This window comes from Odocoileus virginianus, chromosome 10, assembly GCF_023699985.2.
Source record: "Odocoileus virginianus isolate 20LAN1187 ecotype Illinois chromosome 10, Ovbor_1.2, whole genome shotgun sequence".
NCBI classification, from domain to species: Eukaryota; Metazoa; Chordata; class Mammalia; order Artiodactyla; family Cervidae; genus Odocoileus; species Odocoileus virginianus.
In genome coordinates, this window is record NC_069683.1 from 4,508,375 (window position 1) to 4,627,817 (window position 119,443).

At 38.2% G+C, this 119,443-nt stretch overlaps 9 protein-coding genes and 3 pseudogenes across 9 annotated transcripts; all 12 read left to right on the forward strand.

Moving 5' to 3' along the window:
• Nucleotides 1-2,911: 2,911 nt before the first annotated feature.
• On the forward strand, nucleotides 2,912-9,371 carry LOC110122689 (olfactory receptor 10AG1-like). The gene is made up of 2 exons (XM_070472832.1): nucleotides 2,912-3,268; nucleotides 7,172-9,371. Exon 2 carries the CDS (start codon nucleotides 7,172-7,174, stop codon nucleotides 8,132-8,134), a length of 963 nt encoding a protein of 320 aa, XP_070328933.1. The 5' UTR covers nucleotides 2,912-3,268; the 3' UTR covers nucleotides 8,135-9,371.
• Nucleotides 9,372-12,655: 3,284 nt separating this feature from the next.
• On the forward strand, nucleotides 12,656-13,798 carry LOC110122686 (olfactory receptor 10AG1-like; annotated as a pseudogene).
• Nucleotides 13,799-22,781: 8,983 nt separating this feature from the next.
• Nucleotides 22,782-23,741, forward strand: LOC110122687 (olfactory receptor 10AG1-like). Its single transcript, XM_020870226.2, has one exon. The coding sequence runs from the start codon at nucleotides 22,791-22,793 to the stop codon at nucleotides 23,739-23,741; it is 951 nt and encodes a 316-aa protein (XP_020725885.2). The 5' UTR covers nucleotides 22,782-22,790.
• A 5,366-nt stretch (nucleotides 23,742-29,107) lies between these two features.
• On the forward strand, nucleotides 29,108-30,043 carry LOC110125867 (olfactory receptor 5W2-like). The gene has a single exon (XM_020874055.2). It carries the CDS (start codon nucleotides 29,114-29,116, stop codon nucleotides 30,041-30,043), a length of 930 nt encoding a protein of 309 aa, XP_020729714.2. The 5' UTR covers nucleotides 29,108-29,113.
• Nucleotides 30,044-40,740: 10,697 nt separating this feature from the next.
• LOC110152129 (olfactory receptor 5W2-like) lies at nucleotides 40,741-41,664 on the forward strand. The gene has a single exon (XM_070472833.1). It carries the CDS (start codon nucleotides 40,744-40,746, stop codon nucleotides 41,662-41,664), a length of 921 nt encoding a protein of 306 aa, XP_070328934.1. The 5' UTR covers nucleotides 40,741-40,743.
• Nucleotides 41,665-47,503: 5,839 nt separating this feature from the next.
• LOC139037231 (olfactory receptor-like protein OLF2) lies at nucleotides 47,504-48,410 on the forward strand (annotated as a pseudogene).
• A 3,356-nt stretch (nucleotides 48,411-51,766) lies between these two features.
• Nucleotides 51,767-52,756, forward strand: LOC139036983 (olfactory receptor 5W2-like). Its single transcript, XM_070472834.1, has one exon. The coding sequence runs from the start codon at nucleotides 51,769-51,771 to the stop codon at nucleotides 52,705-52,707; it is 939 nt and encodes a 312-aa protein (XP_070328935.1). The 5' UTR covers nucleotides 51,767-51,768; the 3' UTR covers nucleotides 52,708-52,756.
• Nucleotides 52,757-69,334: 16,578 nt separating this feature from the next.
• On the forward strand, nucleotides 69,335-70,266 carry LOC110125342 (olfactory receptor 5AR1-like; annotated as a pseudogene).
• Nucleotides 70,267-78,043: 7,777 nt separating this feature from the next.
• LOC139036984 (olfactory receptor 5I1-like) lies at nucleotides 78,044-78,996 on the forward strand. The gene is given in 2 exon segments (XM_070472835.1): nucleotides 78,044-78,638; nucleotides 78,641-78,996. Coding segments are annotated over 2 exon segments (930 nt in total). The 5' UTR covers nucleotides 78,044-78,064.
• Nucleotides 78,997-93,483: 14,487 nt separating this feature from the next.
• LOC110129671 (olfactory receptor 5W2-like) lies at nucleotides 93,484-94,416 on the forward strand. Its single transcript, XM_020881160.2, has one exon. The coding sequence runs from the start codon at nucleotides 93,484-93,486 to the stop codon at nucleotides 94,414-94,416; it is 933 nt and encodes a 310-aa protein (XP_020736819.2).
• A 4,561-nt stretch (nucleotides 94,417-98,977) lies between these two features.
• Nucleotides 98,978-99,907, forward strand: LOC110129670 (olfactory receptor 5W2-like). Its single transcript, XM_020881159.2, has one exon. It carries the CDS (start codon nucleotides 98,978-98,980, stop codon nucleotides 99,905-99,907), a length of 930 nt encoding a protein of 309 aa, XP_020736818.2.
• Nucleotides 99,908-113,279: 13,372 nt separating this feature from the next.
• On the forward strand, nucleotides 113,280-114,212 carry LOC139036986 (olfactory receptor 5W2-like). The gene has a single exon (XM_070472836.1). It carries the CDS (start codon nucleotides 113,280-113,282, stop codon nucleotides 114,210-114,212), a length of 933 nt encoding a protein of 310 aa, XP_070328937.1.
• Nucleotides 114,213-119,443: the final 5,231 nt, after the last annotated feature.

A 119,443-nucleotide genomic window follows, 5' to 3' on the forward strand; every position in this document is an offset into this window, starting at 1 on the left:
AATGAATAAAATGCAATTACGTACAACATGTATTAAGCATATTTTTAAACAAACCAAATCATAATCATCCTGTACATATCCTTCTTGTTAAGCTAAAAAGCCGTGTTTAGAACACCATTTATCATATGTATATACATAATTTCCTCTATTTCTTAAATTTTATTTAATGAGCAAATTCTATTATGGAAAAAAGCATAATACTCTTTCTTATTTTTGGCTATGCTTCTATTTTTTCTGAAACTAATTCAGAAAAATAAATTTCCTTTTATTATAAAAAAGTAGTAAGCAACAAAAATATGATTCAAAACTGGTGATGCCACTGAATTGCTTTGAAAAATAAATCAACATCTTTATAAAAGGATATACTTAAAGCCAGGTTTAATTTTCCAACCTCTAAAACAACAACAAAAAATAACTTTCATTTGTGGTTAAGAGGCACTGGGTCACAACAAGCCAGTCTAGATTCAAGCACTAGAAACTTTTGAGAAATTATAGAACATATTTTAAAGGTATCATATAACTGTGGGAGAAAAAAGAATAGATGACTATCAAAATCAAGGCTCATTAAGTCATAAAATATTCATACTTTTTCAAGCCACAGATTTGTTGCAAAATCATGCTATTGCATATATCAGTATGTGTGCATGCTCACTGATTAGTTCAAAGGGTGAGCACAGTTGTGATACTGGTTGATTAGATATTCCTCCCCACACATACACAGCACAGAGGAAAATGTCTCAGTTTTTAACACTGTATCATTGTTCAGATTACAATTTACTTACTTTTTTTTTAAACTAATGAAGCTGTTTTAAGAAAAATTTTCTTCTGTGAATTGTTAATTCATCTGTTTTACCCGTTTTTTAAATTTATACTTTGGACTTTTCCTCTGTATTAAAGAAGAAGCCCAGGTTGGATGCATGAGACAAGTGCTCGGGCCTGGTGCACTGGGAAGAGCCAAAGGGATCGGGTCGAGAGGGAGGTGGGAGGGGGGATCGGGATGGGGAAACACATGTAAATCCATGGCTGATTCATGTCAATGTATGACAAAAACCACTACAATATTGTAAAGTAATTAGCCTCCAACTAATAAAAATAAATGAAAAAAAAAAGGAGCCAAGATCCCTTTATTTCAAATCAGTTGTAACAATTTTTTCTGTTATATTAATTATATTTGATACTCATGGGGCTTGCTACTTTTTAGCATCTAGAGTCATTTATTTTTACACAGTTTTGTGTGTGTGTGTGTGTGTGTGTGTGTCCTGCATTCTAAATTTTAATGAGTTAAACTTTCCTGTTTCCTCATTGTTAGTGTATAGGAATGCAAGTGATTTCTGTGTGTTAATTTTATATCCTTCAAATTTGCTATATTCATTGATTAACTCTAGTACTTTTCTGGTAGAATCTCTAGAGTTTTCTATGTAGAGGATCATGTCATCTGCAAACAGCAAGAGTTTCACTTTTTCTTTACCTATCTGGATTCCTTTTACTTCTTTTTGTGCTCTGATTGCTGTGGCCAAAACTTCCAAAACTATGTTGAATAGTAGTGGACCCAGCAATCCCACTCCTGGGCATGCACACTGAGGAAACCAGATCTGAAAGAGACACGTGCACCCCAATGTTCATCACAGCACTGTTTATAATAGCCAGGACATGGAAGCAACCTAGATGCCCATCAGCAGACGAATGGATAAGGAAGCTGTGGTACATATACACCATGGAATATTACTCAGCCGTTAAAAAGAATTCATTTGAATCAGTTCTAATGAGATGGATGAAACTGGAGCCCATTATACAGAGTGAAGTAAGCCAGAAAGATAAAGACCATTACAGTATACTAACACATATATATGGAATTTAGAAAGATTGTAATGATAACCCTATATGCAAAACAGAAAAAGAGACACAGATGTACAGAACAGACTTTGGACTCTGTGGGAGAAGGCGAGGTTTCAAGAGAACGGCATCGAGGCATGTATATTATCAAGGGTGAGGCAGATCACCAGCCCAGGCTGGATGCATGAGACAAGTGCTCGGGCCTGGTGCACTGGGAAGACCCAGAGGGATCGGGTGGAGAGGGGGTTGGAACGGGGGATCAGGATGGGGAATACATGTAGGTCCATGACTGATTCGTGCCAATGTGTGGCAAAAACAACTACAATATTGTAGGGTAATTGACCTCCAACTGATAAATGGAAAAAAAAACTTTCATTACTCCAAAATTATAAAACCTCTTTTTATAATTTCTTAGAATACTTTCATCATTTCACTCTAAAATATACAAAATTCTGTATCATTTGGAGTTTATTCTGCCTTGGGATAGTTATCAAAAATACATATACTGGTTTGGGTTTTTTTTTCCCTCTAAGGGTGCCCAGTTGTCCGAACGACAGTTATTTTAACTGTCCAGGCTTTACCTTTGGTAGGCTATTTTCAGTCAGTGACAGATTTTCGTGTGTATTTGAGCCTTTTCTGGAGTTTCTGTTCTACTCCAGCAGCAGGTCTTTATTTGTGCATGATGCTGCGCTGCGCTGCGCTCAGTCGTTCCGCTGGGTCCGACTCTTTGCGACCCCGGGGACGACAGCTCTCCCGGCTCCGCCGGCCTCTCCCGCCCGGGAGGCAGACTCTTCACCCGAGCCGCCTGACAAGCCCGTGCGTCACACGCGCTCCGCTGATCCACAGGCCTTGTGACTCCTTCCCAGTGCGGGCTGAGCCCTGGGTGAGCCCCTGCAGGATCCAGCCTGGCTGGCCTCTCACTTCCTTCCTGTCCTTCGCCACATCCGGTCCCCGTGAGAAGCCTGTCCCACCCCCCGCTGCTCAGGATCTGCGCCACAGGGCTCCTGGTGCTCTTTAATTAACCTTCCGGATCACTCCCACTGTCACATGACTATGTGTTCCCTCTCTGGTAAATATTTTCTCTTCATAATCATAAACCTTCAGAAGTCACTATTTACTAAATAATCAGAAACAACATCCACTTTTTGGGGTCATGAGAAACTGGCTCTAAGCCAAGATTTTTAAACAATCTTTATGTTGGAGAAATTTCTCCACTTTTGAAACATATAACTCACAAACATTTTGCTTAGCATCTTTCCCATGATCTCAGCTAGATTTATTCCAGATTCTCATTTTATTGTAACTAGAGGCTGAAAGTATTCACATCTTGAAGATGTAAAGTAAGATTGGGAAAAATTGGTGGTAGGCTGCAAAAGAGAGGAAAAATTTTCTCCTACTACAATTAACCTTTCTCCTGCTACGATGAACAGTTAAGGTAAGAATTGAATCCGTGTCTATTTGATCAACCCAAATAATATTGTGTGTGTGTGTGTGTGTGTGTGTGTGTGTTCAGTCGTGTCCGACTCTGGAGCCCACGAGGCTCCTCTGTCCATGGAATTCTCCAGGCAAGGATTCTGGAGTGGGTTGTCATTTCTTACTCCACGGTGAATTTCATGACCCAGGGATCGAACCTGTATCTCTTGCATCTCTTGCATTGGCAGGCCAATTGTTTACCAACTGTACCGCCTGGGGAGCCCACAAATAGTATTACTTAGCACCCTGTTCACATCTGAGAAATAAAATGCACTGTGTCCTCTATTCCCTAGAGAGGCTGAAGAAAAAAAAAAATATTCTGAGTAGTGAGAGCTTTCTGGGAAGAATTTAAAAAAATACAACAAATCAGATAATTCAAAGAGTGATGATTTTAATTAGAAATTTAAATGTGCCAAGTTGCAGAGATCCCTTGAGTAGTGATAACTACTTTTATTTAAGAGCACTTTATGTTTAGAAAGAATAGAATATTTAAAGGCCAGTTGAATTACTTTGATGAAACAAGTAATTCCACTTACAGTAAATATTCAAAGCCTCTCTAGTGAGAAAAATCAGCAACATTTCAAGTAAGAAAGGTAAATATGAAAATGATAGTAAGGCGTAATTCTTATTTTAAATTTAAAATTAATCATGCACACAGATTTTTAATGTGTAAATTATTGATTTTACACATGGTAGCAAATATTTTTGTTCATTAAAGCAACTTCTATATATTTCTGATTTTATTAAATAAAATTTGCAATCAAATAATTATAATAAAAAATGATATTAAGTCACTTTGAAATGCCAAAAAATGTAATAACTTAAGTCTAGGTATAGGTAGTATTAAAGAAAACTTCACTTGAGCCCACATATTGTAACAAAAAAAGGTTACAAGTCTATTCAGTTTGATATTATAATAAGAGATTTAAAAGAAAGTAATACATAAAATAAAGTTTTAACCATTGGAATTCAAAGAACAATTATTTTGAAAAAATTATAGAATTCAGGATTTATAAAATAATAAAGATAGCTTTAGTTTCAACAATGTTTTTAAATTATTTTCAAGAATTGGGTTACCAATTTTTATCAAATATACAAACATCTTTGAAGCATATTTTGTTTTACTATTGAGAAATTCAAACTCAAATCTTACCTATTTCATGTTATACAAGATTTCATCACCAAAATGTCATATCTGTACAATTAGAAATTATATTTTATATAGTACTAGAAATAATTTTATTCAGGTAATGAGTGATATACTAATAATTTTATTCATAAAAATGATAAAGATTGCAATTCTACTCTTTTGTATAATAATTTTTCCTCACTTTTAAGATTGACAATTTTAAATTAAAAGTGTCTATTCCTTTACTCAATTTCAGAATCAAATAATGAACAATATGTTAAGTAAAGAAGCATTTTCTGAGATCTATATTGCTTCCAAGCAGGAAAACTAGGACTATTTTCCTAGACCATGCAATAGCTATTTTCCTAGATCTCAGTCCTTAGATCCCAGATCATGTAATATCAGTGGGAAAGAAAAAAAGTATATGAAAGGAATTAGCCAAATTGCAACACTATGTGCTACAAAGTCATGTACTCTCTCCCTATTAGTTCTAGAGTAGAGGTGATAATATTATTAAATTATTGGCAGAAATTTAGTGGAGAATTCACATCTAAAAGTCTGGGATTTTTATAAAACTGTGATGATTGTTTTAATATCTTATTTCATCCCCACATTAACCATGTGATACCAAGCCAAGGTAAATTACAGAACAGTTTTTCATACTGTTAAAGCAGAGAGTGAAATTTAGAATAAAATTTAGCTTTTAATAAAAACACTAATAGCTAGCTTTCAAATAGATTTTCTATGAATGCCAAAACAATTTTAAGTTGCTTTATTGTAGCAAATGAACTAATATATGTAGCAATGCTAACTGTTAGTACAACGTTAAGTCGGTTTTTCAGCCAAGTGAACCGTGGGCAGGGAGATTAAGCACTTGGCCTTGTCACACAGCTGGTAAGTGAAGCCATGGTTCAGTTGCAGGCCATCTTGTCAGGATTGTATTTTTTGTCCATGACACTATATTTAGACTGTGCTTGGTGGAAAAACTTGAAACATAAAGGGTGGGGAACTGAGAAGCAGGGCTGGGACTCATGTTGAGTCAAGTGATGCCTGGAGTGTAATATTGAAGGAGGCAATCATTTTAACAACGGCACAATGCAGAGTCAGCCCTGAAACTGAGTTTGTGCTCTTAGATTCTGTACTAAAGGAGTCTCATCCCTTATTTAGGTAAGACCGTATCCTACTCCTGGCCCTGATTAAAGGAAAAAATGGAAAAAAGTCATCATCAATGAATAACTCAATAACTCTACCAAAAACAATTTTTCCAGGGAGTGTGTTACAACCCTGGCAACTAAGGATTTAAGATCATTATACCATATTAATACTTATAGGACTATGACTTAAACATGTTAAAAGTGATAGGTAATTTTATCAATAATATCATATTTAATTATCTCAAATAAGAAAGCAAACAAATTTTAAACACTTACTTAATATAACAAATGATAAATAACAGAGTTAGGATTCAAACTTAAGTATGATTTAAAAAATAGGCATTGATTTGCAATCACAAAAACAATGTGCAAATGAGCAATGTATCCATCATTGCTAAATCTCAATATCCTAGCTCAAGAAAAATGAGTTTAGAAACTGTTATCTGAATTATTATTAGTATTATTATTATTAGAGGAACAACAAAGACATCAGAGATGCACACAGAACACGGGTTAAGCATGACAGGAAGTGTCTTACACAGCTAGTGAACACATTCCAGCTGACCCCTCTTTTCCCACAGTGACCCTCTGAATTGTTTCTCTCTTTATTTATCCCCACATAACTTTTCCAGAATAAAACCCTCTGATAGCCCCCACATAGCATCTTACTGAAATATATGTATTTTATTCCCCTATGTACAATAAAATAAAATATTCTCTCATGTTTTTTGTAAACTGCCTAATAATGTGAATTGTATATAAGAACACGTATGATCAAGATCATAAGTGATGGGAGGGAAATGAAGAGTTGAAATATGTAGCTGAAAATATACAAGGGAGATAATTTCTGTTATATTAATAGTTCTACTGATATATGTAAAGTCATAGAGAAATACAATAAAATTGTCAAAAAATGTTAACTATTTAAGGGAATTCCCTAGTAGTCCAATGATTGGGACTCTGTACTTTCACTGCCATGAGCCTGAGGTTCAACCTCTGGTTGGGGTACTAAGATCCCACAAACCGTGAAACATGGCCACAAAATAATGTCAGTATTTAAAACTGAGATCACATAACAACACTGTGGGTTTATCTTCAATTTGTCCAATGTCTGTGCTGAGCATTCGGGGCTTCCCTGGTGGTTCAGGCGATAAAGAATCCGCCTGCAATGCAGGAGACCTGCGTTTGATCCCTGGGTTGGTAAGATTCCCTGGAGAAGGGAATGACCACCCACTCCGGTATCCTGGCCTAGGAAACCCCATGGACGGAGGGGCCTGGCGGGCTACCGTCCTTGGGGTCAGAGAGTCAGACACGACTGAACGACTGACACTCTAGCTTTTTTGACTTTGGACTGTATTCGGAAAGAATGCTGTAAAAGATATCTCAAGGGGGAGTGTATGGTGATAACACATGGATTATAAACTGAGAAAGGGGAAATGCATACATAATAAAATTCTTAAATTAGAAGCAGTTGCATTGATCATGAAAATCAACCTGGATACCCTGATACAATTTCTAAAACAGGCACTGATCCCTGATGGTGAAAATAAAAAGCAGATAATACATTTACCCTTTTTCACAGATGGAACATCAAGAAAAAGCACCAGAAGGTAATCTCACTAAATTGATGGAATTTGTTCTCCTGGACTTTGCTGATGTTCCTCATCTCCAGAAGTTTTTATTTGGACTGTTCTTACTCATCTATATAATTATCTTGATGGGCAATGGCATCGTATTTCTGATAACAAAACTAGACCCTGGTCTCCAGACCCCCATGTACTTTTTCCTTGGCAATTTTTCCCTTTTGGAAATCTGTTATGTGTCTGTTACACTCCCCAGAATGCTCACAGGTCTTGGGACACAAAGAAGAACGATTTCTCTAGCTGCTTGTGCCACACAAATGTGCTTCATTCTTACACTTGGAGCCACCGAGTGCTTCCTTCTGGCCGTGATGGCCTATGATCGCTACGCGGCCATCTGTAGCCCTCTGCACTATCCTCTAGTTATGAACCACAAGGTGTGTATCCAGCTAGTGGCTGGCTCCTGGATCAGTGGAATCCCAATCCAAATAGGCCAGACATGCCAGATTTTCTCTCTGCCCTTCTGTGGTTCTAACCTCATCAACCACTTCTTCTGTGACATCCTTCCCATGCTCAAGCTGGCCTGTGGGGACACTTTTCTGCATGAAATCTTGGTCTTCACAGTTGCTGTGCTGTTTGTTTTGATTCCATTTCTGTTGATACTTGTCTCCTACAGCAAAATCATCTCCACAATCCTTAAATTGCCATCAGCCACAAGTCGGGGCAAAGCCTTTTCCACCTGCTCATCTCATCTTATGGTTGTGGCATTGTTCTTCGGATCAGCCATTGTCACATATTTAAGACCCAAGATGCAAGGCTCAGCAGGAACTGACAAAGTACTTTCCCTCTTCTACACGATTGTGACGCCTGTGTTTAACCCCATGATATACAGTCTAAGGAACAAGGATGTCATGATGGCCCTGAGAAAATGGCCAGGTAAACACCTTCGATCATTGAAAAAGTGACTTGTATTTCAGAACTTGATTTCTTATATATGTGTTACAAATTTTCAACAGATATTTATCTTAAACTCAATTTATCTGTCTATAAAGTGGTAGTTATTACCAAAATAAAAATTATTTGTAACACTGAGAAACCTTTCTGTCTCCAGTTATACAGTTGTGTATGGGTCAACAAATAGCAAATCATTTGCTTGGGAATTCTATAACCTTATTGTGAAATGTTCTTTTGTAGTAAGAGCTTTAGACAAGAACTGCTATAAGAGGCCCAGTTGTAATACAGACTCAGTTATATCACTTATTGGAAAGCATATTATTCAGTTCCATAGAGTTGTCATGGAATTTTTAAAACTAAGTCAGTAATGGACATTAATTAAAATGTTATGTATAGTTTGGCCTAGCAATTATTCTACAGAGAAATAATTTCTTAGACTGAAAAGTACCTCTCATTGGGAATGTAGTTTAATAAACTATGCTGTACAATGATATTAGTAATTATTAGGCATCATTTATGTGTATATCAGATTAAATCCATAATATGATTTGTTGAGTTGATAAAACAAAAGATATTATTGAAGTCTTTACATACAATAAGATGAGCCTGGAAAAAGTGATAGGAATATTTACAAGTCATATAATATATTTTTCTAGAGATGATAGTAGTGATAAGAAAGTTAGGGTAAAAGGGAAAGGATTTAAACTTTTGTAAATGTAAGTATCTGCTATAAAAGCACAAGTATTGTACACCTTAAACTTTATATACATACACATATTAAAAATGGTCAATACAAAAATAATCATCATTGTTAATTATGGAAATCACAGAGTAAATGATTCTATGTTTCCCTTTGTTTTATTGAAATTGTGCAATTTATTACAATAAACTTATGCTATTCAGGTAATCAAAATAACAAGCAATACATTTGTATTCATTCTGGACAAGGAAAATCGCAATTGTTAGTCGTGTGTACTAGTCTGTAGTTACATATTTTTCAAAATTCCATGTATATATTATAATCCTTCATATAGACAGGAAATAGATCATTGCGGAATACAACCTGTCGCCATTAATCAAAGTTAAAAAGTATGATGAAGCTTGAACCGTTGCTCTTAAAGTTTGTTCCCATAAAAATATATGCCAGTTCTGTTCACATTTATGTGGCGCTGGCTACTTCCACATGGATAGGGAGGTTCAGTAACACTTTCTCCCTGGGAGAAAACAACCAGATGAAATGTGACCAATTCTGATAATAAAGTGAAGAAGGAAAAACTGACTCTTATTGAGAACCAAGTAAAAAATAAATCACCACGATTCGCAGATAATACGGCTATCATAACCTACTGAAACCTAATGGAAATGATTGAATACAGGGGAGGTTAAAAGAAAGAGAAATTTAATAACAGCAACACCAGAATTCCAGGAACATTTCTAGGCAGAAGTTGGATAAATCCTGAAACTATTATATGTTGAAAAGATTGAGACAGAAATTAAGAAATCCTCTCTTTTTTCTCTCCTTCCTGCCTAATTAAAAAAAAAAAAAAAAACCCCTTTTGTAGAGAAAAGAGATAACTAATGGGGGGGCAACATTTAAAAATACTAATATATCGATCAGATGTGATTGGATCTCTCTCTTTTTATAGAGAATGGCAAATAAGAGTGATATCTTGGAGCATTATGACTTTTTTGGGTAGATACTGAAGTTTCACAAGCTAAAAATGTCAGTGGACAGCTTCAGAAATTATTTTCACTTTGGCTTGGCAACTAACAAACCATATCTAAACTAGTTACCCCATTCAGAGGTAATAGCTTGCCAAAAAATCTGTATCACTTGTTTTTAAAACACAATGAACGTGTGCAAATACTACCAATGCTTTGTAAATTATAAATATCTTTATTAGCAACATACTCTTTTGTTACTACTTTGCATTGTACTATTCCTGGAACATGTCACCTATAATCCTGAGAAACTAAGCAAACACAGTTTTATTATTTAGAAACACGAAAACAGATATTCATTTACATAGGTATACATGCTTGTCTGTGTGTGTGTGTACTTTAGGATAATATTGCTTTTGTGGACTGAAGTCAACTGACAACAAAGGATGGGAAGGTCAATAATATGTGCAAAATCTTTACAAGATTAATAGCCTGATTCGGGGAAAGTGAAAAGTGAATATGTCTTCATTGTGCATCTGGATTGTATTAATAGCTATGGATTCTTTGCTGGAAAAGAAAGTTCAGGGAATAATGGTAGACATCTCTTTCTTTCCTTTTTTTAAAGATAGCTGTATATTTATATTTATATAGGTATCATATGTATAATTGTTTCTTGGAATAGTGTTTTGCTATATGTAACCTTTATATCGATAAACTATTTCTTTAGCTGTGACATGAAAGCATGTAAGCTTATTTCACTATCATATAATTAGTACAGAGAACATATACAGAAATAGAATAATAGAATTGGAAGATAAAGAGAAGGTGAACATATGGTCTAAGGGAAGAGTTGAAAAAATATATAAATTATGAAATAAACTTTTAGAGAGATGATGTTGAAATTTCAAAAAGGAAGATGATTGAGCTTTTCCATAATAAGCTTTACACACAAAAGATATACATATTTATACACGTACATTTATATTTTGTGTTTAAAGCATTTAGATAGATAATAGATACATAGATAAAAAGAGTTTGTGTGTGTGCATGCAGTAACTCAGATGTGAAGTTTTCTAGATGAATTAATTGAACTAATTATGTTTAGAATGATTAAGGTTGTCATATATGGCCTTCCCCAGTGTCTCAGTGGTAAAAAAATCAGACTGAAGTGCAGGGGCTGCAGGAGACGTGTGTTTGATCCCTGGATTGGGACGATAGCTTGGAGAAGGGCATGGCAACCCATTCCAGTATTCTTGCCAGGAGAATCCCATGGATAGAGGAGCCTGGCTGTCGACAGTCCATAGGGTGGCGCAAGCAGACACCACTGAAATGACTTAGCATGCACACACAAGGTTGTCATATATAGGCATGTTGTTGTTGCTATTCAGTCGCTCAGTCCTGTCCGACTCTTTGTGAGCCCATGGACTACAGCATGCCAGGTTTCCCTGTCCTTCACCACCTCCCAGAGCTTGTTCAAACTCATGTCCATAGCATTGGTGATGCTACCCAACCATCTTGAACTCTGTCATCCCCTTGTCCTCCTGCCTTCAGTCTTTCCCAGGATCAGGGTCTTTTCTAAAGAGTTGGCTCTTCGCATCAGTGGTCAAAGTATTGGAGCTTTAGCTTCAGCATCAGTCCCTCCAATGAATATTCAGGATTGATTTCCTTTAGGATTGACTGGTTTGATCTTCTTATAGTCCAAGGTACTCTCAAGAGTCTTCTCCAACACCACACTTCAAAAGCATCAATTCTTCGGCACTCAACCTTCCTTATAAAATGTGTCTTTGAGGGTCATTATTCTGTGACAGCCAACATACTTGACAAAACAGAGAATCAATTAATAACTGCCACATATATTGGATTTCCATACTGAAAGTATATGTAAACATTAGCAAACCACTGAATATCTAGAAGAAATGGAGTAGCCATCATAGTCAACCAAAGAGTCTGAAATGCAGTACTTGGATGCAATCTCAAAAATGACATAATTATCTCTGTTCATTTCCAAGGCAAACCATTCAATATCACGGTAATCCAAGTCTATGCCCCAACCAGTAATGCTGAAGAAGCTGAAGTTGAATGGGTCTATGAAGAACTACAAGATCTTCTAGAACTAACACCCCAAAAAAGATGTCCTTTTCATTATAGGGGACTGAAATGCAAAAGCAGGAAGTCAAGAAACACCTGGAGTAAGAGGCAAATTTGACCCTGGAGTACAAAATGAAGCAGGGCAAAGGCTAATAGAGTTCTTCCAAGAGAACACACTGGTCATAGCAAACACCCTCTTCCAACGACACAAGAGAAGACTCTACCCATGGACATCACCAGATGGTCGACACCAAAATCAGATTGATTATATTCTTTGCAGCCAAAGATGGAGAAGCTCTGTACAGTCAGCAAAAACAAGAGTGGGAGCTGACCGTGGCTCAGATCATTAACTCCTTATTGCCAAATTCAGACTTAAATAAAAGAAAGTAGAGAAAACCACTAGACCATTCAGGTATGACCTAAATCAAATCCCTTATGACTATACAGTGGAATTAAGAAATAGATTTAAGGGACTAGATCTGATAGACAGAGTGTCTGATGAACTATGGAGGTTCATGACATTGTATAGGAGACAGGGATCAAGACCATCCCCAAGAAAAAGAAATGCAAAAAAGCAAAATGGTTCTCTGAGGAGGCCCTACAAATAGCTGTGAAAAGAGGAAAAGCCAAAAGCAAAAAAGAAAAGGAAAAATATTCCCATTTGAATTCAGAGTTCCAAAGAATAGCAAGGAGAGATAAGAAAGCCTTCCTCAGAGACCAATGCAAAGAAATAGAGGAAAACAATAGAATGGGAAAGACTAAAGATCTCTTCAAGAAAATTAGAGATATATTTTCTTAAAAATATATATAACATTAATGAAAAATATATTTCACTACACTTTCACAGGTCTTATTAGTAATAGGTTTTGTTTCTTTAGGGAATTGGAAAAATAAGAGGACATAGAATCCTGTTTATACATAAGGAAACAAAAGTCAAAAAGTGAAATAATGGTACTTCTGATTGAATCATTCCCACAGATGAAATATGAAGAGATGGAATCAGAAGACAATGTATCCACAGTGATACAATTTGTTCTCCTGGGGTTTTCTGACCTTCCAAACCTCCAAGGGTTACTATTTGGGGTGTTCTCCATCATTTACATCATTATCTTAACTGGAAATAGCCTCTTAATAATAATAACTTGCCTTGACCCTGCACTGCACAAACCCATGTATTTTTCCTGGCAAATTTTTCCTCCTTGGAAATCTGTTACGTGTCCATCACTCTCCCTAGGATCCTGGTGAACCTTTGGACTCAAGACAGGAGCATTTCTGTGCTGGCCTGTGCTGCCCAAATGTGCTTCTGCCTTATCCTCAGAACCACTGAGTGCTTCCTCCTGGCGCTGATGGCCTATGACCGCTGTGTGGCCATCTGTGACCCTCTGCACTATCCCCTGGTCATGACCCCAAAGGTGTGCCTCCAGCTGGCTGTGGGCTCCTGGGTCAGTGGAATCCCAGTGCAGATAGGGCAAACGTGTTGGATCTTCACCCTGCGTTTCTGTCATTTGAACCAGATTAACCACTTCTTCTGTGACGTACCCCCCATTCCGAAGCTGGCCTGCCGACACACTTTTGCACATGAGCGGTCGGTCTATGTAGTAGTTCTGCTGGTTGCTGCAGTGCCCTTTATGTTCATACTTGCCTCTTACAGTAAAATCATCGCACCATTCTGAGACTGCCAACAGCCGACAAAGCCTTCTCCACGTGTTCTTCTCGCCTGTTGTGCTTTTATTCTTTGTATCTGCTGCCATTACCTACTTAAGGCCCAGATCCATTCACTCTGCAGGAAGTGACAGACTGCTCTCCTTGTTCTACACCAGAGGGACTCCGGAGTTAAATCCCATGATATACAGCCTTCAGGACAAGGATGAGATTGCAGCATTGAGACAATTGTTACATAAAATATAGATTGAAGGCAGGAGGAGATGGGGACCACAGAGGACAAGATAGTGGAATGGCATCACTGACTCAATGGACAACAGCTTGAGCAAACTCTAGGAGATAGTGAAGGACAGGGAGGCCTGGCATGCTGCAGTCCATGTGTTGCAGGAAGGGGGACCCCTTCCAGGGCCCAAAACTGGGCTCTTGTCTAACACTCGGAAAGGAATTATCCGAGGAGACACATGTGCTGACAAAGCAAGAGACTTTATTGGGAAAGGGCACTCGGCTGGAGAGCAGGAGGGTGAGGGAACCAGGAGAACTGCTCTGCCGCGTGGCTCGCAGTCTTGGGTTTTATGGGGATGGGATTAGTTTGCGGGTAGTCTTTGGCCAATCATTCGAATTCAGAGTCTTTCCTGATGGCGCACGCATTCCTCAGCCAAGATGGATGCTAGCGAGAGGGATTCTGGGAAGTGGACAGACACCCGGTGTCTCCTTTTGACCTTTCCCGAACTCTTCCGGTTGGTGGTGGCTTATTAGTTCCATATTCCTTATCAGGATCTCCTGTCATAAAACAACTCATGCAAATGGTTACTATGGTGCCTGGCCAGGGTGGGCGGTTTCAATCAGTGTGCTTCCCCTAACACATGGGGTTACAAAGAGTTGGACTTCACTGAATGACTGAAAACAATAAAAGTATAGTGTGATGAGTATATTTGTAGATGTTCTATCTGTTTGCCACACAGTTATCAGAGAATGGTTTTAAATATTTTCCCTTAAAAACTGAACCATTTCTAGCTTATAAGAAATTTTAGATAGTTTAAAACAATCCACCGTTGACTGTGCTTAAATGTTTTTGGGGCTTCCCTGGTGGCTAAGACAGTAAAAAATCTGCCTGCAATGCAGGAGACCTGGGTTCGATCCCTGGATTGGGAAGATCCAGGGAGGAGGGAATGGCTACCCACTCCAGTATTCTTGCCTGAAGAATCCCCACAGATGGAGGAGTCTGGTAGGCTAATTAGTGAAAGGGTCTTCAATATTTCATACCTAAATAATCCTCTATTGTGAATAAAGAGTAATGTTTGTTACATACTTTATGAAAAAACAAAAGAGAATTCAAGTTGTTAAGACTTTTGGCTTAAATATACCTTAAAACATGCAAGATTCCTTATATTTTTCCGCTTTTATTTTTGGCACTTTTTGATTCAATTGCATGGAAACTGACCAGTAGCAGTTAAATAATGACTATTTGAAGGAGAAATTGGACAAGTGAATGAGCGAATGCATATTACTATGCCGTATGTCAGAGCCCTGGCAAAATCTAGAGACTTCAAAGAATCAATAGTCACTAGGAGTATGTTTATTTAGCCCACTATACCCTCATGAGGAATTACTTCTATTATCACACCAAAAGAAAAATTTTTCATGCACTGAGTACTTTTCCTAACTGCACATTATAGAAGAATCTCCCTGTTTGTCTCAACACTTTTACTTTGTACATATTTCTATATTCTATGTAGCAATTTTGGCCCCCAAATAATCTGCTTTGAATTATTTCATCTTTTCATCACTGCCTTCCAAACTACCCCTATGCTATTTCATATTTTAAAAATAAAATATATGCATGCTTTTAATGTGAAGAAAATGTTAGAAGTTATTTTCAGAATTACACAAAGCTTCCACAATTGCATTTACATTAGTGTGCCTTGCCTAATCCTCTATATTTTTAACCTTCTCTAAGTGAGATAATATTTAAACCTTTGAGCTGATATTCACCAGGAAAATGAGCATCTGTCAATAGAATCATTAACAGGTATCCTCCCAATTACATTCAGATGGCACGGTGGTAAAGAATCTGCCTGCCAATGCAAGAGACAAGAGACAAGAGTTCGATCCCTGGGTTAGGAAGTTCCCCTGGAATAGGAAAGAGCAACTCACTCCAGTCTTCTTGCTTGTAAAATTCCATGAACAGAGGAGCCTGGTGGGCTGCAGTCTAGGCAGTAACAAAGACTCAGATATGACTGAGCACACACACACATAAGCACAATCAGCAACTCATTTGGAGAATACATCCGCTGGAAGTTCTTTTGACAATTATGTTCTTTTGTTGTTTCAGTTATAATTGTACACATGTGTATAAGGCAATGTTAGCTCCTGTTTTGAAGCTAGTTATGTTTCTCTTCTCAGTCCATTTGTTTGCTTTACCATCTAGGTAGTAAATGTGGTGTACCAGGTTTAGTTACTTATGCATTTTATTCATAGTGTCTATATGTATATATACCTTTTAATTAAATGTTTCATATGTTTATATATTTTTATAAATAGTCTGTAATGTAATCTAGGATGATGATTATAATAAAGATGACAAAGATGATGATCTAGATGGAGAAAACAATAATATTTTTGTTTATGAAATTTAGGGAAGCAGAAATCACAGCCCCATGGAAATAGTGCTGTCCCCTAAGTTCACATTATATAACTTTTCTGCTTCAAACAATTCCCCATTTACACTGTTACATAACATTGAGCAGCACTCCGTGTGCGATAGGCAGGTCATTGCTGGACATCCATTTTAAACACAGCAGTGCGTACATGTCACATTTTTTTTTTTTTTTTTTTAGATTCTGCAAGTAAATGATATGATATTTCTCTTTCTATGTCTGACCACACTCAGTATGACAGTCTATAGGTCCATCCATGTTGTTGCAAATGGAATCATTTTACTCTTTATAACAGCTGAATAATAAACTGGGGAAAATTCTGAAAGAGATGGGAATACCAGACCACCTGACCTGCCTCTTGAGAAACCTCTATGCAGGTCAAGAAGCAACAGTTAGAACTGGTCATGGAACAACAGAGTGGTTCCAAACAGGAAAGGAGTACGTCAAGACTGTATATTGTCACCCTGCTTATTTAACTTATATGCAGAGTACATCATGAGAAATGCAGGCTGGAGGAAGCACAAGCTGGAATCAAGATTGCCGGGAGAAATATCAATAACTTCAGGTATGCAGATGACACCATGCTTATGGCAGAAAGTGAATAAGAACTCAAGAATCTTCCCAACCCAGGGATTGAACCCAGGTCTCCCACACTTCAGGGAGATTCTTAACCAGTTGAGCCACAACAGTAGCCAAAGAATATTGAAGTGGGTAGCCTATCAGCCTATCCCTTCTCCAGGAGTCTTCCTGACCCAGGAATGGAACTGAGGTCTCCTGCATTGCAGGCGGATTCTTTACCAACTGAACTATTAGGGAAGCCCAAATAGAAAATACAAGCTAAAAGGGAAAACATTTGAAAGTTGCATATATCAAATAAGAAATATATGGAAAGATTATGCAAATAACTCTCAAAGTCAACAGGAAGAAAAGAAGCAATCTAACATCAAATGTATGAGTTTTTTTCTTCATTGGTTTTCAACATTGTGCTAGATTCTACGGTATAATAAAGTGAATTAGCTACAGGTATACATATGTCCCCTCCCTCCGACCCCTGACACCGCATCATCTAGGTCACCGCAGAGCAATGAGTTAGCTCCCTGTGCTTTAAAGCAGGTTCCCACTAGCTCTCTGGCCATCATCAAAAAATCTACAAACACGAAACGCTAGAGAGGGTATAGAGAAAAAGGAACAACTCTTGCACTGTTGGTGGGAACTTAAATTGATACAGCCACTGTGCAGACCAGTATGGAGGTTCCTTAGGAAACTAATATAGAACTGCCATTGACCCGAGAATGCCACTACTGGGCATATACCCTGAGAAAACCATATTCAAAAAGACACATGCACCCCATGCTCATTGCAGCATTATTTACAATAGCCAGGACATGGAAGTAATCTAAATGTCCACTAAATGAACAAAACTCTTAAATAGATGTTTTACTAAAGCGGACAGCAGAAGTCAAATAATCACATAAAGGATAGTCACTGCCATTAGTCATTATCAAAATGCAAATAAAAGCAGAACTGAGATCATGCTGCGCATGCATTTCAATTGTTAGACTTAAAACAAATTACAAAATAATGTAATTCAAAATTGGTGTGTACATATATAACACTTGAATAGCTTTCAGTGCATGAGCATCAGATTTCTAAACTATGTCTTATTAATCTTCACAAGAGTATAAATCTATTCCTACTCCCTATAGTTAAATCTAATATCTTTCTCCATTGTATTTTGTGAGTTTGTGTCTGTGAGTTTGTAGGGCGTGGTACAGAAAATACTGTTCTATTACCTGATGCTCTCTGTACTGAGAGTTGCCACAATTAACTTGAGGGCATCCTTGGCTGGGGAGACAATATAGTAACTTCTTGGAGTTATAGTTTGTGACAAGTGAGGGCAGCCGAGAGAAACGGGAGTCTGGGCTGGGCACACGGCAGCACAGCTAGAAGTGTTTGCATCCTCTCTCCCAGTTCAGTGTGAAATTGTGACTAATGCTGATATGAGGTGTCATGCCTGGAAATTCCGGATTCTGTTTCCAGTTTGCACATCTAAAAAGGAATGAGTGAGCATTCCTTTGTATCCACCTGTCGTCCGGGAGGCACTGAGGACTGCCTGACTCATGTGGACCTAGAGATGGAAGATCCGTATTGAAGATGACACAGCTGCCCCCACGGTCCTGGATTTCTTAGCGCAGAACACTTAGTGAGAGAAAAGCAAAATCCCTGTAACGCAGTGTACATTTGCATCTTTTTAGACCATCTTTATTTTATAAAAATAATATATCAATCATCATAAATCATTGCTTTACAATGCTTATATTTCTTAATAATTGCAAAATACAGGAGGAGAGATGGAGAATTTAGAGAACGCGTGGTATAGACAGGTATGGTTTTGCTTGTTGTACCAAACTTCCTGAGTGGCATGCAGAAAGGTTTAGTTCAATTAGAAAGTAACCTGGGGAAGAAGCTGATCCCAAGAGTAAGAATAATTCCTATTTAAAGAGCACTATTTGTTATGAAGATAGCAGATATTTTAGAGGGTGGTAAAGGCTGGTATCAAATACTTGGTGTCAAAAATTACCTAACTACCAAAACACACACACACACACACACACACACACACACACACACAAAACGTTCACAGTTTCTATCAGCTTTTAACTCAATAGCTCAATTAATAAAGGCAAGCGTTGTATTTAACTTCAATCTAAACAGGTAAGCATGACTGATTTTTGTCCAATGTCAAATTTAGTTTTAAATGTACCTATTTATATGTAACATCAGGCAAAAAACACTCATTTCAGAAAATTTAGCAAGGAAACTTTTGTTGTTATTCTTGTTTAATTTCAAAACCCTGATTCAGATAGCCTTTTTAATTTTCTGATGCACATTATTATATTATCAAATAAAAAATTACAAAAGTACTTTATAATATAGTGGGCCACTATACCAAAGTTTACCAACCTCTGCATCGCTATCATAATCATTTAAATGCTAACCTTTATTAAGTGATTGCTATATGCTAAGTATGTATTTAAGAAGTTTGCATGTATTAAACCTGTGATATCTCATTAAAATTAATTGTATATAACTAAGGAATAAGATAGTAAATGAACTTTATTAAAAGGATTTTGCATCCTATTAACATAAAATACTGTTTGTTAAAAATAACTTCTATGGTAACTGAATCTGACAATATGGAAGAGATTTTGGTATGTTTTCATTTTAATCTTTAGAAACTTCAAATAAGGAATTCAGTTCAGTTCAGTTCAGTTGCTCAGTTGTGACTGACTCTTTGTGAACCCATGGACTGTAGCACGCAAGGAATTAGACTTCTGGAGTCACCAATTTTAGACTTTTACTTCCTATCTTCAATTTGATTTTACAAACCTGCTTTCAATAGCACCACATACATTTTAACGATAGATGATGTACTTGCTTATTACAATCCTCACACAGTGGAAAGACCAGAAAAGCAAACATGAGTTATTTGGATAAAAACAAAAGTGACTATGTAAGCTGGATAATTTAGTGGCTCTTCTTTCTGAGTGTCACAGTAGTACTATCTAAAGGTTTCTGGAAGTTGGAAACCAACATTGCAAGATTTGAGAAGAAAAATTTTGATGAGATTGAGTTTATAAAACTAACTGTAACTTGGGTAGGATTTGAATAACTTTAATATTTCTTAATTTAAATATGATTTTACATTGATAATTCCACCTAAGATTCATAAAATCTTGCTCCATTTGACAAAGAAAAGCAAAGTTAAGAATAAAAAAGTTTTCAGTAAATTAAGAACATTGTATTTTTGATTGCAAGTTCTGTTTTTTTACTTCTTTTGGCTGTTTTTTGAACCTGAGTTTCAGTGTGATTTGCAAATGTACTACACTGTGTGAAAGAGTGAAAGTGGTAGTTGCTCAGTTATGTCCGATTCTTTGTGACCCCAAGGACCGTAACCACCAGGCTACTCTGTTTATGGAATTCTCCAGGCAAGAACACTGGAGTGGGTAGCCATTCCCTTCTCCAGGAAATCTTCCTGACCTAGGGATATTCAAATGTACTATCCTACTTGAACAGAAAGGAATAATTTAGATAGAAGTCCAAAAAATGAGAGAAGACCTTTTATCAAAAGAAGATACAATTAAATTAACAAACAAACAAACAAACGAAAACAGCTGACAGTAGATTCTGAAGGCAGAGGTTAACTCATCAAATGTAGGGCATGGTGCATACTGGACTGAAAAGACTGAGGGCTCATTCAACAAGCAGTTTTAATCAGTATCCAAGTATTACACTCTACATTGAACTCAACGGGTGAATAAACATGGATAAAGGTGTCAGGATAAGCTGGTGAAAAAAAAATAGGCACTGTTTCATAGTCTTATACATAAAATCATATCTTAATAATGTCACCTATCAGACCCCCGTTTCTGATCATTTTAAAGACTCAGTTAAAGCATTTTTATATTTCTTAAAATCACATTTTCATTGGGAAAATTCTATAATAATGAGTTAAGTTTAAATACCTTTTGATCCTTAGTGTATATTGTATGTAAGATATAAATATATATGAGTAGCCTGAAATATTGCAGATGATAAGACAGACTCCTATTTAGCTTTCCTTTTCCTGCTGCTGCAGCCGCTAAGTCGCGTCAATCGCGTCCGGTTCTGTGCGACCCCAGAGACGCGGCCCACCAGGCTCCCCCGTCCCTGGGGAAAAGGAATTCCTCGGGATGCTCGAGTTTTGGATGGACTGCTCCTTCTGCCCCACATGTGTGTCTACACTTCTGTAGCTGAAATGTTGACCCTCGTCCTCACTTAAAACTGTTAGAATATGGATACAGGTTTGTCTCTTAGCAGTGGCTTTGTCTTTGTGAACTTTCAAATTAGTTAAGACATATCGTGAAAGTTATGTGTGATATACTGAAAACAATGATGCAATTTGTAACTTCTACAAGAGTGGGTGAAAAGAGTATAATTTCTAGATATACACACTCTACAGAAGGTACCCTTGAACTGTACTGGTCTAAAAAGATTGATGATTCTTTCAACAAGCAATTTTAATCAGTATACAAGTACACAGTCTACACTGAATTAAATAAGTAAATAAAACAGGAGGGTACAGGAGCTTGTTCTGAATTTGGGGTACAAATCCTCACTTACATCTTGGGACTATTGTAAAGAAACAATCAAGTTGATTCATTTTAATTTTCAATAAATTAAGAAATTGCTTTTGTGAGAAAATATATGATATACTCCGTAGAAAGATATATAGAATATCACAAGAAGCTTAAGATCTAGCTATAGCAAAGGACAAGTACTTAACAAAGATGGGCAACCTCAACTCAACATATTCACATTCACATAAACAAACATACACAAAAATGCAAAAAAAAAAAAAAAACACAAGTATTAATGAATTAAATGGGGCCAGCAGAACAACAGCAATTATCAAGGATGTGAGCAATTTAGGAAGATCTCAGAGATGAATTGTGGCTGATGGTTCTTTCATGCAGTAAGTATGTGAGAGGTGAGCATTCTAGTTAGAACCCCTAGCTGGAACATAAGTGCCAGATGTACCTACTTCTTATCTCTTGGGTGTTCCTGGACAGAAAGATCAGCTTAATGATTCTTTTCTCCAAGTTGGAAAATCTGAATTAAAAATTATGACTACTGGAACTTCCCTGGTGGTCCAGTGGTTAAGGCTCCCTGATTCCACTGCAAGGGTCCAGATTTGATCCCTAGTCTGGAAACTAGGATCCTACATGCCATGTGGCCAAACTAAAATAAATACACGAATAAAAAGAGAAATTAGATATTAAAAAAAAATCTATGACTGTTGCTTTCATAGATGTTACATTGAAGTACACTCTTTTAAATGATAAATAGTATCCCATAATACTCAATGGTCAGCTCATTAATTTCATTTTATAGTAAAAGAGCTAAATATGTGTAATGTCAAAGACAAACAAGATTTAGAAATACCACTGGAAGATCATTTTAAAAATTAACTATCTTTACCCCCAAAACAATTTTAAGTGGCTTACAAAATATTTACAGGAATAATATTAATTTTGAATTGATAATAATGGAAAACAGAATAGAGAGGTGAAAATAGCATGTCTGTTGAAAACATGAAATCATTGCTACAACTCAACATATTTTTCAATTTGAATTTTTAAATGCTCAGATGAATAGCAAAATTGCAATCACGCATCTTCAGAATCAAAGCAACAAAATAATATAGGGTAGAGAAAACAGAAACTGAAGTTTTTTCTTTCAGATAGGTTTAATGATAAATAAAGGTAGGGAGGCGGGAGGGGGGATCGGGTTGGGGAACACATGTAAATCCGTGGCTGATTCATGTCAATGTGTGGCAAAAACCACTACAATATTGTTAAGTAATTAGCCTCTAACTAATAAAAATAAATGAAAAAAAAAAAGGTATACTTCTCTGTACTTCTAGAGCACCTGGCATTATAAGTTTGGTTTTTATAGGGAAATGTAAAGTAAGAAGACATATAATCTAGTTTATACACAAAAAGCAAGAGTCAATAAAAATGAAATGACAGTGCCTCTGATTGAATCATTCCCGCAGATGAAATATGAAGAGATGGAAGCAAACGACAACATGTCCACAGTGATCCAATTTGCACTACTGGGGTTTTCTGATCTTCCAAACCTACAAGTGTTATTATTTGGGGTGTTCACCATCACTTACACCATTATTTTAATTGGAAATGGCCTCTTAATAATAATAACTTGGATTGACCCAGCTCTGCAGAAACCCATGTATTTTTTCCTGGCAAATTTTTCCTCCTTGGAAATCTGTTACACGTCCGTCACTCTCCCTAGGATTCTGGTGAACCTTTGGACTCAGGACAGGAGCATTTCTGTGCTGGCCTGTGCTGCCCAAATGTGCTTCTTCCTTGTACTGGCAGCTACCGAGTGCTTCCTCCTGGCAGTGATGGCCTATTACCGCCCTGTGGCCATCTGTGACCCTCTGCACTATCCCCTGGTCATGACCCCAAAGGTGTGCCTCCAGCTGGCTGTGGGCTCCTGGGTCAGTGGAATCCCAGTGCAGATAGGGCAAATGTGCCAGGTTTCTTCTTTGCATTTCTGTCACTCGAACCAGATTAGCCACTTCTTCTGTGACGTGCCCCCCATTCTGAAGCTGGCCTGCGGAGAAACTTCTGTGCAAGAGCTGGCAGTCTATGCAGTAGCTCTGTTGTTTGTTGGCGTACCTTTCATGTTGAACCTTGCTTCTTACAGTAAAATCATCTGCACCATTCTGAGGCTGCCAACAGCCAGAGGGCGAGCCAAAGCCTTCTCCACGTGTTCTTCTCACCTGTTGGCTGTGCTTTTATTCTCTGGATCTGCTACCATTGCCTACTTAAGGCCCAAATCCAGACACTCTGCAGGGACTGACAGACTGCTCTCTCTCTTCTACACCATAGTGACTCCTATGTTCAATCCCATGATATACAGCCTTCAGAACAAGGATGTGATTGCAGCACTGAGAAAATCATTACTGAAAAAAGTAGTGTGATGAGTTTATTTTAAAATGCTTTAAATACTGGCCACAGGGTTATCAGAGAAAATTTTTAAAAATCTATACATTTCCCAGTTTAGAAGTTAACCATTTCTTTTTATACTGTATTTTTCAATTCAGTTCAGTTCAGTCGCACAGTCATGTCCAACTCTTTGCGACCCCATGGACTGCAGCATGCCAGGCCTCCCTGTCCATCACCAAGTCCCAGAGTTTACTCAAACTCATGTCCATTGAGTCCGTGGTGCCATCCAACCATCTCATCCTCTGTCGTCCCCTTCTCCTGCCTTCAATCTTTCCTAGCATCAGGGTCTTTTCCGATGAGTCAGTTCTTTGCATCAGGTGGCCAAAGTATTGGAGTTTCAGCTTCAGCATTAGTCCTTCCAATGAATATTCAGGACTGATTTCCTTTAGGAAGGACTGGTTGGATTTCCTTGCAGTCCAAGAGACTCTCAAGAGTCTTCTCCAGCACCAGACAGATCAGTCATGATTATTCCTATATCCCTCCCCCACACCATCCCTCCAGGTCATCACCTGAGACTGGGCTTCCTGCGCTACACAGCAACTTCCCACCATCTCACTCCTGATTGTGTGAATATGTTGATGCTACTGTTCCATTCACCTCACTCTCTCCCGCCGCCACTGTGTAAGTCCATTCCCTACATCTGTGTCTCCATTCCTTTCCTGCAAAGGTTCATCAGTATCATTTTTTTTTTAAGATTACATATATATGTATTACTTACTAAAGAAGGTTTTACAAAATCGTGGAACACTGGTGTCCCAGAAGTTCGATCACTGGTTTTCAATCTTCTCTATCAAACGTAAAGCAAGTCATTTAGCTATTATTTTTTCCTTTCATTCTTTTAAAGAACAAAATTAAAATGAGTATGAAGCTTATTTAAAAGCACATGGCCAGCTACACCATCCCACCAGAAGTATTGCTATGTGAAATTTTTTAAAAAACTGTGTTTTATTGCACAGGCTTGAATGCAATTCTAAAGGAGAAAATACACATTCATGCTTCACAGTGTTTGGTGGTGGTAGATGCACCTCTTTAGTGACTTTTCAGCTGGTGCAGAAGCTCTTTTGTGGTAGGAAATGTTGTTCAGAAGTGCAAGTTTTAATATTTTAATGTGTGTGTTATGATTGAGCACTTTGATGTTTAAAGAGTGCTTTCCTCTGCTATGTATGTACTCAGCACAGCTTCATCTGATGTATGAACTTCTGTGAATATAATCAGCTGTGACTACAGACACATCTCATTAGTACTTTGCAAGAATTTCATATAATAATGGTGTCAAAGGGAGAGTACTAAAAGAGGTCTTATTTTAAAGAAAAGAATTGCATGCTTCTGTAGGTGTGGATTTCATAATTAAGAGCATTTTTTTGCACAAATATCTACTATTTTAAAAAATGTTTTATTTTGTCATCCAGTTTGTTGCTACTTCTATATGATTTTAACATTAAAAAACATTGTTGAACATGCAGACTTTGCAGATTTTATTTGGAATTTGGCTTACAAAGAATATGACCATGTCATCATTATTTGAAATAATGGTAAAATCAGAGTAGGGAAAACTATTCCACAGCTTATGATTCACTTCAGTTCAGTTCAGTTGCTCAGTCATGTCTGACTCTTTGAGACCCCATAGACTGCAGCATGCCAGGCCTCCCTGTCCATCACCAACTCCCAGAGTTTACCCAAACTTGTGTCCATCGAGTCTGTGATGCCATCCAACCATCTCGTCTTCTGTTGTCCCCTTCTCCTCCTGTCTTCAATCTTTCCCAGCATCAGGGTCTTCTCCAATGAGTCAGTTCTTCATATCAGGTGGCCAAAGTATTGGAGTTTCAGCTTCAGCATCAGTCCTTCCAATGAACACCCAGGACTGATCTCCTTTAGGATGGACTGGTTGGATCTCCTTGCGGTCCAAGGGACTCTCAAGTCTTCTCCAACATCACAGTTCAAAAGCATCAATTCTTTAGTGCTCAGCTTTCTTTATGGTCCAATTCTGACATCCATACCTGACCACTGGAAAAACCATATCTTTGACTAGACAGAGCTTTGTCAGCAAAGTAGTGTCTCTGTTTTTTAATATGCTGTCTAGGTTGGTCATAACTTTTCTTCCAAGGAGCAAGTGTCTTTTAATTTCATCACTAACTTTCCTTCTTTCCATAGCACATCCCTCTTGCACATCACTGATGACTGATGGAAAATATCTGCAATGTCAGTTGTTACTTCTCATCTTTCATTTCTAATTTTATTGACTTGAGTCTTCTCTTTGCTTTTCTCGGTGAGTCTGACTGAATGTTCATCAACTTCATATTCTCAAAGACCCGGCTTTTAGTTTCACTGACATTTGCTATTATTTTTTTTTATATTTTTCATTTATTTATGCTCTGATCTTTATGTTTTGGTTCCTCTTATTAACTTTGGGTTTTGTTTATTCTTTCTCTAGTTGCTTTAGGTGTAATGTAAGGTTGTTGATTTGTGATTTTTCCCATTTCCTGGAGTAAGATTGCACTGTCATAAGCTTCCTTCTTAGAACTCCTTTTACTGAGCACCTTAGGTTTTGGTGCTCGTGTTTTTGTTGTCATTTGTCTCGGGTATTTTTTTCTTTCTTCTTTGTTTTCTTCAGTGATATTGGCTGTTTAGTCACATATAGTTTAGCTTCCATATGTTTGTGCTTTCTACAGCTTTATCTTGTAATGGATTTCTCATATTGTCATTGGAAACACATGCTTGTTATTATTTCAATTTTTAAAAGTTTACCAAGTCTTAGTTTGTGATCCATGATATGATTTATTGTGGGAAATGTTTCATGTTTACTTGAGATGAATGTGTATTCTGCTTCTTTCAGATGGAATGTCCTACAAATATCAAATCTATTTGGTCTATTGTGTCATTTAAGAATAGGTTTACTGATTAATTTTCTGCCTGGGTGACCCGTCCATTGGTGTAATTTGAGTGCTACAGTTCCCCACTATTATTGTGTTACTGCTAATTTCCCCTTTTATGGATATTAGCATTTGCCTTATATATTGAAGTGTTCCTGTTTTGGGTGCATATATATTTACAATTGTTATGTCTTCTTCATGGTTTCATCCCGTGGTCATTGTATAGTGTCTTTCCTTGTCACTTTTAACATTCTTTATTTTAAAGTCTATCTTATCTGATATGAGTATTGCTTTTCCAGCCTTCTTTTGATTTTCATTTGCATGGAATATCTTCTTACATTCCCTCATTTTCAGTCTGTGTGTGTCTCTAGGTCTGAAGTGGGTTTCTTTGTGTATATCTTCTTGATGAGACTTAATTTGTTGAAATTCTTTGTTCAATTTTTATTAGATTGTTTGTTTTCTTACTGTCTGTGTGGACTCTTCATATACTTTGGCTATATGTTCTTTGTCAGATATATATATAGTTTTCAAACATTTTTCCTCAATCTTTGAATATGCATGTATTTATATATATATTTAAAAGCTTGCTTCTCTGATTTATTTTTCCACACTGCTCCACTTATCTCTTGCTACATAAACTGCATTTCAAAACTAGATAACTTGAGAATGACCACTGACCATGTGTGCTCAGTCATGTCTCTCTGTGACCCCGTGGATGGTAGCCTGCCAGGCTCCTCTGCCCAAATTTCCCAGGCAAGAATACTGGGGTGGGTTGCCATTTTCTACTCCAGGGACTCTTCCGGACCCAGGGATCAAACTCACATCTTCTGTTAGGCTGTCAGATTCTTTTCTACTGAGCCACCTGGGAAACCCTTGAATATACATGCATTTAAATATCTTCTAAAGCTTGTTTCTCTGATTTATTTTTGCACACTGTTCTAGTTGTCTCTTCCTACCTAAACTGTATTTCAAAACTAAATTGCTTAAGAGAATGACCACTGACTCTTTATTTTGTTCTTTCTAGTGTTTACTGAGGTTGCATGAAATATTCAGTGGAAAGATTGACTAGGTTTCAAGTTCTTTAATTATTGACACTTGATGAGAATGTCTAGAAAGATGAACCCAAATTCTCCCCTTTCAGTTCATGTAATCTCAGAATGTGCCACACTGTTTAATCAGATGGCTAGTTGTAATAGTAATTCACGGCTTTCACATATTGTCTTCTTCAAGACAAGACCCAGAGTGACTTAGAATATTTCTGCTAATGTTGTTTATCAAAACAGATGAAGTATGTCAAAAATTCAAAGAAATATAAATATGCAATATAGATGAACCTTGAAAATATTTCAATGAAGACAAGAAGGCTGATGAAAAGAATAACAAAGAAAAAGAAAAGAAAAACAAGCAAGCAAACAAACAAACAAAAAAGCATGTTGCATAATTCTGTTTAAAAGGAGGCCAAGAATTGGACAGCAAAGAATCAGAAAGTAAATTAGCAGTTGCCAGGGAGGAAGGAATGGAAAGTGACAGCTAATAAATATGGATTTCTTATTGTAATGATGAAAATGTTGTGGCAGTAATTACTGGTGATAACCTAAGAACCTTAAAAATAAAGTAAAAACAAAGAACTGTATACATTAGAAGGGTGAATTCTGTGATGTACACATTGCATTTCAGTAAAAAAGAAAACATGAACCAAGTGTGGTAATATCCTTAAATGAAATGTGAAGAGAGTCTAAAACACTATGAACAAATCTAACAAAATGGAAATAATGGAGGGAGGATCTTTTTGAGTTTCAGTAGGTTTACTCTTTACCTAAAGAAGGATGAAACCATTTCAGGGTAACTGTGAAGCACATCATACAAAAAAAAAAAAAAAAAATTTGCAGTTTTCTTTTTACCAAAGATCAATTTGATGACATTAGTGAAGCATGAAAATTCAGCCTGTGCTACGTGGCTTCTGAATTCTCAGGAGAAAATACAGAAGTAGAAATATAATTAATGAAATGTTTGCACCAGATCAAAGCAGGGGGCTGTAGCCAGGGATTTGAGTCCCAGTGCACCTGGTAAAATAAGAGGCCATCTGCTTTTCGTTCAGCTAGCTAAGACCTGGCCGTCTCAGGCAGGTTTCCAGTTCCTAACTTAAAGAATATAGAAGAGAATACTTAACATTTTGAGGAAAAAAAGAATTGTAAATGAACCATATTGTGCCTGCCCCTCTTCATTAAAATCTGAAATCAATGACTAGACATATTTCGATCTCAGAATAACAAGAATCTGAACTGGTTAATACCCATAATGCAACTGTTTATTTTATTTTGCTGTTTCTTCACAGGAATAATTTTCTAAGTATAAAAAGACACTTACAGAAAAGACATTCCATCTTTTGACATTTTGTAGATGCCAAAAAGTGTTACACATACAAGTATCATTTTCTTGATCATTTTCTCCAAAAGTTTACACAAGAACAAAGAAGAATGGACGCAGGGAATTGCTCCTCCTTGACTGAATTCATTTTCTTGGGAATTACGGATAACACTGAGGACAAAGTGATCCTATTTACAATGTTTCTCCTTGTTTATCTCATTACTCTTCTGGCAAATCTCGGAATGATAACCCTGATTAGGATGGATCCCCAGCTGCACACACCCATGTACTTCTTCCTCAGCCACCTTTCCTTCTGTGATCTCAGCATTTCCACAGCAGTTGGACCCAAGATGCTGGTGGACGTATTTGCTAAGAACAGATCAATTCCCTTCTATGGCTGTGCCCTGCAATTACTGGTGCTCTATACCTTTATAGATTGTGAGTGTCTCCTGCTGGCAGTGATGGCCTATGACCGGTACAAGGCCGTCAGCAGCCCCTTGCTCTATGCGGTCAGCATGTCCAGCAGGCTGTGCTCCCTGCTCATGGTGGGGGTTTACCTGGTGAGTATAGCAGAGACTTTGATACACATGACATTAACCTTCCGCTTATGTTTCTGTGGGTCAAATGAGATTAATCACTTTTTTTGTGATGTTGCTCCTCTTCTATTGCTATCTTGCTCAGATACGCAGGTCAATGAGTTACTGATATTTACTGCTTTTGGCTTCATTGAACTGAGTACAATTTCAGGAGTTCTTGTCTCTTATTGTTATATTATCTTATCAGTCTTGAAGATCCACTCTGCCAAAGGGGGAATCAAAGCTTTCTCTACCTGCATCTCTCACCTAACTTCTGTGGCAATTTTCCAGGGAACAATGCTCTTCATGTATTTCAGGTCAAGTTCTTCCTACTCTCTAGATGAAGACAAAATGATCTCTTTGTTTTACACGCTTGTGATTCCCATGTTAAACCCTCTGATTTACAGCCTAAGGAATAAGGATGTGAAACAAACCCTGAAAAAATTGAAGAATAAGTGGTTTTAAAAATTAATATTCTGTGTATGTGCACACATACACATCCACACATATATGGTGATTGGTGATTTATTAAAATTAAATGGTAGGTTACATGAGAAACGTAATTTCTGTTTGAAGGATATTGCTATTTCCCCCACCTGTCATGCTTCTTTATATTTCCTGAATTTGTATATGGCATCAGTTTCTGGGAAAAACCTTTCTGACTTTTTCAATATATTAATTTTGTTCAGTTTTTATTCAAGCACTTTTTAAATTACACTAGGATATATAGTGCATTTTGTTAATTGATCTTTGAGCTTTTCAGTTCTTTATGTACTACAATGCATCTTGTAGTTTAAATACAACTAAATATAAGCTAGTATTAATAATGTATAAACTAAATAGTCAAGTAATTCATAATAAGCCTGAAATTCATCATGAGATAATGCATAGTGGTCTATTATTCAAAAGTAAAAATATCTAAAACCAGTCTAAAGAAAAGGCATCTTTGGATATTCAGTCAAATCAGAAAAGGATTCAATTTGGGAGATGAAAAAATAGCAGGCAGAGGATCTGACAGTTACTCAGATCTTGAAGTGTATGAATCCATGCCTGTTAGAAGAAGTCATATTGGCTACGACATGAAAGAACCATGAGGAGCATATGCTAAGTGAAAGAATTCATACAGAGGAAGACAAGTACTGTACAGGTCTCACAAACATGTAGAATCCAACTGGTCAACCACACAGACTAGAGAATATATTGGATGTTGCTACGGGCTGAACAGTGGGAGCAATGGGTGATGCTGATCAAAGTTTACTAACTTTCTGTTACTCAATGAATAAGTTCTGGGGGTCTAATGTGCACTGTGACTCTAGTTAAAATTGTGTATTGTAAGACTGAAATTTGCTGAGAGAGTAGTTCTTAAAGGTTTTCATGGTATGCACACTCAAAATGATAGCTATGTAAATTGATGAATGTGTTAACTAACTTTATTGTAGTAATTATTTCACAATGTACACATATATTAAATCTTCATGCCCTATATAATAAGCATGTTGTCAATTTGATCTGAATACAGTTTTTAAAAAAAAGAGTAAAAGAAGTTAAGGGACAGTGGACAGAATCATAGTAAAGTACATAATTGTGCTTCATTATCAGCTGTAGATTCTTCTGTGACTCTCTGCACACCAATTTCCTTCCCATTTTCCTTACTGTTAGCTCTGGTTAAATACACCTCTTTGACTCTTTGTTGTTCACAAAAAACCACCTATTTAAAAGATTACTTTATATCACCCTGTTTATCAGAGTTCTTTGCTTTTGAGCATTGCATTATATAAACAAAGCACTACATGTTGTCTGGAAGATCAAATAAACAAATATATAGTAAACTAAAAATAGAAGACAACACATTTTTACTGCTAATTCTGTGTCAGTAGTGCAAAATTAAATGAGGGTTTGATAAGTAACTTACAAATGTATATCAGAATATTGTTAACATATTGAACACATATACACATGTTTGTTTGGAAGGTCCATAAAATGAACACATATACACATGTTTGTTTGGAAGGTCCATAAAATGGCTTTGGACATGAAGATAATATACTATAAGTTCAGTTCAGTTCAGTCGCTCAGTCATGTCAAACTCTTTGCAACCCAATGAATCGCAGCATGCTAGGCCTCCCTGTCCATCACCAACTCCCCAAGTTTACTCAAACTCATGTCCATCGAGTTGGTGATGCAATCCAGCCATCTCATCCTCTGCCACCCCCTTCTTCTCCTGCCCCTAATCCCTCTGAGCATCAGGGTCTTTTCCAATGAGTCAGTTCTTCACATGAGGTGGCCCAAGTATTGGAGTTTCAGCTTCAACATCAGTTCTTCCAATGACTATTCAGGACTGATTTCCTTTAGGATGGACTGGTTGGAACTCCTTGCAGTCCAAGAGACTCTCAAGAGTCTTCTCCAATGCCACAGTTCAAAAGCATCCTTTCTTCATGGTCCAACTCTCACATCCATACATGACCACTGGAAAAACCATAGCCTTGACTAGATGGACCTTTGTTGGCAAATAAATGTCTCTGCTTTTTAATATGCTATCTAGGTTGGTCATAACTTTCCTTCCAAGGAGTAAACATCATTTAATTTCATGGTTGCAATCACCATCTGCAGTGATTTTGGAGCCCCCCCAAAATAAAATCTGACACTGTTTCCACTGTTTCCCCATCTATTCCCATGAGTGATAAGACATGCCTATTAATTTCACTAGAAAGAACAAGCTCTAAGTTCTTGCTAGTTGACTATTTCATCTGCTTTTGATCTGGTTCCTGAGGGCTAAAGCACTAAACTAGCTTGTTAAGAAAGCTAGGATGTGACCATGTATCTGAAAGAGACATATTATCCATTGCAATTAGAAGATTAAAAGCCTCTGATGGTCTTCAATTTTCTTGCTGCCATTGTAAAATGTTCTTATGTGACAATATTTCAGAATGGAAAAATAAAGCCTACATAATTCCTCTGTTGTTCAGGGTGGTATTTGTAAAGCACTATGCCATGTTAAGAAAAATTATCATAGTGAAAAAATTAGGATAATTCTTGCATAACATAAAAGACTTAAATATGTGTGCTCCTGGCATACTTTATCAATTCACTCAGACTTCTTTTGACTTGTTGCTTATGAGCAGCAAAATGGCAACAAATAAAATCAGAAATATAGTTAAAATAGGGTGTCAGTGGACTACCATTAATTCAGAGATTAATAAACATGGATCTAATTAATCCATCTTCATATATATGATCAGTTTTATGTCAGCATCTAAAGACTAATTCAACATGAATACTAGTCCATTTCATTGTATCTAGTGAGGAATATGTAAATAGAAGAAAATTTTAAGCCCATTAAATGGAATTCCAAAAATAGAACTGATTGATTCAGTGAATTGTAGGCTTCCTATTCTCAAATTGAAGAAATTAATGAGAAATTATGGAAATTTTCTTTTTTTAGATAATTTCTAACTTAGGATTTTGGGCAACACGATTCTTCTTTCTTGACAGTAATCTGTGAAAAAAGAGGGAACAATAAATCAAAAACTTTATTCTAGCCTGTCAATTTCAGTACTCTTCATTCTTTACCACTTTCATGTCTTCACATCACGTTACCCTCATGCACACACCAATGACTCATGGAAAATACCATTGTGCAGGTGCAATTTGTCAATGACATATGGAATGTTTTAATATTACAGTCAAATTCCTATATCTTGCCCTCTTTCTCCATTCTTGCCACTGAAATACATTAGCATAAACATGGCAATCACCAACCCAATGGCATGAGTTTGAGCAAACTCTGGGAGTCGAGGATGGACAGGGAAGCCTGGCATGCTGCAATCCATGGGGTCACAAAGAGTCAGACACGACTGAGAGACTGAACTGAACCGAAACATGGCAAAGAAATGTTAGACTTGGTAAATGTCTAATGCAGAGGACAGACAGACTCATACTTGTACAAGTATACTCGTTACAAGTAGGAAAGCAGTAACGTTCAACACACCAGTAAGTAGGAGGATCTGGGTTAAAGCTAGGGGCAGAAATCTTTAACCACCCTGGATGTCTTTCTCTTTAGTTAGAACCTTGCTATGAACCAGGCAGGAACACCACTCCAAATACCTCATTCCTGCTTTCTATCCCTCAGATCACCCTGTGTAGAAGAGGGATTTAAGCTATATTACCTCTAAGGCTCTTTTCAGGTGATATGATCTGCCTCTATAAACTATGGCTTTACTGTAGCGTAAATCCATCTATATCAATGGAAAGAATATGAAAAAAAAAGAAAAAAGGTCACTTCACATTCGGTCAAAGAATTGATCTGAACATATAGGCCGGGTATCTCAGTTGGTAAAGAATCCACTTGCAGTGCAGGAGGCCCCAGTTCGATTCCCGGGTCGGGAAGATCCCCTGGAGAAGAGAGAGGCTACCCACTCCAGTATTCTAGGGCTTCCCTTGTGTCTCAGCTGGTAAAGAACCTGCCTGCAATGCGGGAGACGTGGGTTTGATCACTGGGTTGAGAAGATTCCCTGGAGAAGGGAATGGCTACCCACTCCAGTGTTCTGCCTGGATAATTCCATGGACTGTATGGTACATGGGGTTGCAAAGAGTTGGACATGACTGAGTGAGTTTCACTCAGTCACTCAACCTGAATTGTCAGTTACATGAAGCCATGAAGACAGTGTGAGTTTTAGTAGGCCAAAAACTTTTAAAAACAGCTGTTTTACATGCCCTGTTATCCAAGTTCAACATTTCATGGACTCCTTATGAGAGGGTAACAGGCAGGAAGGCTAGGGATCCCCAACAGAGGAAATAAAATGCAAGTGGCAGACTCCTTTTGTTTGTTTGTTTTATTTGTTCCTTCTCTATGCAAAATTAAAAGAAGGTTTGTTTTAAATTCTGTGTTGTCAGGAAGACCCCTAGTTCAGCCTGGGCTTAACATTTCTCAAACCTTGAGCTGATAATGGCTCAACAAATCCGTATGTCTTACTCATGGAAATGTTCTCTTAAGCTATGTTAATGAAGCTATGCATTTATTTGGAAATCTGCCTTTCTTTAGGGTTCAGGTCAAATGTTTTACGGTTGGGGATGACTCACATTGCATCCTGTGCTGTCTCAAAATGCATGTTGTGGGAGAGGGGGCTGATGCAACTCTCTCAGTTTTGAGATGATTCTCTAACAGATATATAACTCCTTGCTAAAAGCTAGCAAGTGGGACACTCTTTCTGCCCCCTTCTGAGGTCTATGTCAGAGCTTCCTCCATCCCTTTATGCATTAATAAAACTTTATGACACAAAAACTTCAAGTGATCAAGCCTCCTCTCTGACTCCAGATCAAAATCCTCTCTGGAGGTCACGAATCCTGGAGTAGCTCGAGACTGCAAACTTTCACTTATAGAAGTGGATAGATATCCAACTTTATTAGTGCTGAAGTAAACGGAAGTGAAATAAAATGTTAAGAGTTGTGTTGACATTTACCAAATGGCAAAAGTACTTGTTTACATACCAAATAGTAAACAAGTATCTACTACTGTTGAGGATGTGAAACAACCGGTTTTTATGCCTTGACAGTAGATTGAGATTTGACACTGCACTTGGTAAAATTCTATGTCTGAGTCTCCTATAGCTGGACACATAAATGTCCTAGGACCAAAAATATTATTCCTAGAAGTACGTCCAAGAGTACAGAGTGAATATGCACCCAAAAGGCATGTAGAGACATGTTCACCATTGTATTAATTACAGTAGTGTAACACCAAAAGCAACTCATTTCTTTTAATACATTAGATCAAGATGACATACTTTTCTGAAAGTATTTAATAGTGCATATTTTAGGGTTTGTAGACCATAAAATCTTGGTACATCTAAACTGTCTTGTCCTCTATCACAAACGCAGCCATCCATAATACATGAATAAATGGTGTGTCACAGCTCCAATAAAACTTAACAGGTCAAGTTTACTGACTCCTGCTTTAGATTAGACAAATGAATTTATGATAAGTTTGTATGCTGGAAAAGTACACAGCAATGAGAAAGAATAACTTCATACAAGAGCATGGGAAAACTTCACAAACATAATCTTCAGTGAAAAATGTCAGACATAAAAGTGTAAAATCTGTATGATCTCACTACTATGTACCTTAAAAATAAAATAAAAAAACTCACATATCATATGGAAAATCAATTTCTGATGGATGTAGGGACAGTTTCTGAGACTCTAGTAATTTTTTTTTTTTTTTTAATTTGGTTCTGGGTGCAAGAATCTATTTTTGAAAGATTTTTTGCAGTCTACCTTTTTAGATGGAATTTTTTTCTGTATCTATATTATACTTTAAAATCACCCTCTTTATTTTTTTTCTCTATGAGATTGTAAAAAAAAAATTATATTTATTTTTAAGCCTAAAATTTTCTTATATGAAATGATTGTTCATATAGATTTATGATGAAGAAGGAATTCATAGGGCCTGGACTCCATCTTAGGCCTGTCCATGCTGACCAAGCTCAGCCACCTCTCCAATGGACTCTGAACTCGGAGTTTAATGTCTATGGAAACGACAACAGAAGGATAAGAACCGCCCGCCCCAGACAGGGGAACCTTGAAGATCATATCCAGGTTACTCCTCGCCTAAGAGAACACATACACTAATCACCCCTTCCTCCAGACAGGCCATAAATTTTCTGTACCTATCGGAGTGTAACCTCGGGCTTATTGATTATTGGCTAATTGTTTAACTGTCTGAGCACATGGCACATGAATGATGGGGTTATTGGGACTGTATTTACCCTTCCTTAGTTTATGTAAGTCTCACGGAATTTGGGCTGGTGGGTTCGGACACGTACACATGGGGTAGAAAAGATTTTCACAAGCGCTGGTTGGGGTCCTTGGCTAAGAGCAGACTCTGCCTTGGGCCTGCCGGTGTAATAAACTGCACCCCACGATCTGCATTGTCCTTCTGAGTGAGTTTGTTTCCCAGAACACATGGCTACAACAATGAACCTGAGGTAGAGCGTAACTACCAGAGTACCTCAGGACATCATCGATCCCCGTATCACTGAGAGCGCTGCCTGGCTTGCAGAACGGCACTGCATTCGTCCACCCCCTGACCCTCCTGGCCACTCTCTCAGCAGCGGGGAGCGCTCCTGGACTTTGTACTGGACCGTGCGATGAGCTCTGTGTCATTCTACTCAAGGTTGGAGGAACTGACCATTATATCTGGAAAAGGTCATCTCTGGGTAGTGTTTGCTGACATAAAATTGTTTTCATGTCAGCAGAGGCACCAGGAAAAACCTAAATAATGACCTTTTTCCCCCTCATTTGTATCTGAAGCATACATTTTCTCCTTAAGAAGCTTTTTGATTACTTAAAAACTCCATTTTTAATGAAGCACCAATCCCATTGGGAGCTATTTTAGGTTACCCACCTTGCAATTAATAATGTAGCTACCCAAACTCAGGTTTAAATTGCTATGTGGGGGAAGATAGAAAGGATGTTAGTCCACATGCTTTTGAGGAGCAGGCCTGTTAAAAAATTAACACTTGCTTCTGGCTGAACAAAATGTAACCCAAGGGATTTTTGCATCCCTGAAGATAGGGATGTACCTGAGGGAAAAATTAATTTGGATAGGAGTAGAATTAGGGGATTGAGAACAATTATACATACACTATATGTGTAACAGAGAAGTAAATAATGATTTAAAAAAAAACGCTTTTGAAACATAATCAGTTTCTTGATTCTGTGTGTGTGTGTGTGTGTGTGTGTGTGCTCAGTCATGTCCAACTCTGCAACCCCTGGACTGTAGGCTGCCAGGCTCCTCTGTCCATGGAATTTTCCAGGCAAGAATACTGGAGTGGGGTGCCATTTCCTCCTCTGGGGGTCTTTCTGACCCAGGGATCGAACATATGTCTCCTGAGTCTCCTGCATTGGTAGTTGGATTCTTTACCATTGGGCCACCTGGGAGCCTTTCTTAATTTTAGTGGAAAATTATTAGCAATTATATTGTGGTTTGAGATTTGCCTCAACGATATCTCCACAGGTTACAGGTGACATTTTAGTGTTGAGCTCCTCATAGGCAAGAATGACAATGGCATATACAAAGGCATTTTAAAAAATTGACATTAAGAATCACTTTTACAAAATTATATATGTACTACACTTATGACTTTTAGCATAAATAATTTCTCAGATTTATAAGGAAAAAAGTAGAAAAACAAACAAACAAAAAATTGAAAAGAACTGAGGAAACATCCAAACCGATAAGAAATCCTGTGTATTTTGCAAATGAGAATTCAGATGAAACAGAAAATTAGTTATGATCAGTATTTAATTTCAGTCCATTAACATTTAGATCATGTTATCTTATTGTGGCTTTATTGCCATTGCCTTCATACCTACTGATTTACATAAGAATGAAATTCTTAAGCATTAACTTCTTGCTTATTTGTCATCTTTTTGAGAGTATTTGTTCAATTTTTTTTTTTGCTCACTTTTTGTTTTTGTTTGCTCACTTTTTGTTTTTGTTTTTTATTTTTTTACTATTGGTAAAAGTTCATATATTTTGAATACAGGTTCTTTGTCATATATAGAAGGTTTTTAAATTTTTTAAATATTTTCTTCATATATTATGGAAACATTTCTCTCTATATTAGCTCACACTGCTTCATCCTTGGTGGTGGTGGTTTAGTCACTAAGTCGTTTACGACCCTTGGGACCCCATGGACTGTAGCCCGCCAGGCTCCTCTGTCCATGGGATTTTCCAGGCAGGAATACTGGAGTGGGTTGCCATTTCCTTCTCCAGGGATCTTCCCGACCCAGGAATCAAACCCCGGTCTCCTGCACTGCAGGCAGATTCTTTACCAACTGAGCTATGAGGGAAGCCCCCCTTATGCTAGATTAATTTAGTAACAACATTGATGTATACAAGGTCATCCTGTGTTAAATTTGTCCCTGAATTCATGAGGCAATATGCAGAAGCAGAAACATAATTAATGACACATTTGTACAACACCAATACCCAAAGGCAGTGGCCCAGGGATTTAAGTCCCAAAGTACCTGGTAAAATAAAATGCTATCTGCTTACTGTTCAGCTACCTAAGACCAGCTCATCTCAGGTAAGTTTTGAGGTCCTGATTTAAAGAACATAGGACAAAAACATTCCCATTTGGGGGAAAATCAATTTATAAATAAAACATTTTATACCTGTTTACTCAGTTGAATACATTCTGTAATTTAATGTTCAGGAACAATATTTTCTTCTCAGAGCTGGAAGATTCTGTGCTTGTTAATATCCATAATATAACTATTAAATTAATTTCTTTTGATTCTGGTTTATAGGAAAGATATTACTCCTTTTATAATCAGAGTAGCATATAGGTGAATTTAAAGGGGGCTTGGTGGGTTTGTTCTCTTTTATTTAAAATATAATGTATGAGTGAATTTAAAAATTAAAATGTGCACATTCTTCTTCATGTGAAGCCCCATAGATACTACGGTCAAAAGAAAGAATTCCTTACACATGCACTGTTCTCATATACATTGGAGACATGTAATCTGCATGCAAACGTATGACAGACACATAATGCATACATACTAGACAGAGAAACCTATGTATCACAGAGGCATTTATTGTCCCTAAGCCTATTTCCACTTTTATAATATAAAAGTCCATTAAAATCCAAAGAGATGCAATAGTAGGTGTTAGATTCTGTGGTTTTCACTTCATTTTAGCATTTTTCTTTGTTCAAGAGACTCCTCCTTTGGCAGCAGAAACTCTATAAATAGATAATAAGTCATGTGGCAAAGCAGTGATGGATTTTTAGAGAAAAGTTTCAATGTTACTTATTTCATGTCTCACTAAAGACTAGGATCAACAACAATTATTTTCATTGTTATCAGTGTATGATGTACTAATAGATTATAAAACTAATAATATTTTAAATTATGTTTTATGTGCAATATGATGATGAAAATAAATGTTTGTATCCAAGGAACTTTTCCAGCATAGTAAATGGTTATCCATATGCTTTCAGCCTGCTGTCTCTAGCATCAGTGTTTTTTTCCACACTGCCTTGGCGATGTAACGAGATGTCAATTCATCTAAATATCCTTCTCAATACAAAGAATACAGTGCTCAGAGAAATTAAAGAGCTTATGGTAGTAGTTAAGTTAGGAACAACATCTAGAAATAGAAGTTTCTCAACTATCTATCTCGGATATTTTTTTATTATTATCAGGTAGATAGCAATGCCTCCTTAAAGAATGCCCACTGACTTAGTCATTTTCTGAGTGTATGCTCTGTTGCTAAGTCCTGTCTCACTCGTTGCGACCTCATGAACTGCAGCTCACCAGGCTCCTTCTCCATGGGATGAGAATCTTGCCTGGAAAATCCCGTGGACAGGAAGCCTGGAGGGCTGCAGTCCATGAGGACGCAACGAGTCAAACGGTTTAGCGTCAGGGCATGCATGCGGGCACACACTCATAAAATGACTTGATCAACGGGCATTCTTTAAAGAGGTATTGCTATCAATCTGATAATAATAAAAATACCCGAGCTAGGCAGTTGAGAAACTCCTGTGTAAATCCAGATGTAATTTCTGAGGTATGTTACTGTCTATGTTGTTCAGTCACTAAGTCATATCTGACTCTTTGCGACCCCATGGACTGCAGCACTCTAGGCTTCCTTGTCCTTCACTGTCTCTTAGAGTTCGTTCAAATCTATGTCAGTTGAGTTGGTGATGCTATCTAACCATCGCATCTTCTGCTGCCTGTTCTTTTGCCTTTGATCCTTCCCAGCAATAGGATCTTTTCTAATGAGTTGGTTCTTTGCAGCAGGTGGCCGAAGTATTGGAGCTTCAGCTTCAGCATCAGTCGGTCCTTCCAATGAATAAGGAGGGCCGATTTCCTTTAGGATTGACTGGTTGCTGTCATGAGCTCTTCAGTTTCTCTGAGCGCCACCTTCCTTGTATCAAGAAGGATATTTGGATGAATTGATATCTCATCACATCTTCAAAATAGTGTGCAAAAAACACTGATGTTAGAAACACCAGGCTGAAAACATTTTAAAAAGACCATTGCAGAAATAAATTGTGTTCTTCCCTGCAGATATTTTGTGAATGCCCCGAAGTGGTTCCCTTACATGTATCATTTTCTTGATCATTCCCTCAAAAGTTTAGACAAGAAGACAGAAAATGAAAAGAGGAAATTGCTCATCTTTAACTGAGTTCATATTGTGGGGAATTACGGATAAGCCTGAAGTTAAGATGATCTTATTTATCATGTTTTTTATTATTTATCTCATTAACCTTTTGGCTAATCTCGGAATGATTATTTTAATTAGGATGGATCCCCAGCTGCACACACCCATGTACTTTTTCCTCAGCCACCTCTCCTTCTGTGACCTCTGCTATTCCACAGCTATTGGTCCCAAGATGCTGTTGGACCTTTTAGCCAAAAACAGATCAATCTCCTTCTGTGGTTGTGCTCTGCAGTTTTTGGTCTTCTCTAGCTTTATAGATTGTGAGTGTCTCCTGCTGGCAGTGATGGCCTATGACCGCTACAAGGCCATCAGCAGCCCCTTGCTCTATGCGGTCAGCATGTCCAGCAGGCTGTGCTCCCTGCTTATGGCGGGGGTTTACCTGTTGGGAATGACGGATACTTTGATACACACGGCATTAGCATTCCGCTTATGTTTCTGTGGGTCAAATGTGATTAACCACTTTTTTTGTGACTTACCTCCACTTCTCTCCCTTTCCTGCTCTGATACACGGGTCAATGAATTGGCATTATTCATTTTTTTTGGCTGTGTTGAACTGACCTCCATTTCAGGAGTCCTTGTCTCTTATTGTTATATAATCCTATCAGTCTTGAAGATCCACTCTGCTGAGGGGAGGTTCAAAGCTTTCTCCACCTGCGCCTCCCACCTAACTGCCGTGGCAGTTTTCCAGGGAACTGTATTTTTCATGTATTTCAGGCCGAGTTCATCCTACTCTCTAGATGAAGACAAAATGTCCTCGTTGTTTTACACCCTCGTGATTCCCATGTTAAACCCTCTGATTTACAGCCTAAGGAACAAGGATGTGAAACAGGCCCTGGAAAAACTGAAACTTTAAATATGAATTTAAAGGTTTATATTTCACACACTCTTATAGTCACAAGTACACACATATTGTGGTTTTTGTTTTTATAAACTTATACTGCGTGATGCAAGAGAAACAAAGTTGTCTTAAACAGTTCAAATGAGAATTTGTTGTTATTAAGTCTAAGTTTTAGAAATATTTTAGTTCTGAAATATTGCATATTTCATGTATCAAGAATTTGCATATGGCACTTTCCCTTTGGTGAAAACTTTCCAGAATTTTCTACTTTTGTCAAATTTTGCTGACATTTTTTTGTTTGAATAATATTTCCGCTACCTTAAGAATTATTGTACTTCCTCAGAAATCTTTGAGTCTCTTTATGTTCTATGGCATACACTGTACTTTCTATACTAATGAATATAAGCTAATGCTAATAAAAATCATTCATTGATTAAATAGCTATATAACTTATAAGAAACCTCAAAATCATTATGAAAGAAAAAGTGAGGATTTTAAATCCAAGATGAAATCTAAAACTAGTGTATCTTTTGATCAATATATTCAGTCTAAGATCTAATAATTATTCTACTTGAGAGAGAAAATGATAGTGGGCAGAGGATCTGACAATTAGATGAGTCTTGAGAGGGACAAGACTGTGTCTTGTAGAATTCAAGAAGCTTTGTTTACCACATATGGAAGAACCATAAATGCATTATGCTGACTAAAATAGGCAGACAGATAAAGGTAAATACTGTAGAGTTTCGCATATATGTTGAATCTTAAAAGTTCAAGCTCATAGAATTAGAGAGTAGATTGGTCGCTTTTTCCAGGGTCTCAGAGGTGGCCAATATCAGTAATAATGACCAAACTTACTATTATTCAGTGAATAAGTTCTGGAGATCCAATGTATATGACAACTCTAGGTACTAATTCTATGTTATAAACTTGAAATTAGCCAGGAGAGTAGATCTTAATGGTCCTCATTATACACACATTCAAAATGTCAACTGTATAAATTAATGAATCATTTACTAACCATACCATAGTGATCATTTCACAATATATCAGAGCTTCATTTTCAATACCTTATATGTACTATTTGCCAATTTTAACTGAATAAAGCTTGGATAAAAGGAGGGAAAGAAGGCTATAAGGATCAATGGACAGGACATTAGTATCCTTATAAAGGCCAAAGACAGGACATTAGTATTGTGCATCATCATGCTGTCATTATTTTTGTTGTTCAGTCGCTCAGTTGTATCTGACTCTTTGCAGCCCCATGGTCTGTAGCACACCAGGCCTCCCCGTCCTTCACCATCTCCCAGAGTTTGCACAAGTTCACATTCATGGCATCAGTGATGCCATCTAGCCATCTCATCCTCTGATGCCCTCTTTTCCTTCTGCTCTCAATTTTCTCCAACATCAGGGACTTTTCCAATGAGTCATCTGTTCGCATCAGATGGCCAAAATATTGGAGCTTCAGCTTTAGCATCAGTCCTTCTACAGTGAATATTCAGGGTTGATCTCACTTAAGATTGACAGGCTTGGTATCCTTGCTGTCCAAGGGACCTTCAGGAGTCTTCTCCAGCACCACAGTTCCAGGGCTTCAATTCTTGGTCACTCTGCCTTCTTTACAGTCCAGCTCCCACAACCATATGTGACCACTGGGAAGATCATATCCTTGACTATATGGACCTTTGTTGCCAGAGTAATATCTCTGCTTTTCTATACGCTGTCTAGTTTTGTCAATGCTTTCCTGCCAAGATGCAATTGTCTCTGGCTATCCTGGCTGCAGTCACCATCCACAGTGATTTGGAGCCCAAGAAGAGGAAATCTGTCACTGCTTCCACATTTTCCCCCTCTATTCACCTTGCAATAATGGGGTTGGATGCCATCGACTCAGGGTTTTTTTTGTTTTTTTTTTTTTAAATATTTCAGTTCAGTTCAGTCGCTCAGTCATGTCTGACTCTCTGCGACTCCATGAACCGCAGCACGCCAGGCCTCCCTGTCCATCACAAACTCCCAGAGTCCACCGGAACCCATGTCCATCGAGTCGGTGACGCCATCCAACCATCTCATCCTCTGTCTTCCCCTTCTCCTCCTGCCTTCAATGTTTCCCAGCATCACGGTCTTTTCAAATGAGTCAGCTCTTCACATCAGTTGGCCAAAGTATTGGAGTTTCAGCTTCAGCATCAGTCCTTCCAGTGAACACCCAGGACTGATCTCCTTTAGGATGGACTGGTTGGATCTCCTTGCAGTCCAAGTGACTCTCAAGAGTGTTCTCCAACACCACAGTTCAGAAGCATCAATTATTCGGCACTCAGCTTTCTTTATAGTCCAACTCTCACATCCATACATGACCACTGGAAAAACCATAGCCTTGACTAGACAGACCTTTGCTTGTAAAGTAATGTCTCTACTTTTTAATATGCTATCTAGGTTGCTCATAACTTTCCTTCCAAGGAGTAAGCGTCTTTTAATTTCATGGCTGCAATCACCATCTGCAGTGGTTTTGGAGCCCCCAAAAGTATAGTCATTCACTGTTTCCACAGTTTCCCCATCTATTTGCCATGAAGTAATGGGACTGGATGCCATTATCTTAGTTTTCTGAATGTTGACCTTTTTGTTTTTGTTTCTTGAAGGCTAGAGCTAAATCTTTTTGTTGAGAAAGTGTGGATGTGGTCATATATTTGAACAACCTTACAAGACTGAAAGACATTCTTAATTATCTATTAAACTTATAAAGCTAAAAGCCACTGATGTTTTAGGTTTTCAAATTGCCTTTTAAAATTTTCTTATGTGAAAACATTCTAGATATAAGTAAAGTCTAAAAAATGCCTCTGTTACTCAGGGAGGCCTTTGTTCGACATTATGGCATTTTATGCAAAGATCACATGGTGAATAAAAACCTACAGAAAATTCTTGTTTCAGATAAAAGCTTCCAAGGTCTATCTCTAATGTATTTCATTGATTCGTGCAAACTCTTTTGGAATTGCTGCTTATGAGCAAAAATATGGCAGAAAAACATTGAAGTACATTAAATTCCAAGCAAAATAGAGTGTCAATAGATTGCTGTGAAAAACCGACTTTCACCTATATGATGTAAATTTATTATAGTATCTAAAGATTAGTTTCATCTAAAATGGGCCCATTTTATTAGATCTACTTTATGGTATAAAAATGAAAAAAAATAAGCCCATTAAATGGAAGGGCAACAATGGAATCTATTGACTGTTTCTGCCTTTCTGAGAATTTGCATGGTTGAATAACAAATTATGGGAAAATTACTTTAGGAATCAATAATTAAAATAAAAAAATACACAAGAATGTATAATAACTCCCCTATCTTGATATTTTGAAAAATAAGAAGTCTGCACTAAAGACTTTGGTGTGTTCTAGCCTGTCTGCTTCAGTCCTCATCACTATACTCCCCTTCTCACTTCACTTCCGTCTCATATAGCCACCAATGACTGATTAAAAGATGTCATCATACAACCGCATTGTTATCAATGACAGTGTGTAGTAGGCTGATGTGTGTTTGTGTACTCAGTCACTCAGCTGTGTCCGACCCTTGTGGCACCATGAACTACATCCTGCCAGGCTCGTCTGTTCATGGACCTCTCCTGGTGAGAATACTGGAGTGGGTTGCCATTTCCTCCTCCAGGGGATCTTCCCCACTGAGAAGCTGAACCTGTGTCTCTTGTGTCTCCTGCACTGACAGGCATACTCTTCACCACTGTGCCCCTGGGAACCCCGTCAGTGGACTAAAACTGCAGTCACACTCCTGTGTCTTGATCCCGTCATCCCTGCCCCTGAAATGTCTGTGTGCACCTAGTTGCTCAGTCGTGTTGGACTCTTTGCGGCCCCATGGAGCCCGCCAGGACCCTCTATCCATGGAATTCTCTAGGCGAGAATACTGGAGTGACATGCCAATTCCTCCTCCAGGAGATCTTCCAGACCCAGGGATCAAACCCATGTCTCCTGCATTGCAGGTGGATTCTTTATCTTCTGAGACATCAGAAAAGCCCCTGCCACTGAAATACTTAAGTACAAATATGACATAACAATCAAATGATAGATTTGAGTATATGTCCAGTGTAGAAAACAGAGATATACATATGGGTCATTGGCTGTATAACTATATTTGTAAAAAAAATAGCGATATGAATGTTCAACAATTCAATAAGCACAAAGTTCTGTGTTAAAGGCAGAAACTGCAACTTTTCACCTCCCTGGATATCTCTCTCTTTAGAAATGTGCTATGAGCCATTTACCAGTATTTATCATATAAGTATTAATCAATATGAATAACCTCAGATATGCAGATGACACCACCCTTATGGCAGAAAGTGAAGAAGAGCTAAAGAGCATCTTGATGAAAGTGAAAGAGGACAGTGAAAAAGTTGGCTTAAAGCTCAACAAGAAAACTAAGATCATGGCCCATCCAGTCCCATCACTTCATGGAAAATAGATGGGGAACCAGTGGAAACAGTGGCAGACTTTTTGGGGTGTGGGAGCTCCAAAATCACTGCAGATGGTGACTACAGCCATTTGAAAGATGCTTACTCCTTGGAAGGAAACTTGTGGCCAACCTAGACAGCATATTAAAAGCAGAGACACACAAGTACCCACATGCACATACATAGAAACTTACAGATAAAGAGAAGCTTGGCTTCCCTGGCGGCTCAGATGGTAAAGCGTCTGCCTGCAATGCGGGAGACCTGGGCTCGATCCCTGGGTCAGGAAGATCCCTTGGAGAAGGAAATGGCAACCCACTCCAGTACTCTTGCCTGAAAAATTCCATAGGCTGAAAAGCCTGGTAGGCTATAGTCCATGGGGTCACAAAGCATCGGACACAACTGAGCGAATTCACTTCATATCAAATATGTTTGTGACTTTTGTCCCATCTATTTTGAATGAACAAGCCAGGTTAAAATCTAAAGGGATGAAAATGCATTAGCTAAAGTGTCTTGCTTCTGCTTGTTTCTAGAATTTTTCTTTATGTGGTCAAGAGACATGTCCTTTGGCACCAGACTGCTCCTGCATGTAAGTAATAATAATGTGGCAAAGCAGCAAAATATTTCTGGAGAAAATTTTACTAAAATATATCTAATGCTCAATATTTACATTAAAAAGTAGAGCAGAGACAGTAATACCATACTGTTCATTCTTTCAAAATCAGAGATAAGTTAATTCTGCCATTATTTGATACACAATAATAAGCAAAGTGGGCTCCCCAGGTGGCTCAGGGGTAAGGAATCCTCCTGCAGTTCAGGAGATGGGAGTTCGATCCCTCATTTGGGAAGATGCCCTGGAGAAGGAAATGGCAACCCGCTCCAGTGTCCTTGCCTGGTAAATCCTATGGACAGAGGAGCCTGGTAGGCTTCAACATTGGGTTGAAAGAGCCAGACACGTCTTAGCGATTGAACAAGCAAACGAACAAATAAACACATTATGATATATAAGTACTCAAGAAGTGTAATCACTTGCTTTCTTAGTTGGATAGGTATCTTTAAAATATAAGGTTGAATACTCCAACCTTGTCTTCAAGTGTTACTTTCATATTATGTTTGACATGCAATGAGCTTTCAGTAAAGAACTGATTGCTGAGATAAAGCAATCTAGTCACATACATCATAGATGACATCCAAATTTAGAGTCAGACTTTCTCAAAACTCCTATCCCACTCTTAACCTTTTGAAATCAAACAGTGAGGAAATTTGGATGGGCTATTTTCTCATAATAAAATGTACTGAAATGAATTATATCTGGTTTACAGATAATACTTTGTCTCAAAAAGAGCGAAAACATTGATCTGTCATTGTCTCAGTCATTTCTGGAGCATTTTTACAAGAAGAATAAAGAAGAATGGATGGGGAAAACTGCACTCCTTCTCTGGGGAATTAGTAGTAGCCCTGTAATCAAAGTGACTCTACTTACCACGTTCCTGGTTGCTTATCTCATTATTCTTGTTGCACATCTCAGGGTGATTGTTTTAGTTAGAACAGACCCCCAGCTGCACACACCCATGTGCTTTTCCCTCAGCCCCCTCTCCTTCAGTGGCCTCTGCTATTCCCCAGACAGTGGACCCAGGATGCTGGCAGGCTTCCTCATCAAGAACAAATCAATCTCCTTCGTGGCTGTGCTCTGCAGTTCCTGATCTTCTGTGCTTGGCAGGTTCTGAGTGTCTGCTGTTGGCAGTCATGGCCGATGATCGGTACATGGCTATTAGCAACCCCTTGCTTTATACAGTCACGATGTCTGGCAAGGTGTGCTCGTTGCTGATGGCTGGGGTTTATATGGTGGGAATTATAGATGCTTTGATAAATAGAATATTAACCTTCCACTTATGCTTCTGTGGATCAAACGAAATTAACCATCTCTTCTGCGACATTCCTCCCCTCCTCTTGCTATCTTGCTCAGATACACAGGTCAGTGAGTTAGTCATATTTCTCATGTTGGGCTTCATTGAACCGATTACCCTTTCAGGTCTCTTTGTGTCTTACTGTTACATCATCCTAGCAGTGATAAAGATCCACTCTGCTGAAGGGAGGTTCAAGGCTTTCTCCACTTGCACCTCCCACCTAACTGCTGTGGCAATTTTCCAGGGAAGCCTGCTCTTCATGTATTTCAGGTCAAGTACTTCCTACTCTCTAGACGAAGACAAAATGACCTCCTTGTTTTATACCCTTGTGATTCCCATATTAAATCCTCTGATTTACAGCCTATGGATCAAAGATGTGAAAGAGGCTCTGATGAAATGTAAAAATAAAAAATGATTCCATTGAAAATTTGCTTGTATACAACAATAATTTATGAAAATCAAAATTGGCTTGACTAATGTTGTGTGATTCCATTTGTATTTATCCTATCTTCCAATCCTAGCAATATGTATGATTTCCTAAATGCCACAAGTTTCATTTTATATCTTAAACTTCTGTTTAATACTCCTTATTTGTGGAACATTCTCAGACTCTTCATTTGTCAAATTTGTGTTTCTTCAGTACTGATATGTGTTAAGTTTTTTAAATTAATTTTCTGAAAATTAGTGTTTTCTAAGTTGCTGTTGCACTCTATGTGGGCTTTCTTTCATGGTGACTCCATCTGCTTTTATACTAATGAATCTTGCCATATAATGGAAGTGACCAATGTCAATTAAATAATTATTACAATTATTACTAACAGACTGTAATTATGACATAATATAAAAAGTCTTGCTGTTATTCAGTCACTGTGTCCAACTCTTTGCGACCCCATGCATTTAAGCACATCAGGCTTCCCTGTACACACACATAATCCTAACATCATTTTTATTTAAAAACTAAAAGTGAAATAGTGTAGGAAACATCTAGTTATCCCTATGGAATGTACATATGTTGAAATTTTTGATGTTTTTACAAAATCTTTGTTTCATGAATGTGTTTAATGGAGAGTGTTGGTGTTTGTGTGTCTATGTAAGTGTGTGAGGCTGAATGGGTATGCATTTGTTTTCTAATGTATTGAATGAAAACAAAGTGGCTACGTAAGGATTGGTGAACTGGAAATTAGGAATGGTTGCAGATCAGAGGCATTCACTGTTTCTGAATAAGTGCAATATGGGGCATTAAGATAGAGGGGGACCAAAGACATACGACTCTAAAGGTCTATGTTCCATGTGCAATCAGCTCACTTGTATGAAATATCAGATGATAAATTACATCATATCTGTTACTTATTCCTGAGAGACTAAGGGTTCGCCACCCAGGGACCAGACTCAGAGATGATTGTATAATCTGGGTCAGGACAGGAGGCAATGCTGAGCCCTCCTGCAGACAGAACTGCACGCAACGAGCAAGTCAGGAGTTCTGGGACAGGTCCTGGTATCTTTGTTGTTTCTTTGATTTATATTTGAGATTTCTTATTTTTTAATGCTTTTTTGAAAGAAGGTATTTTATATAAACAAAGGAACATATGAAATAGTACACACATTTTTATTTTAGCTAGTTGTACAACTTGTTTATTTTAAATACATATAAATAGGGAATAAAAAAGGAGCAAACATGCATTATGGAAATGGTCAGATTTTTTTACTCTTTTAAAAATTTACCTGTTATATTATGCATTATATATAACACGCATATTATATTTCTGTAAATGCTTTAAGCTTTAAAGGAAAGTATTTTTGCTTAATTATGTCTTTCTAAGCAGATATACGAGTTAAGTCCTAGGGTTGGAAACCTGCACAGTGATTACTAGACCACTGTTCCAATGCTCTTCTCTATCCCTCATCTACATTCAACTCCTGTTTTTTAAATTCTCCTAGAACATAAGAGGACAAGTGGAGGAGAAGGGAATGACAGAGGATGAGATGGTTGGATGACATCTCCGACTCAGTGGACATGAGTTTGAGCAAGCTCTGGGAGTTGGTGATGGACAGGGAGGCCTGGTGTGCTGCAGCCCTTGGGGTCACAAAGAGTCAGACCTAACTGAGTGGCTGAACTGACTAACCAATGACATTATATATCACATAATTGGTTTGGGTAAAATATAACAGTGGGACGTAGAATTCCATTGTCCTTCCAAAGACTAATAATTCTTAAAACAAAGAAAGGCAGAACGCAGAGATACTGAAGAGAAACGTGGCTCAAATAAAACAATCAAACAATATTAAAATTTTTAGGGAATTGGAGTGGGGCCACAGCTCAGATGTGAACGTCTCTGAGGTTACAGAAGTCTGACCATGACAGTATTTATGTTATGTGTCTTACAAAACCGTTATGGCAGAATACAAAGTGTGGAAGGGAGTAGGTTAGGGCAGAAAGGACTCATGCAGCAAACCAAGCCTTCTTTCTTGCCTCTATGACCCTTGCTACCAGCATCTCTGCAACTGGATCTCAAATGTTCTTCCTTATCTCCCTAGTATAACTGCAACTTCCAAACAGAAGAATGTCAGCATTTCAGCATTTAGTTCATAGAGACCCTTGCACCCTCTTTTCCAAAAATCACCACCCTCTCTGTTCCAGCAGGTCCTGAATCATGAACCATCTATCCCTCCTATGCTGAGGTTGGAGGGACTTGAGAGGTTAATGGGGAAGTGAAGACTTCTTATATTCAGAAACTGGCTATAGTCCTGCCTTCTCCAAAGGGGGAATAGCAAACCAATATATTCATCACCTGTGCTTCTTACTTACTACTCTTCTCTAACACAGGATATAACATTTCTGCTGCTGCTAAGTCGCTTCAGTCATGTCCAACTCTGTGCCACTGCAGAGACGGCAGGCCACCAGGCTCCCCCATCCCTGGGATTCTCCAGGCAAGAACACTGGAGTGGGTTCCCATTTCCTTCTCCAATGCATGAAAGTGCAAAATGAAAGTGAAGTCGTGTCAGACTCCTAGCAACCCCATGGACTGCAGACTACCAGGCTCCTCTGTCCATGGGATTTTCCAGGCCAGAGTACTGGGGTGGGGTGCCAGTGCCTTCTCCGAGCAACATTTCTACATCACTGAAAAACAAAACAACACCCAGCAATCTTGTCAGAAGACAAGTTATGTGAACCACCTAATTGTTAGACCCTTGCTTCACTCAGAGCACATCATTTTGTTAGTGTTAGACAGAAGCAGCAAAGTGTTAGTCATCCTGTCGTGCCTGACTCTGCGACCCCATGGACTCTAGAGCCCACCAGGATCCTCTGTGCATGAAATTCTCCAGCAAGAATACTGCAGTGGATAGCCATTCCCTTCTCCAGGAGATCTTCCCGACCCAGGGATCAAACCCAGGTCACCTGCGTTGCAGGCAAATTCTTTACATCTCAGCCACCAGGAAAGCCACTAACATGGTCATAAATACTACACGAGTTGGATTGGAAACAGTCTGATTTAGTTCGGCTGCAAGGGCACTGCAAAACTGTACAGTGCTTTGCAAATGTATTGTTGTCAACATTATTTTTTCATTTATATAAATGAAAATATTTATCTATTGGAGAATATTTCTCAGAGTCTGTTGGCCTCATGCAGTCCTAGGAAGGTCTGTCTCTTTTCTTGATTACTGAAATCTACAAAAGGACCAGGAGTTTATCTATAAAAGTAGTAAATTGATGCACTGACCCTCCATGTCCATTTCCTCTTTCACAGCCAGGAATTTCCCAGCATTCCTGAGTGATGACTGCTGAGAACTGCAGCGTGGCTCCTGACTTCGCCTTCCTAGGACTTGCAGGCGACAGGCAGGCGCAGCAGGCGCTCTTCGCGGTCTTCCTGCTGGTTTACGGCGTGACCGTGGTTGCCAACGCGGGGATGATCCTGCTGATCAAGGCGGACCCCAGACTGCACGCGCCCATGTATTACCTCCTGAGCACTCTTTCCTTCTGCGACGTCTGCTGCTCCGCTGCTGTCTCTCCCAAGATGCTGGCTGATTTCCTCTCTGAGCAGAAAAGGATTCCATTTGACTTGTGTGCCGTGCAGATGTGTTTCTGGGGGACTTTTGCAGATGTGGAATGTCTCATGTTGGCTGTCATGGCTTATGACCGTTATGTAGCCATTTGTAATCCACTGCTTTATACAGTTTCCATGTCCAGAAAACTCTGTACCCAGCTGATATCTGTTGTCTATGTGGAAGGTTTGGTAGATTCAGCAGTCCACACCTGTTGTACATTTCGATTATCATTTTGCAGTTCTCATGTCATCAATCACTTTTTCTGTGACTTCCCAGCCTTGCTAGCCCTCTCCTCGTCAGATACATCCATCAGTGAGATAATGCTGTTCGTATCCAGTGGCTGTGTTGTGGGGACCAGCATTATCACTGTCCTCCTCTCCTATACCTACATCATAGCAACCATCCTCAGGGTGAACTCAGCCGAGGGGCGACGCAAAGCCTTCTCTACCTGCGCCTCCCATTTAACCGCTGTGGCTGTATTTCACGGCACGCTCCTGTTCATGTATTTCAGACCCAGCTCGAGTTACTCCATGGACACAGACAAAATAGCCTCTGTCTTCTACACAGTCGTCATCCCCATGCTAAACCCGCTGATTTACAGTTTGAGAAATAAGGATGTGAAAGGTGCCATAGGAAAAGCAATCAGTACTAAACTGCGTTCTGAGTGATGCAGTGTTTTCAACCGAAACTGCACGTGTAAAGATTCAGAGAGCTGAAGCTCAGGCACTGATAGATGCTTGTAGTCTCATCACTACAGTCTCTTCTGGATATTCCCAGTTACTTACCTCTGTGCCTGAATTGAGTGTTGAAAGTAGTCATCAGTTATCTTAATTTGTCTTCAGACTAAGAAAGGGGAGCAATATGGTCACTTTGCTGTTTTGCAGAGAGGGTCTTTTTATACCTCTTTCCTTGGGTAAGCCTCCTGTGGGATAGCATTCACTGAGCAATCCCTCCACCTACGTCAAATTCAACCTACCATCCTATGATTCCAGTACATTTTTTAAACAACAGTTTTAATAAAGTTGCTAAGTAATAAGGGAATATTAGTAGGTCGAATAGTGTTTTTGTACATGTTTTATGTACTTGTATCACCCTATAACTCTGTCATCATAGTATGTAAAATTGTAGAGGTAGTGAATAAATACTTTCATATATAAATAAATTCATAAAAAAAGAATAAATGTAAAATCATGTGTTGTATTTCAAACCTTGATAAACACAAGTTCCTTTCCTTTCTTGTTCACCCATTATCTATTTTGATATTTATATTGCTTGGCTTCAGAATGCCATTCAAAAATACTTATTGATTAAATGGAGCGAGGGCCCCTTGCAATATCAAGCAAAGGAGTCCTTGTAAATTTACCAAATACACTAGCAAGAACCCCCCCTTTATTTCACTTTATTCTAGTATATTTCCTGTGCCTCCTAGGTGGTAAAGAACCCGCCTGCCAGTGCAGAGGAATAGAGATGTGGGCTTGATCCTTGGGTTGGGAAGATCCCCTGGAGGAGGGCAGGCCACCCACTTCAGTATTCTTGCCTGGAGAATCCCATGGACAGTCAAGCCTGGTGGGCTACAGTCCATGGGGCTGTTAAGAGTCAGGCACAACTGAAGCTACTTAGCTCACACGCATATTCACTGTAAAAGATGTATATCTCTCTTTCATGCCTCCAGCCTCAGTTGAATGAGTAAGAGACAGGGTTCACAGGGACTGGCAAATCTTCTTGAAAAGTCTATTCCTTATAATTCTGTCCAATAAGACCACTAAGTAAATTAGAATCATGTGCACTAGATTGCTACTGCACTGCAGAGGCTGGTTATCATCCTGCCGAGGTTCTATCTCCCAGTATTGCAGAGACCAGACACAGTGCTCTTCACGGAGGTACAGAAACTCCTGATTGGAAGTTGGGGGATGAAGAACCTGGATCTTCTTTAAAGGTCATTGGAAAAGACAACCCCACCTCTTGAGGTGTTCCTAGCATTAGCCTTTTGCTGTCATTATTTTTAGTCACAAAGTCGTGTCTGACTCTACTGTAGACTGCCAGTATCCTCTGTCCATGGGATTTCTCAGGCAAGAATATTGAAGTGGGTTTCCATTTCCTTCTCCAGAGGATCTTCCTGACTGAGGGATTAAACCTGTGTCCTTTGCAGTATTAGCCAATATCTCAATTAATATTGAAAAAAAAAAAGCCCAATTGCTATCTTTTAAATGAAAGAGAAAGTTATCATCTTAAGCATTGGTATACAGGAAAATAAGAAACAAACACAAGGTAATGTTTAGAATTGTATTATATTTGCAGTGATTGATATTGACTCTCTGTGTATCTGTGACATGTACTGGAATTTTATTCTAAACAGATTTTTAGTAGTAGTCATCATAAAGAGCTGAATGCTAGGTAATTCTAGTATTTATTCCAGTAATTTATTTAAGTTAACTGCTTATTTATCCATTTATTAAAAACAAAAAACAAACAAAAAAAAACACATAGCACTATGTCAAGCCATCAGGACTGTTTATGTTGCTGTCAAGAAAGACTCCTGTAAACACACTTTTCAAACTCTGGAAACACAGTAATGGGATCTACAAGGTTTGTCCCTTAGATCCTCTTCCCTAACATTATATATCCCTTCGGTGTACATGATGTGTTATGTTATGTACTTCACATATCATAAGCCTGAAACAACATATTAAAATGAAACTGTCAGCACGTTATTTGTCAGCAGGACTTATTACACAAAGTCTAAAGAGGAAGAAACATGTTTTACTGGTTGTTCATGTTGCTCAGTGGCTGTCGTGTCTGTCTCTTTGGGACCCCAAGAACTGCAGCACGCCAAGCTCATCTGTCCTCCACTCTCTCTCAGAGTTTGCTCAAATTCATGTGCATTTTGGGAATGACTCTGTCTAACCATCTCATCCTCTGTGTCCCCTTTGCCTCCTGCTTACAGTCTTTCCCAGCACCGGGGTCTTTTCCAATGAGTCAGTTCTTTGCATCAAGTGGGCAAAGTTTTGGAGCCTCAGCTTCAGCATCAGTCCTTCCAATGAATATTCAGAGTTGATTTCCTTTAGTATTGACTGGTTTGATCTTGCAGTCCAAGGGAGTCACAAGAGCCTCCTCCAACACGACAGTTCAAAAGCATCAGTTCTTCGCCAGTCAGCCTTCTTTATGGTCCAGCTCTCACATCCATACATGACGACTGGAAAAACCATAGCTTTGACTACACAGGTCTTTGTCAGCAAAGTGTTGTCTCTGCTTTTTAATAATCTGTTCAGGTTTGTCATCACTTTCCTCCCAAAAAACAAGCATCTGTTCATCTCATGGCAGCAGTCACCGACCCCAGTGATTTTGGAGCCCAGGAAAATAAAATCTGTAATTGTTTCCACGTTATCCACTTCTATTTGCCAAGAAGGTCAGTTTACATTCCAATCCAAAAGAAGGGCAATGGCAAAGAATGTTCAAACTGCCACACAACTGCACTTATTTCACATATTAGCAAGGCGATGCTAAAAATCCTTTTCCTAGGTTTCAACAGTATATGAATAGAGTGTCCAGATGCAAAAGCTGGATTTAGAAAATGCAGAGGACCCAGAAATTAAGTTGCCAACATCTGTTGCATCACAGGAAAAGCGAGATAATTTCAGAAAAACATCTGCCTAAATGACTACACTAAAGCCTTTGACTGTGTGGATCACAGAAAACTGTGGAACATTCTTAAAGAGATGGAAAGAGCAGCCCACCTTACCTGCTTCCTGAGAAACCTATATGCAGGTCAAACAGCAACAGTTAGAACCAGACACAGAACAACTGATGGGTTCAAAATTGGGAAAGGAGTATGTCAAGGCTATATATTGTCGCGCCACTTTTTAGCTTACATGCAGAGTACATCATGTGAAACGCTGGGCTGGATGAATCATAAGCTGAAATCAAGATTGTTGGCAGAAACATCAACAACCTCGAATATGCAGATTATATCACTCTAATGGCAGAAAGTGAAGAGGAACTAAAGAGCTTCTTGATGAAGGTGAAATAAGAAAGTGAAAAAAACAGTTGAAAACTCAATATTCAAAAAACTAAGATCATGGCATCTGGTCCCATCACTTCATGGCAAATAGATGGGGAAAAAATGGAAACTGACAGACTTTATTTTATTGGGTCCCAAAACCACTGTGGATGGTGACTGTAACCATGAAAGCAAAAGAAGAAAAGCTACGACAAGCTTAGAGTACTAAAGAGCAGAGACATCACTTTGCCAACAAAGGTCTGTGTAGTCAAAATATGGTTTTTCCAGTTATCATGTACAGATGTAAGAATTGTACATAAAGAAGACTGAGTCCAAAGGATTGATGTTTTCAACCTGTGATGCTGGAGAAGACGCTTGAGAGTCTCTTGGGCAGCAAGGAGATCAAACCAGTGAATCCTAAAAGAAATCAGTCCTGAATATTCATTGGAAAGACTGATGCTGAAGCTGAAGCTCCAATATGTGGGTTACCTGATCCAAAGAGTCAAATGGTTGGAAAAGACCTTGAATTTGGGAACGACTTAAGGCAGGAGGAAAAGGGTACAAGAGAAAATGAGATGATTGGATGGCATTCAGTTAGGTTCAGTTTAGTCGCTCAGTCATGTCCGACTCTTTGCGACCCCATGAACCACAGCACGCCAGGCCTCCCTGTCCATCACCAACTCCCAGAGTCCACCCAAACACACGTCCATTGAGTCGGTGATGGCATCCAACCATCTCATCCTCTGTTGTCCCCTTCTCCTCCTGCCTTCAATCTTTCCCAGCATCAGGATCCTCTCCAATGAGCCAGCTCCTTGCATCAGGTGGCCAAAGTATTGGAGTTTCAACTTCAACATCATTCCTTCCAATGAACACCCAGGACTGATCTCCTTTAGGATGGATTGGTTGGATCTTCTTGCAGCCCAAGGGACTCTCAAGAGTCTTCTCCAACATCCCACCCTTGCCTTCTCCCACAGAGTCCAAAATTCTGTTCTGTACATCTGTGTCTCTTTTTCTGTTTTGCATATAGGGTTATCATTACCATCTTTCTAAATTCCATATATATACATTAGTATACTGTATTGGTCTTTATCTTTCTGGTTTACTTGACTCTGTATAATGGGATGCATGAGACAAGTGTTTGGGCCTGGTGCACTGGGAAGACCCAGAGGAATCGGATGGAGAGGGAGGTGGGAGGGGGGATCGGGATGGGGAATGCATGTAAATCCATGGCTGATTCATGTCAATGTATGACAAAAGCCACTACAATATTGTAAAGTAATTAGCCTCCAACTAAAAAAAAAAAAAAAAAAAAAAGAGTCTTCTCCAACACCACAGTTCAAAAGCATCAATTCTTTGGCACTCAGCTTTCTTTATAGTCCAATTCTGACATCCATACATGAAAAACCATAGCCTTGACTAGACGGATCTTTGTTGGCAAAGTAATGTCTCTGCTTTTTAATATGCTGTCTAGGTTGGTCATAACTTTCCTTCCAAGGAGTAAGCGTCTTTTAATTTCATGGCTACAATTACCATCCGCAGTGATTTTGGAGTGCAGAAAAATAAAGTCAGCCACTGTTTCCACCGTTTCCCCATCTATTTGCCATGAAGTGATGGGACTGGATGCCATGGCCTTAGTTTTCTGAATGTTGAGCTTTAAGCCAACTTTTTCACTCTCTTCTTTCACTTTCATCAAGAGGCTCTTTAGTTTTTATTCACTTTCTGCCATAAGGGTGGTGTCATCTGCATATCTGAGGTTACTGATATTTCTCCCAGCAGTCTTGATTCCAGCTTGTGCTTCCTCCAGCCCAGCAAGTTTCTCATGATGTACTCTGCATATAACTTAAATAAGCAGGGTGACAATATACAGCCTTGACGTACTCATTTTCCTATTTGGAACAAATCTGTTGTTCCATGTCCAGTTCTAACTGTTGCTTCCTGACTGACTCAATAGACATGAGTTTGGTAAATCTCTGGGAGATGATGAAGGACAGGGAAGCCTGGTGTGCTGCAGTCTATGGAGCTGCAAACAGTTAGACATGACTTAGTGAGTGAACACCAAAATTTGCCATGAAATGTTGGGACCAGATGCCATGATCTTAGTGTTTTGAATGTTGAGCTAGAAGCCAGCTTTCACTCTCCTCTTTCACCTTCATCAAGAAGCTCTTTAGTTCCTCTTAACTTCCTGCCGTCAGAGTGGTATCATCTGCACTTCTAAGGTTGTGGATATTTCTCCTGGAAATTTTCATTCCAGCTTGTCATTCATCCAGCCCAGCATTTCTTATGATGTATTCTGCATATAAGTTAAATAAGCAGGATAACAATATACAGCCTTGTCATACCCCTTTCCCAATTTTGAACCAGTCATTGGTTCTATGTCTGGTTCTGTCTGTTGCTTCTTGACTCACATGCAGTTTTCTCAGGAGACAGGTAAAGTAATCTGTTACTCCCATCTGTTAAAGAAAATAAGTAACATAGTCTGTTTAGGCTTCAGAGACAAAGCAGAACAGGCCTCTGACTTTGCTCTAACCTACCTGGACACTGCCCTGACTGGGAGTGACTGGGAGTGACTGGGAGTGACTGCGGGGAGTGCAGGACTTGTAGCACAATCATAAGATGTGGGAGGAATCCTGAGACAGTTGAGCCCCTGGAGGGGGCCTGACCAACCAAGCCCCAGGCTTCGCCACATTCCAGGTTTTCCAGGGCAAACCAGGCTTGCAATTTGGTCCCAATTTGATGACTATATCCGTTTGAGTCTCCAGGGATTATAAATCAGAACCAGAAGGTCAGTCTTTGATGTCTCACCCACAGAGCAGAGCCGATGTGCTGCCTGGGACCTTTCCCCATTTGGGACTCCAGACATGCTGTGACATGGGACTTCCCAGCCCTGTTTGAGTCTGGATGTTGGTCAAAACCCGGTTTGGTGATGTATTCTCTGCTCTTTCTGTTTCTCTTTTCTTTTAATGTTAGTGTCTTGAGAGTAAGCTAGATAATTATTTAATAAATATCTGCATTATTTATTTGTATATATTGAGTGGCTTACTTTATTAACAAATCCTTTGAAACTGAGATGGTAGTGAAAACTTTTGGCAAAACACTATCACTTTCAGTTTTGTCCACAGTTTTTTGTGATCCACACAGTGAAAGACTTTAGCACAGCCAGTGAAGCAGAAGCAGTTTTTTTTTTTTTTTTAAATTCCTTCACTGTGTCCATGACCCACCTATTTTCTTTTATAACCTCAAATAATTGCTTTTTTCCTCAGGATATTTTATAAGTCAGTACCTCTTAATTATTGTCCAAACACTTTCCACATTCAATATACTTTCTTAGAGACCTAGTAAAGATATTCATACATATTAAAAATAAACTTATTTGTGTTATGCAAAATTGGATTCTCTGGCCATCAATTACATATAAGTTGCTGAAGTGCTTAGTCACTCGGTAGTGTCTCACTCTCGGTGAGCCCATGGACTGTTGCCCGTCAGGTTCTTCTGTCTATGTAACTCTCCAGGCAAAAATACTGGATTTCCATCTTCAAGGGATATTTCTGACCAGGGATTGAACCATAGTCTCCTTCATTGCAAGTGGATTCTTTACCATCTACCCACTATATGTTTAAGGAAAATAGACTTTACTTTTTTCCTTTAACTTTTCATCTAATGATGCTGTATTAATGTCTTTACAGATGATAAGGAAATCAGGAATTTTTGCATTTGCTTCTGTTTATTTTTATTTTAACATAATGGTTAAGATGTGAGAGAGGTGAGTATTCAATCTGGATTTTTTTTAAGTGGGGTTCAGTTGCTTTACTATGTTCTGTTAGTTCTCCTGTGCATTATCCAAATCACCCATGCGTGTGCATATATCCCCTCCCTCTCACCCTCCGCTCAGGCACCACATCCCTTTAGGTCACCGCAGGTACCACGGTGAGATCCCTGGGCTGTGTAACAGGCTGCCACTCGCTATATGCTTTACATAAAGTTGCACAATCATATAAAGCTTAATAAGTCTCTCAGGGACGAGCCCTGAAAAGAGATGGTATTGGGTAGAGAGGGAGGTGGGAGGGGGGATCGGGATGGGGAACACATGTAAATCCATGGCTGATTCATGTCAATGTATGACAAAACCCACTACAATATTGTAAAGTAATTAGCCTCCAACTAATAAAAATAAATGAAAAAAAAAAGGAAAAAAAAAAGATGGTATCATTCATAGCACCAGGTCATGAGTGGCATTTTCAGGATCCACCTTTATTATCCACGTCAGAGGCAGGTCATCCAGTGTTTCAGATTTCACTACACACCCCATCATCATATCATATTTGGAGTTCTTTGCCCTTAGGACTGGTTTTTCCAGACCCTGCATTCATTCATTGTCTGAGCTGAGCAGAGGTTACTTCACAGTGATCCTATGTTGGGCACATCATTCCCAAATCAGTCTAAATGCCTGAGACCACCCTAATGATGCAATTCCCTGGTTGCATCTTGCCGAGAAATGATTTGGCTAATTAACCCCAGAGTACTTTTCTTATGTAATTCTGTGGTCCTGTCCCCAGGGCCATGGTTGAAATGGCACATTTAGCTGCAAAGGAAACAATGTCTATCTTTTGTGATGACTCATGCACTTAGGACATTTCCTGTTCCATATTTAGGACAAAACACTTGACTCTCATCACCTTCAGGCTACCATTCCATTCTTCCCCACCAAAAGTCAGCATTTCCCATACCCTACCTTCACATTGATATGTATTGGAAAAATTCTACTTTTTAATTTATATTTTATATTGGGTTAGAGTTGACCAACAATTTGTCTTAGTTTCAGTTGTACAGCAAAGCGATTTGTAATACAAATCCATGTATCTATTCTTTTTCAGATTACTCGCCCATATAGGTTATTACAGAGTACTGAGTTCCCTATACTATAGAGTAAGACCTTGTTGGTTACCTAGTTTAGACATAGTAATGTGTGTATGCTGATTCCAACCTTCTAACTTATCCCCTCCTCTGAAAAAACTACTGTTACAGATAGTTCCCACTGCAATAAATGCAACTTTGATGTGATTTATAATGCAGCATACATTTTCACTACTGAAGGCTTTCCTCTCTCTTGCTAGTTCACCCTCTCCCTGACTACTCAACCTCAACTTTGAGTTTAATACTTTATTTATATTTTCCAGTCTTATTTCCTCTTTGAGTCATTTGTCAGCATCTCATCCAGGTATCATCCCAGCAATTTTAGGCTTCATTTACCATCTCTGACTCTCATTGCATGGCCTCCTTCAGTAACCGTGTGTAATGAGATTGTAACTTCAGTTCAGTTCAGTTCAGTCACTCAGTCGTGTCTGACTCTTTGTGACCCCATGGACTGCAGTATGCCAGGCCTCTCTGTCCATCACCAACTCTTGGAGTTTACCCAAACTCATGTCCATTGAGTCGGTGATGCCATCCAACCATCTCATCCTCTGTCAATCCCTTCTCTTTCTGCCATCAATCTTTCCCAGAATCAGGGTCTTTTCAAAAGAGTCAGCCCATCACATCAGGTGGCCAAAGTAATGGGGTTTCAGCTACAACATCAGTCCTTCCAGTGTATATTCAGGACAGATTTCTTTCAGGATGGGCCGGTTGGATCTCCTTGCGGTCCAAGGAACTCTCAAGACTCTTCTCCAACAGCACAGTTCAAAAGCACCAATTCTTCAGCACTCAGCTAAGATTGTGACTTAGGTCAATTTTCTCACAGTTCCTTCTTTCTACTCTGCAGTTTGCATCCCCACAAATAAGCATAACCAGTGATGGCAGTTAGGTCACATACAGAACGATAGAAGCCAGGAGCTCGTACTGGAGAAAGGTAGTTAGCAGAGTTTGTTGAATCAAAACTGTAATAGCTCTCATTGATTTGATAAGTATGTGGCTCCTTCTTCAGAGGCAGCAAATTTAACTTAGCTTGAAAACCTCTCTAGAAATAAGCTATGAACTGGAGAAGCAGTTTCAACAACACTGTGTCTGTATGAACACTCAACTTACAGTAACTGTGACCTTCTACAAATCACTTCCTCCATGGGCCTCATTTTTTACTGGTCAAAAGAGAGTTATGAATGCAATAACCATTATTGAACATTCCAGCTACCACATGCTGTATCTATGTTGATATGCCTCTATCAATAATTTCTATTTGGAATGATTAAAAAAGTATAACAGAGGGATGGGGCTATATATATATATATATATATATACATATGCATACATATATATATACATATATATATATATATATTTAGCAATGGAAGGAAAAAATTACGTCTCTAGTCAGTGGGTTACAGGAGGCCCAATCCCATCAATCAAGCCCAATTAACTGACCTATGCTGAATTTTTACTTTAAGAGACATTTTGTTAAAAGCTATATTCATATAAGTTGAATTCCAGCTTTTTGAGTCATCAGGGAATCAGATATTCTACACAACGGACAGGATTGAAAAGGCAGACAACAATAAGTGTTGTTTAAGATGTGGAAAGGCTTCCCTGGTGACTCCGATGGTGAAGAATCTGCCCGCAGCAGACCCGGGTTCATTCCCTGGGTCGGGAAGATGCCCTGGAGAAGGGAATGGCACCTCACTCCAGTATCCTTGCCTGGACAATTCCATGGACAGAGGATCCTGGTGGGCTACAATCCATAGAATCAAAAAGAGTTGGACATGACTGAGCAGCTAACACAAGATGTGGAAAACCCAGATGATTCACACTGAAAAGTCATAGTGGAGGTGTGAACTGACATACTTTATAGAAAACCATATGAGTATTTACTAAATCTAAATTTTATTTTTAAGTTTTAAGTAGATAGTTACCTATTCAGTATTATGTTTAGGGGTATCATTGGCATCAAGGAAGTTTGTTTAGATGCGGATTTTTTATCTCAGTTGTTTGTCTCCAAAGTCTTGCATTTTACATTCTACCTTCAGTTTCTCCCACTGTGCCCTCATGATTCAAAAAGGTATTCTCTATTAATGCCCAAATCTTTGGGGAAGCAGTTTAGCTTATTCAACTGTCAGTAGCATACTGCTATCCATGTTAGAGATTTAGGAAGAGTTAGTCATCATGGCCTGGATGGGCAGTCAGGTTTATGAAGATAAGATGGGGTTCTGTCTAAACAGAGTGTAGCCTGAGGAAATGTGGTATTCTTAGAGAAAGAGAAGCATCTGAGAAAAATATGTCTGGAAAGAAATCAGATTATGGTGGTGATGGTTAACTTCCCTCCCTCCAAATACACAACAGAGAAATAGAGAATGGAAATAAATTCTTAATGACAACAAATATATCATTTTCCTGTACAAACATGCTGAAATACTTTTATCAATTACATAGGGTCTTTGATATTTTTATTGCAAATATCTGCCACAGAAGTACATTTGGTATTTTCATATTGAGGTCATCACATAAAAAAGAGAAATACATTAAGAAAAGGCATTAATAATTGTAACAGAAATATCTTTTCTGAAAATTATTAATTTAATTGAATTTTGTCTAAAGAAAATTCTAGCCTTATAGACACCATGATGGAATACTATAACAGTTAACAATATGAAGACATAAAGAAAAATAACTGAAAATCATCTGTTTTGTATTTATTGCAAGTTAGGATTCAGAAGAAATATGAAACTTACTGAATGACTGAAATGCATAAACTGGTACATGTCTTGCACATCTTTTCTTGTTTGCTCACATTTTGCATTTACACATCTGTGGCAATTAAATTAACTGCATTAAGACTGAAGGTGTAGAGCTAATATATATGACTGCAGTACACTTGGGGAGAATATTTATCAACTACATGTGTCTAAAGAACAAATAGCAACCTGTGCTCAAAAGTATACAGTGATGACCCACACGTGTGACGAAATGTTACAATAGATGGATAATGCAGAGATCACCTCCTTGAAACTGTCAAGTTGTACAATGTCAAGGGACACCACTTTCTTTACTTCCTATTCCTTTCCGAAACTACGATGAAGTAGTATCCCCCATCACTTTCTCTTCACCCCAACATTGATTATGTTCGTGTCCATGTGATGTAACTAAAACAGACGCCCTCCCAGTGTGACAATGCTTCCTAGTTGCTCCGCTCTGCTATCGGTCACTGTTGGATCCCTCCTTGGTTTAGAAATGGGATCTGTATGATCCATCAGTCCTCTCAGAAATCTAGGAGCCATATGGCATTGCTTTCTGAGTTTTCAAGTGTCACTTTAACATAAACAAGCCATAACATCTGGGAGACTACTTAGAGTTATGTTTTAAGACAAATTTGTTTCATTGTGCTATATTCAGGAATCTATTTTTGAGCTATTTCTATGGAAGCAAATAAACAATGACTACAGAATTGCAGAATATTATTCCCTCTGGGCTTCAGTTTCTGTTCCATATTATGAGGTTATTAGGCCAAGACATATGTGATAATATGTCAAATCTATAAAAGCATGCAGTGAAAATTAGATAATATAAAATGAGCATGGTGAAAAAGCAAAAATTGCAATGTTTATGTCATTTTAACACTCTTTGTTCCTAAACATCATTTATAGAATTTATTTATTTATTTTTAGGACTTTACTTTTATTTATTTCCTATTGGCCTTCCACTTGGCATGTGGGATCTTAACCCACACCCAGGGGACCAACTGGAACCCTCAACCTCTGTCTTAGAAGTGCAGAATCTTAACCACTGGACCACCAGGGAAGTTCCCACATATAATTTATTTTAAGAAATAAATTATCTGTCTTTGACAAATTATGTTGTTGTTCAGTTGCTAAGTCATTTCCAACTCTTTGTGACCCCATGGACTGCAGCATGACAGTCTTCCCTGTCCTTCACCATCTCCTGGAGATTGCTCAAATTCATGTCCACTGAATCAGTGATCACATCAAAGTATTGGAGTTTCAGCTTCAGCATCAGTCCTTCCCATGAATATTCACAATTGATTTCCATTAGCATTGACTGGTTGATTTCCTTGCTGTCCAAGGAACTCTCAAGAGTTTTCTCCAGCATAGTGTGAAAGCATCAGTTCTTTGGTGCTCAGCTTTCTTTATGGTCCAACTCTCACATCCATATAAAACTACTGGAAAAACCACAGCTTTTCTCTGATAATGAGTGATGTTGAGCATCTTTTCATGTGTTTGTTAGCCATCTGTATGTCTTCTTTGGAGAAATGTCTGTTTAGTTTTTTGGCCCATTTTTTGATTGGGTCATTTATTTTTCTGGAATTGAGCTGCAGGAGTTGCTTGCATATTTTTGAGATTAATCCTTTGTCTGTTGCTTCGTTTGCTATTATTTTCTCCCAATCTGAGGCTTGTCTTTTCACCTTGCTTATGGACTCTGTGGGAGAAGGCGAGGGTGGGATGTTTTGAGAGAACAGCAATCGAAACATGTATATTATCTAGGGTGAAACAGATCACCAGCCCAGGTTGGATGCATGAGACAAGTGCTTGGGTCTGGTGCACTGGGAAGACCCAGAGGGATCAGGTAGAGAGGGAGGTGGAGGGGGGATCGGGATGGGGAATACATGTAAATCCATGGCTGATTCATGTCAGTGTATGACAAAAAACCACTACAATATTGTAAAGTAATTAGCCTCCAACTAATAAAAATAAATGAAAAAATAAATAAAATTAAAAATAAATAAATAAATAAAAACCACAGCTTTTACTATATGGATCTTTATCAGCAAAATGATGTCTCTACTTTTTAACATGCTGTGTAGGTTTGTCGTAGCTTTTCTCCCAAGGAGAAAGTGTTTTTTTAATTTCATAGCTGCAGTCACCATCTGCAGTGATTTTGAAGCCTGAGAAAATAAAGTCTCTCACTGTTTCCATTGTTTCTCCATCTATTTGCCATAAAATAATGGGACTGTATGCCATAATCTTAGTTTATTTGAATGTGGAGTTGTAAGCCAGCTTTTTCACACTCCACTTTCATCTTCATCAAGAGACTCTTCAGTTCCTCTTCACTTTCTGACATAAGGGTGGTGTCATCTGCATATCCGAGGTTATTGATATTTCTCCTGGCAAACTAGATTCCAGCTTGTGCTTCATAGAGCCCAGCATTTCACATGATGTACTGCGTATATTAGTTAAATAAGCAGAGTGACAATATATAGCCTAGATGTAACCCCTTTCCCAATTTCGAACTAGTCTGTTTTTCCATGTCTGGTTCTACCTGATGCTTCTTGACCTACATGCAGGTTTCTCAGGAGGCAGGTAATGAGATGAGGTATTCCCACCTCTTTAAGAATTTTCCACAGTTTGTTGTGATCCGCACAGTATGAGCCGAAGAACTGATCCTTTTGAACTGTGGTGTTGGAGAAGACTCTTGAGCGTCCCATGGACTGCAAGGAGACCCAACCAGTCCATCAAAGGAGATCAGTCCTGGGTGTTCATTGGAAGGACTGATGCTGAAGTTGAAACTCCAATACTTTGGCCACCTGATGTGAAGAGCTGACTCTTTTGAAAAGACCCTGATGCTGGGAAAGATTGAGTGCAGGAGGAGAAGTGAATGACAGAGGATGAGATGGTTGGATGGCATCATCGACTCAATGGACATGGGTTTGGGTGGACTCCGGGAGTTGGTGATGGGCAGGGAGGCCTGGTGTGCTGTGGTTCATGGGGTCGCAAACAGTTGGACATGACTGAGCAACTGAACTGAACTGACACAATATGAAAATGCAAAAAGATGCTAAAGTATATGTATTTAATTTTCTCACATCACAGATTTTTAGTTAATAATTGAGTATACACTAAGTGGTTTTATATATATGCATAATTTATTATATAATTCATTGCAACATCAATTTTATTTAAATATTAAAAGCCAAGTACATAGAAAATAAAGTTTAGTTATCTATAGGTACTGTAGATATGTTCAGATTTTTGCTGTTTTTTCAAAATCTTTACTCCGTTAATGCATTTAATGGGCTGTCTGTGTGTCTGTGTTATTATGTAAGGGTGAATGTTTTTTCATTTGTTTTGCAATTTATCTAATGAAAATAAAGGGATTTGTGAACTGGAAATTAGGAATGCTTGTTGATTAGTATCATTTAACTACAGTCTGTATTCCATTCTCAATCAACTTACTAGTATGAAGCACCAGATGATATACTACATCAGGATGTCTGTTAATTATTCCTGAGAGACCAAGGATTCACCACTGAGGGACCAGACACAGAGATGGTTATATAATCTAAGTCAGGCAGGAGACAAGACTGAATCTTAATGCAGATAGAACTGCATGCAACAAGCAAGTCAGGAGTTCTGGGACAGGTACTGATATCTTTCTTGTTTCTCTGATATATATTTGAAATTTCCTTAGGTTTTTAACCCTTTTTTGAAAGAAAGCATGTTATATAAACAAAGGAATATATGAAATAAACACAAAACTTCATTTTACTTAATTTTTCCAACCTGTTCATTTTAAACCAATATATTTGCTATTGTTGCTCAGTTGCTAACTCATGTCTGACTCTGCAACCCCACAGACTGTAGCACACCAGGCTTCCCAGCCCTTCATTCTCTCCTTGAGTTTGCTCAAATTCATTTGCACCAAATTGTGTTGGTGATGCTCTCTAACCATTTCATCTTCTGTAGCACCTTTCTCTTTTTTCCTAAATATTTCCCAGCATCAGGGTCTTTTCCAATGAGGTGTATTTTTTCCAGTGAGTTGGCCCTTTACATCAGGTGGCCAAAGTGTTGGAGCTTCAAGTTCAGCCCTTCCAGTGAATATTCAGGGTTGATTTCCTTTAGGATTAACTGGTTTGATTTCATTGCAGTCCAAGGGACTCTTAGAGTCTTCTCCAGCACCACAATTTGAAAGTGTCAGTTCTTCAGATATACACAGATAAATATACATAGTTCAACTCTTTAGCGACCCCAGGGGCTATAGCCTGCCAGGCTCCTCTGTCCATGGGATTTCCCAGGAAAGAATACTGGAGTGGGTTGCCATTTTCTCCTCCAGGGGATCTACTTGACCTAGGGATCAAACTCACGTCTTCTTCGGTCTCCTGCAGTGGCAGGCAGATTCTTTGTCACTGAGCTACCTGGGAAGCCCTACGCTCAATTCTGCTTTTCTTAAATTCTCACAGAATGTAAGGGGACAGGTATGACCTTGTATATCACACAACTGGTCTCTGCAACATATAGCAAGGGGACATAAAATTCAATTGCTCCCGCCTCGCAAGACAAGTCACTCCTAAATCAAGCATGACTGGTCTCAGAGATATTCAAGAGAAATATGGATCAAATTAAAGAATGAAGCTATTAAAATTTTTAGAGTCAGGGATGGGGACACAGTTCACACGTGATTGTCTCCAGGACTGTGAACATATGAGTATTTGTATCATGTGTCTTACGTAACTGATCTTGCATTGAATGTATCATGTTGAGAAGAGTAGACTAGGGCAGAAGGATCCACATGGTAAACCACAACACCTTTCTTGCCTTTCTGTCATCTGTGCTACCAGCTTCTCTACGATTGGGTCCCAGATGTTCTTCATCATCTCCCCTATGTAGCAGCAGCTCTCAGAAGGGGGGATATTGCCCTGGAATATAACTGCCTCTCCACTCTAACATTTCATGCATAAGCACCCTTCCACCCTCTTATCCAAAAGTTATCACCTTTCTGCTCCAGTGGGTCTTCACAGCCTATCTCTCATATACTAAAGTTGAACAGACCTGAGAATTTAATGGTGAAATGAGTTCTTGTTGTGTTCAGAAACTTGCCATATCTCTTCCTACTTCACGCTCATGGAGATGAAGAAATTACAAAGCAATATATTCATTATCTACATCATTTGTTAACTATAATTCTCTATTACAGGAAATGACAACATTCATACATCATTGAAACAAAACAAAACAGAGATCTTCTCAGAAGACATGGGTTGTCTAATTGTGAGAACTAATTGAGAGAATCTTGCCTTCAATCTGAGGACATAAATTTCTTAATATTTGATTAAAGTAGCAAAAATCATCATAAATACTACACAAATTGGTATGGAAATAGCCTGAGTTAGCATAGATGAATTTGTGCTACAAAGACTACAATGGTTTCCAAATGTATCATTACTATTATCATTTTATCAGTTATATTCAATTGGAAATATTTCCCAAAGGATCAGTTTAACTTCAAGGCATCTCAGCATTATTTCTCTCTTCTTCTAATTACTGAAATATAGAAACAAATAGCAATTTAGCGATTAAGACAGTAAGATGATATTAACCCTCCACTTCCATTTCCTTTTTCATAACCAGGAGTTTCACGTGTGAGGGATGACTGCTGAGAACTGCACTGTGTTTACTGACTTCGCATTCTTAGGACTTTCCAGTAGACAAGATGCGCAGGGGCTCTTCCTGCTTCCTGCTGGTTTATGGTGTGACTGTGGTTGCCAATGTCGGGATGGTCCTGCTGATCAAGGTGGACCCCAGACTGCACACGCCCATGTATTATTTCCTGAGCAATCTGTCCTTCTGTGACATCTGCTATTCTTCTACTATCTCCCCCAAGATGCTGGCTGATTTCTTATCTGAGCAAAAAAGGATTCCATACAATGTATGTGCCACCCAGTTGTATTTTTTTGGAGCCTTTGCAGATGTGGAATGTCTCATGTTGGCTGTCATGGCTTATGACCGTTATGTAGCCATTTGCAATCCACTTCTTTATACAATTGCCATGTCCAGGGAAATCCGTACCCAGCTTGTGGCTATTGCTTACATCGTAGGCTTGGTAGATTCAGCAATCCACACCTGTTGTACATTTCGGTTGTCATTCTGCAATTCCAATATCATCAATCACTTTTTCTGTGACAACCCACCCTTACTAGCCCTCTCCTCCTCAGATACACCCATCAATGAGATTGTGATGTTCACTTTTATTGGCTGTGTTGTGGGGACCAGCATTATCACTGTCCTCCTTTCCTACAGTTACATCCTAATAACCATCCTCAGGATGAACTCAGCTGAGGGCGATGCAAAGCTTCTCTACCTGTGGCTCCCACTTAACCGCTGTGGCTATATTTCATGGCACACTCCTGTTCATGTATTTCAGACCCAGCTCCACTTACTCCATGGACACAGACAAAACGGCCTCTGTCTTTTACACAGTTGCCATCCCCATGTTAAACCCACTGATCTACAGCTTAAGGAATCAAGATGTAAAAGGTGCCCTAAAAAAAGCAATCGGCACTAAATTATGTTCTGGGTGATACAGTACTTTCATCCTAACGTATTTAAAGATTCTGAGAGATGAAGCTCGGGAAATTTGACATAGATTCTTGTAGGCTTACTAACACAGCTTTTGAATATTTTCCATTACTTGTATTTTCACCTAAATCAGTTTAGGGAACAGCCATTTCACTAAACTCTCCAAACTAAGTAAAAGTAGTAAAGAGTAGTAATAGGATCAGTTTGCTGTTTTGCAGAGAGTTTTTTTTTTTTTTTTTCACACAGTTTTTTTGTTTTCTTGAAGAAGCCTCAATAAGATGTCATGCACAGAGCAACCTCCCACCCATGTTAATTCAACTTACCTTCCTAAAGGCTCCTATTTATTTAACAATAGCCTTAATGAACATGCTGAGCCAGATGGAGTGTTAGTGGGTCAAATTAGGTAAAATCCATCTGCATTTGTTTTCTTTTGACTTAGGCAAAACTGAGATTCTGAGACAGGAATTATTTGATGCAAAAATCTGCTCAGTTTCTCTTCATTCTGCTTCAGTTATTATCATCAAACCTCCCCTGATTTTCCAGAAGTCACTGGAGAAGACTTTGTTAACGAAAACTATTGGCTGCCTCATCAGTAAACTAAGGAGGTTGCAATCATGAAGCTGCCTGGTCAGTGAACCGTGATGGGACTCATGATGAGAAAGCACAGAATAGGCTTTCTCAAGATAGGCTGGCCCCAGAGAGCTAAGTTCAGTTCAGTTCAGTCACTCAGTCGTGTCCAACTCTTTTCAACCCCATGGACTGCAGAACGCCAGCCTCCCTGTCCATCACAAACTCCCAGAACCTATTCAAACTCATGTCCATTGAGTTGGTGATGCCATCCAATCATCTCATCCTCTGTCGTCCCCTTCTCCTCCCACCTTCAATCTTTCCCAGCATCAGGGTCTTTTCCAATGAGTCAGTCCTTCACATCAGGTGGCCAAAGTATTGGAGTTTCAGCTTCAGCATCAGTCAGTCCAATGAATATTCAGGACTGATTTCCTTTAAGATGGACTGGTTGGAACTCCTTGCAGCCCAAGGGAGTCTCAGGATAGCTAAGGTGCATATCAAAGGAATAATTCCAGTGAGCCCAAACTGTTGTATCTTCCCATACACAGAAAAAGTGCTAAATTCTTCAGTTTATCTGGTTTTCTTTTATTAAGAATAATCTTTTGGTATTCTGATTATCTGATGTTTTCCTCAAAAACTTCTATCTATCCTGGCTCCCCCTTGCCTCTTCAGAACTTACCTCTTCAGAACAGTTTCTTAGCACTATCTGAGATGCTGTGTTCCAGGCTTGAAGTCCTCAGAATGTCTGCCAAATAAAATACGACTCTCAACTTTTAGTTTGTGCATTTTTTTCAGTGGACAACTTCATCTCCCCTGTGGGTTCATAGCATTACACTAGTCAAAATTTAAAAAAAAAAAGAAAGAAAGAAACTGAATGCTCTGTTGATATAATTTAAATTGTCAAGGAAGAGCTATTAACAAAACGTAGGTCCCTTGTGATGGGGAGGGGTGGGGTGATGCAGGTGGTGGGGAAAGAAGTAGTAGTTATATTAACATGCCACGGACAATAACTTATGCAGTCTCTCTATATCACTATGAAATAAATTGGAATGATATTCTGAACAAAATTGTAACATTCTGTTCTCCTGGTATCCAATTAGCAATTAATCCAGCTGGAAAAATAAAATACAATTTCAGGTTCTTGGAAATTTTTTTAAATTAAAATATAGTTGATTTACAATGCTGTATTAGTCTCATGTGTACAGCAAAGTGATTCATATCATTTTTTTAATCTGTGTTTGTTGTTATTTAATCGCTAAGTCATGTGTGACCCTTTTGTGACCTTGTGACCCCATGGACTATAGCCATGCGTCACTGTCCATGGGATTTCCCAGGCAAAGATACTGGAGTGGGCTGTCATTTCCTTCTTCAGGGGATCTTTCTGACCCAGGGATTCAAGCAGTGTTTCCTGCTAAGCCCATATATATATATATATATATATATATATATATACACACACATATACACTAGTGACTAAGAAGGTAAAGAATCTACCTGCCAATGCAGGAAAAACAATTAATTAAGCACACACTTGCATTCCTAACACCATTTTCTGCTGTTTAAGACAAAGCGTTCGGTTCTCATCACCCTTAGGCTGTCATTTCCTTCTTCCCCATTGAAAGCCCACATTTGCCAAGGCCTATGTCACCACTGACCTGCACAGACAGCGCTCTTTCTGTAGTGTAGTTTCCACCGCCATGGGTGGACCCAGGGCTGCTTTGGTATTAGTGTACCTTCTGCCATAAGAGGCTCTCCCCTCTACCCATCTGGGAGCAGCGGACGTACACTGACTGGTCCTCGAACTCGCCTGAAAAGCAAACACAGAAAGGTTCTTCTCTATTTCTTTTAAGTGGCTTTGTATAAATCATCTGGCCACTCTCTTATTTGCAAATTGTAGAAATTCATATGAATTTCTCATTCTCTTATAATTTTATTGTGCTTCATTTTACTGTGTGTGTGCGCTCAGTCACTCAGTTGTGTCCGATTCATCGTGATCCCATGGACTGCAGCCCACCAGGCTCCTCTGTCCATGGGATTCTCCAAGCAAGAATCCTGGAGTGGGTTGCCATTTCCTCCTCCAGAGGATCTTCCCAACACAAGGATCGAACCCCTGTCTCCTGCAGCTCCTGCACTGGCAAGTGGATTCTTTATCACTGAACCACCGAGGAAGCACACACACACACACACACACACACACAGAGGCAGCATTACTCTACGTCTCATTTCAATCCTTTGACATCATGCCATGAGCTTTTCAATCTCCACTCAATTTCTTATTTTTTTTCCTATTGTCTTTCATTCACTATTCTCTGTTTGCCAAATTCTTCATATGGATTCAATTTATCCTCCCTTTCTGTTTTGTACCCAGAACATCAGCTGGCATGCATACATAGAGTAAATGTTTTTATTGAGTTACGATTCTCAGGTCAATTCTGGCCTTGGATGGCCAAAATTCCACTTGAACATGAAGCACAGATAACACATATTGGAGTCAATGTCGTTCATCACTGACTTTCCACCTACATGCAGTGAAATGAAATGTCTGCTGTCATACCAATAAACAAGAAATGTCACAGCCATCTGTTTTCTGGCCTCCAAATGTGAATGAGGGCTCCCAAAACTGAGAGCCAGCAGGCGCTGCCACCACCACAGGTGTTTGTTAAGGAGCTCAGGGAATGCAAGCCGCAACCATCTGGCACATCGGCCACTCCTTAAGGTAAACAAGGAATTAAGGATGCAAGCAATCAGGAAACAGAATTTGGCCCCAGATAGCAAGCTCCAGGAGTTGGTGATGGACAGGGAAGCATGGCATGTTGCAGTCCATGGGGTCCGGACAGAACTGAGGGACTGAACTGAACTGAGCTGAAGTGCATGTTAAAGGAATGAATTCAGTGAGCTCAGAGGCCTGCATCTTTCCATATGCAGAACAATAAACTCCTTAACTTGATATCTGATTTTCTTTGCCTCACAATAATCTCTGATGTTCAGATTCCCAGTCCCCTTTGTTGCAGACTTGTATATAGCCTGACTCCCCCTCCTGCCTCCTTAGAGCGGTTTTCTCATGACTACTGAGATGCTGCTTCCTGGTCTTAGAGTGCTTAACATTCACATCAAGGCCTTAACATTCCCGTCGATTTTATGTGTAATGGTCTACCATTTTGAAAGTCATAATATACTTTTGCCTGAGGTGTTCTTAAGAAATAGAAAAACACATTACATCATCTCCTTTGCGTTTACTCAACTTCTCAGCAGAACTCTAATTGCTCAGGTAAGTTTTCCCATTGGGTTTGGATATCAGAGTGTGTGATCCTGAGAGCTGAGATTAGAAAGATAATCTCAAAAACTTCAAAGCAACATATAAAAGGTCTTGCATTACCCTAAAGAACTGCAGCCTTCCTAAGGAAGGCACAGATTTCTTCTATGAACAGAGAAGACCAGCCCACATGGGTTGTAAAAATTACACAATGGATCAATTTTTCTTTTTAAATCTTTAAGTGCTAAATTGATTTTTCCAGTGAAAAATGAACGAATGTGGGCAACAGTGTAATAAGAAGATGAATGAAAAAGATAATAATCTGGTAAGTGAAAAGTGAAAGTGAAGTCGCTCAGTTGTGGCCAGCTCTTTATGACCCCATGGACCGTAGCCTACCAGGCTCCTCCGTCCATGGAATTTTCCAGGCAAGAATACTAGAATGGGTTGCTGTTTCCTTCTCCAGGGGATCTTCCCAACCTAGAGATCGAACCCGGGCCTCCAATATTGCAGGCAGATTTTTCTTTCTGAGACACTAGGGAAGCTCACTTATTTTACACATAGAAACTGATGGTTTGAGAATAAACATGCTTAGGGTAACACTTAGTGGGAAGCTCACTTATTTTATACATAGAAACTGATGGTTTGAGAATAAACATGCTTAGGGAATGCAGTTTTTAACTTCTGAAAATATATCTAACAAAAACAACAGCAGAAACAAAAACCTAACATTTGACACATGATAGTGTTAAAGAATCTGCCTGCCAATGCAGGAGACGTGGGTTTGATCTCTGGGCCAGGAAGGTCCCCTGGAGAAGGAAATGGCAACCCATTCCAGTATTCTTGCCCGAGAAGCTGCTAGGACAGAGAAGCCGGGTGGGCTACAGTCCATGGGGTCACAAAAGAGAAGGACAAGACTTTGCAACTAAACAACAACAATAGCAAACCTTAAAACAAATCTCACCATTGCTGGACTCTGACTAGGAATCAGAATTAAACACTGTGCTTATTAGATATTATTTATTTTTAAAGAATGGAAGAAGTTGTATATTAATTAAAGCTGAACTGATTTTTATATTATATTATTTGTCCTGTCTTATGGTAATGCATTGATACCAACAACTGTCAATACACAAGTGAAAGGATTCAGGCAGAAAAGAGGGCTGACTTTAAGGGAGAAGAAAAATAAATGCTTTAAAAAATAATGATATTACTCAGCCATTAAAAATAATAAAATAATGACATTTGCAGCAGCATGGATGGACCTAGAGTGTCGTACTGAGTGAAGTAATTCAGACAGAGAGGGAGAAATATCATAGGACACCCTTTATATGCAGAATCTAAAAGGATTGATGCAAATGAACTTATTAAAAAAGAGAAAGAGATGTACAAACTTAGATAATGAAATTATGGTTACCAGTAGAAAAAAGTAGGTGAAGGAGAATGGGATTTGGGGTTGAACATGTACACACTGCTGTATTTAAAATGGATAATCAGCAAGGACCTACTCTGCCTGGATGGGAGGAGAGTGTGAGGGGGATGGATACGCGCATGTGTATGGCTGAGTCCTTCTCCGTTCACCTGAAACTACCAAACATTGTTTGTTAATCAGATATACCGCAATACAAAATAAAAAGCTTAAAGAAATTAAAAGGAAAAAAGAAAAAGTGACTAAGGACTTCCCTGGCAGGTGAGCACATTGAGTTTTGGGAAATAACTATACTATTTACAGTAATCTTCTAAGCTCCACCATTTCTAACATGTCCATTTCTGGGACAGTAGTGTTTATTGAAGAATGTCCAGTGTACAGAATGTCCAAACTCTGGACCTGATCTTTGATTGCAAAGCTGTGTAGTCCTGGACTATTCATAGGGCTGAAACCATCAGTTCCTTCTCCATAAAACTGAGAGATGATTAGCCCTGTTTAAAGAACTGAGAGAATTAAATTAGATGAGAAAGTTTACTTTGAAAATTATAAGACACAAATAAATGTATTAGTGTCAAATAAACACATTTACCCAGAATTTACCTAATCTACCTAGAAACAGAACAGATGCAGAAAAATAGGTGTTGAGCAATGCAGAATCTACAATTATTATCGTGTCTATAGTTCATTTTCTATACCAAAAAAATTGCTTCACAAATAGTTGTGTTGTGCTTATTAACTCTAAATGTATACACAGTGTTAATAAAGACATTTAGTTTTGTTAAGAACTTGGAACAAATTGATAATAGGATGGATGGTTAAGATTTAGGTAATGTGCTTAGATTATGTTCTGAGACAGAGAATATGATATGAAAATGAAAATGTATTCAAATCTGAAGTTATTTAAATACTGAGTTTGTAGGAACCATGAATAATGTGAATTGTTAAAGAAAAAATATATTTGTGTATATAACATATATGCACACATACTTATCTTTAACTTTTATAGGCAGGAGACAGTGAGTACAGGGAGGCCTGGCATGCTGCAGTCCCTGGAGTCCTAAAGAAATAGACACTATTTAGCCCCTAAAAAACAAGAACAGTGTGTATAGCATGTATAGGCATCAAAGATTTTACTTACTTTATTCAATATATAACATGCTATAAAATGTACACAATATAATTCAAAGAACCACAGTATTGTAAATCAGGAATTCACAAATAAACTGACAAATAGATGCAAAGCTGGATTGTTACCATCAGCAGGGACAGAAATCAATTATCTCTATTCTGGGCCAAATGTGCCTGTCTATAGACAAGTGTCATTTACATGGCTATGGGTTGTCTACAATTTACAGAGCTGTGGACTAAAGCAATGACAAGGAAATGCAGAGATAACATGGAGAAGTGGGTAGGTGAGAATTTATAACATATTTTATCATTTTAATCAAAGGGGCCATCCAATATTCCTGAATATTATTATTGCATAGCCTAGATGAATTTAATAAATATGCAAGTATTTGGATTTCTCTAGTTCTATTTCATAGCTTGGATTTCAGATAACATAAAGTAGATGTATGGATTTCCTCAGAATTACTTTGTGGCCAACTTCAGAACAGTGAATAAACAAGATGGTGAAGATATTGAGCCTAGAAGAAAATTAACACAATTTGATGAGGAAGGCACTGTCCTTTTCATTTTATAGGTGATGAAGCTGAAATTCTGTGATTACTTGGCCTGCCGAAGACTTTACAACTGCTAAGTGGCAGAGTTATGATTCAGTTACTTACATAACTAATTCTGAATCTTACCTCCTCTATTTATCAGTGGATTTCAAGAAACTTTAACTAGTTTCTTTAGTCCTCAGAGGGAAATTCTCAGCTCAAGGTAAGAAATAAAGAACTTCTTCTCCTCTACATATATAATGCTTCAAGAAACAGAAATGTATCTATTTGTTGTGTAAATAAAAACACCACAATGGGAAACAGAGGCTAGTTACTCAGTGTGCTATGTAGCAATGTAACTAACCTCAATCACTTGACGTTGGTGACAGATGAGAGAGTTGATGAAATTAAGAAACTCAGAGTTCACCCGCTGGTTTGATGGGGTCTCACTTAATGGGGGAAAAAATAATAATAATAAAAAAAATATATGTATATAGCTTGAAGAAATAGAAGTATAAATAATCAATATAATTAAATAAACTATCTCAGGGAATTCCCTGCCCATCCAGTGGTTAGGACTCTGTACTTTCAGTATAAAACAGACAGGTTCCATTGCTCATAGGGAACTAAGGTCCTGCAAGCTACATGTCTCTGCCAAACATTTTTTTTTTTAAAGTAATTAACTAATTTAAAAAAAAGTATTTCAGTTGAAAATCTATGCTTACACTAAACTTACTTTACTTATGCCTACGTGTTATGACAGTGCCCAAGTGGATTTAGAATTACTATTCTAACTACTTTAATTATTTTCCTTTTCAGCTACTCTTCAGGTTATTACCAACATCCCCATCGGTACCCTGCTGAAACTCCAACCTCCAGGAACGCTGCAGAGAATGGAGGTGGAGAACATCACTGTGAAGACACAGTTCTTCCTCTTGGGATTCAGTGACCACCCAGAACTGCAGAGTGTTCTTTTTGCTGTGTTTTTGTCTATCTACTCTGTTACCCTGCTGGGGAACCTTGGGATGGTTTTATTAATCACAGTCAGTCCCCCTTTGCACACCCCTATGTACTTTTTTCTCCGCATCTTGTCTTTGGTAGATGCTTGCTACTCCTCAGTCATTGCTCCCAAGTTGCTTGTGGACTTAGTCTCTGACAAGAAGACCATTTCTTACAACGGCTGTGCTGCGCAGCTTTACTTCTTCTGCTGTTTGGTGGACACGGAGTCTTTTATCTTGACTGTCATGGCTTATGATCGGTACATAGCCATCTGCAACGCCCTGCTTTACACTGTTATTATGTCCAAGAGGATTTGCTGCCAGCTTGCAATTGGAGCATTTTTAGGGGGCACCATGAGTTCAGTGATTCACACCACTAATACTTTTCACCTGTCTTTCTGCTCCAATGAAATTAACCATTTCTTTTGTGACATCTCCCCTCTCTTCTCTCTGTCCTGCACTGACACCTACCCCATGATGTTGTACTGGTGGTCTTCGCTAGTTTAGTGGAAGCTCTCTGCCTTCTAACAGTTCTCCTCTCTTATACCCTCATCATAGCAGCCATTCTTAAAACAAGATCTTCTGACGCAAAAAGAAAAGGATTCTCCACTTGTGCTTCCCATCTGACCATGGTCTCTATCTACCATGGTACCCTGATCTTCATTTATTTGTGTCCCAGTACTGGCCATTCACTGGATATTGATAAAGTGACCTCTGTGTTCTATACATTGATTATACCTATGTTGAATCCCCTGATTTACAGTCTAAGGAACAAAGATGTGAAAAACGCTTTTAGGAAAATGACTAGCAGGAAATTTCTTTCTTAAGAAAGGGTGACACTGAGGCTGACAAGTTTTCTACCCTGTTTCTTGACATTATTTTTAACTGTCTAATGGAAAAGACAGTGTAATACGGGTATTCCCTAATTTTACAGGCAATGAAGCCTCAACCACAAACTTGGACCAGAATCTAATGTTAGAGCCAGGCCCTGTTACATATGTCTATATCTTTATCATTTTAACTTTGATTTTTTTTTTCACACACACTCCTTATAGGTGGAAGTTTAAATTAGTCTCCTTTATGGAAGATAATTTGCTAATATTTGAATGAAATATACAATTCACCTGGAATTTGAAAATTAAATATGAAAGTATCATTTAAACCAGTAATTCTACTTCTAGTAATTGAGCCTGCAATAGTTTACCACTTTCAAAGTATTCATGGCATCAGAGCTTATAGTCAATTCAGTTCAGTTCATTATCTCCGTCGTGTACAACTCTTTGCAACCCCATGGACCACAGGACGCCAGGCTTCCCTGTCCATCACCAACTCCTGGAGCTTACTCAAACTCATGTCCATTGAGTCAGTGATGCCATCCAACCATCTCATCCTCTGTCATTCCCTTCTCCTCCTGCCTTCAATGTTTCCCAGCATCAGGGTCTTTTCAAATGTCAGTTTTTGGTCAGGTGTCCAAAGTGTTGGAGTTTCAGCTTCAGTGTCAGTCCTCCCAATGAATATTTGGGACTGATTTTCTTTAGGTTTGACTAGTTGGATTTCCTTGCAGCTCAAAGGACTCTCAGTAGTCTTCTCCAACACGACAGTTCAAAAGCATCAATTCTTTGGCCCTCAGCTTTCTTTATAGTCCAACTCTCACATCCGTACATGACCACTGGATAAACCATAGCGTTGACTGCTGCTGCTGCTAAGTCACTTCAGTTGTGTCTGACTCTGCATGACCCCATAGATGGCAGCCCACCAGGCTCTCCCGTCCGTGGGAGTCTCCAGGCAAGAACACTGGAGTGGGTTGCCATTTTCTTCTCCAATGCATGAAAGTGAAAAGTGAAAGTGAAGTCGCTCAGTCGTGTCCAACTCTTCATGACCCCATGGACTGCAGCCTACCAGGCTCCTCCATCCATGGAATTTTCCAGACAAGAGTACTGGAGTGGTTTGCCATTTTCTTCTCCAATAGCTTTGACTAGACAGACCCTTGTTGTCAAAGTAATGTCTCGGCTTTTTCATATGCTGTCTAGGTTGGTCTTAGCTTTTCTTCCAAGGAGCAAATGTCTTTTAATTTCATGGCTGCAGTCACCATCTGCAGTGATTTTGGAGCCCCAAAAAATAAAGTCTCTCACTGCTTCGCTTTTCTAATGAGCAGAAATATGGCAGAAAAACATTGAAGTGTATTAAATTCTAAGCAAAATAGAATGTCAATAGATTGCCATGAATAACTGACTTTCACCTATATGATGTAAATTTATTATACTATCTAAAGACTAGTTTCATCTAAAATTGGCCCATTTTATTAGATCTACTTTGTGGTATAAAAAAGAAAAAAATTAAGCCCATTAAATGGAAGGCCAACAATGGAATCTATGGACTGATTCTGCCTTTCTGAGAATTTGCATGGTTGAATAACAAATTATGGGAAAATTATTTTAGGAATCAATAACTAAAATAAAAAAATTTGCAAGAATGCATAATAACTCTTCTATCTTGAGATTTTGCAAAATAAGAAATCTGCACTAAAGACTTTGGTGTGTTCTAGCCTGTCTTCTTCAATCCTCATCACTATACTCCCCTTCTCACTTCACTTCCGTCTCATATAGCCACCAGTGATGGATTAAAAGATGTCATCATACAACCGCATTGTTATCAATGACAGTGTGTAGTAGGCTGATGTGTGTTTGTGTACTCAGTCACTCAGCTGTGTCCGACCCTTGTGGCACCATGAACTACATCCTGCCAGGCTCGTCTGTTCATGGACCTCTCCTGGTGAGAACACTGGAGTGAGTTGCCATTTCCTCCTCCAGGGGACCTTCCCCACAGAGGGGTTGAACCTGTGTCTCTTGTGTCTCCTGCACTGACAGGCATATTCTTCACCACTGTGCCCCTGGGAACCCCGTCAGTGGACTAAAACTGCAGTCACACTCCTGTGTCTTGATCCCGTCATCCCTGCCCCTGAAATGTGTGTATGCACCTAGTTGCTCAGTCGTGTTGGACTCTTTGCGGCCCCATGGAGCCCGCCAGGCCCCTCTATCTACGGAATTCTCTAGGCGAGAATATTGGAGTGACATGCCAATTCCTCCTCCAGGAGATCTTCCAGACCCAGGGATCAAACCCATGTCTCCTGCATTGCAGGTGGATTCTTTGTCTTCTGAGACATCAGAAAAGCCCCTGCCACTGAAATACTTAAGTACAAATATGACATAGATTTGAGTATATGTCCAGTGTCAAAAATAGAGAGATACATATGGGTCATTGGCTGTATAACTATATTTGTAAAAAAATAGTGATATGAATATTCAACAATTCAATAAGCACAAAGTTCTGTGTTAAAGACAGAAGCTGCAACTTTTCACCTCCCTGGATATCTCTCTCTTTAGAAATGTGCTATGAGCCATTTACCAATATTTATCAATATCAGTAACCTCAGATATGCAGATGACACCACCTTTATGGTAGAAAGTGAAGAAGAGCTAAAGAGCATCTTGATGAAACTGAAAGAGGGCAGTGAAAAATTTGGCTTAAAGCTCAACAAGAAAACTAAGACCATGGCCCACCCGGTCCCATCACGTCATGCCAAATAGATGGGGAAACAGTAGAAATGGTGGCAGACTTTTTTTTTTTGGAGGGGGGTCCAAAATCACTGCAGATGGTGATTGCAGCCATGAAATTGAAAGATGCTTACTCCTTGGAAGGAAAGTTATGACCAACCTAGACAGCATATTAAAAAGCAGAGACATTACTTTGCCAACAAATGTCCGTCTAGTAAAAGCTGTTGTTTCTCCAGTGGTCACATATGGATGTGAGAGTTGGACTGTAAAGAAAGCTGAGTGCCGAAGAATTGATGCTTTTGAACTTTGGTGTTGGAGAAGACTCTTGAGAGTCCCTTGGACTACAAGAAGATACAACCAGTCCATCCTAAAGGAAATCAGTCCTGAATATTCATTGGAAGGACTGATGTTGAGGCTGAATCTCCAATACTTTGGCCACCTGATGCAAATATCTGACTTGTTTGAAAATACCCTGATGCTGGGAAAGATTGAGAGTAGGAGGAGAAGGGTCGACAGAGGAAGAGATGGTTGGATGGCATCACTGACTCACTTGACATGAGTTTGAGTGGACTTAGGGAGTTGGTGATGGACAAGGAAGCCTGGCATCCTGCAGTCCATGGGGTCACAAAGAGCTGGACACATCTGAGTGAATGTGCTGAACTGAACTGATGATCTATTTAGCAAAGTTACTCTAACTTTAAAACAAAACTTTTCAATACCACTGAGCCCGCTGTGTAAAAAAGGACTTCAATCAGATCACTTGTAATGTCCTCTCCAGCTGATACACCCTTTGTCTATAATATATGACTCTATTGCTGTTTAAATCCTCTCCCACTATTGAAAAGAACTAGAAATTTGGAAAATGTTGGGGAAAAAAAAGGAATCATTTCATCTTCAAAGAAAAAAAATTGTACTATTAATGTAGGCTGTATAAACCTGCAACAGTGGTGGCATGAAGCTTTGGATAGTATGTGTTACAGGAAGCCAAAGGCTTTAAATTATGGCTCTTGTGTCACCTCTTATTCAAATTCAGACTCTCACAGAGTCCTCAAAGTAGTGGATATCCTAATTTATTAGCCTGCCAGTAAGTAAAACTTGAATAAAAAGCTAACAGTAAATAAACACAGTATAATAACTCATCTAAAGAATATTTTTGTTGTTCAGTTGTTAAGTCATGTCTGATTCTTTATGACCCCATGAACTGCAGCACCACGCTTCCCCATCCTTCACTATCTTCCAGAGTTTGCTCAAGCTCATGTCTATTGAGTCAGTGATGCCATCCAACCATCTCATCCTCTGTTGTCCCCTTCTCCTCTTGCCCTCAATCTTTCCCAGCAGCAGGGTCTTTTCCAATGAGCCAATTCTTTGCATCAGGTGGCCAAATTATTGGAGCTTCAGCTTCAGCACCAGTTCTTCCAGTGAATATTCAGGGTTGATTTCCTTACGGTTGACTGATTTGATCAGATTGATCAAACCAGTCAATCTAAAAAACAGCAAGATACAAATAATTAACTTAGCAACTGTTGGTGAGGATGTGGGACAGCCATGACTTTTACACATTAACTGTAGAATAAGAATTGTTACTACACTTTGTAAAACTCTGAAGTGAAGTGAAGTGAAGTCACTCAGTCATGTCCAACTCATTGCGACCCCATGGCTATATATTCCATGGGACACTCCAGGCCAGAAAACAAGAGTGGGTAGCGCTTCCCTTCTCCAGGGGAGTCTTCCCAACCCAGGGATCAAACCCAGGTCTCCAGCATGGCAGGAAGGTTCTAAATTGTGTCTAATATAGCTGGACATATACATGTCATATAACTTAAAAATGCCATTCTTTGAATGATACCTGAAAGAAATGAGTGAATATGACCAAAAAAAGATTTACACAAATATAGTCTTAATTACATTATTTGTAATAATCTAGAACTAAAATAACTCAATTTCATCAACACATTATTGAAGACCTGACAAAATTTTAAGCGACGTTAAATAATATACATTTTAGCGTTCATAGTTCATAAACTTTGTCACAACCCTCAGGTTTTCCCTAAATCATGAATGCAACCATGAGTAATATACAAGTAGATGGTATGCTCACCTCCAGTGAAAATGTATAGGTCAAGTATATTGACACCTGCTCTTGATTAAATAAATTACTATATGGTAAGCTTCAGTTCAATTCAGTTAAGTCTCTCAGTCATATCCAACTCTTTGCAAATGCATGAATCGCAGCACGCCAGGCCTCCATGTCCATCATCAACCCCCGGGGTCCACCAAAACCCATGTCCATTGAGTGGATGATGCCATCCAACCATCTCATCCTCTGTTGTCCCCTTTTCTTTCTGCCTTCAATCTTTCCTAGCATCAGGGTCTTTTCAAATGAGTCAGCTCTTCACATTAGGTGGCCAAAGTATTGGAGTTTCGGTTTCAACATCAGTCCATCCAGTGAATACCCAGGACTGATCTCCTTTAGGATGGACTGGGTGGATCTCCTTGCAGTCCAAGGGACCCTAAAGAGTCTTCTCCAACACCACAGTTCAAATGCATCAATACTTCAGTACTCAGCTTTCTTTACAGTCCAACTCTTACATCCATACATGACCACTGGAAAAACCATAGCCTTCACTAGAAGGACATTTGTTGGTAAAGTAATGTCTCTGCTTTTTAATATGCTGTCTAGGCAGGAGGAGAAAGGGACAACAGAGGATAAGATAGCTGGATGGCATCACCGACATGAGTTTGGGTAAACTCCAGGAGTTGGTGATGGACAGGGAGGCCTGGGGTGCTGTGATTCATGGGGTTGCAAAGAGTCAGACATGACTGAGACTGAACTGAACTGAACTAAGTTGGTCATAACTTTCCTTCCAAGGAGTAAGTGTCTTTTACTTTGATGGCTGCAATCTTCATCTGCAGTGATTTTGGAGCCCCCAAAAATAAAGTCAGCCACTGTTTCCACTGTTTACCCATCTATTTGCCATGAAGTGATGGGACCGGATGCCATGATCTCAGTTTTCTGAGTGTTGAGCTTTAAGTCAACTTTTTCACTCTTCTCTTTCACTTTCATCAAGAGGCTCTTGAGTTCTTCTTCACTTCCTGCCATAAGGGTGGTGTCATCTGCATATCTGAGGTTATTGATATTTCTCCTGGCAATCTTGATTTCAGTTTGTGCTGCTTCCAGCCCAGCGTTTCTCATGATGCACTCTGCATATAAGTTAAATAAGCAGGGTGACCATATGCAGCCTTGGTGTACTCATTTTCCTATTTGGAACAATCTGTTGTTCCATGTCCAGTTCTAACTGTTGCTTCCTGAGCTGCATACAGGTTTTTCAAGAGGCAGGTCAGGTGGTCTGGTATCCCATCTCTTTCAGAATTTTCCACAGTTTATTGTGATCCCCACAGTCAAAGGCTTTGGCATAGTCAATAAAGCAGAAATAGATGTTTTTCTGGAACTCTCTTGCTTTTCTGATGATCCAGCAGATGTTGGCAAGTTGATCTGGTTCCTCTGCTTTTTCAAAAACCAGCTTGAACATCTGGAAGTTCACAGTTCATGTATTGCTGGAGCCTGGCTTGGAGAATTTTGAGCATTACTTTACTAGTGTGTGAGAGGAGTGCAATTGTGCGGTAGTTTGAGCATTCTTTGGCATTGCCTTTCTTTGGGATTGGAATGAAAACTGACCTTTTCCAGTCCTGTGGCCACGGTTGAGTTTTCCAAATTGGTGGCATATTGAGTACAGCACTTTCAAAGCATCATCTTTCAGGATTTGAAAATGCTCAACTGGAGTTCCATCACCTCCAATAGTTTTGTTCATATGGATGCTTCCTAAGGCCCACCTGACTTCACATTCCAGGATGTCTGGCTCTAGGTGAGTGATCACACCATCATGATTATCTGGGTCATGAAGATCTTTTTTGTACAGTTCTTCTGTGTATTCTTGCCACCTCTTATTAATATCTTCTGCTTCTGTTAGGCCCCTACCAGTTCTGTCCTTTATTAAGCTCATCTGTGCATGAAATGTTCCCTTGGTATCTCTAATTTTCTCGAAGAGATCTCTAGTCTTTCCCATTCTGTTGTTTTCCTCTATTTCTTTGCATTGATTGCTGAGGAGGGCTTTCTTATCTCTCCTTGCTATTCTTTGGAACTCTGCATTCAAACGGATATATCTTTCCTTTTCTCCTTTGCTTTTCACTTCCCTTCTTTTCACAGCTATTTGTAAGTCCTCCTCAGACAGCCATTTTGCTTTCTTGCATTTCTTTTTCTTGGGGATGATCTTGATCCCTGTCTCCTGTACAATGTCACAAACCTCCATCCATAGTTCATCAGGCACTCTGTCTATCAGATCTAATCCCTTCAATCTATTTCTCACTTCCACTGTATAGTCATAATGAATTTGATTTAGGTCGTACCTGAATGGTCTAGTGGTTTTCTCCACTTCCTTCAATTTCAATCTGAATTTGGCAATAAGGAGTTCATGATCTGAGCCACAGTCAGCTCCTGGTCTTGTTTTTGCTGATTGTATAGAGCTTCTCCATCTTTAGCTGCAAAGAAGATAATCAATCTGATTTCGTTGCTGGCCATCTGGTGATGCCCATGTGTAGAGTCTTCTCTTGTGTTGTTGGAAGAGGGTGTTTCTGTGACCAGTGTGTTCTCTTGGCAGAACTCTATTAGCCTTTGCCCTGCTTCATTCTGTACTCCAAGGCCAAATTTGCCTGTTACTCCAGGTGTTTCTTGACGTCTTACTTTTGCCTTCAGTCCCCTATAATGAAAAGGACATCTTTTTGGGATGCTAGTTCTAGAATGTCTTGTAGGTCTTCATAGAACTGTTCAACTTCAGCTTCTTCAGCTTTACTGGTCAGGACACAGACTTGGATTACTGTGATATTGAATGGTTTGCCTTGGAGACAGTAAGCTTATACTTAGGAAAAGTACACAATCATGAAGATGAATGAACTGCCTTGACATACAAAAGTGTAGGGAAATTTCACAAAAATAATATTGAGTTAAAAAAGTCAGAAATGAAAATATGAAACCTATATGATTATGCTACAATATTACTCAAAAATATTAAAACTAAAGTATCATTGTGGTGGTGGTTGTTTAGTTACTATGACTTGTCCAACACTTAGTGACCACATAGACCCACCAGGCTTCTCTGTCCATGGGATTTCTTAGGCAAGAATACTGGAATGGTTTGCCATCTCCTATTCCACATGATCTTCCTGGCCTGGGGATAGAAGCCGTGTCTCCTGATTTGCAGGTGGATTCTTTACCACTGAGCCATCAGGGAAGCCCAAGATATCATATTGGATGGCAATTTGCGATAGCTGTAGGGGGACAGTTTCCGAGACACTAGGTATGTTTTATCTTTGGTGTTCTGAGTTTAGCATCTTATCATTATTGAAAATTTCCTTGTAGTATACTTTTATAGAAAGACGTTTTCTTTATGTGTATTGTACTCTTTAAAAAAAATCCATAAACAAAGTATGCTCACTGAAAATTGCTGAATTTTACTTTTTTTAATCTAACAGTTTCTTGTGCAAAATAAGTGCTAATGTATTTGTGAAATTGACATAGTGCACTATTTCATAGACTATCTCAGTGCGTAGTTAATGTTTATGTTACTAGAAGAGTTGATCTGTTTGTAGAACAGCACAGTCCGTAGTCTTTCACAGAGTTCTCCTAGTCTTTCTCCCAACGACAGTGGGATATAATGAAATTTGGTTCCCTATCATGCAGTGAGCTCTGAATCTCAGTACTCCAAGTTTGAGGAACATGCAACTGTGTCCTGAAAAATTAATCTTCTGGGTAGACATTTATTTACACACAATTTTACTGTCAGCAGGGGCACTAGAGAAACCCTAAGTATAGATTGTATTTTGTCTCACTTGTTTGTACCTGAGGAATAAATTTTCTCCTTGAGACATGTTTTCCAATTATTTAAGGTCTCCATTTTTAATGAGACACCGATTCCTTTGGGAGATACTTTAGTTTATCCAACTTGCAATTGTAATGTAGGTACCCAAATCAGTTTTAAATGGCTAGGTGGGAAAAGATTGAAGGCTTGATAGTCTACATGGTCTTGAGGAGCTATTACAAAGTGAAAGTTGGGTTCTGGTTGAATAAAATGCAACTTAAGGGATTTTTGAATCCCAGAAGATCAGGAAGTACCTAAGGGAAAATTAATTTCGATAGAAATAGAAGTAGGTAATCAAGGACAATTCTATATACAGCAAATATGTGCCAGAGAGGTTAATAATGATACTGAAATTCTTCTGTGACATATGTGCATCAGTTTCTTGATTTTAACCAGTGGAAAATTATTAGCAATTAGTTATGAGGTCTGAGCTTCTTCTCAACAAAATCTCCACAGTAATGCATTTGATATTTGAGTATTGGTTTGATCACACCAAGAATGGCAATGGCAAAGACATTAAAAAGGTATCAAAAATTGTCCCTATGAATCATTTTTCCCAATTTAAAAATGTATTAATGATATGAAATTTTGCTAGTGAGTTTCTTAGGTTTATAGAAAAATAAAAAAAAAAAAAAACACAAGAAAAAGCAGGAAACAAGCAAAAAAAAAAAAAATAAATTTAACCCAAACAAATAAGAATATAATCTGTGTTCCTGTTAAATACCAAATGAAAATTCAGATAAAACAAAAAATTAGGCATAATCAGCATTTTAAATTTTAACCCATTGTTACTTTATTGCCATTTCCCTAATAAGTAAAGATGCTGAGCAAGCTGTTATACATAACCTTGCTATTTAAATATATTCTTGGTGAGAGTATCTATTCAATCCCTTGTGTACATTTTACTAATTTGATTTTTATTATTGATGAGAGATTTTCATAAAGTTTGGGTACAAGTTCTTTGTCAGATATAGATGCATGATTTTCAGACATTTTCCTCACTTTTGAGATATCTATATCTATATATAAATATCGTTATTGTTGTTCATTTGCTAAGTCATGTTGGACTCTTTGCAACCCCATGAGCTGTAGCACGCCAGGCTCTCCTATCCTCCACTATCTTCCTGGGTTTGTTCAAACTCATGTTCATCGAGCTGGTGATGTCATCCAATAGTCTCATACACTGCCGCCCCCTTCTTCTCCTGCCCTCAGTCTTTCACAGCATCAAGGTCTTTTCCAGTGAGTTGGCTCTTCACAGCAGATGGCCAAAGAAATGGAGTTTCAGCATCAGCATCAGACTTTACAGTGAATATTCAGGGTTGTTTCTTTCAGGATTGACTGGTTTGATCCCAGTCTTCTCAGCACCACAATCTGAAAGCACCTATTCCTCAGCCCTCGGTCTTCTTTATGGAACCACTCTCACAACCTTACACGACTGCTAGGAGAACCATACCTTTAGCTGTTTGGCTCTTTGTCAGCAAAGTGATATCTCTGCTTTTTAATATACTCCCTAGGTCTGTCATAGCTTTCCTTCCAAGGAGCAAGCATCTTTTAACTTCAATGTCCATAGTGATTTTGGAGCCCAAGAAAAATAAAATCTATCATTGCTTCCACTTTTTTCCCCATCTATTTGCCATGAAGTGATGGGACCAGATACCATAATCTTTGTTTTTTGAATGTTGAGTTTTAAGTCATCGTTTTCACTCTCTTCTTTCACCTTCATCAAGAGATTCTTTAGTTCCTCTTCATTTCTGCCATTAGGGTGGTACCATCTGCATATCTGAGGTTGTTGGTATTTCTTAAGGCAATCTTGATTCCAGCTTGGGCTTCATCCAGTCTGGAATTTAGCATGATGTACTCTGCATATACAAGTTAAATAAACATGGTGACAATATACAACCTTGATGTACTCCTTTCCCAATTTTGAACCAGTCCATTGTTCCAAGTCCGATTCTGACTGTTGTTTCTTGACTGCATATAGGTTTATCAGGAGGCAGGTAATGTGATATGGTATTTGAATCTTTTTAAGAATTTCCCACAGTTCATTGTGATCCACACAGTCCAAGGCTTTTGCATAGTCAATAAAGGAGAAGTAGATATTTTTCTGAAATTCTCTTGCTTTGTCTATGATCCAGCTGATGTTGGCAATTTGATTTCTGGTTCTTCTGCCCTTTCTAAATCCAGCTTGTACATCTGGAAGTTCTCAGTTCATGTCTGTTGAAAGTGAAAGTGAAGTCATTCAGTCGTGTCCAACTCTTTGCGATTCCATGGACTGTCGCCTACCAGGCTCCTTCGTCCATGGAATTTCCAGGTAAGAACACTGGAGTGGGTTGCCATTTCCTTCTCCAGGGGATTTTCCTGACCCAGGGATCAAACCTGGGTCTCCCACATTGCAGGCAGATGCTTTACCATCTGTTGAAGCCTAGCTTAAAGGATATTGAGCATTTCCTTGCAAGTTTGTGTAATGAGCGCAATTGCATGGTAGTCTGAGCATTCTTTGTCATTGCCATTCTTTCAGGTTGGAATGAAATATGACCTTTTCCAGTCTTGTGACCACGTGTGAGTTGGAATCCAAGTTTGCTGGCATATTGAGTACAGCATTTTAACAGCATCATTTTTAAGGCTTGAAATAATTCAGCTGGAATTGCATCCCCTCCACTAGCTTTATTCATAGTAGTCCTTTCCAAGGTCCACTTGACTTCACACTATAGGATGTCTGGCTCTAAGTTTGTGATGACACCATCGTGGTTATCCAGATCATTAAGACATTTTTGTACAATTAAGCTATATCTGTAGAAAAATTTTCAAAATAGGTATATTGCTATTTTTCACATTATTTTCCCAGGTGACTCAGTGCTAAAGAATCTGCCAGTCAATGTAGGAGACACAAGAGACACAGGTTCCATCCAAGGTTTGGGAAGATTGACTGGAGGAAGAAATGGCAACCCAATTTCAGTATTCTTGCTGGGAAAATTCCATGGACAGAGGAGCCTGGCAGATTGTGGTCCAAGGGGGTTGCAAAGAGTTGGACATGATTGAGCAACTGAGCATGGCACTTTATTTTCTACATTAGTAGTCATAAATACTTAATGGCAAATATTTAGAAAGTACCACCTTTTCAAATCCTTGTGCCATGAAGTTTAGAAAATACAAAATAAACATTGCTCTAATTTCTGAGGCCTTAACTTTAGTACAGAGATTCTTACATAAACAAATTAATTTAACTCAGAAAAAAATTGCCTTGTTTTGAGAATGTGAGGGAGACATAAAGTTAATGAAATACCCTTTGGTATGTGGTTGGGTAATAGGAGTAAGACAACGTTTGATGTTGATGGCTGCCAAGATTGTAGTGTTGACAATAACATAGCATCATTATCCATGACAGATAAAGAGCAGAAACAACCCAACATTTATCCAACTGAACAATGGGTCAATATAGTGTGCAATATCCATAAAATAAAATATTATCGTGCCCTTCAATGAAACAGAATTCTGACTCTGACACAGGAACAACATGGATGAGCCTTGATAATATTTCACTGAAGAAAAAATGTCTGAGAGAAGAAAAAATACAATACATATTGCATGATTCTGTTTATATGCAAGACTAAGAATAAGAAACTGCACAGAGTCAGAATATAGATTAGTGGTTGCCAGGGCTGGGGTCAGCAGGGGCAGGGAATGAGACCTAATAGGTATAGGCTTCTTACTGAACTGATGAAAATGTTCTGTAGGTAGATAGTGGTGAAGACTGAAAAGCCTTGAAAACAAGATAAAACTGAAACAAACAAACAAAAACCTATATACATTAAAAGGGTGAATTTTATGGCATATGTAATGTAAGTATTATATTTCAATATAAAAGAAAATACAGTTAGTTATACTCCTAAATGAGGTATGAAGGAGAATGTTTCAAAAACACAATGAATAATGCAAAGAAGTTAGAAGTGATGGGGGGAGGGATCTTTTTTGAGTTTCTTTAGGTTTCCTGTTTTACTAAAGAAGGAGGAAATAGTTTCAGGGTAACTGTCAAGCAGTCCTACAATTTGCAGTTTTCTTCCTAACACAGAGCAATTTGGTAACAACAGTGAAGCGCAAAAAAGCTGGGGCTAAGTTGTTTTGAACTCTCGAGGGAATATAGAAAAACAGAAATGTAACTAATGAAGTGTTTATATAACGTCAAAGCCCATGGGCAGTAGCACTGGGGTTTAAGTCCCAATGTACCTGTTCTTCCCTGGTGGTTCAGAGGGCAAAGCGTCTGCTTGCGGCGCAGGAGACCTAGGTTTGATCCCTGGGTTGGGAAGATCCCCGGGAGAAGGGAATGGCAACCCGCTCCAGTATTCGTGCCTGGAGATATCCGTGGACAGAGGAGCCAGGGGAGGTCACACGGGGTCACAAAGAGCTGGACACGGCGGAGTGACTAACACTCACTGGTTGTTGTTCCGCTCCTCAAGCCATGCTCATCTCAGGCGGTTTCTAGATCCTAACTTAGAGAATATAGGGGAAAATACTTAAGTTTCTGAGAAAAGCAAAGTTTTTGTAAATGAAACCTTTTATGCCTGCCTATTCTCTAAAATCTGCATTTAATGGTTAGTAATAATATTTTCTTCTCAGAATTGAATGAGTCTGAACTTGTTAATATCCACACATAATTACTTTTAATTTATTTCATTTTGTCCTTGGTTCATGGGAAAGAAAGCCTTTACTCTTTTTATCATTTGGTAAGTATTATAAAACAATTTAAGGTATATATTGTTTTATTGAAAAAATAGTGTAGGTACCACAGTAAAATTAAAAACATGTACAAATTCATCTCCACGTGAACCATACATATGCTCTGGGGGTCGGAAAGAGTCGGATATGACTGAGCAACTGAACTGAACTGAACTGAAGGAAAAAGTCTATTACTTACATTCTATTCTCAGATACATTAATATATATATATACATATTCACACACATAAATACATACATATAACATAGAGAGGAGTCTATGTATTTTAAAAGTATTTATTGTCACTCTTTTCATTTACATTTTATTAATTTAAAGGGGATTTAAAATCTAAAGTGATGCAAATGTACGTGGTACATTCTGTTGCTTTTACTTCCTTTTAACTTTTTTCTCCCACTGGTCAACAGATTCATCCCTTGACTACAACTACTACAGAAAGAGATAAAGAGCATTGTGGGAAAGCAGTTACAAATCTCTAGCAAAAAGGTAAATAATACTTATTTCATGGATCTCCAAATACTAAACACAACATAAACTAAAATCTGTATAATTTTTTTTTTTAATTAACATTAGTCAGTGTTATACTCATTGTTTCTGGAACTAACTTAAAGACTCTTAAATTGATCATGTATTTTTGAGAAACATAAATTTTGTAATTATCTTTTCTAATCATTTTTTGTATTCAAGTGAATATTTTCAAGCATAGAAAATGCTTAGTCTCATGTCTTAAACCTGGCTTCTCTACCACTGGTGTCTCTTACAAATTATTGTGAAGAGATAAGGAGAGTGAAATTTACCAATATCTACCCACTGAGATAAGGAAAATAATGCTCAGAGAAGAGCTTGTAGAAAGTAGCATACCTCGTGAATGATATCTAAATTTACATCACTATTTCTCAAAGTTCAATTCCAGATAATTTTTATTATTGCTTAGTATACAGCTATCCCTCTTCAAGTGTATGTTCACCTAACATGAATTATTTTCTAAATATAAAAATATAATTATAGAAAAAAATCATGATCTATCTCATGACATTTTGCAGATGTGCAGAAGTGTTTCACATAGCATGTCGTTTTCTTGATCACTTGCTAGAACTTTAGAAAAGAACAAAGAAGAATGAGTAGAGAGAATTGCTCCTCCTTGACTGAATTCATTTTCTTGGGAATTACTGACAACACTGAGAACAAAGTGATCCTATTTACAATGTTTCTCCTTGTTTATCTCATCAACCTTCTGGCAAATCTTGGAATGATAACCCTGATTAGGATGGATCCCCAGCTGCACACACCCATGTACTTTTTCCTCAGCCACCTCTCCTTCTGTGACCTCTGCTATTCCACAGCCATCGGCCCTAAGATGCTCGTGGACCTATTTGCCAAGAACAAATCAATCTCTTTCTGTGGCTGCGCTCTGCAGTTCTCGGTCTTCTGTATCTTTGCCGATTCTGAGTGTCTCCTGCTGGCAGTGATGGCCTATGACCGGTACAAGGCCGTCAGCAGCCCCTTGCTCTATGCGGTCAGCATGTCCAGCAGGCTGTGCTCCCTGCTCATGGCGGGGGTTTACCTGGTGGGGATTATAGATGCTTTGATACACACGACATTAGCTTTCCACTTATGCTTCTGTGGGTCAAATGTGATTAACCATTTCTTCTGTGATTTACCTCCACTTTTCCTCCTTTCCTGCTCTGATATACAGGTCAATGAGTTGGTGTTGTTTATTGTTTTTGGTTTCATTGAGCTGAGTACAATTTCAGGAGTCCTTGTCTCTTATTGTTATATCATCCTATCAGTCTTGAAGATCCACTCTGCTGAAGGGAGGTTCAAAGCTTTCTCCACTTGTACCTCCCACCTAACTGCTGTGGCAATTTTCCAGGGAACTCTGCTCTTCATGTATTTCAGGCCGAGTTCTTCGTACTCTCTAGATGAAGACAAAATGACCTCATTGTTTTACACTCTTGTGATTCCCATGTTAAACCCTCTGATTTATAGCTTGCGGAACAAAGATGTAAAAGGGGCCCTAGAAAAATTGAAAAATAAACTATATTTTTAAATATTTTTATTATATATCTGTACATATGACTACACACATATAGTAATTGCTTAATGAAAATTATATGGCATGATAAATGAGAAACATTTTTTTTCAGATTCCTAAATTATTTGTATTAAACCCTGCTGTTAAGAGATATTGCAGTTCCCCTCACATGTTATGCTTAGTATGTGGCCAGAGTTTCTATATGGCACTTGTTATTTTTGAAAAAGCTTTTGATATTTCTAATTGTGCTAATTCTGGAGTAATTTTCTATTCAAACATTATTTCAATTTCACTAAGACATAATGCATGTATTGAGTAATCTTCTACCACTTAGATTCTTTATATATTATAGTACATTTTTTTTAGATTCTATATTATTGAATTTAAGTTGGTGCTAGTATTAGACAATAATGAACTAAACTGTCAAGTAAGTTATAATTAGGCTTAAAATCATCATGGATGGGGAACACATGTACACCCGTGGTGGATTCATGTCAATGTATGGCAAAACCACTACAATATTGTAAAGTAATTAGCCTCCAATTAAAATAAATAAATTCATATAAAAGTCATCATGGAATAAAAAGTTGAGTGCTGTAAATCCAAAAGCAAAGTATCTAAAACTAGTGTAAAGTAAAAGCATCTTTGGATGAAGAATTCAGTCTCATATCTAAGAAAGATCCATGTTGGGTGATGAAAAGAGAGCAGTCAAGGATGTGACAATTGGACAGGACTTGAAGTAGAGAATCCCCTGTCTTTAGCAGGAAAGAAGTCATGCTTTCTGCAACATGGAATAATCTCAAGGATGCTAATCTAAGTAAAATATGTCAGTCAGAGAAAAACTAGTACTGTATGATCTCATGTAGATGTGGACTCTAAAAGGGTAGAATGAACTCATAGGAACAGAAAGAAGAGTATTGGTTGCTAGGAGTTGGAATGTGGGAGAAATGGGTGATGCTGTTCAAAGTGTGCAAGCTTTTTGTTATTACATTTGATGAATAAGTTCTGGAGATTTAACATACATGGTGAGTCTAGTTAACCATACCTTATTATAAACTTGAAATTAGCTACAAAAGTAGATCTTAGGTGTTCTCACTACACACACATTACAATGGTAACTATGTGAGGGGATGACGGTGTTAACCAATTTTAGTGAGGCAATCATTTCACAATGTATACCTATATCAAATCATCACTCTGTATATCTAATGAATGTAAATGCTATTTGACAGTTATATCTAAATAAATCAGGGAAAAAAGAAGAAAAGAAGTTGAAAGTTAAGTTACAAAGAGCAATGGGAAGAGCCTTGGTAAAGTACATTATTGCGCTGTCATTATCAGCTATCAACACTGTGTCATATCATCTAAGAAAATTTCCTTTCCTTTCTCCTCATTCTCAGCCCTGGTTAAACATCTTTATTTGTCTCTTTGAGCTCCACAAACAACCATCTACTTAAGGCATTATTTTACTTTCTGTGACCTTAGGAAGCAGCCCAATCACACCAGATACCAAGATGGTAGACCATGTTTTAGGACTATGGAGAATTCCATTGCTGTCTGTTTGGGAGGACTTAAGGAGGACATAGAAGTGTAACGTCCAAGATACTTTTCCAATTTTGTCTATAACTAATATAAGTAAGAGTAAACAAATTATTTTAAGAAAAATAATAGAACTCTGTTGATTTAGAAAAAATCGTCACTGTGCACAATTTTTTAAATGAGACATCTTCACTCATATGAGAAAAATTCCCAAACCAAGTATATTTTTATCCTTGTCATTGTAGTCTGTTCTTCATTTGATAGTGAAAAATGCATAACAATAAATATATAGAAACCACTACCTTTACAGATCCTAGTACCATGTAGTTTAGGAAATACAAAGCAACCATTGATTTTATTCCTGTGGCCTTTAATGTAGTAAAAAAAAAAAATCTTAAATAAATAAAATAAACATAATTCAGAAAAGACAGCACTATTTAGACAATGTGATGAAGTCACAAAATCAGTGAAATGTCCTTGGATGATATGTAGTTGGAGAATGGGAAAAAGCTAATATTTGGTAATGAGGGCCGTCTTGAAAGGGATTGACAGGATGTTTATAGTGTTGTTATTCCTATCAGCTGAAAAGTAGAAACAAGCCAGTGTTCATCCTTCTGAAAAATGGATCACCAAAGTGCATTATATCCGTAACATGAAATGCTATTCAGCCACATAGTGAAACAGAATTCTAACACATGTAACAACATGGATGGAACTTGAAAATATTTTACTGAAGAAAATAAACCTGATGGGAAACACACTCACACACACACACACTCACACACACACACACACACACACACACGCACACATACACACACTCACACACACACACACACTCACACTCACACACACACACACGCACACACACACACACTACATAATTCTCTTTATAGGCAAGGCCAATAATAGGAAACCACATAGTATCAGAGCGTAGATTAGCAATTGCCAGGCTAGAGAGGGAGGAAGGAGAGTGAGAGCTAGTAGGTGTAGATTTCTTCTTGGACTGATGAAGATGTTCTGGAACTAGATAGCGTAATGAGTGAGCAAGCTTGAAAGTGCACTAAAAATCAGAGAACTGTATACATTAGAAGGATGATTTTATGACATAGGATTGTCATAAAATTCAAGATAAAAGAAAATATGATCAAAGTGCAATATTCTGACATGAGGTAGTGAAGGAGAATATTTCAAAAACACAATGAACAATCACAAAGAGTTGGATGAACAAGGAACTTTTAGAATTTCACTAAGTTTCCTCTGTGACTAGAGAAGGAGGAGATAGTTTCCGGGTAGCTGACACACACCACACAAATCATTTGCAGTACCCTTCCTTCCATAGAGCAAGTTGGACACAATAATGAACCACAGACGCTCAGCTTCTGCCAAGCTGTTTCTGAATTCGCAGGGGAATGTTGTGGTGGTGGTTCTGTTTCAAAGCCTGTCTGACGCTTTGCAAACTCAGGGATGGCAGCGCACCAGGCTCCTCTGTCCTCCACTGTCTCCCAGAGTTAGCGCAAATTACCGTCCATTGAGTCAGTGACGCTATCTAGCCATGTCTTCCTCTGCCAGGGGAATACACGGAAGCAGAAATATAATTAATGAAGTGTTTGAATAATACTAAAGCCTAGGGGCCTTAGCAGAGGGATTTAAGTCCCAATATACCCGGTGAAATAAAAGACCAAATGCTCAATACTGTTCAGCTCCCCAAGACCTGCTCTTTCCAGGTACGTTTCTAGATCCTAACTTAAGAAAAATAAGAGAAAATATTTAAATTGGGGAGGGGGGAATAAAAGTTTGTAAATGAAGGACTTCATGCCTACCTACTCACTAAAATCTGCATTTAATGGCAGAAATAATATTTTCTTCACAACATTGGAAGCATCTGTCTGAACTTGTTAACATTCATAATGTAATTTTATTTTTCTGTTGGCTCACATAAAAGTCTTTGCTCTTTTTTTCACTGAGTGACTGTACATGAATTTAAGGTGTTTTGTTTTATAGAAACAAAAAAATTAAGTTGTGTTTTGTTTTATAGCATAGATACCACAATTAAAACAAAAGCATGTACAAATCCACCTCCATGTAGACCACATACTATATTTACTTAGGTCTAAAGAGAAAGTCCACTGCTTTCATTTACATTAACATATATACACAGGCATACACATAAATACAACAGAGAGCGCAAGGTCTTTGCATTTTAGAAGCATTTATTGTCCCTCATCTAATTTACATTCAATTAAATTGAGAGTCATTGAAAATCTAAAGTGATGCAAATATATGTGGTACATTCTGTTGTTTTCACTTCCTTTTAGCTCTTTTCATCCACTGGTCAAGAGTCATCCTAGACAGTAACCTCTCCACAAAGAGGTAATGAGCATTATGGGAAAGCAATAGCAAATTTCTAGAAAGCAGGTCAGTAATAAGGTATTTCATGTCTCCCCAAATGCTAAGCAGAAGATAAGCTAAAACCAGTAACAATGATTTTTATTACTACTAGTCAGTGACGTACTCACTGTTTCTGGAACTAAGAAGAACATTCTTAAACCAATCATGTTTTTTGGAGAGACAAAAACTAGTAATCATTTTTTTTTCTTTTGTATTCAAGTGAATATTTTTAAACAAAGCAAAAGGGCAGTCCGAAGTCTTAGAATCTGGTCTTACTAATACTGGTGTCTCTTCCATGTGATTTTAAAGAATTGAAGAAAGGTAATATCAACCAGCTCTACTCTCTGATATAAGAAAAATAAGGGTCAGAGAAGAGATTTTAGAAGCAGCAACCTCATGAATGGCATCTAGATTGACTTGAAACATTCTCAAACATCTTCCTCATATGCCTTTTATTTTTGCAGAATAGACAGTTATGCCTCTTTAAAGAGTAGGTACAAGACTGGATTATTTTCTAAGTATAAAAAGACAATTAAGGGAAATATTGCTCTGCCTTATGATTTTTTTAAGATGTGCAGAAGCATTGAACATGCATGTGTGATTTTCTTGATAACTTTCTCAAAAGTTTACACAAGATCTAAGGAGAATGGAAAGAGAGAATTGCTCCTCCTTGACTGAATTCATTTTCTTGGGAATTACTGACAACACTGAGAACAAAGTGATCCTATTTACAATGTTTCTCCTTGTTTATCTCATCAACCTTCTGGCAAATCTTGGAATGATAACCCTGATTAGGATGGATCCCCAGCTGCACACACCCATGTACTTTTTCCTCAGCCACCTCTCCTTCTGTGACCTCTGCTATTCCACAGCCATCGGCCCTAAAATACTCGTGGACCTATTTGCCAAGATCAAATCAATCCCCTTCTGTGGCTGCGCTCTGCAGTTCTTGGTCTTCTGTACCTTTGTAGATTCTGAGTGTCTCCTGCTGGCAGTGATGGCCTATGACCGGTACAAGGCCGTCAGCAGCCCCTTGCTCTATGCGGTCAGCATGTCCAGCAGGCTGTGCTCCCTGCTCATGGCTGGAGTTTACCTGGTGGGGATGATAGATGCTTTGATAAACACGACATTAGCATTCCGCTTATGCTTCTGTGGGTCAAATGAGATTAACCACTTTTTCTGTGATGTTCCTCCTCTCCTGTTGATATCTTGCTCAGACACACAGGTCAATGAGTTAGTGATATTCATGATTTTTGGCTTTATTGAATTAAGCTCCATTTCAGGAGTCCTTGTCTCTTATTGTTATATCATCCTATCAGTCTTGAAGATCCACTCTGCTGAAGGGAGGTTCAAAGCTTTCTCCACCTGCGCCTCCCACCTAACTGCTGTGGCAATTTTCCAGGGAACTCTGCTCTTTATGTATTTCAGGCCGAGTTCTTCGTACTCTCTAGATGAAGACAAAATGACCTCATTGTTTTACACTCTTGTGATTCCCATGTTAAATCCTCTGATTTACAGCCTAAGGAACAAAGATGTAAAACAGGCCCTGGAAAAATTGAAAAATAAATGGTTTTAGTTATTTGCATTAGGCATTTGTGTACACATATGCATTCATATAGTATATTGATTGTTGATTTACTAAAATTAAAAGATAAGATACATGAGAATAATTTCTCAAATTCTTAAAGTGATATTTGTATTAAATCCTAATTTTGTTTCTCCCACACATGTCATGTTTCATAATGCTTTAAGGATTTTTATATTTATATATATATGTGTATGTGTATCTATAATACATATATACACATACATATACATATATATATAAATGTAATATATATATACTTATTATATGTATGTGTGTATGTATATATATGTATGTGTGTGTGTATGTATATATATATACATATATATATATATATATAGCACTTTGTCTATGTGAAAAATTTTTTTGTCTTTTCCATTGTAGTAATTTTTGTTCATTGTTTAATTCAAGCATTGTTTTCAATTACACTAAGATTTATTGTGCATTTACTCAGTGATCTTTGAGCCTGTAGACTTTTTGTATATTATTGTAGATCTTATAGTTTATGCACTACTGAAGTTAGTACTAAAAACAAATTTAAAAAACAGTCAAGTAATTAATAATTGGCCTCAAATTCATCACAAAATAAAACATAAAGGGCTATAATTTCAAAACAAAAATATCTAAAACTAGTCAAAAAGGAAAGCTACTTTGGATAGAGATATTCAGTCAAATTTTAAAAAGGTTCAATCTGGGAAATGAAAAGGTTGTAGTCAGAGGATCTGACAGTTATTCAGATCTTGAAGTGGCATCACCAACTCAATGGACTTGAGTTTAAGTAAACTTCAGGCAGTGGTCATGGACAGGGAGGCCTGGCATGCTGCAGTCCATGGAGTTGCAAAGTCTTGGACACAACTGAGCGACTGAGCTGAACTGAAATGAAGTGCATACGTCCATGTCTTTTAGAATCATGTTTGCTACAACATGGAAGAACTGTGAGGCCGTGTGCTAAGTGAAATATTAATACAGAGGGAGACAAGTACTATATGATCTCACATACATGTAGAATCTAAAAAGTCAAATTCAGAAATTCCCTGGCAGCCCAGTGATTAGAACGCAATGCTTTCATTAACTGGGTCCAGTTTGATCCTTGATCATGGAACTAAGATCCTGGCAAGCTGAGTGCTACAGCCAAAAAAAAGAGAGGTGAAATTCAGAATGTTGCTAGGGCCCGAAAGGTAGGGGAAATTGGTGATATTGGTAAAACTGTACAAGCCTTATTAATTGATGACGAATTTAGGGGGATCTAAATGTATATGGTGACTCTAGTTAACAATAATGAAAACTTGAGAAATTTGCGGAAAAAAATGTAGTTCTTAACCCCCCTCACTATACACACACTCAAAATGGGAACACTGCGGCAAAGAATGTGTTAATCAACCTTATTGCGGTAATCATTTCACAATGTATACATATATCACATTGTGCACTTATAATTACACATGGAATTAGCCAATTACATTTGAATAAAGTTAGATAAAAATAAGATATCTAAAGGTTAGATTATAAAGATATACAGAAGAGCTGTCTACTTGTTAAAGTACAATATAGTGCTGTTGTTATCAGCTATCAGTTCTTCTGCACTTCTTCCAAGACAATTTTCTTTCCTTCCTCCTCATTGTCAACCCTGGTTAAACACCCACCTCTCTATGGTTTACAATCACCTTTAAGGCATTGCTTTATATCACCCTGTTTGTGAGCATTCTTTGCTAAAGAACTGAGCATTCCATCCTTGTTAACCAAGCACTGAATTTTGCCTGGGATATAAAATAAATAAATATAAATTTTTCTAAAAACAGTAGGCAACATTTTCTGACTATTACTTATATCTCGATAACCCAAAATTAACTGAAGATTTGTTAAATACTTTAACACACATACACACATAGACACATATCTCACAACAGTGTATACATATTGTATGTATATACACAACAGTTTTTTGGACGGTGCATAAAATTGTTGTGGACACTAAGATAATACTCTTATAAAGATATATGTATTTGTTAATTGCACTACAAGTAAGAAGCTATAACTTCTTGATATTTTACTATTATATCTGACTTTGATATGGCTTCCTGAAGGCTAAAACAGAATCAATTTGCTGAGAAAGCTAGGCTGCAATCCAATCATATATCTGAAATATCATAAACTACTGAAGAACACCTTTTTTTTTTTTTGAAGAACCCTCTTATTTACACATTAAAATTGTAAAGTTAAAAGCTTAAATGGTCTTAAATTTTCCAGCTGCCATTGTAAAATGTCCTTATGTAAAAATATTACAGAATAAATAAATAAAGTCTATGAAATTCCTTTGTTACTCATGGTGGTATTTGTAAAACATTATGTCATGTTAAAAAGATTTCTCATGGTAAAAACACCATAAGATAGCTATTCTATAATATAAAAGGTTTATAGGTTTCTATTTCTGGTATACTTTATTAATTTACTCAAACTTCTTTTGAACTGTTTGCTTATGAGGAGTAACATGGCAGAAAACATTGGCTGGAATATATTAAAGTCAGACAAAATATGGTGTCAATGAGTGAGTGAAAGACCCTCAGTCGTGTCTGACTCTTTGCCACCTCATGGACTAAACAGTCCACGGAATTCTCCAGGCCAGAATCCTGGAGTGGGTAGCCTTTCCCTTCTCCAAGGGATCTTCCTAACCCAGGGATCAAAGCCAGGTCTCCCGTATTGCAGGCGAATTCTTTACCAGCTGAGCCACAAGGGAAGCCCATGGTTTCAGTGTTTTGCCATTAATTATTGGTTTGCTAATATAATATATGAACACTCTATCTCAATAGTCTTCATTCTTTTCCCATTTAATCTTTCAACACCACACTCTTCTCACACAACCAGTGCGATGTGTGATGGTGAATATCATTGTCAAATGCAATTTATCAATGAGTGTGTCATGTGTTACTATCTTAGCCATATGTCTTGACCTCGTCCTTCATCCTTGCCACTGAAATAATGAAATATAAATATGGCAAAAACAATGTTAGATTTGGGTAAATGTCTAACATAGAGGACAGATAGTGGCATACTAGTTAAGGGTTGAACAAGTATATTCATTATAAATCGTGCAGTAATAACGTTCAGTACCAGGAAGTAGAGGTTCTGTGTTAGAGCCAGAGGCAGCAAAGTTTAACCTCCCTGGGCATCTCTCTCTTTAGTCACAAACGTGCTATGGACCAGACAGCAAGTCCACTCTAAATTTAACACATCACTCTTCCTTTCTATCCCTCAGGTTCCCTGAAGTTAAATAGAGGCTTCAGCTAGATTACCTCTAAGGGCCTTTCCAGCTGGTACAATCTGTCCCTATAAAATATGACTCTACTTCTGTGTAAATTCACCCCCAGTACTGGAAAGGGCTTGAAAATTGAAAAAAAAAAAAAGAAAGAAAGGAAAAAAAAAATCACTTCATATTCAAAACAAGAAATTGTTTGATACACGTACACTGTTTAACATAAAGTAGTGGTGACATGAAGCCATTTAAGTAGTATAAGTCTCAGAAGGGCAAACATTTTCAAAGGTGACCCTTTTGTCTATTCTGTTATTCAGATTCAGAAACTCATAGATTCATCACAAAAGTGGATATCCACCTATTTAGCACTGAAGTAAATAAAATGTTAGAAATCGTAGTATGCAAGGAGAGCAAATCAGTCAATCCTAGAAGAAGTCAGTCCTGAATATTTATTGGAAGGACTGAGCTGAAGCTGAAACTCCAATACTTTGACCACCTGATGCGAAGAGCTGACTCATTGGAAAAGACTGTGATGCTGTGAAGGATTGAAGGCAGGAGGAAAAGGGGATGACAGAGGATGAGATGTTTGGATGGCACCCTCAATTCGATGGACATGAGTTTGGCTAAGCTCCGGGAGCTGGTGATGGACAGGGAAGCCTGGCATGCTGCCGTCCATGGGGTCGCAAAGGGTCGGACATGACTGAGTGACAGAACTGACCGACTGACCAAATGGCAAAGTGCAAACAAGTGCAGTGTCTGGGGAGGAAGTGAATCAGCCGTGGCTTTTACACATTGACAGTAGACTGAGAATTGCCACTGCACTTAGTAAACACCATAGCACAGTCTATTCATACTAGAGCTGGACATAAATGTGCTAGAACCCCAACATACCTCTCCTAGAATTATGCCCAAGAGTGAAGAATGAAAATGTCCACTGAAATACATGTACAGAAATATTCACCATTGGGTTATTTGAAATTATGTAAAAATGGCACCAGTTCAAATTTCTTTCAACACGTTAGATCATGACTTGACAAACTTTTCTTTGAAGTATTTGTGTGCATGCTAAGCAGCTTCAGTTGTGTCTGACTCTTTGTGATTCCATGGACTGTAACCCACCAGGCTCCTCTGTCCATGGGATCCTCCAGGCAAGAATACTGGAGTGGGTGGCCTTGACCTCCTTCAGGGAATCTTCCCAGCCCAGGGACCAAACCTGTGTCTCTTATGTCTCCTGCTTCGACAGTTGGGTTCTTTACCACTAGCACCAACTGCGAAGCCCTGAGCTATTTAATAGTGTATATTTTAGGGTTTTAGGCCATAAATTTTGGTCATAACTGAACAGTTTTGCCCTGTATCACAAAAGCAGCTGTCCATAATATATGAATAAATGGTATGTCCCATCTCCAATAAAACAACATGAGTCAGGTACACTGACACTTAATATAGATTAGATAAGCAATATTATCACATTTCAGTTCAGTTCAGTCTCTCAGTTGTGTCTGACTCTTTGCGACCCCATGAATCGCAGCATGCCAGAATAAAAATTAAAAAAAAAAAAAAATGGGGCAAAGAACTAAGCAGACATTTCTCCAAAGAAGACATACAGATGGCTAACAAACACATGAAAAGATGCTCAACATCACTCATTATCAGAGAAATGCAAATCAAAACCACAATGAGGTACCATTACGCGCCAGTCAGAATGGCTGCTATACAAAAGTCTATGAGCAATAAATGCTGGAGAGGGTGTGGAGAAAGGGAACCCTCTTACACTGTTGGTGGGAATGCAAACTAGTACAGCCACTATGGAGAGCAGTGTGGAGATTCCGTAAAAAACTAGAAATAGAACTGCCATATGACCTAGCAATCCCACTCCTGGGCATACACACCGAGGAAACCAGATCTGAAAGAGACACGTGTACCCCAATGTTCATCGCAGCACTGTTTATAATAGCCAGGACATGGAAGCAACCTAGATGCCCATCAGCAGATGAATGGATAAGAAAGCTGTGGTACATATACACAATGAAATATTACCCAGCCATTAAAAAGAAAACATTTGCATCAGTTCTAATGAGGTGGGTGAAACTGGAACCCATTTTACAGATGAAGTAAGCCAGAATGAAAAACACTAATACAGTATACTAGCACGTAAATATGGAATTTAGAAAGATGGTAACGATAACCCTATATGCGAGACAGAAAAAGAGACACAGATGTATAGTCTTTTAGACTCTGTGGGAAAAGGCGAGGTTGGGGTGATCTGAGAGAATAGCACTGAAATGTGTATATTATCATATGTGAAATAAACCGCCAGTCCAGGTTCAATGCATGATACAGGATGCTCGGGGCTGGTACACTAGGATGACCCAGAGGGATGGGATGGGGAGGGAGGTGGGAGGGGGATTCAGGATGGGGACACATGTACACCCATGGCTGATTCATGTCAATGCATGGCAAAAACCACCACAATATTGTAAAGTAGTTAGCCTCCAACTAAAATAAATAAATTAAAAAGAGAGAGAGAGAGAAATGAAAGTAACTGAGGGAGAAAATGGAAAGGATAGGAATAGAATTAGGTGATCAAGGACAGTTCTACATACGCCGTATGTGTAATAGAGGAGCAAGTAGTGATAGTAAAATTCTTTTGAAACAAGCTCATCATCTTCTGGATTTTAGTGGGGAACTATTAAAAATTAGTTGTGGTTTAAGCTTTGCCTCAAAAATATCTCCACAGGAGTACAGGTGATATTTTAGTATTGCAATCCTGAGAACCAAGAATGACAGTGACATATAAAAGGCATCAAAAATTGTTGTAATGGATCACTTTTCCAATATAAAATATGTAGTATTTATATACATTTTAGCAAAATAAATTTCCCAGATTTATAGAAATAAGTAAAAGAACAAACTGAGAAAAATATCAAAACTAATAAGAAAGCCTGTGTTGCTGTTAATTTCCCAATGAGAAATCAGATGAAGCAGAGATTAATTATGATCAGTATTTAATTTCAGTTCATTTAACATTTGTGCTATATTATCTTACTGTGGCTTTGTTGTCATTGCCTTAGTAACTAGTGATTCTGAGAAAGCTGTTGTGTTTTAACTTGTTGTTTATATATCTTTATGGTGAGAGTATCTCTTCAGTATTTTGCTCATTTTTGTTGTTGTTGTTTTTACCATTGACAAAAAAACTTCATATATTTTGGATACATGTTCTGTGTCATATATATGAATAAATGGTTTTCGGATACTTTATATTTTATGGAAATGTTTTTCTCTGATGTATTTACTCTTACTGTTCTAGTTATCTTTTGCTACATAAACACTTTTTCAAAATTACATGACTTAAAATGATGACCATTGATCCATTCTTTGGTATTGGTTTTCTTCTTCATGTTGACTGAGGTCAGCATGAAATATTCAGTTGAAAGTTGGGCGAGGCCCTATAATCACTCATGACAGGTACCAAGATGATGTAACCCTCCCCCTGATTTACTCACAAATCCTGCCTCTCTCTCATGCCCCCCTCCCCCCGCTGGTAACCAAACTATTAGATATAAAATTAAGAAGATACAAGATATGATGTACAAACAGAGAATATAGGCTATATTTTATAACTATATGTGGAGAATATAAAATATGGAATCACTAAGCTATATACCTGAAACTAATATAATATTGTATTCCAACTACACTTCAATAGAAAAAATAAATCTCCAATATTTCTCATTATGCAAATCTAGTATGGATAATATCAGACAAATTATTTAAGAAAGCAAAAATTAAACCTACTTAGAAAATCATTAAACCCACCAAAAATTTTTAAGTGAATCATCCTTGAATGTATGAACAATGTAAGTAAGGAAAATCCCAAATCTAGTATGTTTCTATCCTTTGTACATTATTATCCACTTTGACAGAAACACTTAGCAATAAATGTCTAGAAAGCAGTTAGCTTTGCAAGTCCTCTATTAACAATTTTAGAAAACAGAGATAATAAGCACAGAACTTTTTCTTAAAGACTTAAATGCAGTAGACATATTTTTATGGAAAATATAACACAATTCAAGAAAGAGCATCCATAGTAGCGAATGTTATGAAGTCACAGATTCGATTAAATGTCCTTGGTGATATGCAGAGAGTTAATTCTTCAGTAGGTTGATAAGGAGTCTGGGGCTTTGTTTTAGTCACATATTTTCTTTAATCCCAGAGCTAAGATGTCCTTTTCATTATAGGGGACTGGAATGCAAAAGTAGGAAGTCAGCGAAACACCTGGAGTAACAGGCAAATTTGGCCTTGGAGTAGAGAATGAAGCAGAGCAAAGAAAGGCTAATGGAGTTTTGCCAAGAGAACGCACTGGTCATAGCAACCACCCTCTTCCAACAACACAAGAAAACACTAGACATGGACATCACCAGATGGCCAATAAGGAAATCAGGTTGATTATATTCTTTGCAGCCAAAGATGGAGAAGCTCTATACAGTCAGCAAAAAGAAGACCAGGAGCTGACTGGCTCAGATCATGAACTCCTTTTTGCCAAATTCAGACTTAAATTGAGAAAAGTAGGGAAAACCACTAGACCATACAGGTATGACCTAAATCAAATCCCTTATGACTATACAGTGGAAGTGAGAAATAGATTCAAGGGACTACATCTGATAGACAGAGAGCCTAATGAACTATGGACGGATGTTCGTGACATTGTACAGGGGACAGGGATCAAGTTCATCTCCATGGAAAAGAAATGCAAAAAGGCAAAATGGTTGTCTGAGGAGGCCTTACAAATAGCTGTGAAAAGAAGAGAAGCAAAAAGCAAAGAAGAAAAGGAAAGATATTCTCATTTGAAAGCAGAGTTCCAAAGAATAGCAAGGAGAGATAAAAAAGCCTTCCTCAGTGATCAATGCAAAGAAATAGAGGAAAACAACAGAATGGGAAAGACTAGAGATCTCTTCAAGAAAATGAGAGATACCAAGGGAACATTTCATTCAAAGATGAGGTTCAATAAAGGACAGAAATGGTATGAACCTAACAGAAGCAGAAGATATTAAGAAGAGGTGGCAAGAATACACAGAAGAACTGTACAAAAAAGATCTTCACGACCCAGATAATCATGATGGTGTGATCACTCACACTCACCTAGAGCCAGACATCCTGGAATGTGAAGTCAAGTGGGCCTTAGGAAGCATCACTACGAACAAAGCTAGTGGAGGTGATGGAATTCCAGTTGAGCTATTTCAAATCCCAAAAGATGATGCTGTGAAAGTGCTGCAGTCAATATGCCAGCAAATTTGGAAAACTCAGCAGTGGCCACAGGACTGAAAAAGGTCAGTTTTCATTCCAATCCCAAAGAAAGGCAATCCCAAAGAATGCTCAAACTACTGGACAATTGCACTCATCTCACATGCTAGTAAAGCAATGCTCAAAATTCTCCAAGCCAGGCTTCAGGAATACGTGAACCATGAACTTCCAGATGTTCAAGCTGGTTTTAGAAAAGGCAGAGGAACCAGAGATCAAATTGCCAACATCCACTGGATCATCGGAAAAGCAAGAGAGTTTGAAAAACATCTATTTCTGCTTTATTGACTATGCCAAAGCCTTTGACTGTGGGGATCACAATAATCTGTGGAAAATTCTGAAAGAGATAGGAATACCAGACCACCTCTTGAGAAACCTATATGCAGGTCAGGAAGCAAGAGTTAGAACAGGACATGGAACAACAGACTGGTTCCAAATAGGAAAAGTAGTATGTCAAGGCTGTATATTGTCACCCTGCTTATTTAACTTATATGCAGAGTATATCATGAGAAATGCTGGGCTGGATGAAGCACAAACTGGAATCACTATTGCAGGGAGAAATATCAATAACCTCAGATATGCAGATGACACCACCCTTATGGCAGAAAGTGAAGAGAAACTATAAAGCCTCTTGATGAAAGTGAAAGAGGAGAGTGAAAAAGTTGGCTTAAAGCTCAACATTCAGAAAACTAAGATCATGGCATCTGGTCCCATCACCTCATGGAAATAGATGAAGAAACAGTAGAAACAGTGTCAAAGTTTATTTTTGGGGGCTCCAAAATCATTGCAGATGGTGACTGCAGCTATGAAATTAGCCCCTTACTGCTTGGAAGGAAAGTTATGACCAACCTAGACAGCATATTAAAAAGCAGAGACATTACTTTGCCAAGGAAGGTCCATCTAGTCAAGGCTATGGTTTTTCCAGTGGTCATGTATGGATGTGAGAGTTGGACTGTGAAGAAAGCTGAGTGCAGAAGAGTTGATGCTTTTGAACTGTGGTGTTGGAGAAGACTCTTGAAAGTCCCTTGGACTGCAAGGAGATCCAACCAGTCCATCCTGAAGGAGATAAGTCCTGGGTGTTCATTGGAGGGACTGTTGCTTAAGCTGAAACTCCAGTACTTTGGCCACCTCATGGGAAGAGTTGACTCATTGGAAAAGACCCTGATGCTGGGAAGTATTGGGGGCAGGAGGAGAAGGGGACGACAGAGGACGAGATGGCTGGATGGCATCACAGATTCTATGGACATGAGTTTGAGTGAACTCCGGGGGTTGGTGATGGACAGGGAGGCCTGGCGTGCTGCGGTTCATGGGGTCGCAGAGAGTCGGACACGACTGAGCGACTGAACTGAACTGACTGACAGATTACACAAAACAACTCATCTTGCTCAAAGGGGTGTTTTCCCTGAAGCTCTGTAACAAATGATTTTGTAACAACAATGCCTCTTGCTTAAGGACATATTTCTCCTTCTTAACAAGAACCTTCTGACTAATCTTGCTGTTTTAAAACCTATGTTGTGGGACTATTGCTAGTTTTAATCAATCTTGTTAATTTAAGATGTATGCTGGGGGAACGGGTTTGGTGAAATCATATAAGGGCTTGATAAGACTAGTGAGTGGGACACTCTCCTCCCCCTTCTGAAGCCTATGTCAGAAGCTTTCTCTGTCTTTTTTCACTGTAATAAAATTCTGCCACACAAAATCTCTGCATGATCAAGCCTGGTCCCTGGTCCTGAAGCTAAATCTTCTTAGGAGATCGCAAATCCGACGTTGTTTGCTGTAAGCTATCAGTATGAGATTGAAGAATGGGAATAAACTGATATTTGGTTTTGAAGGCTGCCTTGAAAGACAACGTTGACATAAATGTTAAAACTTCATTATTGATAATAGATAAAGAGTAGAGACAAGCCAACATTCATCCGTCTGAAGAATGGATCAATAAAATGTGTTGTATCTATAAAATGCAATGGTGTTGTGCCATTTAATGAAACAAAATTCCAGTGTATTCAGCAATGTGACTTACCCTTAAAGACATTTAAGTGAAGGAAAGAAACCAGACAGGAGACAGTCACACATAGACACACATCATTTCATGATTCTTTTTATGTGAGATGGCCAGAACATGCAATTACTTACACTCAGAGAGCGGATGAGTGGTTGCCAGAGCTGGGGAAGGGAAGAAGAGGTAGTGCCAGACATTAGTCTGAGTGTCTCACTGACGCAGATGTTCCAGAAGGAGGCAATGGTGATGGGCGAGCAAGCTTGAAAATGTATTTAAGCCCAAAGGACTGTTTATATGAAAAGAGTGAATTTTATGGTATGCATGTATATAGATATACATATCTATATGTATATAGATAAATAATATGATCTAAGATCACATTAATAATATGATCATTAATAATCATTAAATAATTGTTAAATTATTTAAATAATTATTTAAATAATAATTAAAATATTTTAATTAATTAATTAAATTTAAATGTAATTAAAATTAATTTAAAATATTTGAATATTTACTATTTTAAAATTTAAAATATTAAAACAATTTAAAATTATTATTATTAATAATAATATAGATAAATAAATATGATCAAACTGCAGCAATATTCCCACATGAGGTAGTTAAGGAAAATGCTTCAAAAACACAGTGAACAATCCAAACAATTTGGAAAAGAGGGATCTATTTGATTTTTGTTAGATTTCCTCTGACTAGAGAAGGAGAATATCGATGGAGGTATCAACGACAAATTAGCACTTGCCAAAATCTTTGCCAACAACCGCACAACAAGAGCATCTGCCATCTGCCGGTGTGGAGACTGAACCCCGGGCCGCTGCAGCTGCTGCTGACCTACATCACCCCCGAGGGGGATTCAGGGTGGAGAGTGGGGCACTCTGTGCCCCAGGGAAACTGGTGGAACAGGGGTTTAGATAGTCAGATATTTTCAGGAACTGATTTTATGATCCAAATCCTTGTATCCCTTCATATCTAGACGAATAGCTAAATCCCTTCACGGTGACATTAGCTCCTTGTAACCAGCAGAAAACCTTTTGCAAAATAAGCACTTGATTGCATAGAACTCTCCCTTCATCCAAATTTCGCATGTTGACCTTCTCCCGGAGCCTCTTTGGAGAAACCTCTCAGAGCTACCTGGGATGCTGTCTCCCAGGACGCAGGCCTCATTTTGCCTGAAATAAAATTCAACTCACGACTCTCAAGTTGTGCGTCTTTTTGAGCAGATAGAGGGTAACTGTGGGGAAAACCTTACATACCTGTGCAGGCTTCTTCATACCATAGATTAATTTGGCGACATATTGAAGCATAAAAGTTCAGACTTTGCTAAGTTGTTTCTGAATTCACAGGGGGATGCACAGAAGCAGAAATAAATTTAATGATGTGTTTGCATATTGTCAAAAGCTCGACATCCTAGCACAGGGGTTTAAGTCCCAGTGTGCCTGGTAAGAGGTAAGATAAAAGCCTATCTGCTTATTCAGCTCCCCAAGAGCTGGTCATCTCAGCTAAGGTTTCCAGGTAATGATTTCAAGGTTCTAGAACAAATAGCTACTGTTTGGGAAAATAAATTTGTAAGTAAAACATTTTATGCCTGCATACTCAGTTAAATAAATTATATAATGTAATGCCCAGAAATAATATTTTCTTCTCAGAACTGTCAAAATCTGCCTGTACTTATTAGCATCCATAATATGACCATTAATTTATTTTGATGTTGATTCACAGGAAAACCTTCACTTCTTTTCTCATCAGAATACTATATAGATAGATTTAAGGGTTTTGTTGTTGTTGTTAGTTTTACCTTATTTAAAGAGCAACGTAGGTGGCACTTTCAAAATTAAAATGTACAAATTCATCTTCATGTGAATCACATGTCATAGGTCTAAAGAAAAGTCGTCACCTATATTCTATTCTTATGCACATTAGAGACATTTAACAGACGTTCTAACATGGCACACGATATACACACTAGACAGAAACCTGTGTATCTCAGAAGCTTTTATTGTCACTAAACCTGTTTCCACTTGGATGCTATAAAAGTCCATCCAAAATCCAAAGAGATACAGCAATATGCTTTAAATTCTGCTCTTTACATTTCCTTTTAGTCTTTTCTTTGACTGTTCTAGAGGTTCCATCTTTGGCACCAGACACTCCAAAAACAGGTAATGAGTCGTGTGGTAAAGCAGTAATAAATCTCAAGAGAAAAGGTGATATTATTGCATGTCTCACTAAATGCTAAAGACTAGTACCAATAACATAATTATTTTCACTGTTATTAGTGTGTGTTGTAACAATTTATTCCAATACTAATACATAAATGTTCTAAATTGTTCTTTGAGTGACATAAAAATTGTAAACACTTTTTGCATGCACGGAAATTTTTCAAGCATAGGAAATACGAGTCGCTCTTATAGCCTGGTGTTTCTAACATTGTTGGTTTTTTTTTCACATTGTTTTGAAGATGTAATGAGACATTAATTCATCCAAATATTCTTCTTGAAACAAGAAAGGTTATGCTCAGAGTAAGTAGTTTGTAGATTGTAACATACCTTGGGAACAACATGTAGATTTAGAACAAATTTCTCAACTGCCTATCTCACATATTTATATTATTATCAGGTAGATAGTAATGCCTCTTTAAAGAGTGACTATTGACCAAGTCATTTTCTGAGTACAAAATGTAAATTGCAGAAATAATTTGTGTTCTTCCTTACAGATATACTATAAACATCCAGAAGTGGTACATATGTCTGTATCTTTTTTCTTGATCATTTCCTCAAGAATTTAGAGAAGAGCATAGAAGAATGGAAAGAGGAAATTGCTCATCCTTAACTGAATTCATACTTTTGGGAATTTCTGATAACCCTGGGATTAAAGTAGCCCTATTTATCCTGTTTTTCCTTGTTTATCTCATTAACTTTCTGGCAAATCTTGGAATGATTATTTTAATTAGGTTGGATGCCCAGCTGCACACACCCATGTACTTTTTCCTCAGCCATTTCTCTTTCTGTGACCTCTGCTATTCAACAGCAATTGGTCCCAAGATGTTGATAGACATTTTAGCCAAAAACAAATCAATCCCCTTCTATGGCTGTGCTCTGCAATTCTTGGTCTTCTGTATCTTTGCCGATTCTGAGTGTCTCCTGCTGGCAGTGATGGCCTATGACCGGTACAAGGCCGTCAGCAGCCCCTTGCTCTATGCGGTCAGCATGTCCAGCAGGCTGTGCTCCCTGCTCATGGCGGGGGTTTACATGCTGGGGATGACAGATGCTTTGATACACACGACATTAGCATTCCGCTTATGCTTTTGTGGGTCAAATGAGATTAACCATTTTTTCTGTGACTTATCCCCACTTTACCTTCTCTCCTGCTCTGATACACGGGTCAATGAGTTGGCATTATTCACTGTTTTTGGTTTTATTGAATTAAGCTCCATTTCAGGAGTCCTTGTTTCTTATTTTTACATCATTCTAGCAGTCTTGAAGATCCACTCTACAGAAGGGAGGCTCAAAGCTTTCTCCACATGCACCTCCCATCTAACTGCTGTGGCAATTTTCCAGGGAACTATACTCTTCATATATTTCAGACCCAGTTCTTCCCACACTCTAGATCAAGACAAAATTACCTCACTGTTTTACACCCTTGTGATTCCCATGTTAAACCCTCTGATCTATAGCCTACGGAACAAGGATGTGAAAGATGCCCTAGAAAAGCTAAAAAATAAAAGATGGTTTTAAACATTTATATTTGGCATATGTGCACCCATTCATTTTCTTTATTGCATAAATAAATTATTTACTGTAAAATTATTTTGAATGTTACAAGAAAAACAAAGATGTCTATAATAATTAAATTGATAAAATGAGTATTCATTCTGAAGCTCAATTTTAAGAAATGTTGCATACTTCATTATATGTCTAAAATTTATAAATAATAGCCCCTCCATTCAGAAAGCTTTTCACCCTTTCTAGTTTTGCTAAATTTATGTCCATTCTTTCATTCAAATATCAATTCACTGTTCTTGTAGCACATTATGTGTTTACTAAATGAAGTCTGAGCATTTAAGCGTTTTGTGTTCCATGGCACTTTGAATAGCTTCTATACTAATAAATCTTATTATCTGTTTGAAGTAGCCAACACTAATTACATAAATACCAAATAATTCATAGTAACCTCAATATCATCATGAAGTAAAACAATAGTTAATAAATATAAAGAAAATCCTAAATCTAGTTTTCTTTAAAGGCTTCATCAGATGGAGATTAAAGTGTAAAAGAGAAATGATGCATGTTGTTATAGCAGAAGATAGCAGGAAGAAGGCCTGACAATTATAGAGATCTTAAGGTGGACAAAGCCATGACTTTTTAGAAGCATTTTTAAGGAAGGAAAAAAGTTAATTATACCCTCCTAGTACATGTTGGCAGATTTAATAACTAAATTTATATGGAAGAGATTAACAAGAGGAAAAAACTGTTTAATTACATACATAGATGGAATCCACATAACATGAGAGATTCCAAAGACGGCTAAAAGGAGGTATATATAATCTCATTTTATCTTTACATTTTAACCATACAGAACTTTGACAAAGGAGAAAGTGGTAGGAGTCTGAAAATGAACAGGAATAGAAGGCCATTCACCAGGAAGTAAAAAGAGCAAATGTTTGGTAGACAAATGTTTTCTGGGATGCACAGAAACATTGAGTCATAGAGAGAAATTATAACAGAATGTTTTAGCTTCCTCCCTGTCTAGGAGACTTAGTTCATACTATTCTGTAGTCCCCATCTATGATAATAGTTCCTTCTTTGAAACATGAGTTCCATCTAAATTATTTTAGACAGCTAAGGGCAAGTTAAAAAGAAAAAACCTTTCTCTGTCATTTGCATCTTAAAAACATTCAGCCCACCCACAGGAACTGCTGCCCACTACCTTTCTTACCCCACCCCCACTGGCTCCCTTTCCCTGCAGCCAGTACCAGCTCCTTCCCTGCTGACCTCCAATCAAACCATGTAGATTCCTATCATGGTCTTCACACTGCTCTTTTTTTCACCTAGATATTACCTAGAATGATCTCTTGTATATAATAAGTCAGCATTCAAGAGATATGCATGGAATGAATGAATGAATAACCATAAAATGGGGATACCCATAATGCCATAGGATTCTTGTGGAGTTTAATAAGAAAATATATGTAAAGTGATTAAAATAGAAGTATTTGGCACAATAAAAAATACTCATCTCAATATAGTTGTCATACTAAAGAGCCATATTTTGGGGTGGCAAATTTTGCTCTCTTATAGAATCATAGTTTTGAAAACATGGATAAACCTCGAGGGCATTATGTTAAATGAAATAAGTCAGACAAAGTAAAGACAAATGCTGTATATTCTCCTTTATATGGAATCTAAAAAAGTTGAACTCAAAGAACCTGAGTAGAACTGAAAGAACCCTCCATGGGCTAGAGGAGCTGGGGGAAGGGAATGTTGATGTTGATCAGATGGTTCAGATTTTCTGTTATAACATGAATAGTTTCTGGGGATTTAAGGCACAATGTGACGACTATATTTGACAGTGTGTTTTGTACGCTGGAAATTTGCTCAGAAAATATATCTTAAATTTTCCCAACACAATCGAAAAGTGACAACTATGTGAAGTTTGCTGTTGTTGTTAGGCCCTAAATTGTGTCCAACTCTTTTATGACCCTGTGGACTATAGCCCACCAGGCTACCCTGTTCATGTGATCTCCCAGGCAAGAATACTGGAGTGGGTTGCCAATACCTTCTCCAGGACATCTTCCCAACCCAGAGATTGAACAAGCATCTCCTGCACTGACAGGCAATTTTTTTTACCACTGAGTCACCAGAAAAGACCACATGAGGTAATAGATCTGTTTGTTAACCTTATAACAGTTATCATCATATTATTATCAAAACATACATTATCTACCTTAAGGAAAATGATGATGTCAATTACATCTTAATAAAACTGGGGGGAAAAAAGTACAAATGGTTAGGTTATAAAGACCAATGGAAAGTGCCTTGAAAAACTGTATCACTGTGCTTTAATTACCAATAACCAACACTTCTATCATTCCTTCATGTTAAATAATGTCTTTATTCACCTACAGGCCCTTCTAATCTTTCCTACAGCAGCAAGGAAACTTAGTGTGCTTGGGGAAAAATGCAATGAACTAAAATCTGTGTCACAATATTGAACTTTTTAGGGACAGATGACTATTCTAAGAATGTGACCATTTGGGTGGACACTTGCTTCGGTACTACTGTTTCAGTATTACCAGTTAGTGTTGTGTTAGTCACTCAGTTGTGTCTGATTCTTTGCATCTCTATGGACTGTAACTCACCAGGCTCCACTATCCATGGAATTCTCCAGGCAAGAATACTGGAGTGAGTAGCCATTCCCTTCTCCAGGAGGTTTTTCCAACCCAGGGATCAAACTCCAGTCTCCTGCATTGCACAGGTATTCTTTATTGCCTTAACTACCACAGAAGACATCAGGGGTACCTAGAAATCCATAAATATAGAAGAATTATTGTTGCTTGCTTGAATCTGTTGCATAGAATTTCTCCTAAAAACATGTTTTTCTACTTGTTAAAGAACACATTCTTAATGAGACCAGAAATTCATTGAGAGCTAAACTAGATTACATAATTTGTAATAAGAGTCTAGCTTCAAAAACTCAGTTTTAAATCATTGAAGGGAAGATAGTCTACATGATCTGAAGGAGAAGCCTTGTTTAAGAAGCTAAAATTATGTCTTGGTTAAACAAAATGTAACTGGAGGGACTTTTGTATCCCTGAAGACTCAGAAAAACCTGACAGAATAACTAATTTGACAGGAATCAGAAGACAGGAACAAGGAAAACGTTATATCCTCAAAATGTGTACCAGAGAAGTCAACAGTGGTGTTAAAAGAACTGGAGTACCAGAAATGCTTGTTTCTTGAATTTAATTAGTGCATAGTGATTAGCAACGAGTTACATGGTTTGAGCTTTGCCTAAAGAATATCCTTCACAAGAAAGAACTTTGGTATCTTAGTATTGGGATCATCACACAAACAAAATATAGAATCCATAAAAATTCATCAGTAGGAATCCCTTTTTTCAAATTTAGAAATGTTCCAATTTCGGTGGCTTTAGTCTGATGAGCATTCTATCTTTATGGAAAGCAGTGGGGGAAGACAGCAAACCAGCAGGCAGAAGAAAGAGACAGTGAAAGCAAACAAATGTAAAGAAATCCTGTGCACCCCCAAATTGCCAGGTGAGGTTTCTGAATAAATAGGAAAGTACTTGAAGTCTGTCAAGCATAATCTAGCATATGCCTGACACATTTGCTTAACATCCTCTACAATTAATTAGATAACACACTAGATATATGGTACTTTATACTAGTAAAATATATAGTATATAACAATTCCAAAATGTTTTCTTGTTGTCCCTCAAATCCACTTCTAAGGATTTCCATAAAGAGACCCTGGACATGAGAAATTATGTAAGCATACAATCATTCATTTTAGAGTTTATGATATAAATAATTGAATATACATTTTTGCATATAAACAGTGCTCTTTCCACTAAATTAACATTGAAAATAGCAACATAAGTATGTAAACCAGTAGATGAATGAAATGAATGAATATACATCAGAGGAAAGGAATATAATGCTTCTGTTCAGAAAATTTTACATGTAACTGTGTTGATTAAGGTCTTTTTATGTTTAAAATCTGAGTTTATACAAGAATATATGGTCCTCTCTGAGCAGTGTGAATCAAGTTGGGTTTTCCTATCTTTATATATAATTTTTAATTGCTACAATAAATTTAATGGATATGCATATGTGTGTATTGTGCATCTCTGTGTTTGCACTATTGTGGAATTAAAACAGTGCACCTTTATTGGAGTTGGTTAAGCATATGTGATAAATGTTGGATGAGCAGGAAAATGTAATCAAGTATAGGACTGAACTCTGAAGAGATAGGGACAAAAGAATAATAGAAAAAATCTATATTTCTGTCTGGATAATCCTGCATATGAAACCGTATTGTGCTCGGTCAGTCATGTCCAACTCTTTGTGACCTCATGGACTGTAACCCACCAGGCTCCTCTGTCCATGGAATTTTTCAGGCAAGAATACTGGAGTGGTTGCCATTTCCTCCTCCAGGGGATCTTTCCCACCCAGGGATCTTTCCCACATCTCTTGTGCCTTCTGTATTGGCAGGTGGATTCTTTACCACTAGCATATTTGTCACATATTTCTGAGAACAAAATAATTGAAAAATCCAGAGCTCAGACACAGACATAGAAATATGCCCTAAATTATTCCAGAAACAACACTGAATGTGCCAGTAGAACCACACCCAAGAAAACATCACGAGTTTAGTCACAGGTACTAATATTTTGCAGTATGACTTTCTTAGATATATTTTACTTGTTCTCAAGTTTTTTTTTTTTCTTTTTGCTAAAATAAAAATGTTCACCTTTAGTAAACAAAGTTGCATCATTATTTTGGAAAAAATCTTAATTCAGTTCAGTTCAGTCACTCAGTCATGTCCAACTATTTGCGACCCCATGAATCGCAGCACACCAGACCTCCCTGTCCATCACTAATTCCTGGAGGTCACCCAAACTCATGTCCATTGAGTTGGTGATGCCATCTCATCCTCTGTCATCCCCTTCTTCTCCTGCCCTCAACCTTTCCCAGCATCAGGGTCTTTTCAAATGAGTCAGCTCTTCTCATCAGGTGGCCAAAGTATTGGAGTCTCAGCTTCAACATCAGTCCTTCCCATGAACACCCAGGATTGATCTCCTTTAGGATGGGCTTGTTGGATCTCCTTGCAGTCCAAGGGACTCTCAAGAGTCTTCTCCAACATCACAATTCAAAGACATCAATTCTTCGGCACTCAGCTTTCTTCAGGAGAAGGCAATGGCACCCCACTCCAGTACTCTTGCCTGG

Excerpts from the sequence above, each read along its gene's own strand:
- LOC110122689 (XM_070472832.1), top strand. The coding sequence starts at position 7,172 with ATGGAACATCAAGAAAAAGCACCAGAAGGTAATCTCACTAAATTGATG.
- LOC110122687 (XM_020870226.2), top strand. The coding sequence starts at position 22,791 with ATGAAATATGAAGAGATGGAAGCAAACGACAACATGTCCACAGTGATC.
- LOC110125867 (XM_020874055.2), top strand. The coding sequence starts at position 29,114 with ATGGACGCAGGGAATTGCTCCTCCTTGACTGAATTCATTTTCTTGGGA.
- LOC110152129 (XM_070472833.1), top strand. The coding sequence starts at position 40,744 with ATGAAAAGAGGAAATTGCTCATCTTTAACTGAGTTCATATTGTGGGGA.
- LOC139036983 (XM_070472834.1), top strand. The coding sequence starts at position 51,769 with ATGACTGCTGAGAACTGCAGCGTGGCTCCTGACTTCGCCTTCCTAGGA.
- LOC110129671 (XM_020881160.2), top strand. The coding sequence starts at position 93,484 with ATGAGTAGAGAGAATTGCTCCTCCTTGACTGAATTCATTTTCTTGGGA.
- LOC110129670 (XM_020881159.2), top strand. The coding sequence starts at position 98,978 with ATGGAAAGAGAGAATTGCTCCTCCTTGACTGAATTCATTTTCTTGGGA.
- LOC139036986 (XM_070472836.1), top strand. The coding sequence starts at position 113,280 with ATGGAAAGAGGAAATTGCTCATCCTTAACTGAATTCATACTTTTGGGA.